This window comes from Cornus florida, unplaced genomic scaffold, assembly GCF_030987335.1.
Source record: "Cornus florida cultivar Cherokee Brave unplaced genomic scaffold, ASM3098733v1 CherokeeBrave_3.0.0_Hap2_Chr05, whole genome shotgun sequence".
In the NCBI taxonomy this organism is placed as follows: domain Eukaryota; kingdom Viridiplantae; phylum Streptophyta; class Magnoliopsida; order Cornales; family Cornaceae; genus Cornus; species Cornus florida.
In genome coordinates, this window is record NW_026775575.1 from 55359370 (window position 1) to 55503548 (window position 144179).

At 36.6% G+C, this 144179-nt stretch overlaps 4 protein-coding genes and 1 non-coding gene across 6 annotated transcripts; 1 reads left to right on the forward strand and 4 right to left on the reverse strand.

Annotated features, from left to right (window-relative positions):
* Positions 1-25708: 25708 nt before the first annotated feature.
* On the reverse strand, positions 25709-26976 carry LOC132309300 (uncharacterized). Its single transcript, XM_059807618.1, has 4 exons — positions 26893-26976; positions 26660-26833; positions 26219-26530; positions 25709-26134 (listed from the first exon to the last, which is right to left on the reverse strand). Exons 1-4 carry the CDS (start codon positions 26974-26976, stop codon positions 25709-25711), a joined length of 996 nt encoding a protein of 331 aa, XP_059663601.1.
* A 20095-nt stretch (positions 26977-47071) lies between these two features.
* On the reverse strand, positions 47072-96869 carry LOC132306521 (ABC transporter B family member 25, mitochondrial). The gene is made up of 20 exons (XM_059803931.1): positions 96155-96869; positions 95768-95995; positions 95428-95614; positions 95290-95351; positions 92434-92477; positions 78000-78102; positions 77659-77766; positions 75851-75934; positions 75654-75714; positions 74893-75038; positions 74683-74799; positions 72877-72962; positions 68931-69019; positions 67530-67585; positions 64175-64255; positions 63994-64059; positions 63810-63902; positions 60235-60299; positions 48564-48699; positions 47072-47981 (listed from the first exon to the last, which is right to left on the reverse strand). The coding sequence occupies exons 1-20, from the start codon at positions 96473-96475 to the stop codon at positions 47799-47801; spliced, it is 2316 nt and encodes a 771-aa protein (XP_059659914.1). The 5' UTR covers positions 96476-96869; the 3' UTR covers positions 47072-47798.
* On the reverse strand, positions 52682-52792 carry LOC132310704 (small nucleolar RNA R71). Its single transcript, XR_009482685.1, has one exon. It is a non-coding gene; the product is annotated as a small nucleolar RNA R71 (small nucleolar RNA).
* Positions 96870-97131: 262 nt separating the features above from the next.
* Positions 97132-98712, forward strand: LOC132306523 (NAD(P)H-quinone oxidoreductase subunit N, chloroplastic). 2 transcript variants are annotated; one of them, XM_059803933.1, is made up of 4 exons: positions 97132-97658; positions 97747-97863; positions 97994-98079; positions 98217-98353. In XM_059803933.1, the coding sequence occupies exons 1-4, from the start codon at positions 97275-97277 to the stop codon at positions 98281-98283; spliced, it is 654 nt and encodes a 217-aa protein (XP_059659916.1). In that variant the 5' UTR covers positions 97132-97274; the 3' UTR covers positions 98284-98353. The 2 variants fall into 2 exon arrangements, with proteins under 2 accessions (XP_059659916.1, XP_059659917.1); XM_059803934.1 differs by lacking the exon at positions 98217-98353 and adding an exon at positions 98395-98712 and having other exon boundaries at positions 97134-97658.
* A 123-nt stretch (positions 98713-98835) lies between these two features.
* On the reverse strand, positions 98836-121148 carry LOC132306522 (sister chromatid cohesion protein SCC4). Its single transcript, XM_059803932.1, has 13 exons — positions 120480-121148; positions 119101-119261; positions 116414-116555; positions 115993-116109; positions 112663-113161; positions 111481-111519; positions 111126-111247; positions 108879-109025; positions 106000-106089; positions 105783-105907; positions 100384-100589; positions 99404-99528; positions 98836-99267 (listed from the first exon to the last, which is right to left on the reverse strand). The coding sequence occupies exons 1-13, from the start codon at positions 120690-120692 to the stop codon at positions 99082-99084; spliced, it is 2172 nt and encodes a 723-aa protein (XP_059659915.1). The 5' UTR covers positions 120693-121148; the 3' UTR covers positions 98836-99081.
* Between the last annotated feature and the right edge of the window lie 23031 nt (positions 121149-144179).

Consider the following 144179-nt stretch of genomic DNA (forward strand, 5'->3'; position numbering starts at 1 on the left):
TTATTGAGGGGTCCACTAGATAGATTCCCGAGTTGTACACTTCGAGATTTTGGACAATTGGATTGTTATTATTCATTATCATTTTGAGGATTTTATATTTAATAATTCTTTTCAGTGTATTTATTTAATTTTTAAATCTTAAATCTTTTATATTCTGTGTTCGTTTATATATTAATTCTTTGATATTCCCTCGGGTTTGGGCTTAGGCTTGATCAACCTATGTCTCGAATTCGAAGGGTATCACAGTTGGTATCAGAGCACTCCAGGTTCAAGTGTCTCTAGGGTATTTCGTATTAAGACTTCCGCATAGCGTTTTCTCTTGATTAGAGCTTAAGTTTAGGATTCATTGTATTCCTTTATGGTTCATTTAAACTCGTATTGATATCTGTCTTTCTGTGTTAACCGCGTGGTTAACGCTAGAAAAGGACAGAACATGCATATAAACAGTCAATAGAGGAGAGCGGCATGTAGGTAGCAGGAACGCCTGCAGCGTCGGCAAATGGAGGAAGAGTAGCAAATGCCTGGGTTTTAGGAGGATGATGGTCAGTTTTAGGAAGAGCAGGAGGAGGTTCAGTAGGTTCAGGGTCGAGGAGATCTAAAATATCCTCCTCATCTCAATGATCTCATTGCTTGGGCTATAGAAGTAGGGGTAACAGCTGCACTTCGGAATCAACCACGGGTTCAACAGGCACCGATACCAGCACCAGTTGTATCGACTGATACTTGGGAGAAGGCTAGGAGTTGTTTCGCAAAAGAAAGCCCACTTGAGTTCTCAGGCTCCCCTTATGCGAAAATAACTCACCAGTGAAAACAGGACATCGAGCGACATCTTTATCTGGTTCAGTGCATGGAGGTTCAGAAACAGATACTTGCTACCTTCAAGCCTGTTAGAGATGCACTACAGTGGTGGGAGTCAGTTACCACCGCAGAGAAGAGGATGTCATTGACTTATGATCAGTTCAGTGCATGTTTTGATGAGAAGTACTTTCCTTATACAGTCAAGGCAGCTATAAAGACAGAGTTCCTTAATCTGCAATAGGGAACATGACGGTGGCAGAGTATGAGCATTAGTTCACACGCTTATCTCTTTTTGCTCCAGAGGAGGTAGATACAGAGGAAAAAAAGTGCAATAGTTTCGTTAAGGGATTGATGTGGTTTATTAAGTGAGCTATTACAGGTAGTCCAGCCTACACTACTTATGCTAAGGTGGTGGATGCCGCTTTACAGCAATATCTGTTGACCGTGGACTTCAGACAGGCTAAGGGTGAGAAGCGGGGTGATAGAGACTTTGTTAATCAGTCAGTTAAGAAAGGGAATGGCAATGGACACCGATAAAATGATAAGGGTAAATTCCAGGGACAGCAGCCGTGGAAGATGCACAAGGGTGGTTCAGATGCTCACAAGAATGGGGCACTTTTTCAAAGGCAGCAGAATGGGGGACCAAAAGCAAGACAGGGTCAGCCACTGACCAACCGACAGAAGAGGCCATTTGGTACTTTCTAGGGTAGTTACTACACTTATGGAGAGTAAGGTTATACTTCCCGGCAGTGTCTTAAAGCAAGACAGGGACAGGGACAACATGTACAGTAGGGGCATAGGGCGCGAGTACCTTTACCCGCTTCACAGGTTCTACGGATTCAGGGACAGACATATCCGGCATTACCGGCACCGCCGCAGCCTTAGGGACAGGCACCACAGTAGTTGCACTATGGCAGGGTGTACAACCCCATACCACAGGATATTCAGGCACCTTAGGCTGTTAAGGGTATGTTTTTTATTCATGGTTCAAAAGGTCGTGTTTTATTTTATACAGGTGCTACACATTCATTTGAAGCTAGATCTTTTGTTGCTTTATCTGGGATGACGACGCGGGTATATAGTAGACTTTAGTGTATTTCTATGCCTTTGTGCAATACAGCCATTTTACATGAGAGTGATGGGCCTGTGACACTAGATATTGGTAGACTCAGATTTCTGGCCAATCTATTGGTCCTGGACATGCACACTTATGATGTGATATTTGGGATGGATTGGTTATCGCACTACCATGCCCAAGTTAATTGTTATGATAGGTCTATTGTCTTTACCACACATGGTCAGGTTTTGTACGTTGTCGCTATGCCACGTTCTAACGGGGACACTAACACTTATTTGTTGCACATGGAGTAGGAAACGGAGGAAGGGATTACTGTATCTTTGGATAGCATACCAATTGTATAGGATTTTTCGGATGTATTTCAGGAGATTCCAGGGTTGCCGCCTAGTCCCGAGATCAACTTTATGATTGAATTTGCTCCAGGCACTACGCCTATTGCTAGGGCACCGTATAGGATGGCACCAGTGGAGATGCGAGAGCTGAGGGATCAGATTCAGCAATTACTCAGCCAGGGTTTTATTCGTAGGAGTACTTCACCCTGGGGAGCACCGGTTTGGTTTGTGAAGAAGAATGATGGTTCACTTCGCCTGTGTATAGATTACAGGGAGTTGAAAAAGGTTATTATTCATAACAAGTACCCTTTGCCTATGATTGATGATCTTTTTGATCAGTTGAAGGGAGCTACATATTTCTCTAAGATTGATCTGCGTTCGGGATATCATCAACTTCGGGTTAGGTAGCAAGACATTCCGAGGACAGCGTTTCTCACTAGATATGGGTCTTATGAGTTTCGTGTCATGCCTTTCAGACTGACTAATGCACCAGCAGTTTTCATGGATTTAATGAATAGAGTCTTCTGCGCTTATTTGGATCAGTTTGTTATTGTCTTCATTGATGATATCTTGATCTATTCTAACTTAGAGGACGATCATGCTAGACATCTTCACATAGTCTTGCAGATGCTGTGTGAGCACCAGTTATATGCCAAGTTCGAGAAATGTGAATTTTGGCAACGGGAAGTGAAGTTTCTGGGTCACATGGTGTCAGAAAAGGGAATAACAGTAGATCCAACCAAGGTTTCAGTAGTGGTTGATTGAGGATAACCTACTTCACCTACTGAGATTCGGAGTTTCCTCAGATTGGCAGGATATTATTGTAGGTTCATCCAGGGGCTCTCAAAGATAGCGGGACCGCTCACTTATCTGACTAAAAGGGTGTACGGTTCGTGTGGGATAAGCACTGTCAGAAAGCTTTTGATAAGCTAAAGACTAAGTTAACTTCTGCACTGATTTTGTCTACTCCACACAACGGGGTAGAGTATCTTATCTACAGAGATGCTTCTTTACATGGTCTTGGATGTGTTTTGATGTAGGAAGAACGACTGGTTTCGTATGGATCTCGTAAGCTTAAGCCTCACGAGCTTAATTATCTAACACATGATTTGGAATTGGCGGCTGTGGTCTTTGCCTTACGCATTTGGATGCATTATCTATTGGGAGAGTCCTTCATATTATTTAGTGATCACAAGAGTCTGCAGTATTTGTTCACTCAGCGAGAGCTAAATATGACACAGCGCCAATGGTTAGAGTTTATAAAAGACTATTAGTTCTCTATATATTACCATCCAGGGAAAGCGAATGTGGCAGCCGATGCACTCAGTCGCCGACCTATTGCTAGTCTTTCTGCTCTATTCACTATTGAGTGGAATGCTTTGAAGATGGTGGATGAGTTGTCGGATGTTTTCATGGCTTACATAGTAGTTACACCTGCTATTATTCAAAAAGTTTGGAAGGAGCAACTCACGGATCAGCAGTGCATTGACAAAATTATAGAGATAACTTCTGGGGAGGTCCCATTTTACTATGTTGGGGCTGATGGAGGTTTGAGGTACAAGGGACCATTAGTGGTACCTTCTACTAATGATTTGAGGAAGGATGTGATGACTGAGACTCATCATTCTGAGTTTTCTATTCATCCAGGAGGAGACAAGATGTATCAGGATATGAAGCGGCAGTTTTGGTGGGCAGGTATGAAAAAGGACATTGCTATCTTTGTCTCTTGATGTAGTACTTGTCAGATGGTTAAGATTGATCATCAGAGGCCGCCAGGAGCTCTATAGCCACTACCGATACTGGAGTGGAAATGGGAGAGCATTTCTATGGATTTTGTAGAGGGATTGCCAAATTCCTTCAAGGATCATAATTTCATTTGGGTTATTGTTGATAGATTGACTAAGTTAGCTTATTTCTTGCCTATTCGTACTGACTTCACTTCAGAGCAGTTGGCAAGACTTTACATTTCAGAGATTGTGAAGCTGCATGGCATTCCGTTATCTATTATATCGGACAGGGATTCGAACTTTGTGTCCGGATTTTGGAAGAGTTTTCAGTAGGCTTTGGGTACAGAGTTGCATCTTAGCACTGCTTATCATCCTTAGACTGATGGACAAACTGAGATGGTTAATCAAATCATGGAGGATATGCTCCGTTCGTGTGTTTTTGACTTCAAAGGCCACTGGGAGTATTATTTGCCACTCCTAGAGTTTGCATATAACAATAGTTTCCAGAAGACTATTGGTATGCCACCTTTTAAGGCATTATATGGCCGACCATGTCGATCTCCTATTTATTGGATGAAGGTTGGAGAGAGCAGATTCTTAGGTCCAGAGTTCATTAAGGATACTTCTGAGAAGATTGCTCTAATTAGGGATCGCATGCACACTGCTCAGAGTCGGCAGAAAAGTTATGCCGATCGTCGCACTCGTGCTTTGGAGTTTCAGGTTGGGGATCAGGTTTTGCTCAAAGTATCTCCTATAAAAGGAGTAATGCGCTTTGGGAAGAAAAGGAAGTTGTCACCGCAGTTTGTTGGTCCATTTATGATTACGGATCGAGTTAGAGCTGTCACTTATTGGTTGGCACTTCCGGATAATTTGGATCTCGTACACAATGTGTTCCATGTTTCCATGTTGTGGAAATTTCTACGAGATGAGGATCGGTATCAGCATACTGATGTTTGGGAGATTGAGTTGCAGCCAGATGCAACATATTTTTGGAGCCACCATATCGTATTGTCGACCATAGGGATCAAATTATTCATAATAAAGCTATTCCTTTGGTGCGTGTTCAGTGGAGTCATCACCATGAGGCTGAGTTTACTTGGGAACGGGAGTATGTTATTCGCTCGCAGAAGAATATAATACCCCAAATTTTAAAAGGATAGACTCGGTCTTTAATTAATTGTTTTAATGAATATTTCTTTGCTTAATTGCTTATTTAATTGAATTCGTTGTTTAATTGGTTAGTTTGTTAAATTTTTTATTTAATTGTTATTATTTAATTGAGTGTTGGTTTAATTATTTTCTTTCATTAATGTACGCTTATGTGGTAAATGAATAAATTGTCTTGTTTATTTTATTTGAAATTAATTGGTTTGTTTAATTACATTAGTTTTAATTGTTTAGGAGGGTTTTGTTTTAATTGTTTTAATTGTTTACTAGGGTTTTGTTCTCTTTAGGGTATCACATTTTTATAAAGCCGCCGTAGATATATAATAACTGTTTGTTTTTCGCCTCTAAAAATTAAATTAGAATTAGGGTTGATTTTTGTTTAAGCCTATAAATATAACAGTAGAGGTCTGCCCCTATTTCACGTACTGGAGGCAGAGAGAAACAAAGAGAGGCTTGAGAGGAAAACAGAGAGGACTAAGGAGGTTGATTGTGGAGTAGAGTTGGAGTAGTAGGAGGCTTGACGGTATTCAGTAATTGCCGAAAACTTAGAGACGACGCCGAGATTTCATAATTGAAATCACAGGCAAGTTATTTTATTTCTCTCTCCCATTGGACTGTGTTCTGTGCATACCTAGATAGTCTCTAGGGTTTTAATGGATCATTAACTGAATCTTGCACGCTTATTATATGTTAAATTGATCATCTATATACGTTGAATTAACTCTGTTACAGTCTTGCAAGTTTGGGTTTCAGTGTTTGTTTTCTTAAGCATGTTTAATCGGTAAGTGTTCTAAGGTTCTTAATAATGCAAACTGATTTAAGTAATGGTCTAGGATAATACTAGGCTCACTTAGGACTCTTAGGAATAGTTTTAAAAACAAACAGAATTGTTGGAAGTGGTTGAAGTCAAAGTAAATGGTCAGAAACGGAGCTGGAATGGGCCAGAGGCTCTTAGAGAGGGAGAGAGTCGGCTCTATGGAAGTGGGAGCCGGATCCCACCCCTTTAAAGCCGGCTCCAAGAGGCATGGAGCCGGCTCCATGCTTTAGGGAGCCTGATCCCAAGTCCAGAGAGCAGGCTCTCTCCTGTTGCGAGTTCTGGAATTATTTGTCGGTACTGTTTGAGCGAATTGGATTTTTTCTATTGGTTTTGGGACTTCATAGAGGGTTTAAATATTTAACTTTGGATGTTATTAAGACCTCTAGTTGCATAAGTTATTTGTTAAATTAATTGAATGAACAGTATGAGTAACGGTTGGAGGGAAATTTATCGCTTAGTTTAATACGGCGATTTAACGGATTATACCATGAGTTTAAATCTTGTTTTAAATGCACAGTAGGGTCATTTATTTATCAGATTTAACCTATGCATGCTCTGGATTTTAAATTGCTGAAATATTAGTTTTTTTTTTCTGCAATTACATGAGTTAAGAATTGGAATTAATTGTTGGTATATTATATACTATTCTGCAATTAACTGGATTATGGTTTTGAACTGGATTATGGTTTTGGATTTTAATTGTTGAAATATTATACACTATTTTGCGATTATCTGGATTATAGTTTCGAATTTTAATTGCTGAAATACTATACACTATTCTGCAAATACCTGTATTATGGTTTTGAACTGGATTATGGGTTTGGACTTTAATTGCTGAACTGTTATTTAGGTTCTGTAATTTACATGGATGTGGTAGATCGTATGCACCGGTATGGGACACTGGCATACTAGGGAGGGTTTAGCTCAGGACGCTAAGACCTACCCTATGGGAATTAGGGAATGGATTATAAATATTGAATCCTACTTATATTTAGGTTAGATCGACTGAATAAGTTGAGTGATTACATGGATTAACTGTTGTTTGTAGTTAAGTCATATTAACTGAATAAGTTGAGTGACTAACTGGATTATAAATCGTATGTCAGATCAATGTATAATTGAATGACATACTCTGGTTGTGGATGGACTTTAGATATATGGTTATGGTACCACGAGATGAGCTTGAGTCTCAGGCTCGTTAGGTACCTATATGCAGTGGATGTGTAGCTAGCTATGATAGGTTGAGGTGTACCCTGTTAGGTCTAGGTATTCATGCCCACCTTTGGGTGCGATTTTGTATGTTGTTTTCTATTCAGGTTGAAACCCCCTTTGTAGTCCAGTGAACGTCCCTTAGTATGGATATATATATATATATTTATGGACTAGATAGATATTATGAAATATCTAGGATGTATCTGCGTATCGGGTCACTGTATGGATTGCAGTTAGATTTAAACTTATTCATGGGCCTGACCCACTCTTATATTTTTCAGATATCAAACGGTTCTAGTTTTAAGGCTTGTTTGGGCTAAGCAGAGACGGTCATTCACTCTACCGACGACGTAGGATTTCATTCCATGTTTTAGATTTGGTTTTATTTCCAGTTGTTTTATGTTCAGTTGGGATTTCATTGAGGGGTCCACTAGATGGATTCCAGAGTTATACACTTGGAAGTTTTGGAGAATTGGATTGTTATTATTTATTATCATTTTGAGGATTTTATATTTAATAATTCTTTTCAGCGTATTTATTTAATTTTTAAATCTTAAATCTTTTATATTCTGTGTTCGTTAATATATTAATTGCTTGTTATTCCCTCAGGTTTGGGCTTGGGCCTGATCAACCCATGTCTCGGATTCGAGGGGTGTCACACAATCCAACTGATAAGTACTGAAAAGTGCGCATTTAAACCCCTTAAGCTTGAACATTCTGGGACCTTATTCTATCTTATTTTTCCGTTTTAGTCTAATTTCATGTTATTTCCCTTTCAGGCACTTAACCCCAAAATAAGTCAACTCAGCTGAATCAGAGCTTAAAAGATGTAATCTCAAGTTTAGTGGAAGAAAGGAGCAAAGTGGAGGCAAAATGGTGGAAAACATCATTCTTCGATTGATCGAACCAAGCTCCGATTGATCATATAGTGATCGTTCTAACCATGCCATAATGGATTGAACCTTTTGTACTTATCCTTAGCAAAATATCTTTTTCGATCGATCCAACATTTCCTTCGATTGATCGAACCCTTTGATCTTATCCCCACCTACCACTTTTGTCCTTTCCCCAAAATATCCCAAAAATATCTCAGCCTTGTCTTTATTCCCAAAAGGCGCTACCTTAGTTCAATTGATTGAAGCAACCTCGTGATCGATCGAACTACCTCAAGTTGTGTGAAAAGTTGATTTCAAGCCAAATAAAATGTGTGCTCGTGGTGCAATCATTTGGAGGTCTTAGTGCACGAGGGCTGACCTTGGGTGTGACTTTGGAGCTATCTATATAAGGATTTTTGCTCTTTTGAGTAAGGGAAGTTGGTTAGAGAGGGAGATTTGGCTAGAGATTAGAGTGAGAAATATACAAATTGGGAAAGTTCTTCCTCTTATCTAGGGTTTTTACCAAGGAGAAAGATGAGCTCTACCATGGAGATAGCCTTTGAGGGTTGGATGACAACATCAATGAGTGGCTAAACTACCTCTTAGGGCTAGAGATAGCCCTAAGCATGCCTCCTAGACTTTGATGTTTTGTAATTAATGGGGATTAGTGTTGTAATGTTTGTTTTGACCTTTGATATTTATATAAATCTTGTTTTTACAATGATTTATGTAGTTTAATACTTCCAATTGATTATTTAATTCTATTCATATGTCTATGTATGCTAGAATGGATGTTCATGTTTATCTTTAGATTTTGTGACTTTGATGCATGTTTATGTGTGTTGATATTATGAATCTAGTAATGGTCAAGGCATGGTACTTAAATGAATACTCTTGTAGTTAATTTGATGGTTCATACTTATTTCTTAATGTATTGTGCCACAATCTTAGCTTAATTAGTTTAATTTTCATGTCACTAGCTTAGCTGTAGTGTAGTTGCCTTACTTTCTTAGATATGTGGACAATCCATTCTTGTTATTTGATGTTCCATACTTATGAATGCAAGTAGTATATTTCTCTAATTTGTTGAGTGTGCATTGATTGTGGACTTATGGAAGGATTAATGGCTTAATTTGATATGTTGTGCTATTCACTTGATTGGCTAGACAATGTATGCTTACTTGGCCATCCATGCTAATGTTTCAATCAATGGCACACACTTTCATTTACAACACATAATTCCCCTAATCCATAAAATACTAAATGTCTAGGAAGGTAATGCTTAGTGGTGAACTCTATGACCCTAGACTACTCTTTCTCATTCTCTACACCTTATTTACTTTAGTTGTATTCCATTGCCTCGATTTAGTTTAAATTGTAGTTTAATCCGACCAACAAACCATCTTTGATCAATCGACCTACTAATTCGACATTGATTTCCAAGCACAAATACACTCCATATACCTTGGGACAATTCCTACTTACTCAAGCTACATTTATAGTTAGTAGTGATAGTGGCATTCTATAAATTCAAACTTGGCCACATTATACCTCAAATGCAACTTTGGTGCATACAGCGACAGTGCACACCAAGTTTTGGCGCCGTTGCTGGGGATTTTGGCAACGTCGTATTTTTTAAATCAATTAGAAATTAGTACTCTTTTGATCCTATTTTTATTTTTATTTTACTTTGGTTATTTATTGTGTTTGTTCTTGATTGGCTAGGTGCATTGAGCCAAGGAAGTGAATCAAAGGGAAATTCAAAAGCGAAGAAGCCAAGCTAAGCTAAGCATAAAAAGGTAAAAAGAAAAAAAATTACAAAGCAAAGCAATGCAAAGCAAAAATTTAAAAATCATTTGAAGTTGCTTAAGGACCCTTTGTAAGCTTTTCTAACTTTATCTGTAGTTAAATCATCGGCCCACGTGGAGGCAAGTTTTTAAATTCCTAAATAGATCGCGAGCCCGCATGGAGGCAATTTACTTTTCTTGCATATTGTCCAAAGCATGGGAATATGGGAACTTTGTATGTATTGGGTTGTTGATTGATTTGTTGCGGAGGAAAAGTGTTTGTTTTTATGCTTGTTGCTAGTTGTTGTTTTGTTTGAGCATGCATGGTCATAGGTCATTGAATCCTACTCTTGTCCCACTTAATTTTCATCTTGAATCTATTGTTCGTAATCCAAGGGGAAGGGGTAACTCTCATCACTCCATTTCATCAATGGAAGACATTAATAAGGACTACGTGGCGAACCTTGGTCACATTGACTAACAGGGTATCCTCCACCCTAATATGCATCATGAAAACATTCAAGTACCATTAGGTATGCCAAGACCCTTCCTTCCACAACAACAAGGCCATGTTCCATTGGGAATACCTCGGCCAATTTTTGTTCCACTTCCACCTACCATTGTTCAAGTAAATCGTGGGGCTTATGTCGAGCCACCAATTGTGAATCCTCTTCTTGCTTTAAGAGATCATTATGTGCCCAATGAGTATAATGCACCAACATGCATTCAACTACCCCCTTTTAGAGCACATCTTATGAGATTAAACCGCAAACAATCCAAATGTTTCCTAATTATCATGAACTTCCAAGTGAAGAACTTTACAAGCATTTGGATGAGTTTTTTAAAGTATGTTTTACCATGAAATACACGGACATACCGGAAGAGGTTTCGCAACTAAAACTCTTCTCTTTCACCCTTAAAGATAAGGCAAAATATTGGCTCAATAATCTTAGACCTTTTTCGATAACTTCTTGGGCAGAAATGCAACAAGATTTCTTGAAAAAGTATTATCCAGTTTCAAAAACCAATGCTATGAGAACCTCAATTCGAAAATTTTCTCAAGGGGATAGGGAGATGTTTTATAAGGTATGGGAAAGATTTAATGACTTGCTTAGGAAGCGTCCACACCATGACATTCCTAAATGGCAATTAGTTAAATACTTCTTTGAAAGTTTGCCGGATAATCACAAGGGTTTGGTTGATACATCCATGGGTGGTTCTTATCTTGATAAGTATGAGAATGATGTTTGGCATCTATATGAGAGCATGAGTGAAAATTCAATGCATCGATCTTTGTTATCTAAAAATGGTAAGTTGATATTCCTTGAAGATTTAAACTTGTCGTGTATGTGAAATGCACCAATCTTGTCTCATTGCATAGATTTTATGCTTCATTCGTGATTTAACTCCTTAAATTTTAAGTGTTGTATTCCTTAAAGATTTAAGACTCTATTCATGTTATGTGGTAGAATCTACCCATGTTTAAATGCATAGATATTATGCCTTACTCCTGACTCCATGTATATTCCTTTTCGTGTTTTATGGAATATCACATCTTTGTTTAATTGTGTGGATATTATGCATTATCCTTGATGTCATGTGTAACTCTTTTCGTGTTATTGGAATGGTTCCAACTTTGTCTAATAGCATAGATATTTTGCCCTCTTCTTGATTTCGTGTATTAACCCTTTTGTGTTAATTGGAATGCTCCAATCATGTTAATTGTATTAATAATGCAATTTATGTTAATCTATGTTCAAGTATCCTTCTTATCGCGTTCTTGGATTATTCCAACCTTGATTTGTTTCATATATGTATATATATCATGATTCTTGTTGCTTATACTCCATGATAGCTTAGGATGATCCCTGAGTCTAATCTTTGACATAGACGTTAGGTAGTATGATCCCTTTTGAAATATATCATGTTAGTCCTAAAAATCTCTTAAGAAATCGAGTTGATGCATGCTCATCCCCTGCGAATAAACTTGTTAGTCTTGTTTATTCACCCCGAAGTTACTGGGTATTTTGTAGGTAAAGAAGCTTTGTTATGGGATACACAACACTTTTAGACATGCTAGAAGTCTTGAAGTATTTTTTATGACATTGAATATGCACATGTTAGCATATCGTGTTTGTTTTTGTTTATTTTGACAAAGCTTGTATCTTTCGATTCCATGTATGTAATGTGTACCTAAGTATACTCTTTACAATGTATTTGATATGTATGAGATGAGGCCGGAGGCCATTGATATGTATATTGAATTCTATGTATGTTTTAACTTCATGAAATATTATGAAAACATTGAAAAATGCCAAGCCATTGTCTCACCTTGGTTGCATCGAGTGTGGGAATTCCATTTTTATTCTTTCATAGGGTCTTATAAATCATGTTTGAAGTGTGGCCAAGGGCCAAACGCTAATTTGAAATCATTTGTTAATTTTGGTTTTCAAATTTCCCTTTTCTTGTTCATTTTTGCCTTTTTGCCCGTTGGGGGGTCGGATTTTGCATCAGTGGTATTTTTAAGCTATGGATCATTGTAGCACGTTCTAATAGGTATGTTACATTTGCGTGCATGGTTGTTTCCGGGCAAACCTTCTTCTTTGGTGAAATGAGCCTCCTATGGACTCATTTTGAAACTTTGTTGCATAATCTAATCTAGGGGGTTTCTAGACTTTTCACATCAGTTTTATTTTCTTTTTTCGAAATGGTCACTTAGAAAATGTGATTTTAGGGAGGGTTTCTTCTTTGTGTTTTTCCAGAAAATGTCGTCTTGATACCGGAAATCCATTGCAAAGTTTAGCTTCCAGTTTTACATTTAGCAGCTTTATGACCCTCATGACCAGATTTCATGGAGGGGCATTTTGGGCATTCTACATTGAGTTTTTTTTTATTTCTTACATGAGTCATATAGAAAACTCGATTTTGGGAGGGGTTTCTTTTTCGTGTTTTTCCAGAAAAATTCATTTGATTACCCGTTTTTGCTCTCAGTTGTGGACTGATCTTGAAGAAATTTCATGTAGCAGCTTTTTGGGTCCCTCTTGACCTAGGCTGATCTAGGGGCATTTTAGGGATCTTACAGTGTGTTTTTCCCTGTTCCTTCCACACTGCCGGGTAGAAAACGTGATTTTAAAGGGTATTTCTTTTTCGTATTTTTCTAGAAAAACTTGTTTAAGGGTCCGTTTTTGGCCTCAGTTCCTAGAAAAAAATCAAATGTTGCTTGCTGTAAAAACACTATTCCTGTCCAGATTTCTTACCTGGAAAATAAGTTGATTTTTTTTTCTTACTTTGAGGCTTCATATCTTCATCATCCGGACTCCAAATTAAGTGATTTTTGAGTCTAAGTTTATTAACTTTTGCTTGTCTATCCAACAGTACATGTGGTTGCATTCAATTCTCTCTGAAAGGACTATTTTACCCCTCGCCAAGTACCCTTGCCGCATTGATTTCAAACCCAAAAGTCTAATTTTTTGTAACTTTGACGTTTCATGTCTTCTTCATTCGGATTCCGAATCAACAGATTCTTGAGTCTAGATTTATTTATTTTTCCTTGTCTATCTAATGGTATTCTCAGTTACATCTGGTTTTGTCTAAAAATACCAGTTTACCCCTTGTAAAGTACCATTGCCGCACTTATTTTAAAAACCCAAAAGTTTGATTTTATGAAACTTTGGAGTTTCATATCTTCTTCAACCGGACCCCGAATCATGTGAATCTTGAGTCCATTTTGGTTAGTTTTTTGTTGTCTTTCCAGTGGTGTGCTCGGTGGCACCGGAATCCATACTTTTAAAAATGACTATTTTGCCCCTGGGGGCTTATTTGTCATATTTTTGATCTTTTGCTTCTGCATCAGTTCTCATTGAGTTCCACAACCTCATGGAAGGTCACTTTGACTTCTTAGAGTCTTGTTTTCTATTTTCACTTCTGTATATCGGATCCGTTATCGGGTCAATCTTCGGTTCATCACAAGACACGCTGGCCTAAAAACCAGGGTTGTCACACGGGCTCTTCTTGATTTTGGAGCAAGTGTGAACCTTCTTCCATATTCGGTTTATGTTAAATTTGTCTTAGGAGACTTAAAATTGACGTCGGTAGTTTTGCAACTAGCCGACTGATCCATCAAAAAGCCCCGGGGTATAATTAAGGATGTATTGATCAAAATTGATAAGTTCTTCTTCCCGGTCAATTTTGTTGTCATTGACATAAAATTGACTTATAATCCTAAGAGCCAAATTCTTGTTATCCTTTGTCGTCCTTTCTTGGTAACCGCTAATGCCAACATTAACTATAGGACGGGGATAATGAAAATTTTATTTTGCCACATGAAAGTGAAGGTGAACATTTTTAATCCAACCCCGAGTTCAATTGACAAGCCTGAAGAGGTGTTTATTGTTAAGAAATGCCTTGAAAATGAATTTGCTAAAAATGAGTCTTTGTGTGATATCGAAACTTTCGTTGGTTTGCTTTCCAAAAAGACTCCAAGGAAAATGTTTTCAAATTGAGTGTTGCAAAAGCGTGGAAGCCCAAGAATTGCTTTGATCAAGGATTGTCAATTCCTTTTGAATCAAATCCAATATGTTCTCTAGGGAATGGTTTGTTAGGTGGGGTTCAAGGATCAATTCACCCCATCAAGGAGGGGATGCACAAAAAGATTTTAGACCTGGGCTAAAAGAGCCCAATATCTTGCTTGAGACGTTAAACACTTGTGCGATCAGTAAGGTTTACAACCCTACTCCTCCCTCATTTCTATTTTACTTTCATTTCTTGCGTCGTCTAGATATATTTTTGGATCATGCACATGATCCATGAGACTGTAATAGTTAATGTATGTGCTTTCATCTTCAAATTAGGCATCTAGTACCTGTTCGATCGATCACAAAAGAATTTCGATCGATCGAACACCATCTTTGCATACAATCACCTTTCAGTTCCATCGTGCGAAAAATCTCTGCATATTTCACTTCTCTGTGTATCGTTCGAACTTTTCATCAGATCGATCCAATTCTCCTTTTGATCGACCAGTGTTCTATACTTAGGAAAATTTTAAACCTCTGAAAATCACCTCTTTGTGTATCGTTCGAAGATTTCTGCAGATTTTTACCTGTTGGATCGATCAAAGTTCGATCGATCAATACTCGATCGATCTGTGTGCTTCCTTTTGACTTTAACTTTTTGAATTTCAAATTTTAATTCAAAAATATTTTTCAGTTTCTAATATATTTCAAAAATTCTAAAATATTTTTCAAAAAAAAAAAAATTCAAAAATATATTTTCCAAAAATCCAAAAATATTTTAAATTTCCAAAAAAAAAAAAAAAAAATCAAAAATTTCAAAAATACTTTGTCGTTTTTTGGGTTCAATCGATCTAAGTACCTTCATGATCGATCTGATCACCCATGTGATTGATCTGACATGTCAAGAACCATTTTTTTTAAATATGACCCAAGGGTCATTTGGATCGATTTCCACATCGATCCAAACCCCTTTCCTCTCTCCCGGTGTCTTCTTCATCTTCCCCATCTCCGGTGAACCTCCGGCGACATCTCAGAAGCTCCAAAGCTTCCATCTCTGATCTCCTCTCATCTTCTCTTTCTTGGTCCACTTCTCTCATCAATTTTGGTAAGTTTTTGGTCTTCTCTTTCCATTTTCGAAGTTGATTTACATGTTTTCGATGTTGCCATGCTTCGACTTTAAGCTTTCATGTTTGATTTGTTGCTATTTTTGAAGTTCCAAGCATATGTATATATGTATATACTTGTATATATATTTTGTTTCTGAATTTAGATCCGAGGGTTACGTGCCAATTTAAGTTACCATTCTTGCTTTGTTGAGGTGTGTACGGGGTCACGAGCATATTCGGATACCCCCGTGTTGTCCACGTCACAGATTCATGACTGTTCAAATTTTTCCACGGGTTCGATCGATCACACCAGTACCATGATCGATCATGGTACGATCAATCCAACTCATATTATGATTGATCCAACTTGGATCGATCCCATCTTTTCATGATCGATCGAACTTCACCACTTTTGCATATAGAGCCCCGCACCCTCATTTGTGTTCATGCTATCATGTTCATGCTATCATATTATTGCCCAATGCCTGTGTTTTCCACATTGGATGCATTCCATACTTATTATGTCTAGCATGTTTCACATATTTGACCATTCACTATCTATACTTGGCTGCATTATCACTTGTATAGATTAATGTATTTCATTCTAAGTTGTCTATCTTCATCTGACAAACATGTTTCTATCTGTGTGCTTTCAATTCTGTTTCCTGTTACTGACTATATTTGCAAAAGTTTCTTGCTTTTTGCAGGCCATGACTCGGTACAACACCACAACCCACCAGACATATGACTGTAGAGTCCGGCAGCGAGTAGAGGAGCCTCCAAAGCCAGCTCCAACTCAGTCCGAGCACTCCTCCTCTTCTGCATCTACTTCTTCATCTTCATCAGCTCAGGAGGCCGAGCATGCGCTACTTCCTTCACCTATTCCACCACCGGCACAGCCCGGCATGGTCCGCGACAGGGTTGAGCCCAGATATTCGCGTCTTTTTGTGGCACATGAGTCAGTTTTTTATGACACCTTCTTTCCCAGTCGATTACGACCAAGTGGGCTTATGATGAGATCTACCGGCGTAACATATCTCCTATTCTGGCCCCGGTGGCCAATCCGGTTTACCCAAGGCTCATCCGGTTGTTCTACTAGAACCTCCGGTCGGCCTTGAGTAACCTGGCTGAGTTGCGGACCACCATTGACTGCCATCTTATCCATATTATAGTTGAGACACTGGCCACAACCTCCCATTGCCCACATGTCTACCCTCTTGGCATTGATTATCCTATTCTTCAAAGGCCATCTAATGCAGACATGGCCACAGCTTTGAATGGCCCTACTAGTGCCAGCGACACATTTGCCACCAGGACTCACATGCTTGACTGCTTATGGTTCTTTGATTTCGTTTTATTCCGAAATGTATTTATGGTGAGGCACAAGATTCAGAGGCGATTAAATTTTCTCGCAGCACTTTATGCTTTCTACATAAGGCATTGGTTTTCAGTTCCTGCCCTTTGTTAGAATGTTATTATATATCTGTGTTATTTGACTGCTATTTTGATATTGTTAGTCTATTTTTGTAGCCAGTCTGTTGGCCTTGATACTATGATGTACACTATACTGTTCTACTTCTATTTCTAGGCATGGTATTTTTGGATGTCAGATTATTATATTGATACATCTATTATTCATTGACTCCATTATTAGGTACATCCCAGTGACTTTAGTGAGAGAGCGCTGCCCAAAATTTTCAGGACCACCCTTATTACTCTCTCTTTATTTCATTTCCCACCCCAGTTACACTTGCATGCCCACTGTGCACCATTATTATCCCAATTGTTATCTGATGCGGTTTTATCCCAGTGCCATCTTTTCAGTCCCACAGTTAATCCCAAGTTTTGGGGGGTTATACCACTCACTTCGGATACTTGTGTCCCGACCATTCTTCACTATAGTTACACTGGTATACTCTTTCTTCTTTCTTTTATTCTCTTTGCACATTGAGGACACTGTGCCATTTAAGTTTTAGGGTAATGTGTGTTCTTTGCAGTGTTTGTTTTCAATTCAATATTTTGAGCATGACTTGTGTATTTGAGGAATTTTCTACGATTAGTCCATGACTAGCTATGATTTTGATCTTTTGAGGACTATATTGCTTAAAATTTAAAAATTACTTGACTAGAGACCAATACTCCTTGTATGCCTTCTGGATATCATTTAGGAGTAAATTTTTCGAAAGATTAATATCATGCTTGCACTTGTAGTCCAAATCATCTTAATTTTGTGATTGTTTTGAGATTCACTCTAGGATTCCACACTAGCACAGACGCACACTAGCATTCATTTATGGGGTACATGCTTTGTTGATTATTGAATTGGTTATATCCTAATTGAGCTAGTAGTGCATTGAAAGCTTTCATTCTTGATAAAGGTGGATAACAAACCCTTTTCACTAAGTAGCTGGGATTTTAGCCTCATTAAGCACTGAATTTCTCGCGCCGAAAGGTGGAGGGCCCAAACTCTAAGTTTAAAAAAAAAAAAAAAAAAAAAAAAAAAAAAAAAAAAAAGTTGCAAAAAGAAAAGAAAAAGTAAGGACTTCTCCTAGAAGGTGAGAAGTGGAAAATGATTAGATGGAAGTAGTTTTGATTTGTAACCTAGTCGATTTGAGCTTGTAAGTCCTTAGGGGTGTTTAAACACCTAATTCCCTAAAGTCGTCCGGTTTGGGAGTTGACCTAACGCTCGACCTCATGGATCGCTAGAAAGCTTAATAGATCAATACATTGCACTATGCTTCCATCTTTGATCCTTAGGGATAAAAACTAAATAAATAAATAAATTCGACTGAAAAGAATAAGTGCACCTAGAACAATAAAGTTTTAAGAAAAAGTTCACTCTTTGTCTTGATGATCAGTACTAGATTTGTGTGCTAGTTTGAGGGTAAGGATGTGATCATTTCTTTAGTTGGCTTAGATAGCAACATATTTAATGCCGGTCCATTTAAAAAGGATTTTAGATTAGTTTTGATTTGCATGATCAATATCTTAATGTGTGGAGGACCATACTTGTTTGCTTGATGTTGAGATTTTGGGAAATTGCTTGGAAATGATTGAAAATTTGCATACTTGAGGTAGTTTTCTCCTAATGCTTGTTTGAAATATTGGTTCCTTTTTAGAGAGAATGAGCTTAATGTTGATGGGTATCATATCTGGAAACCCTCACGAGACTTCACTCATCCACAAGGGGTAACCTAGGGGTTTAAAGGGCTTGTTGCATACGCTAAATGCAATCGTGTTCCCTACGAAAGTGGCGTTATTCATTTATTGTTTTCTAGTTCATAGTTGTTTAGTTGTTCATTTCTTTATTTTCTTTGTAGTTTATTGCTAAGGACTAGCAATATTTAAGTTTAGGGGTGTGATAAGTGCTGAAAAATGCGCATTTAAACCCCTTAAACTTGAATATTCTAGGACCTTATTCTATCTTATTTTTCCATTTTAGTCTAATTTCATGTTATTTTCCTTTTCAGGCACTTATCCCCAAAATAAATCAATTCAGCTGAATTAGACCATAGAAGATGCAATCTCAAGCTTAGTGAAAGAAAAGAGCAAAGTGGTGGAAAACAACATTCTTTAATCGATCGAACCAAGCTCCGATCAATCATACAGTGATCGTTCCAACCATGCCATGATGGATCAAGCCTTTTGTCCTTATCCTTAGCAAAATATCTTCTTCGATCGATCCAACATTTCCTTCGATTGATCCAACCCCTTTGATCTTATCCCCACCTACCACTTTTGTCCTTTTCCCAAAATATCCCAAAAATATGTCAGCCTTGTCTTTATTCTAAAAAGGCGCCGCCTTAGTTCGATCGATCGAAGCAACCTCGTGATCGATCGAAGTGTCTCAAGTTACGTGAAAAGTTAATTTCAAGCCAAATAAAATGTGTACTCGTGATGTAATCATTTGGAGGTCCTAGTGCACGAGGGCTGACCTTGGATGTCACCTTAGAGCTATCTATATAAGGATTTTGGCTATTTTGAGTAAAAGATATTGGTAAGAGAGAGAGATTTGGCTAGAGATTAGAGTGAGAAATATACAAATTGGAAAAGTTCTTCCTCTCATCTAGGGTTTACCAAGGAGGAAGATGAGCTCTATCATAAAGATAGCCCTTAAGGGTTGGATGACAACATCAATGAGTGACTGAACTACCTCTTGGGGCTAGAGATATCCCTAAGCATGCCTCCTAGACTTTGATGTTTTGTAATTAATGGGGATTAGTGTTGTAATGTTTGTCTTGACCTTTGATATTTATATAAATCTTGTTTCTTCAATTATTTATGTAGTTTAATACTTTCAATTGATTATTTAATTCTATTCATATGTCTATGTATGCTAGGATGTTCATGTGTTTATCTCTAGATTTTGTGACTTTGATGCATGTCTATGTGTGCTGATATTATGAATCTAGTGATGGTTAAGGCATGGTGCTTAAATGAAATACTCTTGTAGCTAATTTGATGGTTCATACTTATTTCTTAATGGAAATTGCCACAATCTTGTTTAATTAGTTTAATTTTCTTGTCACTAGATTAGTTGTAGTGTAGTTGTTTTACTTTCTTAGATAGGTGGACAATCCATTCTTATTGTTTGATGTTCCATACTTATGAATGCAAGCAGTACATTTCTCTAATTTGTTGAGTGTGCATTGATTGTGGGCTTATGGAAAGATTAATGGCTTAATTTGATATGTTGTGCTACTTACTAGATTGGCTAGACAATGTATGCTTACTTGGCCATCTATGCTAATGTTTCAATCAATGGCACACACTTTCATTTACAACACATAATCCCCCTAATCCATCAAATATTGAATGTCTAGGAAGGTAATGCTTAGTGGTGAACTCTATGACCCAAGACTTCTCTCTCACATTCTCTACACCTTATTTACTTTAGTTGTATTCCATTGCCTCTATTTAGCTTCAATTGTAGTTTAATCTAACCAACAAACCATCGTTGATCACTCGACCTACTAATCCGACATTGATTTCCAAGCATAAATACACTCCATATCCCTTGGGACGATCCCTACATACTCTAGTTATATTTATAGTTAGGAATGGTAGTGGCATTCTATAAATTCAAACTTGGCCACACTACACCTTAATTGTAACTTTGGTGCATACTGCAACAGCGCACACCAAGTTTTGGTGCCATTGCCGTGGATTTTGGCAACGTCGTATTTTGGAAATTAATTAAGAATTAGTACTCTTTTGATTCTGTTTTTATTTTTATTTTACTTTGGTTATTTATTGTGTTTGTTCTTAATTGGCTTGGTGCATTGTGCCAAGGAAGTGAAGCAAAGGGAAATTCAAAAGCGAAAAGCCAAGCTAAGCTAAGCATAAAAAGACAAAAAAAAAAAAAAAAATTGCAAAGCAAAGCAAGGCAAAACAAAAATCAAAAAATCGTTCGAAGTTGCTTAAGGAATCTTTGTAAGCTTTTCTAACTCTATCTTTGCTTAAGGAATCTTTGTAAGCTTTTCGAAGTTGCCTCTATTTAGCTTCAAGTTTTTAAATTCCTAGATAGATCGTGATTCCGCGTGGAGGCAATTTACTTTTCTTGCATATTGTCCAAAGCATGGGAATATGGGAACATTGTATGTGGAGGGTTGTTGATTGATTTGGTGTGGAGGAGAAGTGTTTGTTTTTATGTTTGTTACTAGTTGTTGTTTTGTTTGTGCATGCATGGTCATAGGTCCTTGAATCCTACTCTTGTCCCACTTAATTTTCATCTTGAATCCATTGTTCGTAATCCAAGGGGAATGAGTAACTCTTATTACTCTATTTCATCAATGGAGGACATTAATGAGGACCATGTGGAGGTCCTTGGTCACATTGACCAACAAGGTATCCTCCACCTTAATGTGCATTACGACAACATTCAAGTACCATTAGGCATGCCAAGACCCTTCCTTCCACAACAACAGGGCCATGTTCCATTGGGAATGCCTCGGCCAATTTTTGTTCCACCTCCACCTCCCGTTGTTTAAGTAAATCGTGGGGCTTATGTCGAACCACCAATTGTGAATCATATTCTTGCTTTAAGATATTATTATGTGCCCAATGAGTATAATGCATTAACATGCATTCAACTATCCCCTTTTAAAGCACATCATTATAAGATTAAACCGCAAACAATCCAAATGCTTCCTAATTATCATGGACTTCCAAGTGAAGAACCTTACAAGCATTTGGATGAGTTTCTTAAAGTATGTTCTACCATGAAATACACGGACATGCCGGAAGAGGTTTCGTAACTAAAAATCTTCCCTTTCACCCTTAAAGATAAGGCAAAATATTGGTTTAATAATCTTAGACCTTTACTTCTTGGGCAGAAATGCAACAAGAGTTTTTGAAAAAGTATTATCTAATTTCAACGACCAATGCTTTGAGAACCTCAATTCAAGAATTTTCTCAAGGGGATGGGGAGATGTTTCATGAGGCATGGGAAAGATTTAATGACTTACTTAGGTAGTGTCCACACCATGACATTCCTAAATGGCAATTAGTTCAATATTTCTTTGAAAGCGTGCCGGATAATCACAAGGGTATGGTTGATACATCCGTGAGTGGTTCTTATCTTGATAAGCATGAGAATGATGTTTGGCAACTATATGAGAGCATGAGTGAAAATTCAATACATCGATCTTTGTCATCTGAAAATGGTAGAAATCTAGGTGGAAGGAAGAATGTTGGCTTGTATCAAGTTGATAATTCCAATGACATAGCCGCCGAAGTCAAGTCTTTATCTCAAAGGTTTGATCAATTTTAGATCAACTAAAATTCGGTGAATCAAGTGTCTTCCTCCTCTAACCATGTTCATCATCCATCAAATGAATCATGCATAACTTGTTCTACTGTTTTACATTCTACTTCCAATTGTCCTCATGGACATGTGTAAAGTAAGCACTATGAACAAGTGAATGCCACTTTTGTTAATCAAGGGAATAATCCCTATAACACTCGTTACAATGCCGGGTGGAAGAACCATCCGACCTTCTCTTGGAAAAGCCAAAGGGAAGGCTCAAACCCTCCCCAAAGTGGTTTTCAAGGAAAGTATATTCCGCCCCCAATGCAAGGCCAAGGTTCCTAAGGTTACCGTTCATTATACCAATCATCACATGGAAACCAATTTTCTAACTCTCATTTTCCAAACCAATCTTCATATTCTCAAGGGAGTTCAAGGAGTCTCGCATTTGAGGAAAAAGTTTTGACCACTTTGGGTACTTTAGAGACAAACACCCAATTACTTCATTCTCATTCCCAATCCATTGCGAAGCTAGAAACCCAAGTTGGGCAAATAGCTAGTACCTTAAATGCTAGGGAAAAGGGGAAGATGCTTTGAATTTACCACCTAAATAACAATTTGTTGTGGAGACCAAGAGAGTGAACCGGTGCAACCAAAAGTTGACACCCATCCCGTCTTACATCTTATTCCTCATTCATTGCATGTGAGTAAATCCATTGTTGAAAATACTTCCAAAAAGGATTTTGAAAAAGTTTTTGAGCCAAAGGCTCTATTTCCAGATGCCTTAAAAGGATCCAACTCTCTTGAAAAGTAACAAGGCAAAGTTAATGAAATTATTGAAATGTTTAGGTAAGTGAAAATCAATCTTCCTCTCTTGGATGCAATTAGACAAATTCTGGCTTATGCCAAGTTTTTAAAAGATCTTTGCATTTTAAAGAGGAAGAACAAGAGCCAAGCACCAAAAAGAGTTCTTTTGACTGAGCAAGTAAGCTCTATCTTGCAACACAACACTCTCCCAAAATTCAAAGACCCCGGCCCACCCACTACTTCTTGCATCATTGGTGATCATGTTATTAACCGGGCTCTTCTTGATTTAGGAGCAAGTGTGAACCTTCTTCTATATTCGGTTTATGTTAAATTGGGCTTAGGAGACTTAAAACCGACATCGGTAGTTTTGCAACTAGCCGACCGATCCATCAAAAAGCCCCAGGGTATAATTAAGGATGTATTGATCAAAATTGATAAGTTCTTCTTTCCAGTTGATTTTGTTGTCATTGACACAGAACCGTTCCCAATCCCAAGAGCCAAATTCCCGTTATCCTTGGCCATCCTTTCTTGGTAATCGCTAATGCCAACATCAATTGTAGGACAGAGATAATGAAATTTTTATTTCCCCACATGAAAGTGAAGTTGAACATTTTTAATCCAACCCCGAGTTCAATTGGTAAGCATGAAGAAGTGTGTGTTGTTGAGAAATGCCTTGAAATGAATTTGCCAAAAATGAGTTTTTATGTAATATCGAAACTTCCAATGGTTTGCTTTCCAAAAAGACTTCAAGGAAAAATGTTTTCAAATTGAGTGTTGCAATGGCATGGAAGCCTAAGAATTGCTTTGACCAAGGATTGTTAATTCCTTTTGAATCGAATCCAATAAGTTCTCTAGGGAATGGTTTGTTGGGTGGGGTTTAAGGATTAATTCACCCCGTCAAGGAGGGGATGCACAACAATATTTTTGACCCGGGCTAAAAGAGCCCAACGTCTTGCTAGAAATGTTGAACACTAGTGCGATCAGTAGGGTTTACAACCCTACTCCTCCCTCATTTCTATTTTACTTTCATTTCTTGCGTCGTCTAGATATATTTTTGGATCATGTACATATTGTTTGAGACTTTGATTAGGAATGCATGTGCTTTCATCTTCAAATTAGGCATCTAGTACTTGTTTGATTGATCACAAAAGAATTTCGATCGATCGAACACCATCTCTGCATACAATCACCTCTCAGTTCCATCGTGCGAAAAATCTCTGCATATTTCACTTCTCTGAGTATCGTTTGAACTTTTCATTAGATCAATCCAAGTTTTTCTTGATCGATCCAGTTCTCCTTTCGATCGATCTAGGTTCTATACTTAGAAAAATTTTGAACCTCTGAAAAATCACCTCTCTGTGTATCGTTTGAAGATTTCTGCAGGTTTTTACCTGTTGGATCGATCGAAGTTCGATCGATCAATACTCGATCGATCTGTGTGCTTCCTTTTGATTTTGACTTTTTGAATTTCAAATTTTAATTCAAAAATATTTTTCAGTTTCTAAAATATTTCAAAAATTCAAAAATATATTTTCCAAAAATCCAAAAATATTTTAAATTTCCAAATAAAAATAAAAATAAAAATAAAAATAAAAAATAAAAAAAATTCAAAAATTTCAAAAATACTTTGTCGTTTTGTGGGTTCAATCGATCTGTGTACCTTCATGATCGATCTGATCACCCATGTGATCGATCTGACAATTCGAGAACCATTTTTTTAAAATATGACCCAAGGGTCATTTGGATCAGTTTCCACATCGATCCAAACCCCTTTCCTCTCTCCTGGCGTCTTCTTCGTCTTCCCCACCTCTGGCAAACCTCCGGTGACATCTTAAAAGCTCCAAAGCTTCCATCTTTAATCTCCTTTGATCTTCTTTTTCTTGGTCCACTTCTCTTATCAACTTTGGTAAGTTTTTTGTCTTCTTTTTCCATTTTCGAAGTTGATTTACATGTTTTGGATGTTGCCATGCTTCGATTTTAAGCTTCCATGTTTCATTTGTTGTTATTTTTGAAGTTCCAAGCATATGTATATAAATGTATATACTTGTATATATATTTTATTTCTGAATTTAGATTTGGGGGTCACATGCCGATTTAAGTGACCATTTTTGCTTTGTTAAGGTGTGTACGGGGTTACGAGCTTATTCGGATGCCCCCGTGTTGTCCACGTCACAGATTCGTGACTTTTCAAATTTTTCCACAGGTTCGATCGATCACACCAGTACCATGTGATGATTGATCCAACTTGGATCGATCCCATCTTTTCATGATCGATCGAACTTCACCACTTTTGCATATAAAACCCCGCACCATCATTTGTGTTCATGCTATCATATTATTGCCCAATGCCTATGTTTTCCACATTGGATGCATTCCATACTTATTATGTCTAGCATGTTTCACATATTTTACCATTATTTTTTTTTTTTCCTAAATGGAGAAAATTTTATAAATAAAATAATAAAGTACAGAATAAAAGCGAAGGCATCCCCTCACTCAAAACACAAAAGAATTTCTAAGGAAGTGTAGACAATCCTACAACAACCCCAAAATCCTAAAAACATAAAAAGTCTTGTAAACAAATACCAGTAATATCAAAAACATCCCAAATAATGTATTTCAATAGGATAGAAGGAGACCTAGATATATCGTTATGAAGTCTACCATTACTTTCATTCCATACGTAATACAAAGTAGCTGAAAATAGCATCCTGTGAACCTTATTTATGCTAGATTTACTTCAAAATTGTTGCTCCAAATTTGCAGCAAAGGAACTAAGCTCACTTTTCCGAACCCTCCAATGAAACATACCAGCCAAACCACACCAAACCTCCCAAGAATAAACAAAATTCACAAACATGTGATCAACATGTTCGTCATAATTGCAACACAGACAGCATCTAGAAGCTAAAGAGATACCTCGTCGCTGCAAATTTGCACCAGTCATAATGGCATTCTGAATAATCAGAGCACTAAAGATAGACCATCGTGGTCTACCACCATTCCACACCAAACCAAACCACGAAACCTCATAATTAGATTCCCTACAGGCATCCCAAGCATCTTTAAAAGTAAAAGGTTTATGATTCCATAAAATCTGATCAGCACCACCATAGATCCTGAATTGCTGCATGAATTGTTGAACTTGAAGTGGAATACCAACAACCTGCCACTAAGCTTGAACAATAAACTTGCTCAATTCAATTTGTTTGTTATGAGAAACCTGTCGCAAGGTTCTAAAACTAAAAACCTCTGATAAAAATTGACCTCCACACCACGGATCCAAAAACTTTTGAATCAAAGCACCGTTACCAATATGATAAGAGCAATTCTCCCTCAGAATTTCCCTGACGGCTACAATACTCGTCCAAATGGTAGAGTGAGTTAATTTAGGAATGACAGACCAGTAGGAAGCATCCCTTAAATTACAGTGCTTAAACCATGCTACCCACAACCTATCTTTAGAAAGAAGGAAATCCCAGGCCAAATAACATATAGCAGCTTTGTCAATGTCAAGAATCCGCCTTAAGCCAAAACCACCTTCAGTTTTTGGAGATGTTACCTTTTTCCAACACAAACCATGCAGCTTCAAAGTGTTATCATCATGTCCCTAAGCAAAATTCCTCATCCTTCTTTCAATTAAATTAACAACTACAGCCGGGATACAATACATAGAGGACTAGTAAAGAACCATAGGAGTAATCACAGCCCTTAATAACTCAATTCGACCTGCCATAGATGTATTCATACCAGCCCATCTTGTAGTTGCAGACATGACCTTATCCATCAAAGGTATACAATCCAATTGCTTTAGCCCCTTATCAGAGATAGAAGTCCTAAATAAGTAAAAGGAAGATAACCTTGCCTGCAGCCCAAAATTCTCAGCACATTAGACTTCCTCTTCACAGACCTGGTAAAAAATACCTCAGACTTATCCTTATTCACTGCTAAACCAGACACTTCTTCAAAGTGCTTCATCATCCTTCTCAAAGTAAACACTGAGGCCATATTTGCTCTTATTACCACCAGCAAATCATCAGCAAAAAATTGATGGGTCACTAAATAGTTAGCCTTTCTAGCCACAGGAGCAATTACCAAGTTACCTTCTCTGCACTAGCTTCAAACATGGAGGACAAGTATTCAGTAATCAAGGTAAATAACAGAGGTGAAAGGGGACAACCTTGTCGAATCCCTCTAGATGGTTGAAAGAAGCCATGGGGGCTCCCATTCACCATAAGAGAGAACCAAGCAGTTGAAATTGCAGCTTTAACCCAACTGATCCATTTGCTTCCAAAACCATACAGCTGCAACAAACTGAAAAGAAAATCCCATTGTATGGAATCATAAGCCTTCCTGAGATCCACTTTCCAAGCTAAAGTGGGTTGAGTCTTTTTAGCTCCAAAGCCTCTCAATAATTCAGAAGCAATAATCAAATTATCCTAAATTTTCCTAACATTGATAAATGCATTTTGCTCCTTACCCACATATTTTACCATTCACTGTCTATACTTGGCTGCATTATCACTTGTATAGATTTATGTATTTCATTCTGAGTTGTCTATCTTCATCTTACAAACATGTTTCTATCTATGTGCTTTCAATTCTATTTCCTGTTACTGGCTATATTTACAAGTATTTCATTCTTTCTGTAGGCCATGACTCAGTACAAGACCACAGCCCACCAGACATATGATCGCAGAGTCCGGCAACGAGTAAAGGAGCCTCCAGAGCCAGCTTTAGCTCAGTCCGAGCGCTCCTCCTCTTCTGCATCTACTTCTTCATCTTCATCGGCTCAGGAGGCTGAGTATATGCTACTGCCTTCACCTATTCCACCACCGACACAGCCCGGCATGGTCCGTGACAGGATTGAGCCCAAATATTCGTACCTTTCTGTGGCGCATGAGTCAGTTTTTGATGACACCTTCTTTTCCCGGTCGATTACGACCAAGTAGGCTTATAATGAGATCTACTGGCACAACATCTCTCATATTCTAGCCCCGATGGCCAATCCTGTTTACCTAAGGCTCGTCCGGTTGTTCGACCAAAACCTCTGGCTGGCCCCGAGTAACCTGGCTGAGTTGCGGACCACCATTGATTGCCAGAAGATGAGAAGTGGGAAATGAATAGATGGAGGTAGTTTTGATTTGTAACTTAGTCGATTTAAGCTTGTAAGTCCTTAGGGGTGTTTAAACACCTAATACCCTAATGCCGTCCGGTTTGGGAGTCATTGACCTAACGCTCGACCTCATGGATCACTAGAAAGCTTAATAGATCAACTCATTGCACTATGTTTCCATCTTTGATCCTTAGGGACAAAAAAAAAAAAAAAAAAAAAAAAAAAAAAAAAAAAAAAAACGCACCTAGAACAATAAAGCTTTAATAAAAGGTCCACTCTTTGTCTTGATGATCGGTACTAGATTTGTGTGATAGTTTGAGGGTAAGGATGTGATCAATTTTTTAGTTGACTTAGATAGCAACATATTTGATGGCGGTCTACTTCAAAAGGATTCTAGAGTTATTTTAATTTGCATAATCTTTGTCTTGATATGTGGAGGACCATACTTACTTACTTGATGTTAAGATTTTGGGAGATTGCTTGGAAATGATTGAAAAATTGTATACTTGAGATAGTTTTCTCCCAATGCTTGTTTAGAATATTGGTGCCTCTTTAGAAAGAATGAACTGAATGTTTGTGGGTATTATTTCTGGAAACCCTCACGAGACTTCACTCGTCCACTAGGGGTAACCTAGGGGTTTAAAAGGCTTGTTGTATACGCTAAATGCAATCGTGTTCCCTACGAAAGTGGCGTTATCCATTTATTGCTTTCTAGTTCATAGTTGTTTAGTTGTTCATTTCTTTATTTTCTCCATAGTTCATTGCTAGGGACTAGCAATATTTAAGTTTGGAGGTATGATAAGCGCTGAAAAATGCGCATTTAAACCCCTTAAGCTTGAACATTCTAGGGCCTTATTCTATCTTATTTTCTCGTTTTAGTCTAATTAGAGCATAAAAGATGCAATCTCAAGCTTAGTGGAAGAAAGAAGCAAAGTGGCGGAAAACAGCATTCTTCGATCGGTCGAACCAAGCTCTGATCGATCATACAGTGATCGTTCCAACCATGCCATGACAGATAGAGCCTTTTGTCCTTATCCTCAGCAAAATATCTTCTTCAATCGATCCAACATTTCCTTCGATCGATCGAACTCTTTTGATCTTATCCCCACCTACCACTTTTGTCCTTTTCCCAAAATATCCCAAAAATATCTCAGCCTTGTCTTTATTCCAAAAAGGCGCCGCCTTAGTTCGATCGATCGAAGCAACCTCGTGATCGATCGAATTGCCTCAAGTTGTGTGAAAAGTTGATTTCAAGCCAAATAAAATGTGTGCTCGTGGTACAATCATTTGGAGGTCCTAGTGTACGAAGGCTGACCTTGGGTGTGACTTTGGAGCTATCTATATAAGGATTTTGGCTATTTTAAGTAAGGGAGGTTGGTTAGAGAGAGAGATTTGGCTAGAGATTAGAGTGAGAAATACACAAATTAGAAAAGTTCTTCCTCTCATCTAGGGTTTTTACCAATGAGGAAGATGAGCCCTACCATAGAGATAGCCCTTGAGGGTTGGATGACAACATCAATGAGTGGCTAAACTACCTCTTGGGGCTAGAGATAGTCCTAAGCATGCCTCCTAGACTTTGATGTTTTGTAATTAAAGGGGATTAGTGCTGTAATGTTTGTCTTGACCTTTGATATTTATATAAATCTTGTTTCTACAATGATTTGTGTAGTTTAATACTTCTAATTGATCATTTAATTATATTAATATGTCTATGTATGTTAGAATGGATGTTCATGTGTTTATCTCTTGATTTTGTGAATTTCATGCATGTCTATGTGTGTTGATAATATGAATCTAGTGATGGTCAAGATATGGTGCTTAAATGGAATACTCTTGTAGTTAATTTGATGGTTCATACTTATTTCTTGATGAATTGTGCCACAGTCTTAGTTTAAGTAGTTTAATTTTCATGTCACTAGCTTAGTTGTAGTGTAGTTGTTTTACTTTCTTAGATAGGTGGACAATCCATTCTTATTATTTTATGTTCCATACTTATGAATGCAAATAGTATATTTTTCTAATTTGTTGAGTGTGTATTAATTGTGGGCTTATGGAAGGATTAATGGCTTAATTTGATATGTTGTGCTATTTACTAGATTGGCTAGACAATGTATGCTTACTTGGCCATCCATGCTAATGTTTCAATCAATGGCACACACATCCATTTACAACCCATAATCCCTTAATCCATCAAATATTGAATGTCTAGGAAGGTAATGTTTAGTGGTGAACTCTATGACCCAAGACTCATCTCTCTCATTCTCTACACCTTATTTACTTTAGTTGTATTCCATTGCCTCTATTTAGTTTAAATTGTAGTTTAATCTGACCAACAAACCATCTTTGATCACTCGACCTTTTAATCCGACATTGATTTCCAAGAACAAATACACTACACAAATATTGCGACAGTACACACCACTAAGAATAATTACATAGTCCGTATATATATAAATACCAACAATAAAGGAACCTCACTAGACTATAGGGTTGTCTCAACCTGAATAGTAGGCAATATGTAAAATGCACATATTGTGGATATGAGTACCTAGACCTACCAGAGTACACAACTACACTATATCTAACTACACATCCTTGGCAGTATACGCATCCTAACCATGATCCTGAGACACAAGCTCATATCATGACATATAACTATATATATATATATATATATATATATATATATATATATTATCCATCCTATCTAAATATAAAATAAATATCTGGTATGTCATCCAACTGATTCAGTTGGCCTGACATGAAAATATGTAGGATTTAACATTTTAGTTAATCCATTCTGTTATACATGAATAGGTAGGACTTAACGTTTTTAGTTAATCCGTCCCTAATATGCCACCATCCCATACTGGTGCATATAATGCATACAATCCATAAATAATGCTACAGTTATGATATTACATCAAATAAATCCATAGTAGTATGATATAAATCATACAGATATTCCTTTGCATTTAATTGAGCAAAAAACAATAATTTTAAATAGCATGCATTTAGTTTACATCATAAGAAATTTACATGCATCTCAATTAAAATTGTACAACTCTATAATCTGATTAAGTACATTTAAATCCAAATAATTGATTAAAATAATTTAATCCAACCGTTTTTAATTAATTTAACCTTTTAAATTAATTAAATTTCATATTTAGTATATAAATTTAAATCATACTTTTAAAATCCTCCACAAGTCTATCTTAATAATTTTAAACAAATAAAAACAAATCCTCCTACGAACCTCCATTGTTGGAGATTCAAAAATTCGATTCTCCTTCCCAGAGCGTCCCAACAACAACAATACAGTTCATAAAAATAATTTTAATACAGTAGAACTCAATTCATGCATTAATTTATCAAACATGAAACATAAACACAAACCCATTACATAAACTATATACTGTAATTTCAGATTCTATCATGCAAATAGGTTCAATTAATTTAGGTTTGTACAGATTATGAATCAAAGGGGAAAAGAAGAAAAGAACTTGCCTTTAAAGATTTGATATAAACCATATCCTCTTTCTTTTCCTTCTTTCTCTTTCTAAACTCTCTGCCTTCTCCTCCAAAATATAATACGTGATTTATTTCTAACCCCCTTTTACAAACCTATAGTTATATATTTGTAGGCTAAATAATAACTCTAATCCTTTTTCCCAAACTAAGTCAACTTAAAATAGAAAATAATAAATATTAAAATATTAAAAAAGGTAACTAAAAATATGTTATATATATAATCTCCTAATCCTTTTCCCAAACTAAGTCAACTTAAAACAAAAAATAATAAATATTAAAAGGGTAACTTAAAATATGTTAAGTATATAATCTATGTATATCCTTATTATATAAATATATAAAATATATACATCAGATTATTTATTAATACTAATGTTACCATTATATTAATTAATACTACTTTCCTTTTAAAAATGTAACTCAAAATATGTTACATATATAATCTATGTACATCCTTATTATATAAATTTATAAAATATATACATCAGATTGTTTATTAATACTAATGTTACCATAATATTAATTAATAAACTACTTTCCTTTTATATATATAAATATATATATATATAAATATACAACTATCCATGGGTAATTACCCATACCCATTAAACCTCCTATCCAAGTAGTCCATGGGACCTAATTGGTTAGCCCCGTACTACTAACCATAACCATAAAATAAAATAAAACATTTAATCATTTAATCTATAATTAATTACAATTAATCAAATGCATCATTTAAGTACACAATCTAATTAAACAAATAATACAAATAACGTATAGACAACTAACTAATTAATCAAGTAACACTTAATTTAATTAAACACATAAGCAATTAGCAAAATTATCAATTAAACAATTAAAAATGCAATTAAAACAAATAAATAAATACTGAGACTATCCTTTTAAAATTTAGGGGTATTACATTCTTCCTCCTTAATAAAAGGAATTCCGTCCTCAGAATTCGCCCTTACTTTCTTCCATTATTTTTGGAAACAGTGAGCGAAATACATCCTCTTATTTCTAAGTAGATGCAGACTCACCATGATGGCTCCACCTAACTCTAATGTATCAAGTAGTATACATGGCTCCCATATTTAAGAAACACAATAATCATACGACTCATAGGTTGTATTTAACAACAACGCAATCCACCTTATATGATAAGGGTAATGATACGTATTCCTTCAAGTTCTATAGAATATACGCACAAAACCCCTATGCAGCTAATGATTTGGTAACGCTAATCCATATGCTATTGCCTCAATTTATAAACCCAATCCGCGAAAAAGTCAATTTAATAAGTAAAACTGACATTCCTCCAAAAATTGTCTTGCTTCCTATATGGAAGACATGATAAGTAAACTACTTCCTGATAGAAAACTCTAGTATACGAATTCGACTATTTACAACATCCTACTGCCGCCTGCAAACCGCACGCAGTCCATTACAAAGGAGAGTATTTCTCTCCGACGTATCTTTAAATGAAGTTAAGGTTTAATTGTACAACCCTTGCTTCCATTTCAAACCAACAAATGAGAGGTCTGCACTATGTAATATACAAAATCTCAAACGTTGTCACTCCAACCTCCTTGTGCCAACATTACCACAGATACAAACTGAAAAGCGAAGTAAATGCTTCCAATTATCCGTGAAGGATATAGCCTCAAACATATCCTTTATGGTCTAATTTAAATCTCTCGATCAATTCCTCTATCTATAGATATGAAGCAAAGCTGTTACTCCAAAATCTTTATAAAGCTCCTTCGAAATAGCATTTTGCATCCACTATAATGGACATCCACATGCTATAACACCACTATCACTGTACTATAGAACTACTATGAAGCTCTAAAATGAACATTACTCTAATTAATGTCCTCAAATGAACTTTCTCAATCCACCACTCTTAATCCATATGGAAAATAAACTTCCAATTCAATGTTTATAATTCTTATTGACCGTCCACTCCTGTTTAGTCCTACTTCCATATTCGTTAAAGTGGCTAAAGATTCCTGTGATATCTGATGAGCAACTTTGCCACCTTTCTAGTAAGTGTTACACTTAGAGGAATTGCATACATGTCCCTATCCGTACTTATTCACCAAAACTGACATTTGATGTCGTGATGTACCTTCTAACCATCTGAGTGCACCGAGAAAAATTATAAGTTTTCCATCTCAGTCGCCCAATCGTCATATCACTATTTACATAAAGTACTAAATCCTCCTCCAGTGCCTTAAACTCCATCTGAGTAAGGTAACACCTTATCTAAGATCAGCTCTGATATTTAAAGTTAACCTCCTTAATTACCTTGGTAACAGTAAGTGTTATTATTACACATGCTATAAATTCAACTAATAACTCATTAACTAACCGAAAGATTTAAATATCTTATCGATTGTTGAGAGCATCCACTTCCATAATTGCTTTCACTAGACAGAACTTAATATAAAATGTGAATCACCACTTCTATCCATCTAAACCATCTCGTGATCTATTCTATTCGTATGAACTGAAATCCTACCAGTTCAAAACAGACAAGAATTAAACTGACCTAATTTATCAGTCAACCAATATCCCATCCAGGATCCTGATCCTTGTGTAAAATCAGTAACCCCTCAACTAAATCCGTAAAATGCTCTCTCATTTCCACTTCAGTATAGGAAATGGCTGCAAGGATCTGGTGATCTCTGATGGTCTATCTCATCTATCTAATAGATATTAGATTTGGAGGAAAAAAAATCACTATGTCCCTCCTCCTGCCTGTCCTTCAAACATTTGCTTCATATCGTGATGCATCGTATTTCCACCTGGATGAATAAAGAATGAAGAGTTATGAATCTCAGTCCTTACATCCATCCTCCAATTTATCTGTAAATAGTACCATTAGTCTGGTACCAATAGCCTTCGTATGCACCCATTGCCTAAAATGGAGCCTCTTTAAAAGATAACTCTGCAACTGAATCCATGCACCACTGATCTGTGATAAACTTACCGATATTGGAAGTCAACTGGTAATTCTATTGATCAAAAGTTAACTAGATACAACCTTTCCACACACACCATGAACCTCTTCTTGTTATATAGATGATCGGTCTTACCATTTTGTCTTTAACACACCCTGTTTTTTTAACAAAAGTAGGTATCAATCCTATTTCTCATCTAACTGCCAAAAGAATATGGAACTTTTCCATCTATCCAACAAGTTGTTAATTTCCTAGCAACAACTAATAGTTGCGAATTATGACCTTTTAGAAAAATTTCATATTATTTATGTAAGTGAAGAAACTTGGTTTTCTCCTCCACGTGCAACACCGACAACTCTTCTTAATGGCACACCCTCGTGAATAAATTCTTGATTAAAAATTAACTGATGAAGATTTATTCAGTCTACTATCCTCACTTGGCGTCATTCTACTAGGTACTTAAACCAGCAAGAAATCCTCCTTCCGACTTGGTAACAACTTCTAGAATTTCTAAGAAGATGTTCAGCAAAATCGGCACCTCGGATAAATCATCATAGCGTTACAGTGATCTTTATTTACCACAACCTCACGACTACAGAAGCATTATCAACCCTCTTATCATGGCGTTATAATATGATATGAATCCATACATAGCGTAAAATATATCAAACGAATCATACTAGATTATTTGACTCATAGTGATGGTTTTACTATCCCATTCCAAACAACATACCCTAATGACGCATGTCCAGGTCTAATAAATTGGCTAGAATTATTTATATCTACCAAATCCTATAACCACATGCTCACATCCTAGCATAAAAATAGTGCTATTACCCTAAGGTGTAAAAATAGTAGTTGGCTTATCACATACTTGTGTCCCCAACTAAACCACATACCAAAATCCCAAACAGTTAATGAAAATAAAACACGTATGACAAACACAATAGCACAAAAATATGCTTCTACTAAGACATCGTTCTTTCTAGAAAAATTCTCCTCTGAAGTCAACTTGCAAAATTGTTTCACACAATTTCCTTTTATAGTTTCGTAGGTAATCATCCAACCTTGAAACATAACATTTAAACCTAGCTTAAAAGTAACATATATTTATTTAAGCAAATACCAAGGGCTTACCTCTCATCCTCCTTATACGCGAAATCTAGACTGTTTAACGTGGCGTTATAAAGCAAATTAGAACGTCACAACGTAATACCAATGTTCTCCTGAATGTGCTTTTGTTCTAATAAGAACTCTATCAGATCCCCAAACTCCTAAAGAATACTTCTTATATATCTCTTTTAGGGATAATAAGAAAGTTTAACTATATGTAGATTGATCAACACCAATTCTACTAATATATTCATTATACTACTAGCAAATAAGATCACCCTTGCGAGATCATTCATCTTTAAGATTTAGTACCCTCTTTCTTAGATACTCTGAAATCTTCTCCATTAGGATTCTCTTCGGGCTCCTCCTTCTCGCTTTTCTCCTTTTTGAAGTCATATAGGCCCCAAGATGCAGTGACCTATCACACACACTTAAATCCTTCCTTGGCTTATACTATAAAGTAGCGCCAACCGAAACTAAACATTCGATTCCTAATTCTGCCATCTAGTTAAAGAAATCGATAACGTACTCCTTTACTTCTTTGGGTCTTTATCGCTTTGGCCTTGGAGCCAATCCGCCATCTAGTGCCAACCATTTTGTGACTATAGAATATAATTAAGCTCAACTCCTCCTAATGAACCGTAAATAGAGTACAACGAATCCTAATATGGGCTCTAAGTTTTAAGAGACGTAATGCGGAAGTCACATAACGAAAGACACTCCTAAGGACACTTGAACCTGGAGTACTCTAATACCAACTGTGATATCCCTCGACTCCGAGACATGGGTTGATTAGTCCCAAACCCAAACCCGATGGAATATCAAACAATTAAAGTATTTAAATGAACACAAAATACAAAATGAAATAAGAATAAAGAATAAAGCTGAAAAAATACTATATAATAAATCCTCATTAATTATTCCAATAATAAACCTCTAATAACAAAATCTTTTGATACCAATAATTAATTAAAATTACTACTTAGAAATCCATCATATAGACCTCTAATCCAAAATTCAACTGAAATAAAATAATATCTGACTAAAACAATAATAAGGAAATCCTAGGTTAAGACAGAGGAGTGAATAGATCGTCTCTGCTCAGCACCAACAATCCCTAAGCCTGGAACTGACGAACACCTGAAAAATAATGGTGGGTCAGGCCTACAAACAAGTTCTAATCTATTACATCCCAAACAGAGACTCAGAACTCATATACATCCTAGTTAATCCAATAATAACTACAAAGTCTGTATATATATAGATACACAATAAAGGAACCTCACTAGACTATAGGGTTGTCTCAACCTGAATAGTAGGCAACATGCAAAACGCACATATTGTGGGCATGAGTACCTAAACCTACCAGAGTACACAACTACACTATATCTAGCTACACATCTCTCACAGTATATGTACCCTAACCATGATCCTGAGACTCAAACTCATATCATGACATATAACTATATAGATATATATAATCCGTCCGATTTAAACATAAAATAAATATCCAGTATGTCATCCAACTGATTCAGTTGACCTAACATGAAAATATGTAGGATTTAACATTTTAGTTAATCCATTCCGTTATACATGAATAGGTAGGACTTTACGTTTTTAGTTAATCTGCCCTTAATATGCCACCATCCCATACTGGTGCATATAATGCATACAATCCATAAATGATGCTACAGTTATGATATTACATCAAATAAATCCATACTAGCATGATATAAATCATACAGATATTCCTTTGCATTTAATTGAGCAAAATACAACAATTTTAAATAGCATGCATTTAGTTTACATCATAAGAAATTAACATGCATCTCAATTAAAATTGTACAACTCTATAATCTGATTAAATACATTTAAATCCAACTAATTGATTAAAATAATTTAATTCAACCGTATTTAATTAATTTAACCTTTTAAATTAATTAAATTCCATATTTAGTATATAAATTTAAATCATGCTTTTAAAGTCCTCCATAAGTCTATCTTAATAATTTTAAACAAATAAAAACAAATCCTCCTACGAACCTCCATTGTTGGAGATTCAAAGTTTCGATTCTCTTTCCCAAAACGTCCCAACAACAACAATACAGTTCATAAAAATAATTTTAATACAGTAGAACTCAATTCATGCATTAATTTATCAAACATGAAACATAAACACAAACCCATTACATAAACTATATACTGTAATTTCAGATTTTATCATGCAAATAGGTTCAATTAATTTAATTACATATCCTGGAATTAATTTAGGTTTGTACAGATTATGAATCAAAGGGGAAGAGAAGAAAAGAGCTTGCCTTTAAAGATTTGATATAAACCCTAACCTCCTTCTTCCTCTTTCTTTTCCTTCTTTTTCTTTCTAAACTCTCTACCTTTTCCTCCAAAATATAATACGTGATTTATTTTTAGCCCCTTTTTACAAACCTATAGTTATATATTTATAGGTTAAATAATAATTCTAATCTTTTTTCCCAAACTAAGTCAACTTAAAACAGAAAATAATAAATATTAAAATATTAAAAAGGTAACTAACAATATGTTATGTATATAATCTCCTAATCCTTTTCCCAAACTAAGTCAACTTAAAACAAAAAATAATAAATATTAAAAAGGTAACTTAAAATATGTTAAGTATATAATCTGTGTATATCCTTATTGTATAAATATATAAAATATATACATTAGATTATTTATTAATACTAATGTTACCATAATATTAATTAATACTACTTTCCTTTTAAAAAGGTAACTGAAAATATGTTACGTATATAATCTATGTATATCCTTATTATATAGATATATAAAATACATACATCAGATTATTTATTAATACTAATGTTACTATAATATTAATTAATAAACTACTTTCCTTATATATATATATATATATATATATATATATATATATATATATATACACAACACACACACACACACACACACACATTTACAACTATTCATTAGTAATTACTCATACCTATTAAACCTCCTATCCAAGTAGTCCATGTGACCTAATTGGTTGGCTCAGTACTACTAACCATAACCATAAAATAAAATAAAACATTTAATCATTTAATTTACAATTAATTACAATTAATCAAACGCATCATTTAAGCACACAAACTAATTAAACAAATAATACAAATAACACATAGACAAATAACCAATTAATCAAGTAACACTTCATTCAATTAAACACATAAGCAATTAGCAAAATAATCAATTAAACAATTAAAAATGCAATTAAATAAATAAATAAATACCGAGATTATCCTTTTAAAATTTAGGGGTATTACACTATGCCTTGCTATGGTTACTGAGATAGACATGTGGGCAGGTGTATCTTATTATTATAAAGCTGCAAGAGCCAATTGTAGGTCAGTTCTAAAGCTATTTTGTGAAATGACCATATTGCACTTAGTTTTGGGGTTTAAGCCTATTGTGTACTAACACTGTGCTACCTTGCTTATCTAATTGTGTACTCCTTTCAAGCAAGAGTATTTGGTTAAGACAAGGCTATGGAAACCTAGTTTGAACCATCATTGAAGATGCCTTCATTCTTTTGTTGAGAGAGCTGTGAGAGCTCATTGAGTCCAAACAGGGGTGCTTAGGACAGGGGGACTGTAATGTGCTGTGTTGAGCTAGTGTGTGTGTTGAGCTAGAGGTTGTGAAAACTAGCATCTTAACTTGTACAAAGATATGTGTAGAGTGTGAGACAGTTTAATGTGTAACTACTTGTATACAGCTAGTGGAGCTTATTATTGGCTGAGGCCAAGAATCAAGGTTTTTCCCCATTGAGATGAGTTCTTTGTATACCTTGTGTTCCTCTGGTTTGATTGGATTCTTTGTTGATATCTACTTTGTTCAATATGTTTGTTGGATTCTTTGTTGATATGTTTGTTCACCTCCCTCTTGGTTTAACAATTGTAAACTTAAAACCCACACATAAGCTTTCTCCCCACTCTTAATTGATGATTAATAATGAGAATTTTAACTTCTTATATAGACCATTTTATTCGTGATGAACAGATAAGATTATTATTATTGATGGATAAAATTTAGTTTTTAGAATTCCCTACTTTAATCTTTACTTTTTTACCAACATTACAAAACTCTAGATTTTTTCAGAATTCTCTCACACTTTATTATTTTCTTCTTTACCAACCTTACAAAACTCTCTACTTTTTTCAAGAATGGTATCAGATGTATTCAGCCTTTACTTTTTCTCACTATAACACAAATACGTCTTGTAAATTTATTTTGGGTAAATTACACTTACCTCTCTTGAGGTTTGGCAAATCTCACATGGGTGAAGTGTTTGAGGTTTATTACTCTAACCTCCCTTAAGACTATAAAAAGTCAATTATACCATTATATGTAATATATTTTTGTAATACAAAATATATTATACAATCAAAAAAATTAATTATTCTATCTCATATCTCTTACTACTTTCTCTCTCCTCTCCACCACCGTTACCCTCTCCTAAAAAAATTGAGTTGTAATAACAACTTGGTCATTTTATGAATTTTTTTATAAGATTTGATTTTTTTTGGGGGGGGAGGGGGGGGGGGGGGAATGCTCCACACAAGGAAGGTCAATGAAGGTCAATGTAACCATTTACCCATTTATTTTGTCCTAAGTAAGTCCCACTTTTGAAATTTTAGATTCAAGCATTAAATTTTTTTTTGAATTCCACACAATTTTTTTTTAATTGAATTAACCAAATGAGAAAATTTAAAACTATGTTGGGTGGCATGATATTGGTGTCTAGAATATTACTTTCTAAGTTCTAACTTATGAATATTGAATAGAATAATGAAACCGAATGCTTTGATATTTAATTCAAAACAGAGTATTTGAAATGAAAAAAAGTCAGGACGGGCTATTAATATGCTTGTTGGGCGAATCTGGAAGACCAACCTTACCAATAATAACGGGAGGGGTTGAGACTTAGGGGCAATTCCATAATCGCATTCAATACTTGTAGCTTTTGACTTGGAATTATAGTGGTTTTTTTTTTTTTTTTTTTTAATGTTTTTTTTAACCGAAAAAAAAAACAATGCATAAAATAACTTAAAAGTATGTGTATAAACTATGGTGAAAATAAATAGTTAAATCAAAGGCAATAAAAAGCAACTTACATTTACTTTCCTCAAACAAGTGATAATTTTTATTTTTATTTTTATTTATTTATTTTTTTTTTGGGGGGGGGGGGGGGGGGGGGGGGTGGGGTTGGCACAAAGATACCCATTGACTCAAACTTTAGAATTTTTAATTGGAAAGAGGAGATACCACTTAAATTAAGTCCTTAATATTGAGGAAAATAAACTTGCAATTGATAGTTTCATAACTTCTTCATTTTTAAGAAATCTATGAGACAGGCATGGAAGATCAAAAGGCTCTTGAATTCATTCATTTATGAGTGGTGTAATTCACTCTAAATATTTGTCCAATTTTTAACTCTTTACATCAAATTAATTCATAGAATAACAATTGATGTTAGCTAGAATAAAAAATAAAAAAAAGCGCAAATTACAAATAGCACCCACGAGGTTTTCATCTCGTGCATTTATATAGAAGTAGGCGTGATATAACTGATGTGTGTCAATAATAAAAGACCACTCGCAATAGAACGAATCTTTATATGATAGAGTTATGTTGAGGGTGTCAAATCTCAAGGAATGTGATGGATTGTTAAGTATAAAATTATTCAAGAAGAAAGATGATTTTGTGTTTAAGTATGTCTAAAGTGCGGTAAAATTGAAAATAAACTAAATTAACAAGTATTGAGATCAAAGGAAGAAGAATTTAGGGATTGAATTTACCACTAGCCTCGTAACATGGTCAATTGCTTCAACTATGGGGAATTCACTTTTATGTATACTCAAGAATTGAATGACTATAAGTATATTATAATTCAATTTAAGAAGATAATTGATGAATCAACATTAAGCAATAATCTATCTTCGGTTGGCATGAATTATCTACCTAACTACTCTAATTTAGGGTGTAGTATAACTCGTCTTCCCTAAGTATAAATTATCAAAACATTCATTCACAATTCAACTAAGCACCATTGCATGATCACTTCTTAAATCGCTAAGGGAAGCCCTTAGCCACCAAGCTCTCATAATAAAAATAGTTTGAGTTTGATTAAAGCAAAATTAATTCTAAAGACAAGAGATCAATTTCATCAAAAACTAATTATATTCATTAAAAACCCAATTGCTTAAGAATACTAAGTCAATTGTCACAATCATGCAATTAATATGCATAAACTATAAAAAATCCCTAAAGTTAATAACAATCAAAACATGATACTCGGACTAGGGTTACATCAATGCCCTAAGATGGAATTTAGCTACTCATGGAGAGGAAAGATGTCTTCATTGTTGTTGGAGAAACCATCTCCATATACCACCAAAAACTCTTTATGATCTTCTTCTTCAATCTTCAAAACCTTAAAAGTCGCCAAGCAATGCAAAAAGTGCTAAGCTCTATTCCTTGTGTTTTTTCATCTTATTTTATAATGGAGAACAATTCTTAATCCCCCTTGGATAGGCTTTACAGTTTTTAGGAACAATTAGGCCCATAAGGAAACTAAGAAGAGTGATTTTGCATCATTCCTGGCCCGCGTGTTTTATAACTTCTAGGATGTTAGTGCTCGAGCACTGTCTCAACATTTAGTTTTTTTTTCTTTAGCAAATTTTTCCGAAGTGTCTTTTCTTCCATACTTAGTTTATAATGCTATTTGACATATTTAGAGTACGAATCTAGAAATTTCTATTAGACACAAAAATGACGGAACTCGAGTCATATTTCCAAAGACGTTAAGTTTGCCCATTTTAGAGTATCGAGTACAAAGTTATGCCCAAAATACTAAAGTGGGTCCAGAATTTTTCATCAGTGCTAAAGCCCTATAGAGTTGTGCTCGAGCCCTAAAGCCTGAAACTTCACCAAATCTTTCCGCTTGAGTCCCGAATTGACCTGGAAGGCCCCAAACATCTCCTTAAGCACTGAGAACATTGCAATAAGGTCTAAATACATGGAATTGACCGTTTCTTTGGGTAAAAACCTACAAAAAGCAAATAAATATAAGAACTGGATAAAAGTATCTCTAAGGCCTTACCATACACACATTTAAGGGCTCGAATATGCAATACTCTTTGTTTATCATACCTTCAAACTTACATATTGCTAGTCCCTTAGTAATACAAAACTAAACTATAATCAAAATAAAAACAAAAACATAAAGTCCGTTTTCATAAGAATCACGATTGCATTTAGCATATGTAACAAGCCTTTAAACCCCAAGGTTACCCTTAGTGAACGAGTTGTAGTCTCGTGAGAGTTTCCAGAGATGGTACCCACAAATATCCAAAATTTAGCTCAATTATCACATGTTTAGCAAGCAAAGGTATCCTAACAATCAATAAACAAGAAATTACATCAATTATGTAGATTATACACAGTCAGAAACAATTTCGAACCTTCAACATCATGCACAACAATTATGGTCCCCACATAAAATTCAAATCCATGTATCAAACAATTTCGAACTCTAGTGTCCTTTTAAAAGTAAACTTGCATCCTTCTATATTTCTTACCATCCATACTCATATATATTTCATAATATTCCTTAATTTGCTAGAAAAAATTTCAAATTATGATTCTGAAGGCATAAATAACAATTCTAATACAAGTATGCATTTTTTTTCTTCAAATTTTTTTTTTTCCCTTTTTTCTTTTTTCTTCTTCTTCTTCCTTTTCATCAATAAGAGTTTTGTGCAATATTCGGATCCCTTAAGCTCTATAGAAAATCTATGTAGCAAGATTTCTGTCAATGACTCCCAAACTGGCCGATTTTAGGGCATTAGGTGTCAAGACACCCCAAATGACTTAATCACTCAAGTTAACTAGGATACGAATCCAAACTAACTTTTCAAGCCCCCTTCATTTTGTCTTTTCATCTTCTTTTATAGTGGAGAACAAGTCATAATTTTCTTTAGATGAGTTTTACAGCTTTTGGGGAGAATTAAGCCCGTAAGGAAATAAAGAAGAGTGATTTTGCATCATTCCTGCTTGTTTTTATACCTTCTAGGATGTTAGTGCTCGAGCACAGTCTTAACACTTAGTTTTAATTTCAACAAATTTTTTCAAAGCATCTTTTCTTCTTTACCTAGTTTGTAATGCTATTTTTACTTATTTGGAGTATGAATCTTGAAATTGCTATTAGACACTAAAACCATGGAATTCGAGTCTTCTTTCCATAAAAGGAGAGTTTTCCTAATTTCGAGTTTCGAGTAAAAGTTATGCTAAAGCCTGAAACTTCACTAAATCTTTCTGGTTGAGTCCCGAATTGACCCGGAAGTCCCCAAACATCTCCTTAAGCACCGAGAACACCGCAATAAGCTCTAAGTACATGAAATTGACCATCTTTTTGGGTAAAAACCTATGAAAAGTAAATAAACAAAAATAAATATAAGAACCAGATAAAAATATCACTAAAGCCTTATCATACACACATTTAAGGGTTCGAATATGCAATACTCTTCGCTTATCAATAACAGGAAGCCCTAAGTTGACTAGCTAGTTGACCATAGGAGATGAAGCTTAATTTACTTATATAACCTTAATGCACAAAATTATTGTTTAAAGGAAGAATCTAGAAAAGAGTTGGTGAGTGTAAGTTACTTGTTTACCCCTCCTCGTATGTAATGCTATTTGGTGATAAAGAACATCTCATTTTAGTTATATGGGTAGTAGTTGTTAACTTAAACATGTTCTTTTTTGGCCTCACTAATTTATGTGTGTGGACAATAAACATGTGTATAAGTTATGTGGGCACTTTGTTTTGTATATAAGTATGTATGGAAAATTAATATACTTGTTGGCATTAGTACTTAAGAACTTATATGACGCAATATTTATGACTTGTTGGTTTGTATATGTAGGTGAATCAGAAAAGTAATATGTTACATTGATTAAGAGGTATAACACTTAAAAAAAATACCACACTACATAGGATAAGGATCCTCTCCAAGAAAATAGAGGTCCTACACATCCACCAACCATTGATATGGCAGAATCCAATCCAATGATTGGTGGGTGTGCAGGACCTCTCCTTTCCTGGAGAAGATTATTGTTCCATTACATAACCAATGACTCTTTCATTTGTATACACAAACATTTAGCATGATCATAGCTACTCAAAAAAGTATATCTACTTGACCAATGTTGTTTGCACCTCACCTATAAATAGTAAAAAATATTAAAAATAACAATTTAACTAAAGAAAATACAAACAACATGCCAAAATTAAATATTGTTATGATCCTTTTACAAAAAATAAAATAAAATAAAATAAAAAATAATTATATTATTAATTAGATAGAATAATGGGATAGAAAGAAAAGATAGTATTATTTTTGGATCAGATAGAAGAGAGAGAAAAGTAAAGAAAAATGGACAATCAAATTACTATCATACCTTTTTAATTAGATGGAACATGAGTAGAATAACTTTTTTTCACCTTCTAATTACTAAGGGTAGTTTTGGAAGCGGATTACATAATGGTATTACACGATTTTTAAATAAAATTAAAAAGATTACATAATGGTATTCCATGATTTTTAAATAAAATTAAAAAGTTCCAGAAACAAGTTAAAGATTGAAAACTAACAAAATATTAAAATTGAGTATATAAAATTTATTACACGGTCATGTACAAATCATTAATTTGGATTCTTAAAAACCTAAAATTAAGTTCCGAAACCATTTTTTGATTTGGTTAACATAAGCAAGTCACTTACTCTTAGTTGATGATTAATAACAATAATTTTAACTTCTTATATAGGGCATTTTTTCGCCAAACGTTGCTCTAGAATAGAATTTCTTCAAATGATTAATTCTAAACTTAAGTTACACCAACTCTACAAGTATCCAAGTGTTTTAAGAATTGTCTCTACTTGAATATCTACTTCTTTACCTTACAAAACTCTCTACTTGTTTTTAGAATTGTCTCAAATGTATTCATCCTTACAATTAAACATGTTATGGCCGGATGAATATGGAAGACCAAACTTAGGAGCAATAACTGAGAGACCGGGCTTGAGCCTGAGGCTAAGAAGTTTAGTGGGCCTAAACTCATTAGAGTAAGTACTAATCCATTAACCTCGGCATTTTTGAAGACCTACATTTACTTTCCCCATCAACCAAGTGATATGTATATATTTTTCGGCACAAAGACAACTTTCGAATTTTTAATTGGAAAGAGGAGATATAAGCCGTTAATATTGATGAAAATTATCTTCCAACTGTTAGTTTCATAACTTAATTAGGCCCTGTTTAGGGAGATTTCTGAAACCTCAAAATGTCCTTTCAAGTTTGAAAACTCCATTTCATAAAAAAAAAAAAAATTGTGACATTTGATTATATGATTATAGATATGTAAAGGACTTTCTTAAAAAGTCAATGACATTGAAGTAAGGAAATAGAAGTAAGAAAATATTACTTTTAAAACCTCTTTTTTAAAACACCAAAAAAGGCCAATTTTTTTTTAGGATAAATTTATTATTTTACTAATTTGCCCATGTAGATAATATTGTTCTAAATTCTTTCTTGGTCATTCGTTCCACCACCACCACCACCATCATCACTACCATCACCCTCCACCACCACCGCCACCGCCACCGCCACCTTTCACTACCACCTTCTGCCACTGCCACCGTGACCTTCCACCAGCACCATCACCACCGTGACCTTCCACCACAACCACCACCACCATTGCCACCGCCACCTTCCATCTTTGCCATAGCCACCGCCACCACCACCACCGCCACCGCCACCGCCACCGTGACCTTCCACCACCATTTCTAGCATCACCCTCCACTACTACCACCACCAACCACCACCACCACCTTGCACTACAACCGCCACCAACCACACCACTGCCATGCACCTTCTAACACTGCCACCTTCCACTATCACCGCCACTATGACCTCTACCACCACTATCGCTACCCTCAACCGCGACCTTCCACCATTACCACCATCACCCTCAACCGCCACCTTCTACCATCACCAATACCACCATCGCAATTGTCTTCTGCCACCACCACCAACATTGCCATCGCCTTCCACCACTACCTCCTTCAGTTTTTATTGGTGGCTTGCAATAATTGTTAAAGATAAATGATATTACTGTCAAGAAAAAAATTATCTAAAAGTTAAAAGTATACTTAAGAAATATGCTCGACAAACATCTTTTTCTTATTAATTCTTTTCAACAAAATTCCTTTTACCAAGAAGCACTCCCAAATGGGACCTTATTTTTAAGAGATCCAAGGAATAAAACAAGCTCTTGAATTCATTCATTTTGAGTGGTGCAATTCATTCCAAATCTTTGTACTTTTAACTCTTTATATCAAATTGATTCATCAAATAGAATAACAATGGCTGTCAACTAAAATTAAAAACAAGAAAACCTTCGAACTCAGAGAAGTGTTACGGACAGTAGTGGTGACTGTCCATAGTCAGCCATTGGATGACACGGGTTTTGTGTGAACCACATCTTCAAAGACAAATGTCCACAGCTTAAACTTAAGCCCGCAATCATCCTCCTCCTCCTCCTGGCCTCAAAATCGGGTATAAATGGAAAAGGCTCAAAATTTGCCGTCTCTTTGCAGATCCATTTTAAATTTGCAGTCTCTTTGACATGGAATTAACGAGCTTATCAAAGAGAACTCTGGAACACAATTTATCATTCCAGAGGCTGAATGAACGAACATTGTCACTTCTATAGCCTTTCTCTAACATAATTTAACTGAATATCAAGACACTCAAGCGGTGTAGTTGAGTTAACATCACACAATGACCGATTTAACATTCGCATGCTGACAAAACCAAACTTTGGGCCTCTAAGTCCAGGTGGTATGAGGTAGATGTTTCTTAAATCTTGGTACACATGGTGATTGGATTCCCAGCTATCAACATTAGCCGAACAAAAGCTATAAATGTTACCAATAGTACAAGATAAATACAAGTGCCAATATGAAAATTAAGGTGGAAATTTATATTCACGCCACCAGTTTGACAGAGGCATCAACTCCCTCAACAGTGTTATTTAGTTTGACAGAGGCATCAACTCCCTCAATAGTGTTATTTTGCCGATTCCATAGCTGTGCGTACCTTGCTGCATTCAACAAGAGAACTTCATGCGGCCCCTGTTCTACCACCTTCCCATTCTCAAGAACTATTATCTGAAAACAATAATTAGAAATTTCAAATCATGAGTAACACAATAATGGAATTACAAAAGCAAAGACAATAGAGTCAAACAACCTTAGCATGGAGAAGCATATTAGTAGCACAGAGAAATGGTTGCTTAACAGTACAACAGAATGTCCCAAAGAGAATGTCGGCAGTAAACAGATTTAAAACTTGAGCTAAATGGAAAATGGCAAACATATCTTCATGTATGGGTGACTCAAAATTGTTAGAAAGGAAAAGAAATGGAAAATAGCAAAATATATTCTTGTGTTCTTGCTTAATTTCTCTCTCCGCTTTTATTTTATTTGTGGCATGGAGCTTAAAGTGGAGGTGGAATGCTAAGGTGGTGTTCGCAGAAGAGAGAGGGGAGATGCAGCAACGGTGGCCGAGAGGTAGCTGGTAATGGTGGGCATGGTTGCTTTCTTGTAATCTTTCTAACGAAGACTGTATGGTTCTATACACCATTCTCAGTCAAAGCATACCATCTATTACTGTTCCGTGGCAATGAAAACAACAAAGAACAAGAAGTTCCAAAAGAAACCTCGAAAAATGCAGCAGAGTAATTTGCTTACCTCATCACACTGCATTGCAGTCGTAAGCCTATGAGCGACAAAGATTGAAGTTCGATTGTTTGAAAGAGACATCAAAGCACTTAAAATCTCTGCTTCCGTTGTGCTATCAAGTGCGCTTGTAGCTTCATCACAAAGCCTGAGGAAGTCAGGGAACACAATAAAATCAAAATCCTACATTAACTCTCATAGATGGGATAAATTCAAGCATTTTACCTCCCCAAACGAAGGATTGAGGAAGGTTTTACTTTGCCTATCAAACTTTTTCCATGGTAAATCAAGTCTACTAAAAGAAAACGACATAACAAAAGTTGGGAGGGCAAATCCTCCAGCAATACAAAACACAAGTCCAAAGGCAACAAAACCCGTAACAAAGAGTAAAGAAGACAATGCAAAGTCCAATACTTATTATCTATGATGCATGTTATCTCTCCTTTTTCAAAGTTTGGGAATGACTATAAGAGACTAAACAAAGGGTTAAGACAAGCAGATTTTGCAATTCAATGGACTTAGATAAAATATTTAAAAATAAAATGTAACCTCCATAAATCAAGGATTAAATCTAGTCATATACTTACTATAAGACAGACTAAACATAAGAGAGTTAAGCAGATTTTGTGATTCGATGGACTAGGATTAAAACTAGTCATATTATAAGTAAGACTAAACATAAGAGTTAAGCGTATTTTGTGATGCGATGGACTAAGATAAAACATATAAAAAAATGTAACCTCCATTAAACTAGGATTATGGCCCGAGTTACCTATATTACCTTGACTATGGTATGTCTCCGAGCGTTGGATGTATCAAATTCCAAATAGAAGGATAAAAGGACACTGCTAAATATTCATATTATTTAATTTCTAAAGTAAAAAATAACATTTTCATTTAATATGGTGTTCAAAATAAGCATATAACTCATGTTGAAGCAATATATAATAAAAATGAAATATTGGATATGTTTTTTTAGGTACATATCCAACCACTTGTATCAGACACATAAACAATACCCTTGTCTGAGTCTGATGTGCCCAACAAGGGCACTCCATGTACTATTGAACAGTCCATCTAACAGAGATAGTTACACAATCATTCATTTTTCTCATTTTGAATTAACTTTTACGGGTAGGTTTGTACATGCATGCTTGAAGGCCAAGACATGTCATGAATCAATGATCCACATGGATAGGCTATCTGTAGGAGAAGCATCTTGCGGCAATATCCCTAGCTAGCACTTCTCTCTTTACACCAAAACACAACCTTTTTAAAGCCCCCCAGTGTGTGAAGTCACGACATGATGTGGCACATATCCACCTTGCGCTCTTGTGACATGGCTTCAATTTCCACCGCCAACAGGATGTTTCCCGCAAAATTAACATCACAAGGACAAAGTAGGGATAGCGTATTGTGTAATGAACAAGAAATTTTACAAGACAGTGATAAGGCCAGTCACACTCCATAATATGATAAACAAGGGTGCTCAAGAATGTTTATGAAGGGTAAAGTACAGTCACACCCCTTGAGGTATGGCAAAAAGACACTCAGAAGAAACTTACCTGTTTTTTGGATAAAGACATCCCCTGAAGGTTCAAAAATGGACAAAGACACCCCTTTACATGAGAAATTGACCAAATTACCCTTTGACCGTTTAGGAGACTTTTTAAGCTTTACAATTTAATAAATTGGACCAATCTACCCTCACGAACAATTTATGTATAAAAAAATAAAAATAAAAAAATTTATATTGTTCACGTTTTTTTCTTTTTTCTTTTTTTTTGTTATTTACTTTATAAATGTCTCAACTTCTTAAAAATGCAGACGTCTAAAATGATTTTTTGATCCAATACATATATTTCAAATATATTAGATTTTGTTATTACTTCTTTTCTTTTTCTTTTTTATTTTTAAATTAAGATGTTTAATTCTTTCATCTAAAAAGATTAAACCAATCTCTTTTCCTTAAAAATAAAAAATAAGGTACTAGTATAACTTTATGCATCTTAAATTATATATCAAATATTATGCATTTTCCAACAAAAAAGAAAATAGGTACTAGTATAACTTTATGCATCTTAACTTTATGCATGCTTTTTTTTTTTTTTTCCCTTTGTTTTATTATTATTTTTTCCCCCTTTTATGTTGGGAAATGCACGCATAATATTTCATATATAATTTAAGATGCATAAAGTTATACTGGTACCATATTTTTTATTTTTAAGAAAAAGAGATTGGTTTAATTTTTTTAGATGAAAGAATTAAGCATCTTAATTTAAAAATAAAAAAGAAAAAGAAAATAAGTAATAACAAAATATAATTTATTTGAAATATATGTATTGTATCAAAAAATCATTTTAGATGTCTACATTTTTAAGAAGTTGGGACATTAATAAAATAAAAAAATAAAAAAAATAAAAAAAAAGTGAACATTATAAAGTTTTTATTTTTTATTTTTTTTTTATGCATAAATTGTTAATGAGGGTAGATTGGTCCAATTTATTAAAGTGTTAAGTTAAAAAAGTCTTCTAAAGGGTCAAAGGGTAATTTGGTCAATTTCTCGTGTAAAGGGGTGTCTTTGTCCATTTTTAAACTTTCAGGGGGTGTCTTTGTCCAAAAAATAGGTAAGTTTCCTCTAAGTGTCCTTTTGCCAAACCTCAGGAGGTGTGGCTGTACTTTACCCTAAAATGAAATGATGAAAAAAGATGAGCCGCATGGTACAAAAGATAGAACTAAGTCAGTTGTTTGAAGACTTGAAAATCAACATGCACACTAAGTGGATGAAAAAAAATATATAAAAAAAACATAAGATGTTAGGATTGTAAAGTGCTGGCATATTTTGTGAGCAAAATCCATTTTTGACCATTTAGAGTTGTGCCACTTGATTGACTAGTTCAGCATTGCTGCATGTTAATGAAGACGAAGCTACATCTAGAATTATGAATGTTGACGCCAAGGTTTCAACCCAAGGGTAAAAGGGTAATTTTGATGATAAAAAACCATTGGAGTATTGTACTAATATATACTTGAGTGCATGCTATACAGGTCATGATCGGTGAGATTATAAAAGAATGGCAAAGCAAAGAAGGAATGAAATCTACAATCTCAAAAGACATTGAAATCAAAGATGAAGACATTGGGTAGATAGTCTATGGTGAGAGCTAGAACTTAATGTAAAGTTATCTTTGAATAACTAAATTAAAAGCTCAATATCTAGGACTTAGTCTCTAGGACCATTGGCATATCATTTAGGGTAAATTACAGTGACCTCCCTTGAGGTTTGGGCAAATCTCACACGGATGGAGCGTTTATTACTTTCATCTCCCCTAAAGGTTTGGTACTAGTGCTCAATCACCCCCTTGCCATTTTCTATCTGTCAAAACCGTAAACCAAATTTTATAAAATGGCCATATTACCTGTAGGTTTTATTACCCCCAATTTCTTCTCTCCTTCCCACGCACGCTTGTTCTGCAATTTCGCTCTCCCCTACCCACCGTCAACAAAATCTCCCAACAGCATACTCACACCCACGAAACCCAAAACCCCAACACTCGGATGAATGTGCCTCTCTCCCTCTCAAAAAACACTCACTTTGTATCTCTCTCTCTCTCTCTCCATGGCCATCCTTGTGTTCTCAAACTTTAGATACTCCGACAACCTCATCGTTATTGGAATATCTCTGTTAGCACCGCCGCGGTTTGCAAAGCCATCTTGTGCTTCTCATCTACCGAACCTCCTCTTACAAATCCTTTAAGTTCTCCATTGGCAAAAACTCCAAAAAGCTCAAGACCTTGAAGATTGACTCAAACCAAAGAAAACTCACCAGCAAAAAAATCCCAAAACAAAAATCGATTGTGTCGAGACCAGTCTCAGGAATCCAGTCACAATCTCCGTCTTCAAGTTCAATTCAAGAGTTTACCGAAAAAAAAAAATTGAAAGTTTGTTGTGGTTGCCTTGGTTCTCTTCCTTGTGCCTGGATTGCTTAAAGTTTTGAAATTGAAACTCTTTCCCTTCACTCTTAAAGACAAAGCTAAGTATTGGTTCAACAATTTGGGGATAAATACAATAACATCATGGGTTCAAATGCAAAGTGAATTTTTGAAAAAATACTATCCCGTGAGCCGAACCAACTCAATGAGAATTGCTATTAGGGAATTTACTCATTGGGATGGGGAGCTTCCACGTGAAGCGTGGGAGAGATTGAATGAATTGCTAAGGAAGTGCCCACATCATGGCATTCCAAAATGGCAATTGGTTCAATACTTCTATGAGAGCTTATCCGATACCCACAAGGGTATAGTGGATGCTTCGTGTGGAGGTTCATACTTTGGAAAACATCAAGATGAAATTTGGCACCTCTTTGAAAATATTAGCGAAAATTCAATGAATAAATCTCAATCATCTCGGGTAAGTGGCAATTCTAATGTAGGAGGGAAAAAGAACTCGAATGTGTATCAAGTAGAGAGTCCAATGGAGATTGTTGCCGAGGTTAAAACTCTTACACAAAGGCATGACCAATTCTTGTTAAGCCAAAAACCGGCAATTCAATCATTCTACTCTTCACCTCCTCAAAATGAATAGGGCATGACTTGTTCTAGTTACATACAATACTTCCAATTGCCCTCAAAGACAATCTTTCTCAAGTGAGCAACTAGAACAAGTTAATGCTACATTTGCTCATCCTTATTCCAATGCTTATATTCCGGGATGGAGAGAGACTTCAAACTTTTCTTGGAAAAAACAAGGAGATGGTGCAAACCCTCCTCACAATTTGAATTTCCAAGGAAGGTATGTGCCTCCTCATTTTCAAAATTCTCAAGGGTACCACTCTCATTTCTATTCCAATCAAAATTTGAATCACTATTCTCATCCTCACTCTTCCAACTCTCAAGTTCACTCTCATCAATCTCAAGCTCATCCTAGGGATTCCACTTTTGAAGATAAAGTCTTGGCGGCTTTGGGTGGCTTAGAAGCTAACAATAAATTGTTACACTCTCATTCTCAATCAATCTCAAATCTTGAATCCCAAATCGGGAAGATAGCTAATTCCATAAATGCAAGAGAGAAGGGTAAGCTACCAAGTCAACCCAAGAGGAATCCGAAGGCACATTATATGGTGGAAACAAGTCCTACATCGGGATTTCCTCCCCATGAGCAAGTGCAAGCTATAAACACATTGAGAAGTGGGAGGCGAGTGGACAATAAGGCAGAGAGACCAAGTGAAGTTAGTGAATTGGTTCAACCAAGTGGTTGTCCTCGTCTCGTGTTGTTTGAGGGTGAAGCGTTGTGAAATTGACTTTCGTGTTGGCCCTATTAATGCAAAAGATGAGCCACATAAGGTTGCAAGGGCCTTAGGTTCAAATTTTCCTTTGTTCTAGTTCTAATCCCATCGGTTTCAGTTACCAGAATTTGCAGTGATTTTTTTTGGATATCTATTCACTTATACTTTTGTTTCTATATATCTATATTAGGGTTAAAGTTTCTGATTTGTTATATTGATTTTTTTTTTTTTCCTATTTGAAAATGCAGTGGAAATCATGTAATCAAGGTAAACTATGGTTAGGGTTAGGGTTTTGAATTGTTTGATTTTCTTTGCTTGTGTTTATGGTTTTGTGGTGATGGAGATAGAGAGTTTATGTAACAGGGAAGAGAGAGAAATCAAGTTTATATAAATATATATATATATATATATATATATATATATATATATATATATATATATATGTTGGGATAAGTATATAAAGGGTACACTTGACTTTTCATCTTTAAATTTGATGTTTGTCAACACACTAACGGCATAAGGGGTGGTGAAAGTAATAAGACTCAAATGCCCCATCTCCGTGATATTTGCTCAAACCTCAGGGGAGGTCAATGTAATTTACCCTATCATTTATATTATTTGCTTGGTTCCTAGACTTTAAGAATTAGGACTTGAACTTAATTGCGTCAATCTCCAAAGTCCTCGGTTGATAAGGAATGGAATTGAGCCTTAGTTAAACTTCAAAATATTATAGTCGACTCATTTGCCCCAGAGACTTCACAACTTGAAGCTTCTATGAATCATTTGACTCACAAAGAAAAACCAATCGATTCATTCTAGACAGAGAGTGACCATTATTGACTTCAAAGAAGTGGCATTTAAAAGCCAGTCGACTATTCTTGTCCAGAGAGTAAAGGCTCTTTTGGACATAAAAAATCAGTCGACTCATACCTTCACATCAGTTGACTCATCTAGCCTAAGTAGTTGACTGCTATATGCATCGACTATTTTCAGCGAATTTCAAAATCTAACAGCTTGTTCAGCTGCCCCTTCACTCATTTAATGCTCCCAACAGCTATATTTTTGAATGGGACTGTAAAATAAGGAATTGTATTAGCATTTATGAGTATTAGACACCATTGAAACATTCATTGATACTCATACATATTTGACCTAGAATTGAGCTTTCAACTTGATTATTCAATCTTAAATCTAGGATTGTGATCTTACACTTGTACACATCAATCTTTCAAAAGAGTCATTGTTATATACACACACATTGAATCTCATTTATTGTGAGTGATTAAGGGTTGGAGAACCCTTGTAAAGACCAAGTAAAGGGAATTGCACCCAGCAAGAAGCTTGGGATAACTTTTAAAGGTTGGCTCTCCACTTGGAAGGAGAGGGTGTAAAGGTTTTGCTCTCACCCTGCAAGAAGAGTTCAACTAGTAAATTTAGGGAATCCTCAAGAGGGCTTCTTGAGGCGAGAGACGGACATAAAAAATCAGTCGACTCATACCTTCACATTAGTCAACTCATCTAGCCTAAGTAGTTGACTGCTATATGCGTTAGTCAACTATTTTTGATGAATTTCAAAATCTAACTGCTTGTTCAGCTGCCCCTTCAATCATTTAATGCCCCCAATAGCTATATTTTTTAATGGGACTATAAAATAAGGAATTGTATTAGCATTTATGAGTATTAGACACCATTGAAACATTCATTGATACTCATACATATTTGACCTACAATTGAGCTTTCAACTTGATTATTCAATCTTAAATCTAGGATTGTGATTTTACACTTGTACACATCAATCTTTCAAAAGAGTCATTGTTATACACACACACACATTGAATCTCATTTATTGTGAGTGATTAAGGGTTGAAGAACCCTTGTAAAGACCAAGTAAAGGGAATTGCACTCAGCAGGAAGCTTGGGATAACTTTTAAAGGTTGGCTCTCCACCTGGAAGGAGAGTGTGTAAAGGTTGTGCTCTCACCCTACAAGAAGAGTCCAAATAGTAAATTTGGGGAATTCTCAAGAGGGCTTCTTAAGGCGAGGACGTTGGCGGGAATGCTAAACCTCGTTATATCGTGGAGTTTGCTTTTTCTCTATCGGTCTATCCCTTAAACTCCTATTTATTGTTGTTTGTACTTTGCGCATATTTGCTCTCAAATTTTTATTCACTTGATTTAGCACCGGTCAAAGAGTGCTCCAGTTAATAGTCCCTATCTGCAGATTTTGATCCCCGTCAGGGGGTGTGGGGGTTCACACCGGTCAAAGAGTGCTCCAGTCAATCAGTCCCTATCTACAAATTTTGATTCCCGATAAAATTCTGGCCCTGATAGCGAACTGAATCACTGATCGAAGAGAAAAAGATCGGCCCGAACCTTTGGCCACACCTTTATTGGTTTAACGATTCAAAGAGTACTCCCAGGCGGCTTGGCTCTGCCAAAATGGAATTCTCAAAAGCATGACCTCTATTTTGGGTGAAAATAATTGAGACCCCGCACTCAGAGGAACTGGCATAGAAGTGAACCCGCCTCTATTACTTCTTTTTTTAATAAGTAAAAATGTATTAACAAACGTACTCAAAGGGGAGCGAACCCTTAACAAAGCAAACAAGAAACACAAGAAGCACCATTACAACGATAAGTTGTCAACAAAATCCAACAAACTATCTACAGATTGGCAATTCTTCCCATTAACCCAAGAATAAAAAGAATGTAAAATATTCGCCTTGATAACCCACACTAGCGACTCCAGCCCTTCGAAGGATCTCCTATTCCGCTCGTGCCACAACCCCCACCAAATACAAAGAGGGGCAACCCTCCACGCCTTCCTAGCCCGACTCTCCACTCGTCTTCCTCTCCAAGCTTCTAACATATCCATCGTATTCCTTGACACTAGCCATTCCACCCCAAAGACATTCAGGACCAGACTCCAAACATCCGCTGCCCAAGAGATGATTAACCAACTCTCCCGCCTTCTTACACATGTAACACCAATTGACTGTAATTTGTCGTCTTTTCCTTAGATTATCCAGAGTAAGAATGCTACCAAGCATCGTTGTCCACGTGAAAAAAGCCACCTTAAGCGGAGCTGAAGTCCTCCATACAACCTTCTAAGGAAGCCCGTTGCTTAGCGAATTCGTAAGACTTTTATAAAACAGCCTCACTCTAAACTCCCCTCTCGAATCCCCCACCCACACCATCTCATCCCTTCCTTCCCTCTCCACCACTTGACTATAAATTAATCCCATTAATTCAGTAAACTCCAACAACTCCCAATCATTAAAATTTCTGCGAAATCTCACATCCCAACTAGCTCTCCCATTCTCTAAACTAAAACAATCTGCCACCACCACATGCTTCTCCTGAACCATCCTATAAAGTCTAGGAAACCTACAAGCCAACACCACATCCCCACACTAAACATCCGTCTAAAACCTCACCCGACGACCATCCCTTAACCCAAAACCGTATCCGCTTAGAGAATTCGTCCCACCCCCTCCTGATACCTTTCCATGCACCCATGCCTGCTGATGCACTCACACCTCTAGACACCCAACCTCCCTCCTCTTCACCAAACCGACAAGCAATAACACGCCTCCAAAGCACTGACCTTTCGCATCCAAACCTCTATAACCATGGGTAAACTTACATTGCTGAAGAGTACTTGAACCCGCCTCTATTACAAGCACTGGGAGCCATTTGTACCGTAAAAGTACAGGCAACGGAGGAAACTACCTCTACTCCCGGCCTCAAAGAAGATTTAGTCGGGCAGGCCGGCCATAGGTTCGAATCCTGCCACCTTTCTTATGGGATGGGAATTCCAACAGTGAAAGTCCAGATTGATATAAGAATGACGCTGACATTAGAATATACAACATAAGAAGTCCAGTCCTACAATACCATCAACATTTAGGAAACAATGAAGAATGTTCAGACTACTTTGATCACACACATTAGGTAAGACAAGTGACCTAGAGGCTACAGGATTTAGGTTAATAATTTCTAGTTTGGTTGGATCATAGTTGGTCTAGAGGACCTTAACTAGTTGAGATCATTCCAGTGAGTTCTCAATTATCAACTTTTCGTCCGCCCCCCACCCCTCTTCTCTTGGGTCAATATTTAGGAAATAATGAAGATTGTCTAGGCTACTTTGATTACACACATTATGTAAGATAAGTGAGGCTACAAGATTTAGGTTAATAATTTCTAGTTTAGTTGGATCATAGCTGGTCTAGAGGACCTTAAATAATTGAGATCATTCCAGTGAGTTTGCAATTATCAACTGTTTGTTCGACTGATCAAGATAACTTCAATATTTTCCTAGTGGAGAACAGAACATATCTATTCGATAACTTTTTCTATTCTTAATTGGCTTTTAAATCTTCAAACTTTCCGAAAATACACATATGTTGTGTTTGGGACTATGTTACCCGGACTCGGGTACGGGTGTCGGACACGGGTGCGTGTCTAGGGGTCGGATTCGTCAATCTATCAATTTACAGGATACGTGGACACGGCTCAAAAGTGTCCAAATATTGGACACGAGTACTTGGACACTTTGGAAAGTTAAAAAAAAAAAATTGGAATATTTTTTTATGTTTGAGACATCAATCATAAAACTAAAAAAATAAATATATCAATTGTAATTTTTTATAAACATTTTATAATTATTACTACCATTTGTTTGCCTCATTTGATTGGTGGCATGGCCATAGTCATGGATATGCATTCCCGTGTTACTATTTGATGGGAACCTGTAATCAGAAATTTTAAGGGCTCCTTTTGGGCAAGTTTGGGCTTGGGCTAAGATGCCTTTTAATTGTCATCTTAGTCTTGACCTTTGGGCCTGTACAAGTCAAAGCACAATTAACAAGGAAGCCCAACTCAACAATATAAACAATATGTATATCAGTCATAACTCGTAATAAAGGTAAGTAACGGCTGTATACCACACACAGCTGTAGGTATTGCTTTCCAGCTGTAAGGCATTGAATTTTTTACTTTTATTAAAAAGCCCATTATTGTCTCTATCTTTTCAGATCCAAATAAATAAGTATTTTTTTACTTTTATTAACAATTGCGTGAAACCACGCTCAGGTAGGTACTTGCAAAGTCAGCACATGCAATTTCACAAACAAGAAGTCGTCTTCAACCTTTAGACCACCGATTCGAATCAGAGCGCCATTGTTGAACCAGGAAGCTTCGTATAGCTGCAGATCTATTAAATAAAACACGAAAAAAATCCCTAATCCTTCACAAGCATCGAGTTACACATCCTTTTGTTTATTTTCGTCATCAGCCGTGTCCGGTTGAAGAACAGAGGGTCGGACACATATCCCATGTCGGTGTCCGTGTCGTGTCGTGTCGACACGGACACTCTGGCCGTCGCCAGCGAGTCCAGCTAACACAGGTTTGGGAGCACTGAATCAGTGCTTTGAATTTGGGATTGGAAAAAATTTAGTACAAAATTTGAACTAAATTTTCTTTAATCCCAAATCCAAACTGCTAATTTGGTGCTCCCAAACATAGCAATAAGATAATTGATAGGTACACAAGAGAGGGACTTTAGAGAACCTAGTTGACAACATAAAACATGTGAGTTAGCAATTAATCATTCCTTCCATGTTTTGTGAATTGAAACTTGGGTTCAATTTGAAAGTTTGAACTAAGAACCTATAACATGATCCAAAATTTTTTTTTTCAGTGTTTTGTTTGCTTGGGTTTGAGTCTATGTAACAATTGAGAATGTTTTTTTGGGTAATGTAACCAGTAATAATGTTGTAACTTCTCATAGTGGATTTGTAAGCATTGGATAAGGTCTCATTTTCCAATGCCCCGTTTTTCCCCGTTGGTGGTTTTCCATTAAAAGAATACGAAAGAACACCTTATTTATATGTGATTGCTTAATTGTAAGAATATGTAATGATTTAGTTGACTGATTAAATTTATGCAATTAATTTTGAATTGGGCATTATCTATGAATTGTACACGTTCACGCCCTCTATGACCGACAGAAATAGGGCATGACTACCTTGGCGCAAGAATCAGTTCAGTTACATGAAGGTTTCAAAATGGGCAAACTACCTTTGTAAAAAAAATGTGATGCTACAATGACAATACAAACTCATCAAAAAGGCTGTGTAGAAAACCACTGGACAGATCTAAAAGTTCAGCCTTGCCCCTCTATCCGAGCTTCAGATAGCAAATTTTCTGGATTCATGCACATGGAACACTACAAGAACATTACATTGGTCATCTACCAACTGCAACCACTTTCCCCAGACTAACAACTCAAATTGTAAAAGTAAAACAGAAAGCATTACACAGGCACATATAGAAGAGGCATTCAATTACAGAAATGGTGGGTCCAGCCAAAAGGCAAAATTTTGAAAGGATACACTTACAGAATGGGAGGTGCCTTAAGGAAAGCGCGAGCTAGCGCCACACGTTGCTTCTCCCCACCACTCAACTGCAGGAGAAAAAATGAACACCGAATTAGTGAAAGTTCATACATCTACTGAAAACCAGCTCAGAATAATAGTGTTTTTTTTTTTTTTTTTTTTTTTTTTTTTTTTTTTTTTTTTTTTTTTTTAAATTAGAATAGTCTGGTTATTAATAGATGGCAACTTTATAAAATCATATTAGGTTGTTTTCTCAAAATTTCTCAATAGATGTCCAATATAATTTTCAAAAACCATGTAAGAAGTTATGTTTCTAATAATTTCCCTCCAAACCCTAACCATGAATGTGTTTAAATTATGTCACTTTGTTAGATTAGAGATAAATAACACAAGTCTATAAATAGACAAGCCTTGGTGGTCGATTGCAATCACCTCGATAGTGGGAGTAAGGTCTGGGATGTGCACTTTTCTAAACACTTTCAGGATTGGGAGATTGAGAATGTCATTGGCTTTTTGGAGTTCCTGTATGGTTAGGAGATAGTGGGAGACGTTTCTGACTCTTTTGAGTGTGGGTTCCCTCTCCCCAAGGTTGCTTTGATGTCAGATCTTTTAATAGGTGTCTTTCGAATGCACCAGAGCAACCTTCCCATAGAGGGCTATTTGGCGCTCAAAGGGCCCCTCTCAAAGTGTTAGAGAGGGTGTAACTTAAATATTTAAATCCCTCAACACGCCTCCTCAAGTGTGGCCTTCTTTTGGTCCAACACATGTTTCAATTTTTAAATCAGGGTGACAGTGAGGTTTGAACACAAGACCTACCTGCTTTGATACCAACTTAGAGCTTGTGAGGGGAATTTGTGTCTAGGGTTAGCAAGGAGGAGTGGAAAAAGGAGGAGGAGAAATAAGAGAACGTAATTTGATGGTTGTGGGGTTTCTACACCACCTTTCTTATATATATATATATATATATATATATATATATATATATATCTGTTGAGATAAGAAAATTACAATAATGCCCCAAAGTAAACAAGTAAAACACTAAACACCCTCTATCTTCTCCTTTTAAGTTGAGGAGAATTGGTGTTGCATGTGTAAGAATGATTAGGAAACACAGTTGATTATCTCCTTTTGCATTGTTCAATGGCTCAGGATTGCTGGATTTTGTTGTTGGGATTGTTCGGGGTTCAATGGGTTATGCCCAGGTCTTCCAGTGACTTGGTTGAGGCTTGGAAAGGTTGTATAGTGGGGCTCAAGCTTGTGACTTCTAGAGTGTTACGCCTTTGTGAGTTTGGTGTTGTCTTCAGCTTGAAAGAAATAAGAGATCCTTCAAAGGAAAGGAGAATCCTATTGGGTGGTTGAAGTTCTCCATTTTAAGTACCCTTTTCTATTGAGTTCTAGGGAGAAATTGTATATCCTTGGAAGAACTTGTAGATTTTTTGGACTCATTGAGAGTCTAACGGCCCTATTTGGCCTTGTGTAGCTTTTGAGGGATGCGTACCCCTTTGGAACACCTTTTTTTTTTTTTTTTTTTTTTTTTACAATATTTACTTATAAATTAAATAAATAAATGACACAAGTGCTCAAGTAGGAACCACCAAAGTAGTCCAGGACCCCACATTTCCCCTTTTTGCCGTTGAACAATGGTTACCAACATCTAACGGATCATCACTATGCATCATCAACTAATGCACATTTGCTTGTCCAAGAGCAAGAGCAATGAGAAGAACAACCTCATAACAACTAATTGGCATTTCATAAAGAAACAAACTCAAAATTGTCATTACTTAGTCTGGCGCCTGTTAATCGAGGATGCTGGGAGGGATAGACTAGATACAGATCTTACTTTTGGCATTATTTGCGCGAATTAACATAGCGCAAGCAAAAAGATAATCTATAAACTTATGAATCAGCTCCGAGTGAAGATCAGGTCATTCAGAAACCTTGATGGTTCTGTAAAAGAAAACACAGGTGCTTCCACCAACCATTACAAAAAACATATTATAGAAATGAGACATTTATAATACCAAGCCTTTTTTTTTCAAAATAATAAAAATATTTGGTCACAAAGCGTTCTTTCTAGAAAGGAAAAAAAAAAACCTCTACTGAGTGCCAAAATACCCCCAAGAGAAAATGGATATACAATTACATGGCTCCAATGGAAAAACCTAAAATTTACCAGACATGCTAAGATCCTGTTTGTTGCCTAAATTTGCTTAAGAATGTCATCAAAACGTGCTCCTAATGAGTGGTAAATATTGTGCAACAATGTGACCACAATGCTAAACAACAATATTGTCAACTCCAATTTTGGCAACACTTTAAAAGGGCAATAAAAATGGTGTTCCAGAATAAAAATGAAATTTAGAAGTTCTGGAAAAGTGAAAAATGATGTGATTTTGAAAATAATGTTTTGGGGGACAAAAAGGGGCCCTTTCGGAATTTCTGCAACATTTCGACTTAGCATAGGGATGCGAACATGATGACAATATCTTTTTGTGCTTTTTCAGAATGTAAATGAACGCAAAATTGGGACCTTTGAGGTCCAGCAGTTACAGCAAAGTAAAACAATCTAGCCAAAACAACAGGCCAAAAGGGAAAGAAACTGAATTCACAATAACAATAGTAGGATCAGATGAACCAGAATTTGGAATGGCACCGGGGCGAGTTTGGGACAGGATACCCTAAACCCTACCCCGTGGTTTTTGATGCCACATCCCAACTCCGTCCTGAACCCAGAGTGGGTTTAAATCCCGTCCCATCCCCGATTTGAAGGAAAGTTCAGAAACCCATGCCTGCCCCCTATAATTATCATAGACCACTCTCATAGCACTTTCTGGTTATTAATTCCAGGGGGGCGGGGGTGGTTCTAGCTTGCCCTAAACCCTAGTGGCAAACACGCAGGAGATGAAGACGGTGAGAGAGAACATAAGAGATGCACCGCACCAAAGACATAGATGAGAGACTACTGAATAACTGATAGTAATCCTAAGGAATAAAAAGTAAATATGCATGGGCATTTGATGGAAATCAGAAGAAAATAATGGTATTATAGTTACTTTACTATATAAAATGGGGCAGGGCAGATCACTGACGGACCTGCCCTGAAAGGCTGAACCAGGTCAGGTTCAATCTTATTTTCTCAAACCCGCCTCTATCTCATTTAACTGTTGTATCACTTCCGTCCCACTAGGGGCGGTACCTGACAGGTCCTATGAAATTGCCATTCCTATTTAGGACCATCTGATTTTAGCCATAGACTTGGGACACATAACAGGCAAAGAATGTCCCTCACCTGCATGGATGATGTTTTACGTTTTCTCCTGAGTGAATATGGATAGGCCATGTATTACTCAGTCTATTAACTTGTTTAAATTACTAATAACTTGCATAAAAAAGCTATAAAAATACGCTTATTAAAGGGGCGGTCTGTGCCATCCAAACCAGAACATTTCTCGATCCCTAAGAGGTTGTGAGAGAGGGAGGTGCAAGGTGAGGGGGTATTAGCATCTCTAAGACTCTTACTCAATAATTATGATGGAAAAAAGACGTATTACTTAATTAAAAGCATTAAGCCTCACCTTGAGCCCACGTTCCCCTACCACAGTAGAATATTTCTCAGGGAAATTCATGATAGTGTCATGAATTGCTGCCTGTCGAGCGGCATCATACACCTAACAAAATAAGTCAATTGAAAATAACCAAGTTAACATTGCATGATCAAGCATAGAAGATATAATATTAGCAGTAAATTTGATCACCAACCTCTTTTTCTGTTGCCGAAAGACGACCATAATGAATGTTATGATATATTGTATCATTGAAAAGTACCTGCCATGCATCATTGGTTATGAGTATATTATAGTTAAAACTTAGATCACATGGGAAACTTCCAATTATGAAGAGAACGCATGAAAAATATATTTCATTGCTTCGATTAACTCACAGTATCTTGCGGAACGACACCAATGGACTTCCGTAGACTCTCCAATGTTACCTTCCGTATGTCTTGCCCATCTATACTTATCTGTCAAATAGCAATTTGTCAATGACCTGTACAAGAATAAGGTCAAAGCAAACCAAAGGAAAGTAAGACCTAGAAAATCAGTAAATGATTAAATGTATGAATTCAAACTTAGTACTGCTAGGAGTAAAAGCTGTTGATGCAGAAGCAACGAGAAGGGAAAAGCATTTGCTAGGTCCCCAGAACATGCATCATTAACTTCTTAATATTTTAGTACTTCCATTTATTGGGGCTGTTTTGCAAATGTTGAGGTGGATGTGCGGTAAGACTAGAAAGGATGATAGAATTAGAAATTGTCATACTCAGGAGATGGTTGGAGTAGCACCAATTGCAGATAAAATGAGAGAAAATTGGTCAAGATGGCTTGGACATGTGCAAAGAATACCTTTAAGTGCGTCAGTTAGGAAAAGTGACATAATCCACATTGAGGGTAATACTAGGGGAAGAGGAAGACCAAAGTTAACGAGGGTAGAATTAGCAAAGAAATATATGATAGCATGTGGATTGACTAACGCAGTGAGGCTATTACCTTAAATAGAGCGGAAAGGAAACATAGGATTCATGTAGCTGACCCCAAGTAATAGGGAAAAGGCTTGGTTGTTGTATTTTATTGGGGCTGTTTCATTTGGTTAAGGGTACTGTTGCTTCTTATTTATCTGAACTTTATGAAGGTAGTAACCATACAATAATTGAATAATATTGCCCCTCATTAATTGAATGTTATATTTCCTACTGAACCAATAGCAGATCTAGAAAGTGATGGGTGGGACCACGGCACCAAAAGCTTTTTGAAATGAAGTTATGACTCACTAATTTCTTGCAGACTGTGAATTGCCACACCAAAATAGATTCTATAATCAACTGGCTACCCTTAGCCCAAAAGAGTGCTCCTAATTAATGGTCTCCTAACAAGTACTTTTACTTGTGTCCTAGCCTACTTGACAATTTTCAACTAATTCTCTATCCATTGTGCTCCTTTTTGTAAGAGGCTCGGAAAACTGGACAGAAGGGAGAGGAGAAATGGATGAAGCATACCTAGGGAAAAGAGTGTGTCCATCCCTCCTTTTGTTTGCTTGGATGGAAGGGAAGAAGGAAATGTATGATATAATCATTTTACCAATAGACCCTAACATATAAAAATTAGTACATTTTAATGATGTCTTTTCAATTTTATTAAACAAATATTATTCTCTCTCCTCTCTTACCACCCACTTTTGAACGGAAGAAAAATGGAGGGCCTGGAGGGGTGCCTTATCCCTCCTCCCATCCTTTGCCTAGTCCTCTCCTTTCTACCAAATGATGGAAGCATGTTTCATCCCTCCTCTCTTCCCTCCTTCATTCTCTTCTACTGCGCGCATTTAACAACACTGTGTAAAAGGGAAGGAAGGAGGAAGGAAACATGCTTCCATCATTTGGCAAAAAGGAGAGGACCCCTAGGCTCGAGGCGCAGGTCTAGCACTTGTTGTCATCCCAGGCGCACTGATGTTTACTAGGCACGTGCCTCGGTAGCGCCTTGTCCTATTGTCAAGCGCGCTTAGGCGCGCCTCACAGTTTTTTTTTTTTTTTAATGATTATTCTATTTCTTAAGCCAAAAAGGGTGCATTTGGCAACTTAATAAACAAATAAGAAAGCCTAAGCATATGAAGAAGGAATTTTTGTTCAAAAGAATAAACAAATAAGAATGCCCAAGAGTCTAATTGTCAACCGAACACAGAAAGAGTGAGACTGTGAGACCAACGACGAAACCCTAGTGGCAAAGATGAACGACAAAGCCATGTCAGTTCTTTCTTCTTCTTCTCTCTCCTCTTCTCCCCTCCTCTACCCCTCTCTTCTCATATTTGTTTACTTCTCCCTCTTCGTCTAGTTCTGCTCTCTGCGTCTTTTTTTTTTTTTTTTTTGGGCTCTATATTTTCTCTTTTTTCTTCTTTAACACTCTCTCTCTTCTCATCTACTTCTTTTGTCTCTGCGTCTTTTTTTTTTTCTTTTCTTGTTAACAGGGTTTTTTTTTTTTTTTTTTTTTTGTTAATAGATTTATCTCTTTTTGTGCTCTATTTTGCCTTCCAAAAAAAATTATGTTTTGCTTTGCAAGAAAACAAATTTGTGCTGTGTTTTATGGTTCTTGAAAGCTTATATAGTTAATGGATTTGCTTTTTTATATTTGATATTAAATAAGAATATTGATATGACTTATGACTTATGAGATATGAATGCTTTTATGGTAGTTTAAATTTCAATTGCGCGCCTCGCTTCACTCATGCGCGTGCCTCACCGTGCTCCACGCGCCTAGGCTCCAAAGGACCTCTAGCACCTTGGTTCGCCTTTAATAACACTGCTTCTACCAAGCTTAGAGCCATCCTGTCAATAATGCGATTCATTTCTTTAAATATCCATCCTAATTATTTAAATTTTCACCTAATTTCAAATGAAAATGACTTTCCAACACTTGCAGAATTTAAACTTCCAGGGAGAGAAAAAAAAAAACAATTATAGAATTTACAACTTCATTGTCTTAACACAATAACTAAATAAAACTAACACTAAAAGTTGAAACTAATATACAATTTCACTAATTCGGTTAGCACTGATGAAATTTTTTTAGTGGGCATCCATGGCCTTCAAAGTTTAAGAGATAGGAGGCTGAAGAAGTCTGTTAAAATATGGAATAGAATAAAAGGGTATATGAAATGGTCTCACTAGAGTACAAAGCTCTAGCAACAAGGTTGCCCCCTGGACCACATTATACACTCTCCTCCTTTACTTATTGAAAACCTTAAATTTATTAAACAATGGAGTCCATCATACAAAAAAAATTATACAAATGGTCTTCTAGAAATTTGTATATATAACATGATTTTGTTTTTTTTTTATAATTTATGTCTAAATCTATAAAAACAGTAGAGGTAGATTTCCTGGATCCCACAATGTACCAAACTAAACATTTCGTTTCAAGATTATTGAAGAACAATATGCATTTCATTCTTGAAAACGTCCATTCTTTTGTTTTCAAAATTTTATCACCTATGCAATGTGCAAAGAGAGCAACAGTAAATAGAGCTTCATCTTTTTACTCCTGATAAAAAAAAATTACAGCAGTTGCAAGATCCTGCCACAGATATATACAATCATTCAGAACCCAAATAGCAGAATATGACTCAAAAATTTACCATCGATCTTGGCTGCTTAGCACATTATCAGATGATAAGTATATTGGTGTTCAGAAAATATTACTAATACATAGACTAAGAACATTCAGTAGCAGAGAAATTTCATTTCTTACATTTCCCGAATGGGCGTCAAAAAACCTGAAGAGCAATCGAAGAATGGTTGACTTACCTGCAATATAAACAATTTAATATCAGCGAAGCTGTAAACAAATTAACTTATAAAGAAGCATTCTGAGGAGCAAGGATGACTTCTTAGTTGAAAACTATAGATAATTGAGATTGCATGGGCATCATTTTGTTGGTTACTACAAGAACAATAGCCAGACATAACATAGATTAGCATGCCAAAAACTAACTATTTATATATTCTCACATTGGGGAAGGTGAAATTTGGAGAACATTCGACAAACCCCACCTCAAACCTACATGGAGTTTTTGTCTGTATCCCAAACTGTGCCCCTACTTCAATTAGGATCTTCCTAACGCATCCCAATAGGAGCAATGCAAGGACAATGCCCATTTAATTTGTTAAGAATGATTATAATCAGTGGACCCCACAAGTAGGGGGTCTGTTAAAAAATGTGTACCCCAAATATTTTAAAGTAATACTTTTGTGCATTGCTAATTCACATCTCTCACAGTTTAGTGAAAATGACAGAAAGGGAAGAGAGAGAGCCCTTGGCTTATATTCTTCCTCTACTTGTCTTCTCCACAATTAATATGCAAACAATATGATACAAAAGCAATTCTATGCTCGAAACAAATTTCTTGAATGACAATTTCTTTGGGTTGGTTGGGCAGGGTATTTTTACATAGTAGTAACCTTGCATATATTTTAAAGATGATAATATCACTTGGATCAAACAACCTTGCAGAATGGGGTCACTTAAAGCAATAATGGCCATCTTGAAATGGTGCACCAAAATAGGACAATAACTTTGCGTTAAACCACTCTCACCCTCCTAATGTGCTTTCACATCCTCTGCCTTTCTCAAGATTGGAAGGATGCACTTTCAAGACTTAGATTGGAAGGAGGCCATGGTTGATAAGATGAGAGCTCCCAAGATATAATACGAGAGAACTTGAAATTCTATCGAAAAAATAAGTGCAATATGGAATACAAGGCAGATGGAACTACACCACTGAAGAGAGATATACAAGGTAAGACAGAAAAGATTTCAATAATTTTTGAGGGATGGACCGCCCATAAACTCGTTTCTCCATGAAGACAATTTTTATTTGGCCTTTGCTCTCTCATGCAACACAACCAATGGATTCGCGAGTCGAAAAGTGTTTGTCTACATGGAGACTTCCAACAAAAATTCTATATGGGCATTCCAAGCATGGAAACCACTACCAGTGCAACAAGAATTTGAAGATGAGGAAAGATCGCATAAAATCATATAAGAAACAAAGATGAAAAGTTTAATTTTGTAGCAGAAACCAGTGACCATTACAAATTAAAAGCAGAGAGCCTGTGAGATTTAAGAATTATGATACATCTGTAGTCTTACCACTGCCACTGGTTCCAACTATAGCCACACTTTTTCCAGGTGGCACCGCAAAAGATATCCCATCAAGGATCTTTCTTTCTGGCAGGTAACTACATTAAATGAAACAAAGATTTTGCATCAGTAAGCAATAATCCATAAACCATTACAGTATTTAACCGCGCGCTTGAGAGTACTGCACAATGGCGATGTTCAGCACAATTTGAATGCATTCGTGGGACACACTGGTGGGCCATTAAAACCTTAGGTATTTACTAATAGCACTTAAACCATGTTTGGGTCCTCAGGATTCAACATATTCAAATAAACAGAACAAACTGTATACTGTATAGATGCACAATCAGAGGGGATAAAAGAAGATCCAACATGTTAAAACTAAGCAGCTGATTCTTGATTCCTCTCTCATTGCAAGCAAATGTGTGGACTCCAGATTGAGTGGTGGTGTTCCTAGAGTGTTGTGTTAGCTTGACATTGAGAAAGCTCATGATCATGTTAGTTGGAGCTTCTTGTTGTATCTGCTGGGGAGGCTGGGATTTGGCGAAAGATGAAGGAGATGGATAGAGGCCTGAATTTCCTGTGTTAGATTTTCTGTTCTGGTGAATGGCTCTCCTACCGGTTTTTTTGGCAGTTCTCAGGGTCTGCAGCAGGGGGATCCTCTTTCTCCATTTTTGTTCATCATTGTTATGGAGGCTCTTAGTAGCTTGTTGAGGAGGGCAATGGATTTAGACCTCATTAGGGGCTTCAGGGCGGGTTCTGATCCAGGTCGTCAGATGGAGATCTCCCATTTACAGTTTTCATATGACACCCTAGTTTTTTGTGATGCGGATGTCTCTCAGTTGAGATACTTGAGGTGTATGTTGGTGTGTTTTCAGGCAGTTTCTGGGTTGGAAGGTAACGTGGGTAAGAGTGTGCTTGGACCTGTGTTCAGGATGTTGCTTCTCTTGCTGAGGTTCTCAGGTGTGGGGTGAGCTCCTTCCCTATTTCTTATCTGGGTTTGCCTCTAGGTGCTTCGTCAAGAAGGGTGGGAGGATGAGATCCTATGATTCAGCAGGTTGAAAGAAGATTGGTTGGGTGGCAGTAGCAGATTTTTCGAAGGGCGGAAAGGTTATTCTTTTAAAGAGTGTGGTGACTTATGTGGACGGGTGCGAGGCACGGGCAGGCTACCATATTGGGGCGGGCTACAGGTGCATAATCCCATAGGTGTGGAAAGGTAAGTGCTATATGTAGATTCAACACCCTTCTATAAAACAACGCATTTTAAAGTCGTAATGGCCTTGAACCCGTCAGAACTCCAAAGTTAAGCGTGCTTACTCTGGAGTAGTACCAGGATAGGTAACCCCTGGGAAGTGTCTGGTTCGTGGGAGCCAAAAGCGGCCAATATTATGTTTGGGCAGGGTGAGGATTGTTACAAATGGTATCAGAGCCTGACCCAGCCGGAAATGTGGCCAACGGGGACGTTGGCCCCAAAGGGGGAGGTGATTGTGGCGACCTATGTTCGCAGGTGTGCGTGGGCGGGTGCGAGACACTGGCAAGCTACCATACTAGGTGAGCTACAGGTGCATAATTCCACATCGCCTAGTTGTAGAAAAGGCAATTGTTATATATAGATTCAACACCCTTCTATAACACAACGTGTTTAAAAGCCATGATGGCCTTAAACCCATTAGAACTCCAAAGTTAAGCGTGCTTACTCTGGAGTAGTACCAGGATGGGTGACCCTCTGGAAAGTCTCTGGTCCAGGGGAGCCAAAAGTGGGCAATATTGTGTTTGGATAGGGTAAGGGTTGTTACAAAGAGTACGTTGTCAAGCCTTCCAACATGCTTTCTGTCTCTTTTCCATATTCGTTCCTGTTACTGATAGGATTAAGAGACTCCAACGGATCTGTGGGGTGGTCGGGGGGAGGATGTTTGCAGGCCCCTTCAGTTGGGAGGTCTTGGCATTAGGAGATTGGCCCCCTTTAATAGGGCCCTCCTTGGTAAATGATTATGGAGATTCGGTAGTGAGCAGCATTATCTCTGGAGGAAGGTTATTTTGTGTCGTTTTGGGGAGGAGAGAGGCAGGTGGTCATCTGGGCAGTTAGAGTTGCTAGCAGTGTGGGAGTGTGGAAGTTTATTAGGAAGGGCTAGGATGAGTTTTCTAAACAAATCAAATTTAGAGCTCGGAATGGAAGGAATGTTCGGCTCTGGGAGGATTTATGGTGTGGTGATCGCCAGTTGTCTTGTTCTTTCCCTAGACTTTACAGGATTGTTGTTGATAGGCATGCCCTGGTGGCCGACTATTATCAACTTGATAGCGGTAGCTTTACGTGAGATGTGACTTGTGAGATTTCGGCATTCCTTTCAGGATTGGGAGTTGGACAATTTTTTTGGCCTCCTAAATCTTTTATATAGCTTGGGTGGGAGAGAATCTGATTCTTTACTGTGGGTTCCTTCTCCTCAAGGGAGGCTTGAGTTTCGTTCTTTGTTCCATTGCCTCTCCAACTTTCATGGCCCTATCTTTCCTTGGAAGACAGTTTGGTGATGCTTGCTTTCTTTGTTTGGACTGTAGTTTGGGGTAAGATTTTGACCATGGATAATTTGAGGAAGAGAAGACAGATTACAGTTAATTGGTGCAGCTTGTGCAAAAGGGATGGGGACCTTCTTTTGCATTGCCTCGTGGTTCACGATTGTTGGAGCCTTATTTTTGGGCTGTTTGGAGTCCAATGGGTTATGCCTTAGTCTTCGAGAGATTTAATTGACGCTTGGAGAGGTTACAGCATGGGGGGCCACGCCCGGGTTTTTTGGAGGGCAATTCCCCTTTGCGTTTGGTGGTGCCTTTGGAGGGAGCATAATAGAAGAACTTTTGATGGGGAGGAATCCTCAATTGGGGCCTTGAAATTTCATATTATTAGCTCTCTTTTTAGTTGGGTGATGGGGATATATCGTAAATCTGTGGAGGAAATCATTGATTTTTTGTGTTCCTTGGGTTCCTCTCTGTGGCCTTTGCCGTTGTATAGTTTATGGGATGCGTTCCCCTTTTGAATGCTTTCTAATATATTCTTACTTAACAAAAAAAAGACAAAGCAGCCATTTTAATATAAAGTACAACAGCAGATCATCTGTATGTCTGGTAGAGAGAAGCAGCAAACCCTCTCTCTATGTCAAGAAACTTATCAAGGAATTGGGACCAAGTTGAAATTTTCTCGGAATGAAGATTAAAACCAATACTTCCAAAGAAACCAAAAATATTTTTTGAAAAAAAAAAGAGCCAATGTGATTTTAACTCTTGTACAGAATCAGTGCATCATGAGAGACTAACAAATCACCAAAGGTCTACTAAGAAAAAGAGGCAGCAAATATATCTGTCTTATTTTTGAAGTCAAATAAAAACACCTAGGCACAAAAAGATGATACTTATTTGATAAAATATCCAGCATAAGCAAGTAGAAAACCTAATCAAAAGAACCCAGTTCAGGTACAAAGCCAAAATAAGAACAGGTAAAGATAAAACTTGAAGCAGCATCAGAAAGTTCAGAACTCAAAGAAGAGAAGTTACTAAATGGTGGAAAATGCACAAGAGAAAGGGAAATCTTGATAATTAATGCAAATTTATACATGTGCTTACAAGAAGAAGTTGGAGAAAACTTGTGGGTTCCATCAAGGGTATTTCAAGAATGATCAGATGCCTTCACACCATCTCATCATACTGTCTTGAAAGAAAATTTTATTTAAAAAATAAAGAAAAAAACTGTTAAACAAGATAGTGTATATTATTTGACAATCATTACATGGAGTAAATCTACCCCTAATTGGTGACGACTCACTGATGCCTCTAGACCATATATATACATGTTCAACTTCTGTGATTATGATGTTTGTAGACCATGTAATGAAGTGAATGACAAAAATAAAAATAAAAACAGCTGTTTTCCTTCCGTTGTAGGAAGGCCAATAGAGGTACAAATAACAACCTGAAGTGAACATTGTCAAATTGAATGCTACCCCCGGTTAATTGCAGAGGCTTTGCATCTGCATCATCTCTGATTTCAGGCCTCTCCTGTGGTAAGAATTAGAAGAAAATTATTTCAAGGCACTATAAACTATAACAGAACAATTACCAGAAGAGAAGTTGGAACAGAAAATGCTACTATCAACATAACAAATGAAGACTTGAATAAACAAACAAAAGCTCAGCTTTAAAAAAATTGAAAAATAATTGCCAAGAAATAGTTTATGCCTCCCTAAGCAACTTATGTCAAGGTGGAATCCCTAATAAGAACAGATTATTGGATTAAAAAAACCGAGTATAAAGAATGATCTGCCAAATGCCACAGGTAACTCAACAAGCAACACGCATAAGCAACATATGGTCATTTGCATAATGAAAGCTACAATGCTATTTGTGAGGATAAGAATTTACCGCAGATTTTCTCATGGCCAGGATGTTGGTTCTAGATCATAGTTCCTTAGTTCCAATGAAACCAAAATAACTAGCAGAGAGTGATTGTGATTAAATTTGAATTGCTTGGTGATTGCAGGACTAGAAGGGTTAATTCTCTGTCAAGTTGTTTTTACAAATCATCAATCCTACCTTTGATAGTTCCTTCCCAAATAAGAGTGATTGGTCCTCCAAATGTTCCTTAAAACTACTTTAGTCATTGGTTGGATCTCTCACCATTGGCTAGTGCTGCAAGTCAGTGGAACCAGCATATAGTCTATTTGTTCACTATATCCTGCATTGTTAATCTGGTCTCATGTATGTTCATAGTCTGGAGTTTCCTTGGACTAACCAGCTTTCTTGGGATCGCTATTACTTACTAGCATATTGAAACTTATGGTGCTAAAGGAAAATCCCTGAAATTTTGGCATCAAGAGCGACTATTGAGGATTTGAAGAAATGAAAAGAAGAATATGTCCAGGGAAAAAGGAAGAATAATATTTCATAAGCAAGCTCATACGTTTCAAAAATAAAGAACAAATCAATTACCCATTATTTAATATTTCCTCTTGAGTTCTTGATGATCTTGAGATGGGGGTTCAAGGGATTCGCTAACACAACCGATCAATGTTAATTCTGCCATTGCCCACTCATCCACTCTCTTCTAGGGTCTTGGGGACTCCTCACCCTACCTCAGGTTACTTTTTATAAAAACATAAATCATTCAAGAGAAATTTTATCATGTAAGAAAACATGGAAGAGGGGAATAAATCACAACAAAAATAATAAATACAAAGCTTCATAAAAGAAGATGGTTCTTTCTTTCCATTTAATTTCAGAAAAAAAGACAAACAAACAGCATGAAGCAAAAATACAATAGCACAATTACACACTTCCATTGTAATGAGATAGATGTTTCATTATCCTTTATTCTTTTATACTTTGTTTGGTACTGTTTGGCCACAATATTTTGGTGTGCGCGCGGGCATGCCAGGACTTTGCCGAATCCCAATTTAGGCCAAGCAATAGTACAGGTATTGATTCGGTTGAGAGAAATTATCAAGTGATTGCGTAAAGGGTCTGGAATGACCACCCATTTTGGACTGCCTTTTTGCCTTTAACAAGGACTTCGGAATTGTGGAAATGGTGGAAGATTGAATAGTACCTAAAGGACTTAATTTCATTAAAGAAAGAGAACTACAGAGTTAAAGTACTACTATACTATGAATTGAAAGGATAATTAACTAAGTTAACTACTGGAATTGAAAGAACTAGTAACTAAGAGTTACACTAGGAATGAAATTTGTAGGAATGATAAACATAGGAACTCCAGAAATACCTCGAGTAACTGAAACATGGCCTTCATGTCAACAAGACTCTGTACAGTCTCACGATATACACTGCCAAGAAAGTTGAGTGGAAGAGATAGCTGGAACAGGAGCCCATTTACCATAACCTATGCATTCCAAAGATAATAAATTATGTGTCTGACAACTATAATCAGTTTAAGGATATAGAAGTTGAAAGACTAGTTAAGTTGCAATTTTACCAAATCACCAACTGTCATCTCGCCATTCATAATTCCGTGTGAACACAAAACCATAGCAGCTGAAAGAGCTGTGCTAAATATCACATTTTGGCCAAAGTTTAAAAAGGCCAGGCTACGTTGCGTTTTTAAAGCAGCATCTTCATACCCTGAGGAAAAAAACATCATCATCATCATCATGTACAGCTTATCATACATAATATATTTGTCAGTGTAAAAAATTACAGAATATTACCTTGAATTATGCATTATATAAAGTGAAGAATAAAAAATAAAAAAAAAAAAGGTCTAAAGTCTTAACCCATGATGGAGAACCAAAACAATGACACTTTCCATCCAAATTATCATTCCAATAATCCTATCTGGTTGGTTAGGTGGCACAACCCTTTCAATTTGATTATGCAAGCATTTATCCGCACATGGAGAAAACAACAGATTCAGCAAGTTCAGTAGCAACCTTATCTAAACCACTTAATCTTGACTACATAATTCCTGTTTTGCAATTCAGCTTATGTTAAGCATGCAATTCCTATTTCACCATTCAGCTATAGTTAAATCATAGTGAGCAACTCCTATAAACAATAAACAACTTACTCTAAAAGAACTCATCATATTTCTCAGCTTCAACCTTATCTAAACCACTTAACCTTGACTACATAATTCCTATTTTCGAATTCAGCTAATGTTAAGTATGCAATTCCTATTTCACCATTCAACTATATTAAATCATAGTGAGCAACTTCTATAAACACTAAACAACTTACTCTTTAAGAACTCATCGTATTTCTCAGCTTCGAAACGCTCATTGTTGAAATATTTGACAGTCTGAAAATGAAAGAACATAAATAAAATAAAATAAAAAAGGAAAGAACCAGAAAGAAAAGGAGAGGACAAGAAAAAATAGAGCAATCAATATCACAAGAAAACAAAGATATTCGTGGAAGTTAAATAAATATTTCACCTCATAATTGATGAGTGAATCAATCGCCCTTGTACTTGCATCATTATCAGCTTTGTTCATGGCCTTCCTGAACTTAGTCCTCCACTGGAGAAGGTATATGGAGGGAAAAGTTTTCATTGTAACGTATAATAGCACAATTTCCACCAACTTAAGAGGACAAAGTACTAAAAACTAAACAAATATATAATATAAAATTTTAAACCGTACAAATATTATCGTTGTTAAAATTCCACCCCAAAACCTACCATTTTACAATCTTACAGAACTAATTCGACGAACCAAGAATTCCACGAGGATAGAATCAGTGTGAAATACTGAAATCCACATAAGATCCTCAAAATCGTGGGCTCCATAGTTGACTTTCTATATACTAATCCTAATATTTAGACTAGTAATGTTATCTCGTGAGTTGTGGCCCTTTTTAAGTTAAAGCATGTGATCCAAATATCAATATCAAACAGAAACAGAAACCCATTTAAATTTCCTAAATGAACATTATATCAATTTTTTTTAATTAAAAAGGATTTGATGTTACTTCCTTTTTAATTGTTTCTTCTTCTTCTTCCTTCCTTTTTTTTTTTCATGCCTGTTTCTTTGCTATGACAGGTAGTCAGGTACCAAAAGGGGAGAAAAGTCTGCCTCAAACACACAACTTCATGGAAATTGGCACCTCTTTTCTCTCAAAATTTCCAAATTCAGTAAGTTTGTTTCAGACCAACTGATCTTTAACCACCTCCCCTCCAATATTAAAAAAAAAAAGGCTTTGTCATATAGTATTTGAAGGCTAAGTAATCAAAAAAATAAAAATAAATAAAAAATATTATGTAAGTTGAACAAAATTATGTTATGTAAAAAAAATGATGAATGTTGAGTGATAATTTAAACTATATCCATACTATCAGTTATGCTATGTTCAGTAGGAAAGAAAAAAAATTAGATGGAAGGGAGAGAAGGGATGGACGAAAAATCCCTAGGGAAGAGATTGTGTAGACCCCCCTTTTGTGTTTGGTGGAGTCTTTGGAAAGAGCAGAATAGAAGATCTTTTGATGGGGAGGAATTCTCCATTGGGGCGTTTAAGTTTTCTATTATTTGTTCTCTTTTTAGTTGGGTTATGGGGAGAAATTGTATATCTTTAGATGAAATCGTAGACTTTTTGGGTTCTTTGGGTCCATAGGACTCCCTTTTTTGGTTTCGTTATTTGTACAGCTCTTGGGACACGTTCCCCTTTAGAACGCTTTCTAATACAATTTTACTTATGAAAAAAAAAAAAAATTGTGCATTTCCTTCTTTTTGTTCGGTTGGATAGAAGAGAAAAGAATAAGCTTATAATTTCCTATGTTCCTTAAGAGAAAAGGAAAGAGAGAGTTTTAATTGTTTTTACCATTATATCCAATAATATTTATAATATTGTAATTTATAGAGGATGGTACTGTAATTTAAAACTTGTATAACTTAGGATAGTATTTAATTTAAAACTTCTATAACAGTCCACTTGTCTTCCCTCCTTCCTTCTGCCCATTTTTTGGGCAGATGAAAATTTGTAGAGAAAGAAGGATGAGTCATCCTTCCTATTCTCCTTTCTTTCTTTGCATCATCTCTACCGAACAAAGGAAGTTCGTTCCTTCCTTCCCTAATTTCTCTCCACACCTCTTCCTTCCTTCCTACCATACACAGCATTAAGACAAACGCGAATTGTAATGTGCTGTCAGTTTTTTCCGGAAATTGTGAAGTGTAACCCCTACCCATCCACCCCCCAGAGAGCAAAAAAGAAACAAAAGAAGGAAAATAATCTGCAGATGATGATGTACCTGGGTTATGCTCAATGTGAAAATAATATACGCAACAACTGAAAGAGAAGTGATCCATGCAAATGGTGCTCCAAATTTGTATGCCAGTATACTTGATACCATGGCTATCTGGAAGGATACAAGATAGGATAGAAATGTGATCATAACAAAAAAAAAAAATGAGCTAAAAACCTACAGCACAAGCAGGAAATTAAAAGCCAATATCACCAAGACTACAACTCTTTATCAAGGATGGCAAAATGTAGAAGTAATAGAATCCAGGACAGCTTTGCTGTTGTATACAAAAACACACACACTACACTTTATGCATATTAAAAACAATAAAAGCTAGAGAGTGGTACCTCTAAGAAGGTGGGTACAACATTGAATACCATGGATGAAAGAATAAAATTTATTGCACGGCTACCACGATCTATAATTCGATTTAAAGCACCTGTTTCTCGACTGCAAATATAATGACCGAGACAAAACAGAAAACCAGTTATGCAATTTAACTCTAAAGAACAAATATACTATATCAATAAAGTGACTGCTATCGTAATCATAACCATTGAAATCAGGATGTTCATTGTTTTAGTTCAAATAATATGAATATGTTAAGACACATTGGCCCAACACTGAGAAAGTCTGAATTCATGGTTTTACTGTATATGCAATAATGCATACCAACATGGCTTCTGAAGTTTGAAGTGAAAATCTGAGCCAGTAGAAATATATAAAAAGAAGAGAAAAGAGAGAATTGTGTAAAGGCTTGAATGAGATGAATTACTCATTCACAACTCTAGTATTTATAGATAAAATGAGCACATGCTCATATTACAAGAAAGGAAACTAAATCAAATCAAAATCAAATCACAACTTATTCTAAAGCATATTCTATGGCATATTCTATAGCATAGTCAAATCTCTGCTATTATGGTAAGTCATACCATAAATCGTGGTATCATATATATGATATTATATGCATAGTCAAATCTCTGCTATTGTGGTAAGTTATACCATAAATCGTGGTATCATAAATGCTAACACTCCCCCTCAAGTTGGTGCGTGGATATCTGAAACGCCAAACTTGGACAATGCATTCTCAAACACAATCTTGCTGACGCCTTTTGTAAGAATGTCTGCAAGCTGCTGAGAGCTTGTAACAAATGGAGTGCAAATTTGACCAGAGATGATCTTCTCTCGAATGAAGTGACGATCCACCTCTATATGCTTAGTCCTGTCATGCTGAACGGGATTTGCTGCTATGCTAATGGCAGACTTGTTGTCGCAGTAGAGTGAGAATGGAAGCGACACTGGAAGGCACAAGTCTGTCATCAAGGTTTTCAGCCAAAGCAACTCACCTACCCCAAGAGCCATAGCCCTATACTCTGCCTCTACACTAGATCGAGAGACAACATCCTGCTTCTTACTGCGCGAAGTAACCAAGTTACCACCAATAGTGGTAGAATAACCTGAAGTAGACCTCCTATCTGAAATTGATCCTGCATAATCAGCATCTGTCCAAGCCTCAACACATAAGTGACCATGATTAGCAAACAAAATACCACTGCCTGGACACCCTTTTTAAGTAGCGAAGAATCCAAATAGCTGCATCAAGGTGTGGGGCACGAGGAGAGTGCATGAATTGACTCACGACACTCACGGCATAAGCAATGTCAGGTCGAGTCATGGATAAATAGATGAGCTTCCCCACAAGTCGTTGATACTGACCAATATCTAACAACAACTCCCCCTCAGAATCAGCGAACCGATGATTCTGCTCAATCAGAGTATCAACAGAACGAGCGCTAAGCTGACTAGAAGCAGGAAGCAAGTCAAGAACGTACTTGCGTTGAGAGATGAAAATGCTAGTCTTGGAGTGAGCCACCTCAATGCCCAAGAAGTACCGTAGGGGACTCGGATCTTTAATCTCAAACTGATGACCAAGATAGCTCTTAACCTCATTAATTCCGGTAGTACCATCACCGGTAAGAATAATATCATCGACATACACAATAAGAGCAACTGTCTTACCGCCTGAATGACGTAAAAACAAGGTATGATCAGCTGTACTTTGATAGAAACCAAACTTGAGCATAACAATGCCAAAGCGATCAGACCAAGCTCGAGGAGACTGCTTGAGGCCATATAGAGAACGACGAAGACGACATACCATACCAGAATGAGCAGGAGAACGAAAGCCCGGCGGAGGAACCATGTACACCTCCTCCTGCAAATCACCATTAAGAAAGGCATTCTTGACATCTAACTGAAATAGAGGCCAAGATCGAATTGCAGCAACGAAAAATAATACACGGATGGTATTCATCTTGGCAAAAGGGGCAAAAGTCTCTTGATAATCTATGCCATAAGTCTGAGCATAACCCTTGGCAACCAATCGGGCCTTGTAACGAGCAACTGACCCATCTGGATTATGCTGAACTGTAAACACCCAACGACAACCCAGAGCCTTTCGTCCAATAGGAAGCGGAACCGTGTCCCAAGTTTGATTTTTCTCAAGTGCTTGTAGTTCTTCTGTCATAGCATCACGCCATTGAGGTTGTGCTAGTGCATCCGCAACACTGGAAGAAACAGGAACCGTGGCAACAGAAACAAGAAAACTCCGATAGGAGGGTGAGAGAGCATAATCAGAAACAAAATTAGAAATAGGGTAAGTACAAGAACGTTTATCCTTTCGAAGAGCAATGGGGTGATCATCAAGCGAAACAATAGCTTGAAAAGGCGAAGCTAGTGCCGAAGGAACAGGGCAGTCGATCGTGGGAGTAGAAGCTTGTACCTTTTATCTCCGACTATAAACCTATGAAAAAGGAATAATTCCCCCTGCTGGAGGGGTATCACAAGGAGGAATTATAGAAGAAGAAACAGGTAATGGTAGAGGAGTTGAAGACGGAAGAAGGTGATCATCCATTATATTCAATGGGAACCATTCACTCTGAGAACCAACTAAACCACTATAGTATGGTGTATGCTCAAAGAAAGAAACATCCATGGCTATAAACCGCCGACGACTGGGAGGATGGTAACACCTCTAACCTTTTTGAGAGTGAGAATAGCCCAAAAACACACACTTCAAAGCCTTGGGGTCAAGCTTTGTACGAGTTTGCCCTAACTGTTGAACAAAGCACACACACCCGAACACTCGCGAAGGAATCAAAAATAAAGATGAATTGGGATGTAAGATTGAGAATGGGGCTATAAAGTTAAGAATCCTAGAAAGAGTCCTATTAATGATGTAAACAGCGGTAAGAACTGCATCTCCCCAAAATGACTGGGGAACATTCATGCCAATGCAGATTGCTCTAGCTACGTCAAGGATGTGGCGATTCTTTCTCTCAGAACAACCATTCTGTTGAGGAGTTTTAACATTAGCCAGCTGATGCTCAATCCCAAATTCTGTACATAACTGTTGTACCTCCCCATAAGTGTACTCTGTACCCTGGTCAGATCGGAATTTTTTAATGGTACGACCATATTGAGTCTGAACCATTGTCATAAAATTTTTAAAAATGGTGTATACCTCATTTTTGGTTTTCATAAGATAAACCGAAGTAACACGACTATGATCATCAATGAACAACACGAAATATCGAAATCCAAGACTAGAAGTAACTGGGCAAGGACCCCACACATCTAAATGAACAAGATCAAAAGGTGTTAAAGCAGATTTATTACTACTAGCAGGATAATTGGAACGAACATGTTTAGCCATATGACATGTTTCACAGGATAAATCTGACACTGCCACGTTACAAAATAAGGAAGGAAATAAATGTTTCAAATAACCAAAAGAAATATGTCCTAAACACATGTGCCAACGCATAAGCTGGGCTTTATTAGATGAAACAATATTAAAAAATGAAGCTGAATGTGCTTGAGGTGACAAAGGAGCATCCAACAGGTATAAACCGTCCACTTCACGCCCACTGCCAATCGTCCATTTTGACACCAGATCTTGAAAAATACAATGAGAGGGAAAGAACGTTACACTACAATTTAATTATTTGGTAACGCTACTAACAGAAATAAGATTTGTAGTCAACTTTGGAACATAAAGTGTATTTGACAAAGTTAATGAAGGAGTAACTGATATGTGACCCTTCCCAGCAGTGGAAGATGGAGAGCCATCCGCAAGGCGGACCTTGCGTTGGCCAGAGAAGATACTATAAGATTGGAAGAGTGAGGACATACCAGTCATATTGTCTGAAGCACCAGAATCAATGATCCATGGTGTTTAAGATGTAGATACGCTATGTGCAGACGCAATAGTACCTGAGTGGGCATAAGTGGAGGTTGGCTGAGATGATGCCTCCATTTGGTTGAAGAATTGCTTAAACTTGTCCAAATTAGCTTAAGTCAAGGTAACTGTGACAGAAGATGTAGAGGCAAGGTTGTCAAGAGTTGACAACGAGACTGGTTGTGTAACAGAATGTGCAAAGGATCGAGGCTGTTGTTTCTGTTGCGGTGGACGTCCATGTAGAGCATAACAACGAGATTTGATGTGACCAATTTTTCCGTAATAGTCACACCGTCCACGTTGTCGTCCCAGAATGATCAACAGAAGCAACACCTAATGGATGAGTCCGGCAGCTCTCATCTGACAACACATAGGAATATGCATCCTCAAGAGTAGGGAATGAAGATAAGCCCAATAAATGAACACGAGCATACTCAAACTAGTCATTCAACCCGGCACAAAACTGAAACACTCAATTCTTCTCCACAATTCCTGCATATAAAACTGCATCATCTGGATCCTTCCAAGAGTGGAAGGAATCATAATATGACATGTCCTCTTAAATAGCACGAAGCTTGGCGATGTAACCTGAAACTGTCAAGTCACCCTGAAAAATCCTGGTGATATGTCGCCCCAGCTGGAAAATTCGTGCATTATTCTGCCTTTGAGAATAAGTGCGTTGAACTGAATCCCAAATCTGCTTAGCAGTCTTCATAAACATATAGCCAACAGCTATGTTTGGTTGCATCGAATTGACTAGCCAAGACATAACCATAGCGTTATCTGCAAACCACTGTGGATATGCCTTCTCTGACTCAGCTGGCTCTTTCTCAGAACCAGTAATATAGCCAATCTTGCCTTTACCACCAATGAACATCTTGGCAGACTGTGCCCAAATCAAATAGTTGGAACCATCCAACTCCACTGTGGTGATTTGAAGTCCTGGATTTTCTGATGAGTTGGTGGGAAAAATGGCACCACCACCCACAGAACGTGAGCCAAGAGAATTAACAGTCAAGGACCCTAAATCTTCTATAATCTATCACACGACAATAAAATAAATAAAAAAATAAAAAACTCCAAAAACACCACAAATTCTGTTAATAAATCAAAGGGTCTCCTCAGACCATAAACAATGTCTCCTCAGACCATTCCTGAAAAATCCAAATGCATACCTTTTTTTAAGGAGCGCTGCCCGCTTACATATAGCCAGACAGCCTCCTTCTTAATATTCGGAACCTCTTTGTAAACTATTTTTTTTTTTACCCAAGCCCTTCTAGGTATTGGAAACCAACTATCCCAATTTACCCAACCCTAAAAGAGTGAAAAAGAAATTGTAAAACTTAAAAATACCTATTTTCGATCACAAAACAGCAACACAGAAAAACATGTGTACGCAACGTCACACGATGTCACAAACAGCCTAAGGTAGCTGTTGCACAAGTAGCAAGGCTGCTGAAAGGTGTGGAAAGGTGTTGGCTCTGATACCAAGTACAAATATATAAAAAGAAGAGAAAATAGAGAATTGCGTAAAGGCTTAAATGAGATGAATTACTCATTCACAGCTCTAATATTTATAGATAAAATGAGCACATGCTAATATTACAAGAAAGGAAACTAAATCAAATCAAAATCAAATCACAACTTATTCTAAAGCATATTCTATGGCATATTCTATAGCATAGTCAAATCTCTGTTATTATGGTAAGTCATACCATAAATCGTGGTATCATATATATGCTATTATATGCATAGTCAAATCTCTGCTATTATGGTAAGTTATATCATAAATCGTGGTATCATAAATGCTAATAGAGTCTGCATTTTACACAGTTCCTTTAGGCTGTGCTATTTTCCTGAGAAAATCCAGGAGCCTTCAATCAAATGCCTAAAATAACTTTATCGCATGATTTGGGATTAAAGAATCTTCAACATGAGGTGCATGTGCATCTAATGAAGGGTCTAGCGGTAGCAGTACTGTTCATGAACTAATGTGGAGTTACCATGTTTAGTTTATAATGCTGGAAAAAATATATGTTAGTATGTAAGAGTTAACACTACAAACATCAATTTTGAACTTATCAAAAAAAAAAATAGTAAAGGAGTTAAATTACTAAAATAACTGACTATCATCGACTTGTCTTCCCCTTCTTTTTCTTTTTCTTTTCTTTCTTATTTTATTTATTTATTTATTTTTGTTTTTGGTTAGTTAAAGTACCCGCAAATGCCCACTATGGGGCTGGAACCTCTCGCCTCCCCTTTGTCTTCCCCTTCTTGAGGCTTCAAGGATCAATTTGTCTCCGCAATGCCCTCATTAGAAGATTAAACACACATGCTGATGGAGAACGAGTTATGACCTTCATGGATGAGCAGCATGTGTCCGCTTCTACTTTAGAAGAAAGGGCAAAGATGGATGGAAAGTAGGGATTGGATGTAATTAGGTTTTATTTTAATTGTTTCTGTTATTTTTGGCAAAGTTTTCTTTTTCTTTTTCTTTTTCTTTTCTTTCTTATTTTATTTATTTATTTATTTTTGTTTTTGGTTAGGTAAGTACCCGCAAATGCCCACTATGGGGCTGGAACCTCTTGCCTCCCCTTTGTCTTCCCCTTCTTGAGGCTTCAAGGATCAATTTGTCTCCTCAATGCCCTCATTAGCAGATTAAACACGCAAGCTGATGAAGAACGAGTTATGACCTTCATGGATGAACAGCATGTGTCCGCTTCTACTTTAGAAGAAAGGGCAAAGAGAGATGAAATTAGGGATTTTATGTAATTAGGTTTTATTTTAATTGTTTTTGTTATTTTTGGCAAAGTTTTATTTTTAGGAATATTTTCGTATTTTAAAAATTTTAGGGTTTGTTTATATTTTGCCTATATAAAGGCTCATGTGTAATCCGACAATGAGCTTTGGAAATATTGAATTGTTATTGTGAGTTTGCGAACTCTCCCCATATCTTTTATCCCTCCTTGTTCTTGATTTTTCTCTATCCCTCGGTCTCTCTAACCTACCTCATTCAATCTATTTCTCATCCCCTTCGTTTGTCTTCTCACCTCCTTCATCCACCCTCATCTCAACTTCCCATTCTCATCTCCACTTCTTTATTTCTGGTTACTATTTTTTTTTTTTTTTTGATAAATCTTTATTTCTGGTTACTATTGAAGCACTACTTTTCCTACATCAATTGGTATCAGAGCCATTCTTGTTCATTTACATTTCAAATTCCTTTATTCAGCTTGTCCACAAGTTTCATGCCCAATATGCGACGACAAATTGTTTTAAGTAATAAAAATTATGAATTTATTACATATGCCCTTCTTTTTTTGATAAGTAAAATTGTATCAAAAGCGCTCAAAGGGGGAGCACATCCCAAGAGACCAGCACAAGGCCAAATAGGGCCTCTACACTCTCAAAAAGTCCATAAAATCAACAATCTCTTCTAAAGATCTATAATTTCTCCCTACAACCCAACAAAAAACAATGGTAATGTTGAGAATTCTTTCATTTTTCTCAATACGTAGTGGAGACATGGATTTATCCGTGTATGGCTAGCACCCTAATCTTAGGGTGTAAATGCTAGCTAATTGTTTTTCCTATTTAATGCTGATTTGATTCTTTCCGCGTGTTGACTTTCCTAGTTTAATTCCTATTTATTTGTTGCTTTTTTTATTCCATCAATTTAGGAAATTGAGTAGCTGGTCTGTAGCCTCCAAATTTTCCTATTTATGTATTGTTTCTGTACAATTTCTAAATATGCAATAAGAGAATTTCTTCTTCTCTTTCTCTCGGAGTATTCACCTATCATCATTATGGTATCAGAGCAGAAATAAAGCTCTTGCTTGGCATCATCTCTCCGACCCTTCCTAAGCTTCATTTTTTTTTTCCTTGTATCCTCGGCCAGTTTCACACCTGTCCCCTCTTGCTCTGTTCAAAACAGAGTACACTCAGCAGGAAAGATCAGCCCAGAAATCGCCCAGAAAAAAAAAAAAAAAAAAAAGGATGGTAAAACACGGCTTGGCAACCGATAGTCATAGTAATACCTCGGATATGACATCTACTCAAGAAAAAACCATCCTCAGCCATGTCGGAGGATCAGAAGGCTCAGTCTTACCAATTACCAGACACAAACTGAACGGAAACAATTTCCCTCAATGGTCTCAATCCATCATGATGTACGTTTGTGGCAAAGGAAAGGATGACCATCTCACCAGAGAGATTACTGCTCCAGCGAAAGAAGATCCAAAATTCAAAACTTGGAAAGCTGAGAACATGATGGTTATGTCATGGTTGGTTAATTCCATGACTACAGAAGTGGGAGAAAACTTCATGTTCTATGCAACAGCAAAGGAGATGTCGGATGCAGCAAGAGAGACTTATTCCGATAATGAAAATACATCAGAATTGATTGAAATTAAGGGTATCCTTCATGATCTACGACAAGGTGAGATGTTTGTTACCCAATATTTCAATATACTCACTCGTCATTGGCAACAACTAGATATGTTCGAGACCTCTGTATGAGATACTCCCGGAGATGCAGAAAAATATAGAAAGGTTGTCGAGAAAGAACGAATCTATAAGTTTATGTTGGGTCTTAATAAAGACCTTGATGAAGTAAGGGGAAGAGTCCTCAGTATTAAACCTCAACCAAGCATCCGTGAAGTATTCTCAGAAGTTCGACATGAGGAAGCAGAAAAAAGGTGATGATGGGTGGCCAAAATCAACCTGCTTCAACAGAAGGATCAGCCTTGGTTACCCAAAACACCAGTCCCTCAAACTATGACAACCGTCCTTGGAAAGGCAGACCATGGTGTGACCATTGCCGCAAATCAGGTCATACCCAAGAAACATGCTGGAAAATACAATGAAAACCACCAAACTGGAAGCCAAGATCAGAAAGAGAACTACGAGGATATCAAACTGCAGCTGACGGTCAGCCACTGGTCCCTGTTCCAGACAACCATAGTTCCGGTGCCTTATCTCTCAACAAGGACCAAATGGAGCAGCTGATCAAACTCCTTAACCAGTCTAGCACAAATTCCAGCAATCCTTCGTCTTTCTTAGCCCAAAAAGGAAGTTTTAAAATTGCTTTAAGTGTCAGCAAAAAGGAACCCTAGATCATTGATTCAGGAGCCACCGATCACATGACAGGTTGTGCAAATTTTTTCTCTTCATATAATCCATGTCCAAGAAATCTAAAAATAAAAATTGCAGATGGTTCATTATCTTCCGTTGCAGGAAAAGGCTTAATTCCAATTTCAAAGAGTCTAACCCTCAAATCTGTTCTTCATGTTCCTAATCTTTCATGTAATCTTTTGTCTATTAGCAAACTGACTAAGGATCTAGACTGTATTGCTAAATTCTCTCATACCTTGTGTGAATTTCAGGAACTGTCTTTGGGGAGGACGATTGGCAGTGCCAGGGAATGTGAAGGGCTCTATTACTTTGATGAGGACATAGTCGAGAGTGGATAAGCTCAAAAAGCAAGCTGTGAGAGTGAAGTTCTTTCTTTATCTGGAGAAAAATAAATAATGTTGTGGCATCGTAGACTTGGCCACCCTAGTTTTTCCTATTTAAAAAACCTATTTCCTTCATTATTCAAGAATAAAAATCCAGCCTTATTTCAATGTGAAATATGTCAACTTGCTAAACATCATCGTACTTTTTTTCCATCTCAACCGTACAAATCATCAAAACCTTTTTCCATCATTCATAGTGATATTTGGGGGCCTTATAAAGTAACAACTTTTACTGGTAAAAAATGGTTTGTAACCTTCATTGATGATCACACCAGAATTTGTTGGGTCTTTCTCTTAAAAGAAAAATCTGAAACTGCGCATATTTTCAAAGAATTTCACTCCGTGATCCAAAATCAATTTCAAACAAAAATTCAAATATTAAGAATTGACAATGGTTGTGAATATTTTAACTCTGTTCTCAGTGAGTTTCTTAACAAACATGACATTATTCATCAAAGCTCATGTGTGGATACCCCCAACAAAATGGCCTCTCTGAAAGAAAAAACCACCATCTCCTAGAAGTGGCTCGGTCTATCATGTTCACCTCAAATATGCAAAAAACTTTTTGGGGAGAAGCAATTCTCACTGCCTCTTATCTCATAAACCGTATGCCCACTAAAGTCCTAAATTACCAGACTCCCCTCAACTCCTTGATTGAAGCCTATCCTCATATACGTTTCATTAGCAACCTACCTCTCAAAGTGTTTGGTTGTACTACTTCGTCCATATACATAGCCATAACCGTGGCAAGCTTGATCCAAGAGCCATAAAATGTGTGTTTGTGGGATACTCTCCTCCTCAAAAGGGGTACCGATGTTATTCTCCAGAAAAAAGGAAATTTCTCACCTCCATGGATGTCACCTTTTTTTAGAACCAGTCATTTTTTTCAAAAACTGATCTTTAAGAGGAGCAACAAATTTCGGAAGATCAGTTTTGGGATATTTCTCTACCTAACTCAACCCTATCTCAACCAAATCAACCTCCACCATCTCCTCCTAATCCTACTATGCCATTAACATGTGAAAATTCTCAGACAGGGGGAGAACTTCAGCAGCCGAATGAACAAGAGCTACGGGTTTACACACGACGAAACAATCAACGAGTAATAAAGCAACCACCATCTCAGCATCGCCAAGAATCCGAACCTCAGACCGTGACTCGAAATTCTGATTCAGGTAATCTTCCCTTCGAGTCTACTCCTATGCTTAATAATGAATCTAATCTAGATTTGCCAATTGCCCTTAGAAAAGGAATTTAATCATGCACCCTTCATCCTATCTCTAAATTTGTTTCGTATAAAAAATTATCACCATCCTATAGAGCTTTTACCACTAATCTTTCCAGTGCGAAATTTCAAATTCTATACAGGAGGCTCTATCTATTCCAGAGTAGAGAGAAGCTGTTAAAGAAGAAATGAGGGCTCTTGAAAAAATGGCACATGGGAATTGGTAAACTTGCCTACCGGAAAGAAAACAATGGGATGTAAATGGGTCTTCACTGTGAAGTACAAATCTGATGGCTCTATTGAGAGATATAAAGCTAGACTTGTAGCGAAGGGATTTACTCAGACATATGGAGTGGACTACCAGGAGACTTTTGCACCGGTGGCAAAACTGAACACCATCCGAGTCCTTTTATCTTTCGCAGCAAATTTGGATTGGCCTCTACAACAACTAGATGTGAAGAATGCCTTTCTTAATGGAGATCTTGATGAGGAGGTATACATGGACTGACCACCAGGATTTGAAAACAGGAGCGAATCTGGGAAAGTATGCAGACTGAGGAAATCCCTTTATGGGTTGAAACAGTCACCACGTGCTTGGTTTGAAAAATTCACTAGAGCAATTCGTAGCCATGGATACAGTCAAACTCAAGCAGATCATACTTTATTCTATAAACAATCCCGTGAAGGGAAAGTCGCAATATTAGTTGTTTATGTTGATGATATAATCCTCACAGGTGATGATCTTAAAGAAATGGAACTATTGAAGAAGACTCTGGCTAGTGAATTCGAGATTAAAGATCTTGGTTTCTTAAAATATTTTTTGGGCATGGAAGTTGCAAGAACCAGCAAAGGAATCTCAGTCTCACAGCGAAAATACACTCTGGATTTACTAAAGGAGACAGGTATGCTTGGCTGTAAACCTGCTAACACTCCGATGGATCCTAATCAAAAGTTAGGACTGACAGAAGGTGGAACTCCTGTGGATAAAGGCATGTATTAAGAATTGGTTGGAAAGCTGATCTATTTGTCTCACACACGTCCAGACATAGCCGTCGCAGTTAGTGCAGTCAGTCAATTCATGCATTCTCCTGGAAAGGATCACTTAGAAGCCGTGTACAGAATCCTCAAGTACCTCAAAAGAAGTCCTGGTAAAGGCCTATTTTTTGGAAAATATAAAGAGAAGAAAATTGAGGCATACACAGATGCTGATTGGGCAGGTTCAATTACAGATAGAAGGTCCACTACTGGTTATTGTACGTTTGTTTGGGGAAACCTGGCGAAGTAAAAGGCAAGCAGTTGTTGCTAGAAGCAGTGCAGAGGCTGAATTTCGAGCTATGGCTCAGGGTATTTGTTAATTATTGTGGTTAAAGTTATTATTAAAAGAATTAAAAATTGAAGCAAATCTACCTATAAAACTGTACTGTGATAATAAGGCTGCGATCAGTATAGCTCATAACCCTGTTCATCATGATCGAACAAAGCATGCAGAAGTAGATCATCATTTTATGAAAGAGAAAATTGAAGAAGGAACAATCTGTATGACATTTGTTCCTACAAGTAGCCAAACTGCTGATATCTTGACAAAGGGCCTACGGAGATTGAATTTCGAAAAATTAGGAAACAAGCTGGGCATGATCGACATTTATGCTCCAGCTTGAGGGGAAGTGTTGAGAATTCTTTCTTTTTTCTCAATACGTAGTGGAGACATGGATTTATCCGTGAATAGCTGGCACCCTAATCCTAGGGTGTAAATACTAGCTGATTGTTTTTCCTATTTAATGTTGATTTGATTCTTTCCGTGTGTTGACTTTCCTAGTTTAATTCCTATTTATTTGTTGCTTGTTTTATTCCATCAATTTAGGAAATTGAGTAGCTGGTCTGTAGCCTCCAAATTTTCCTTTTTATGTATTGTTTCTTTACAATTTCTAAATATGCAATTAGAGAATTTCTTCTTCTCTTTCTCTCGGAGTATTCACCTATCATCATTAGGTAATAATGGAGAACTTAAGCAAAGAGATAAGAGTCTCCTTTCATCTAAAGGATCTCCTGTTTCTTTCGAGCCAAAGACATCACCAGACACACAAAGGCGTAACTCTCCAAAATTCACGGACTTGGGCCCCCACTATACTATACAACCTCTCCAAACCTTAACCAACCCTTTGGAAGACTTGGGCATAACCCACTGAACCCCAAACAAACCTAACATCAAATCCCAACAGTCCCTAGCCATAGGACAATGCAAAAGAAGGTGATCCACCGTCTCCTCATCACTAAGGCACATGCAACAACAATTGACCACAACCTGTTGTCTTTTCTTCAAATTATCCTGGGTCAAAATCTTTCCCAAAGCAAATGTCCATGCAAAGAAAGCCACCTTTAAGAGGGATTTGGACAGCCAAACAGCCTTCCACGGAAAAGAAACCCCTGGTCCCTTCACGAGTCATCTATAGAAGGAACAAACATCAAAGTGACCTTAAAGGAAAGGAGAAATTCATTAAAGGAGATTATGTTTTTATTCATGTAACACCACAACCTTATCCATGTGACTCCTTTGAGACTTCGCAAGCCCAAATCACTCGATATCTCCACATCACTCATAATTTCGGACCTTATGCATTTTTATTTGACTTGTCATCAAAAAATGGTAGTAGTCCAATTTTTCATGTGGATTATTTGTCACCTAACCAAGGCACCTTTGAGCCTCTTATATTATTAGCTTGTGTTCTTACAGGAGAGCTACATTTTCTTCAGCACCAACACTTCTTCCACTATGGTAGCATTATCCATCTTCTGCTATCACGTGGAATACAAATAAGCCTTGCCATGTTGATTCGAACTTTTTAGGGCAATACTATCCGCTTTACTCTCCGGAAGAGAGTTATTCTCAACGGAGGAGAATTGATGGAGAACGAGTTATGATCTTCATAGATGATCCGCATGCCGCCTCTACTTTAGAAAAAGGGGCAAAGATAGATGAAAATAGCGATTTGATGTAATTAGGTTTAATTTTAAATTGTATTTGTTATTTTTGGCAATGTTTATTTTTAGGAATATTTTAATATTTTAGGTTCTTTTAATGTTCTGCCTATATAAAGGCTTAAATGTAATTAGACAATGAGCTTTGGAAATATTGAATTGCTATTGTGAGTTTGCGACCCTTCCCCGTATCTTTTCTCCCTCCTTGTTCTTGCTTTTCTCTATCCCTTAGTCTCTCTAACCTACCTCATTCAGTCTTTTCTCATCCCCTTCGTCTATCTTCTCACCTCCTTCATCCAACCTCATCTCAACTTCTCATTCTCATACACTTCTTTCTTTCTGGTTACTATTTAAGCACTACTTGTCCAACGTCACAACCAATCTACATGTCTATGAGAATCATACAACAACAATCAAGCTTTTTTTCCCCAACTACTTGGGGACAGATATCTATGAGAATCATCAAATCCAAATATCTTTCTAAAGAGTTCAGACAGGATCTAAACTTTGCAGTTTCTACGTTTCTCATATCTAGATTTATTACATTAGAATAACCAAGAAACATTTTCCACAATGATAGCAAGGTCTTTTGGCAACTATAAGGACTGTTATTTGCTGTACAGAATGCATATATACAATCTTTTGTATTAATATCACTCTGTAAACTGAAATCCTGGCCAAAATGGAAAAGAAGAAAAAAAGAAGAAGAAAACAATATATGGCAGCCCAATATTGCAATCTATGTCTTGGTAGATTAAAATAACAACTATCATCAAAAGAATTTTTCTAGTGAGCTGAACAGAATGTTCTCCGGACAATACCTAAGATGATACTGAAGATCAAGCTCATGCAAATGTGAAAAGACCTGCAAAAGTTAAAAATGCTTTACATGTCACAACTGACAAGCAAGAAATTAGGATCAAATCAGAAAAATGACATATATCAACTGTAAATATAGAACCATAGAAGTATGAGCACTACAAAAATTTATGCAAATTTAATTGTGCTAAGTTATGGGTTGCACCATTGCATGTCATACACTGCATCATTTGTCAATTAGGGACCCAGCGAGTTGGCATTTTCCATGTAGTAAAACAATTAAAATTATCATCTTAAATTTTGTTGCAGGATTGTCTTCGTTATCAGCAAACTATTTTCTTTTCCATCCTCATTTCAACTTAGCATCTGAACATCTATAGCTCATGCATCTCCAGCAAAACAAGCCACATCTTGTTTCCTTTCTCTTCTATGATATGAAAATGCAAAAGAGGAGGACAAGATATCCTTTGAAAGTTTTAACAACAAAAACATGCCAAAAAATGACTAGCCACTACCAAAATGGAATACATTCAATCTTTCTCATGTAGTTCATGGATCTCTAAGGCCCTGAAATTATATATATATATGCCATTTGATGACCATTGCAGAGTCTCAAGCAAACACATTTATTGCATCACTCTTCTTGAATGATTAAGAACTTGATATTATTGCAAGTTATGTGATCCAGCCGATGCCATCCCAATCTAATTTACCAACTTTCTTAATAAGAAGCATCAAACCGATGGACATGTGTCCGACACTTAATGTATGTCCATAATTTTAAAATGAATTTCATTATTACATACAGATTCTGAACACTTGGCAAACACATTTGAGACACTCTCCAACAGGTTTTTTATTTTTTTTATTTTTTTTTTTATTTTTTTTATAAGTACTCTACAACATTTATTATACGATACACTCATACAAGCACATGTAAGAGTAGCCACTTCCAACGATCTTGCAAACAATATGAACACACCTCAAAGTGTTCACCTTTTTTTTTTTTTTTTTTTCTTTTAGAAAAATAGAAATTATACACATGGTCAACATAAGTCAAGCAGATGATGACATTTTTTCATATGGCGCAAAAATATAATTATAGTAAAAAAGTAGCAGAGTAGAAGCAAGCATATATCATATAATAATCTTTACAATATTCACATAACTTAATCTTCTAAATATATAACTCTTAACACACAAATTAAAAATTCTGTGATAGTCATACATAATAGATGTACATAAACAAAACTTCATATTATTTATAGTGGTATCCATGCCATTTCCATGTCTTACTTTTTTAGAATTTGACATGTCAGTGTATCCGTGTCATATCATGTCCGTGTTTGTGCTATATGCTACTTAGGTCCAATTGTCTGATAGTTGCACTTTAGAGAATCCTAAAGAGCAACACCTCCTTCCACTTCCTTAGAATTTGAAGAGTAAGAGTCTCAAAAACATTCAAATTTAAGGCTTGGCAAACCCAAAAGGAGGTCTCAGCTTTAATCTTCTCTATTGAGGCATCAACAATGCCATATTTGTCCTAAAAATTCTATCATTTCTTTTAAACCATAAGAATCAAAAGACCAATAGAATAGCGCACGAGTTAAAAGTGTAGACATGCATTCTAAAATCAACAATGACATACTGCTGAATTCTTGTACATAACGCACGAGTTAAGGGAGTGAGCTTTCCAAGTTGTCATTTTAAAAGCATCTTGTTAATGTTGGCCTCTATAGAAGACTAACCAAGTCAAATGTTTCACTTGATGAGGGACCCATATTTAAGGGGAATGAAAACTTGGGACAAGATCTTTTTATGAAAGAATGACGAAAAAGAAAAAAAAATAATGAAGAAGAAAATCTAGGACGCTATAGCTCCCAGAGCTTTGAAAAGCCAAAATAGATAAGTAAGCCTTTATGAGGTCTTCAAGAAAGGAGGAGAACTAAGCGACTTAAAGAATTATCCCATAACTATTTCCTAAGACATTTAACATGACGAATCTTATTAGAGGTAAGAACAAAGGTGAACCATGTGCAATGAATTATGTGGCCAACAATGACTTCTTCAGCCAGCTAGCCAATATTCCTACCCATGTTCTCTCAAGAAACTCCACAACCATTTCCCAATGAAAGCTCTAGCCCCCCATAAATGCATTTGTCTAAAATATGATCCAACTTTTATTAGGAAAGTGAAAAACTTGAGAACAAAAAAAGCAAGCAAACACAAAAATATTTGGGAAAAGGCTTTGTTGAGTTGAGTTATTTTGAATCCATCGAATCCTGAATGGCAAATAGAGTCATAACAATGATGGGTTTCTTTTTTTATTTTCCTGGTTGGTCCATCATTGTTTGGAATTAGTGCTAAGATCCAACTGAAGACAGGCCCTACATTGTCTCCACTGTCGTGGATGAAAGGAACAAAACCAAAATAATAATAACAATAATAATAATAAATAATTGGTATGAGAACTTATCCTGCATATTACAGTCCCTTTTATTTGGGTATGTTTTGGTTATACTGAACAGCTTCACAATGTTATAACTTTTGTATTCCAACATTTTACCCCTTTTTTCTTCTATTAAAATATATTTTATCCAACAAAAAAGAAGGCTGCTACAACAAATCAAATATATCATTATGGTACACTAAGGACATAGGGATGAGATAAGAACATTTTAGAGCTAATGATGATAATATGTTAATAATGTACATAAGTTTAATGGTCAATTACTTCCAAAGAAGATTGCTAACCGCCCAACACCCCCACCCCGGTGGAAGGGGGCTGTACCGGTCATTTTGCAATATCATGTCCTGAATCAGTACATATATAAAAAGAAAAACCACTAGTTTCTTACCTTTCTAGATACTGATCGGATTGTTCGCAATGCCACCTTAGAAAATACAGCAGTTCGCAACTCTGGAGCAATGGATGTGCATGGGAGTATAAGAATGGGAAAGGCAAGAAGAAACAACAATTTTCTCAAGTGAATTACCATTGAAAGCAGATGCCCCAGTTCGTGCTATTCCATATCCAATTAAAACGGCTGCTGGGCTCACAAAAAGGGCCAAAACAGTTGAATTAGCAGTGGTAAATGCAGCAAGAGCACTAGCATTCCCAGTTGCTGTTGTCAACCAGTCCACAGCAAGCTTGAATAGAAAAGGTACCTGAACATTGAGAACCTGAATAATAGAAGCACCACAACTTGTTCAGTAATTAATAGTTAATCACTAAATTTAGTTCCTAAGCAAAAAAATTAATTACAGAAAAGCAAAGTCTGGATAGAAGTGACCCAATAACAATTACAGAGATTGGAGGCACAAACTGCCACCCACCTTAGCTCCAATAAGAAAACCCAAGGCAATAACCACCCGCAACCGGAACTCGAGGTTATCTTTTGACCACAAGTATGTTGCAAGAGTACGGAGAATTTTTGTGTCTGCAACGCGATCTTCTGAATCTCTTCCTTTAGCAACCGTAGTCGTTTGTTCTGTCTTTCCAGGCTGCTTTACCTCATCCCTAGTAGATGCTGAGAACAATGCATACCCATTTGGTATCGAACCCTGTTCGCAACTTCGAATTAAACCCACAAAAGAATAGAAGATATAAGGAGTCCCAATTTATATATATATATGCATATGTATCAGAAAACACGCACAAGCACAAGTGAGTGTTTGTGTATATATATATATATATACATATATATGTATAATTTGACTTACAGGTTGTTGTGGAGGTCCACGGGTGGAATCTGAGAGAAAGCCGTTAAGGTGTTTGAAGAAATGCGGGGCGGTTCTGGAAACATCCCACGAATAGCGCCGACTAGAAAACTCTCTGGTAAAAATACGATTCGTATGAGTGTATCGGCCTGAGACATCAATACTGAGACATCGTCCGGTCGTGAACGATTTTGAATCAAAAGGGCGAAAAGGGACGAGAGTTTTGTGACAGGAAGTGCAATGAGAATTCATTATCGCCATCTCTCCCTTACGCAGGAAGAGCTCGCGAACTCTGAAGCACCTTGAAGCGATCGTCGCTTGCATTCTCTAGAAATTTACATGTACACGATGATCGAACTGGGACATGAAAGTTGCTGAAATGAGGATTTCAATCACGATTTGCCGCGCTCAGGAGGATCATGAATCAATACAGGGTAAACCTACTTCAGATACAGAGAGAGTTTAGTGTGTTTGAGTGAAGTCAATAGCGAGTTGGGGGGTTGCAGTGCCGACAGGTCTCGGCAGAATTGCGGAATGGTGAGTTTTTGAGTCCGAGTTGAGCTGAGAAATATATAGAAACCGGTTAGGGCTGGCTTTCTGCCCATAAAATTTTAAATTTTAATACCGTACTGGTATAACATGTCAATACCATGTTTTTTTTTTTTTTTTTCACCCACGCACATTCATTCAAGGAATTGAAATCTGGATTATTCAGAATATGTAGTAAGTTTCCAAGTAATATACGATTTTGGAAGCGAAAGGGTAGTTTTTATATCTCGATTTAAATGCGCTGACTGCATTACAAAACAAGGCACAACTGGGAGCTGGTCTAATATGGGCCCACAAGTACTCAACTAATTGTCTTTTAATGGACTTTTTGGCAGCTTGGTCACCACAACCGCAAGTGTGGTGGTGGGATGTTGCCTATGCTATGACATGGTGGGCTCATCATAAAAGACCAATTTTCATTTTAGAAGCAACACCTTCTTATCTTGTTTCTCCACCATAGAACTTACAACTCACACCAAGCCAAAGCCCATTCTAACAATACTATTCTCATCTCTTCCTACTATGGCCTTGTCTCCCTCCACCTTCTTCTAGCCACACAGCAACCTGAAGCACAATGGTAACCACTGCCTGCAGCTCGTATCGTGGCACACTGCTGCCTCCAGTCAATCTCCGGCAACAACCACCATGCCATGTTGCAACAATGACAATGAGAAAGAGCGGATTGATCATGACACGATGGTATAGAAAGGGCGTGGTGAGGTGTGGCAGAGGAATAGGGGACTTCATTGGAGGGGACCTTGTGAAGTTCGACTTGAGTCGTTGGTTGTCAGACGTGGAAGAGCACAAGGCCCTGGCAATATACAGCCCCCACGAGGGAGGGTACGAAGGGCGGTACCTGAACAGGCTGAGGTACCAGGGCTACTATTTCCTGGACCTCACTGCTCGGGGCCTCGGTGACCCTGAGACAACTCTCACCAAAGTCCATCCTGTCTGCCCAGTGAGTCTCACTACTCTCTCCACTTCTTAACATTTCTAAGTATGCATGGTGGAAGTCCCAATTAGTCTCGTGCCTACAAAACTTGCAGGCTCATGTAGGTAAGCAGCCCATAGCAAGATGGTATTTCCCGCCAGAGGTTGATTATAGGCTCTCATTATTGCCTCCCAATGCCAAAGGGTTAGTGGTTTGGATAATTGAAGCCAAGGTGAGTGTCATGACTGTGTGAATGACTTTACAGTATATGAATCTCATCCTATCACTGTCAGGGAAGATGGGTTTTATGTTGAAAAGTTTTCATTGAAATACTGTGTGACTCTGTGCATTCATTCACTCAGGTTTTGTCCAAGGCAGAACTGCAGTTTCTTGCTTTGCTCCCCTCTCTCAGGCCTAAAGTCAGGGTCATTGCAGAATGTGGAAACTGGTAAGCCTCTCTGTTTTCCTTCTGGTACTTCAAATTTCAAAGAACAGGCTCCCGTTCCCTCCAGGCTTTCAAAGAAATAGAATCCAGCAAAGTTTTCCATAAAATAAGAAAAATAAAATTTCTTTTTTCATCACCAGTACACAATTTAAGGGGAATGTAAGGCACAGAGACTCAAAACATAACAAATTTGGGTTCATAGATTAACCAGGTGACTCGTTGAACATGTCGATGCTTCACATTTCATGCCCTGTTTCCGGGTTCTGCTTTGCTTGGGTCAGAATCATATTCATGTTCTCCTCTGCTTGCTATGTCCAGGAGGAAGTTCATATGGACGCCACTCAAAGAAATTGCAGGATTACCGGCAAATCAGTGAGCATAAGCTCATTGCTCAACGACCATCACAGCAATGTTGTGGCGCCTTCAGCCGAAGGCTCTGCTTTGGCCATCCTCTCATGCAATGGCTTCTTTTATGCTGTTTCACGAGGAAGCTTTACTGATACACATTTCATTCTTACCGTCGGTTATTGGTTTAGGCAGTGCTGCTACCAGAAGTTTGCCTTGTATATTTCATTTGTGAGAACTTTCACTGCAAGCTTTACATGACACATAAATGAAGTAACAAAAATTGCCTCATTCACAATTAGGTTTTTTTTTTTTTTTTTTTTTAACCTTATTGTAGCTTATTTATTTCCAACAACAAGGTCAAGTGATCAAAGCACTGCAACAGGTAGCTTACGGTACAACAACTTGATCAACTAGCAGAACCAAGACATGATGATGGTAGCATAACATTAAGAAGGAGAAGATACAATGATGGTAGCATTCATTATATTACAGTTCTGGACAACATCTTCACAATGATGCCTATAGTTCAAAAGGAACCAGCATAACTTCTATGCTGACCTTTTTAAAAATAATAAAAATAAAAAACCGAAAAAAAAAAAAATGTAGATTACTTCCATTTTTTAATAAAGAAAATAAAAATATTAAGCAAGTTGGGAACTAAATTTTCCTCTTTCCACGTCTCCCAATGTCCAAGTCCATGAGCCTTGATGATGGAGCGGGTGACTGGTTTGAAAGACCAACAGATTCAGGAATGTCGAGATTGACTCTCATGGATGGACTTGCCATTGCACGCTTGCTCTCAAGCTCATGCTGTCGATGTACTTCTATTTTTACTTGGTCGATCTGCTCATGTGATAAATAAGTGAATCAGTGAATGAGCGCATGAGAATCTCAAAATATGTTATAACGGCTTGGTCAGATATTACTAGCTGATCTTCATGACAAGGTCAAGGTACAAGAATAGGATCGATGCCCTTACAAGTTCAATATGATGAATGGATGCATGTGCATCCGCAAGTTTCTTTTGCAGTTCATCAGCTTTCTTATTTTGATATTCAAGATTCTCCATTTCGTTCCCCTTCTCACCCACTTCATGATACAAAGCTGCATACAAGAAGAGTTGTATTACTAACCAGACGACAGGAATCAGATAAATGCATCAAGCTGAACTATCCTAATTACAACTCAATAGATTGGGTAACAAAGTAAAGAAAAATAGAGTCAGAAAACTGTTAGCCAGACCATGTGAAGTTGTCAAACATTACATTACATCTTATTCAAAATTTAGAGGAACAATTTACCAAGTCAAGGAAAATAGAGTCAGAAAACCGTTTGTCAGACAATGTAAAGTTGTCAACCATTACATTCCATTTTATTCAAAATTTACATAAATAATTTAACAAGAATCACCTTAACAAGTTATGAAATCTCCTTTAATCTGTACATGTCTTCCTAGTCTTTTTTCTTTTTCATTTTTTATTTTTCCCTTCCCTTTTCCTTCATAATGATATGTTCAAGCAGTGGAAGAACAATGTCAAAGAAATTAGATAGTTTTCATAATTCAAAAGCACCACCTAGGTCAGAGCATATAAAGATACTGCACATCATCCAACTCTCAAAAGATCCTTGACTGTTCTATTATGTGATTCATAGAAGAATTTTTTTCTGATGTAAGCAATGGGAGGAGATGAATGACAATTTAAGTGGATATTTTTCAGCAAGATTCACACAAAGGCTGTTCCCCACCTTAAATATACATCATGATAGACTATGTCATTTGCTCATTTATGGTGTACGCAAGGTCATTAGGTAACATTAAGAACACAGGGAACAAAGACGGAGATATTATATATTTGTCAGAGATCAAAGATGCTTATTCCAAACTGTGACAGAGTGGACAGACTAATTCATGCTATGCCATCAAAAGACCATTCTGTTGTATTAGGCAAATAGATATACCTGTCAAATTTGATAGTACCCAGATCTGAGTTGGGATATCATAGAGCTTCTTTGCAAGTGTAAGGGACGATCTTAAGATTTCTCTGGCTTGTCCAGTGTCATGAAGGGCAAGTGCTAAATTGCCAAGGATCGTCAAATACTGTGAAACAAGTTGAAGATTCCCCAAACGAGTATGTGTGGTCTGCAAGCCAGTGGCCAGCTGCATTCTGCATCAAAGTTGCTGCCTGGTGAGTAAAAGAGAGAAGGATGGGCCAGGGGCAGGAGGGTTCATGCATGACAAAGTGAGATTATAGATAAAAGCATACAACAACAACCACCAAACCTTTTCCCAATTACTTGGAGTCAGCTGCATGAATCCTATGTTTTCATTCTGCTCTATTTAAGGACATATCCACAGTCAATCCACATGCTATCATATCTTTCTTTACTAACTCTACCCACATTAACTTTGGTCTTCCTCTTCTCCTATGATTACCCTCAATGCATTGTGTCACTTTTCATAACCGGCGCACTTCAAGGTCTTCTTTGCACATGTCGAAATCAACTTAACCAATTTTCTCTCATTTTATCTCCAATTGGTGCTACTCCAACCACCTCCCGAATGTGTTCATTTCTAATTCTATTCTTTCTAGTCTTACTACTGCACATCCATTTCAACATTTGCATTTCTGCTACACACTTTACGCAAATGTTGTTTTCTAGCTGCCCAACATTCAGAACCATCAAGTATGGCTGGTCTAATAGTTGTTCTATAAAACTCCCCTTTCAATTGTAAGGGGATACGCCTATCACACAATATACTAGACGCATTCCTATGATTACCGTCATCTCCAAGTTCTCCCTCATTATGAAATTAAAAGCATATATAACCAAAAATGAGAGAGAGAGAGAGAGAGACGAAGTCGTCATCTGTTATCTTGTCTGTACTAACGATTGTGTATTAACTCCAACATGGCAATCTATTTGCCTTGTCGTTTAGAGAGCTTCTATAGGTCTCACTGGAAGACATACTGTTTTATTTGGTATTTTCATATAGAATTTTGAGGCATTTAAAGAATTAATCAATTGTTTATTTCGAAGTCATTAAACACACACACACGCGGAGATTATGGCAAAGTCAGCAAGTTTTTTCACAATGGATAACCAGTGGCATCCCAAATAATGACTAGGCTGTGGCCATCTCTGTCAAGTTTTCTTGCCATCCAAGCTGAAGTACAGAAGTCATGCTAAGCCAAACAACTTTTCCTATGCCATCTCACTTGTGTGGCTTATGACCCTTTCCGTCTTGCCCTAAAACACACACCAAACCAAATTGGACTTTTTTGTTTTTTTTCTTTTCTTATTATTATTATTTTTTTTGGTGCTGAAGCTTGCTTAGCTGAGTTCACCTAATGCCACAACAATCTCAACAGACCCAGAAGTCAACACCAAGAAGAGGGCAACATGCTTACCTCAAATAGCTGAGGCACTTAACTCAAGCCAAGCAGCAGGGCAGGGCAGTTGCGACTCATGGAAAGGCTTTGTAACAACAAAACAAATACAATATAGTCCATTCCCAGACATCAGATAATCTTGAAAGCCTCATGGAACTGATTAAACTCCAAGCTAGAACCCCCTCAAAGGCGCACAGGCTGCATTTTCCTATCTAGCCCGAGCTGCCCCAATCTCCAGGTCTATTTTGTGGTGCAGCGTCAATCAACATAAGAAACTCGAACATAAAAGTCATGCAAAACAACCTAATGTCACTGCCGCTGTCCATGTGGTTATTGTGGCTCCACCTTAGAATATCCCATTTGAAGTCCAGGGCCTACCCCTAGTTGGCCTGAGTTGGACTCATTTTGGTATGACACGTCACTTCGGGTGGCATGCCTCCCAATTACACCCAACCTAAAAGCATTGAAGGACATCTACACTAACATCAGATATGCTTTTGAGCAATCAAACATCTAGAAAAAATTAATCTACCTCCATATCACACACTACCAGTGTTTACTTCCTAACATATTTAAATATATAAAATTATATTTTTAAAGATAGATAAGTAGCACGAGAATTCAAGGACTGTGCGTCACAATAGAACTATAAATCCATATCAGATGCCCATTAAGGTATTATGATTTATAACAAGATATTTTTGCGTGCCACCCTTCAGGTATTAGGATTTATATCGGATGCCCACTAGCATTTAAAATCCATAGGCAATATTTCACGTAATTTTTATCAAACTTGGTGCCCAAGGCTCCAAGACACCAGCTGGACATCAATCTGATGTTCTCACTCCAAGTTCCTTGAAGGCAATTTCATGCCATGCTGCATGCCTACATGCACACTTTTGCCAACCACCAGGGATTGCTAAGCCCCTCCACACACCAACCACCAGGTATTATGAAGAGGAAGTCTTGGTTGCTTTGAAGTGTTGTAACAGGGACAAAGCCCCTGGTCCAAATGGTTTTTCCATGAGATTCCTTTTGGAGAGTTGGGAGGTGGTTAGAGGGGAGGTGATGGGTACCTTTCATGCTTTCCATGCTCAGGGTTGTTTTGAGAAGAGTCTGAATGCCACTTTTATTGCTCTCATTCCGAAGAAAGGGGGGGTGTTGGATGTTCGGGACTTTCGTCCTATCAGTTTGGTGGGGAGCGTCTACAAGTTAATAGCCAAGGTCCTTGCTTCTAGATTGAGGAGAGTTTTGGATGGAGTAATCTCCGACTCTCAGAATGCTTTTGTTGGAGGCCGTCAGATTTTAGATTCAGCCCATATTGCTAGTGAATGTGTAGACTCCAAATCGTGTAGTGGGGTTCCTGGTTTTCTTTGTAAATTGGACATTGAGAAGGCTTACGACCATGTGAATTGGAGCTTCCTTCTCTATATGCTGGGGAGGATGGGGTTTGGTGTGAGATGGAAGAGATGGATTCAATTTTGTATTTCCAGTGCTCGCTTCTCAGTGCTTGTGAATGGAGTTCCGACGGGTTTTTTCTCTAGTTCAAGGGGTTTAAGACAGGGGGATCCGCTTTAACCTTTTTTGTTCCTTATCGTGATGGAGGCCGTTAATAGATTATTGAGGAAGGCTGTTGACTTTGGTTTTATGAGAGGATTTAGGGTGGGCAGGGATGCTGCTAATCAGTTGGAGATTTCCCGTTTGATGTTTGCAAATAACACTTTAGTGTTTTGTGATGCGGATGTGTCCCAGATGATATATCTGATATGTGTTTTGATTTGGTTCCAAATTGTCTCCGGGCTCAAGCTGAATGTGGGGAAGAGCGTTTTGGTGCCGATTGGGGAGGTGCCTGAGATCGCGTCGTTAGCAAATATCCTTGGATGTTGTATTGGTTCCTTTCCCATCTCTTATTTGGATTTACCCCTTAGATCATCCTCGAGGTGTGCGGGGAGTTGGGATCCGGTTGTGGAAAGATTCAAGAGGAGACTGGCGGGATGGAAGAAGCAGTACCTCTCCAAGGGTGGAAGGGTCACTCTGACAAAGAGTACCCTTTCAAGCCTTCCCACTTATTTCCTCTCTTTGTTCTAGATTCCCTTTTCTGTAGCTGAGAGGATTGAGAGATTGCAACGGAATTTTCTGTGGGGGGAAATGGGGGAGGAGTTCAACTTTCATCTAGTACACTGGGAACAGACGTGCAAGCCGATCCAAGTCAGAGGCTTGAGCTTTAGAAGATTGGTGCCTTTTAATAAGGCTCTCCTTGGGAAGTGGTTCGAGAGGTTTGGAGTGGTGAGGCATAGGCTTTGGAGAAAGGTGGTAGCGAGTAGATTTGGGGAGAGGAGAGGAGGGTGGAGCTCTTTTGAGGTGCGTATTCCATAGGGTATGGGGGTTGAGAAATTCATCCGGAAGGGGTGGGATGGTTTTTCCAAACACATTAGATTTCGGCCCAAGGATGGTAGGAGGATCAGTTTTTGGAAGGACGTTTGGTGTGGGGATCGACCTCTTGCTCTCGCTTTCCCCCGACTCTTTAGGATTTCCACGAATAGGTAGGCCATGGTGGTCAACTGTTATCGGCTTGATAGCAATAGATCATCTTGGGATGTTCGTTTCAGGAGGTATTTTCAGGATTGGGAGATTAAGGACGCCATTGGTTTTTTGGAAATATTGTATCGCCAGGAGATCACGGGTGGAGATTCTGATGGTTGGGTGTGGGTGGGCCCCTGCTTCTCAAGGTTGTTTTGATGTTCAATCCTTCTATAGGTGTCTTACGGAGGTGTTAGGGGCTCATTTCCCGTGGAAGGTTGTTTGGCGCTCCAAGGCGGCAAAGCCACCCCTCAAGGTGGCCTTATTTGCTTGGACGTCTGTTTTAGGGAAGATTTTGACACAGGATAATTTGAGGAGAAGGAATCAAGTGGTGGTCAATTGTTGTTGCATGTGCCTTCGTGTGGAGGAAACGGTGGATCACCTCCTTTTACACTGCACCATGGCTAGGGACTGTTGGGATTTGATGCTTGGTTTGTTTGGGGTTCAGTGGGTCATACCCAGATCCTTCAGAGGGAGGCCTAGAGAGGTTGTAAAGTGGGGGTCCAAGTCCGGGATGCTTGGAGGGTTACGCCTTTGTGCATCTGGTGGGGTATTTAGCTCGAGAGGAACATGAGATCTTTCGAAGGAAAGGAGAATCCTATTTCTATGCTTAAGTTCTCTATTATCTCCACTCCTTTTTGTTGGGTTTTGGGGAGCAATTATACATCTTTAGAGGAGTTAGTTGATTTTTTGGACTCTTCGAAAGTTTAGAGGCCCTTTTTGACCTTGTGTAGTTCTTTTGGGCTTCGCTCCCCTTTTCAGCACTTCTATACAATGTCTTACTTATCAAAAAAATAAATAAATAAATAAATATGTGACCATGCCTTCTCATATGATGGTGGAACATTGGTATGCTAAAAAAAAAAAAAAGCCTTCAAATTAAAACCTCAAAAGGGTGGAATTGTTGGTTAAGAACCACGCCTTGCAAGGAGGAGGTTATGGGTTTGATTCTCCCCCGATGAGGCCAGCCTCACAAGGGTTCTACCTGAATTAAAACTGGCAAGTGAATTAAAGGGCCTCATGTCCAAACAGGCATGGTCCCAACCAAAGGGCGGGGACACCCCCTCTAGTCAATAGGGAAAAAAAGAACAAACAGAAAGTTCAGAATGTAAGAATTTATAAAATACCAAAAAAAAAAAAAAAAATAGATCTTATAAGAATGACAATTCTAGATATATCATAAACAATGCCATAGAACCACAAAAAATAAAAATAAAGGCTCATAAGAAATGCCCTAACAAACAAGAAGAATAAGATTCAAAAGCTGTAAAAAACACAATTGAACAAATCACATCAGGTGCAATAGAATGCACCAAATTCCTAATTAATACGACTACCAGTACCAGCCCATTCAGGGAAAAGATTATTGAAGAAGGGAACAGCTACCGTGCTTCTTGTAGATTCTGCTGCCTCATCAATAGAAAACCATAAGCAAAAAGGACACTGGTTTTCTCTCTGACTCCAACAAAAGAATCCAGCATTCTGAAAACTGGTCCAATCAAATCAAGAGCCTGCATACCGAAGAATACCACTGCTAAAAAAATAACTTAACAACAAAGATCAACAAATATAAAAATCTGATAACAACAGGAAATAATTCTACCCTTGAAGAAGATTCCGCATCACCAATGCAGATGTAAGATACAGCTGCATAAACTTGGCACATAGCTTGCATCGATTTGCTCTGAGTCAGCTAAATTAAAAATTCACAGGCTACAGTCAGTTCTAACTTTATAAAATATAGATTCGTAGAGCTCTATAGTATTTTCTAAACAAACTACATCTTCACTTTGAAGAGAAGAGCATACAGGCAATAATATATACATATGAATCCAAGAATAGTCAGACGTTGACAACTTCATTTCTCTCCCACTTTTCGGTCTCTAACTCCCATTTTAGTCATCAACAAGCGAGACACATTTTCTCAAATATCAAATTGAGGCACCTTCTATATCAACCATTATAGATCTACTTACATCACTTGCTAAGAATAAGGAGTATTTAGGTCAAAGAGCCTATCAAAAACACCTTTTGATTTATGTTTTTTACATGTCATGGGAAAGAACTCTTAAAAAACTGAAATAAATCTTCTTCAGTACAATCAGGAAACTTAAAAAAAAAAAAAAAAAAAAAAAAAAAAAGGCCTGCGATGCGTGTGACCATGTGTTTGGTAATTCAGATGCAACCATCGAAAAACTAAGAAAGATATCAGCCCAACTACAAATTTACTACAATGTGACTTCAGACTGCTGCTCATATTTGGCAATTCTTTTTCCCCACTTCACGGACACTAGAATTCAGACCATGGTAAATGAAAGGGAAAACAGCTATGAAAACAACTTGACACTGAAGCTAATAAAAAGCCCGTGCAAGAATGTCAGAGTCATTGCTAGAGTAAGGTGCGAGTATATAGTCAATGCAATTATATCTTTGATAATTTATAGTTTATTGAAGTTATTGTTGAACAAAATGATTAATATATATATATATATGAAGAAGAAGAAGAAGAGAGGATATAGCATACTCAAAATAGTATTTAAAATTTCACTTAATTTAATGCTCCGTTATTTTCAACCTAAAATATATAGAACATATTTTTCATGTAAAACCTTTAACATGGAAAAAAAAACATTGTCTTCTTATTTTCCAGTTTTACTGTGTCAATTGCAAGCCAGGTTGTTATACCATGTTAAGCATGGAAGAAACTGATGCTATATTATCAATCATATTTCAGTACAAGTTACAATAATACAAGGATATATATATTTATATATATATGCCCTAACAAAAGGGCTGACCAATGATAAAATACTAAACTACCCAATATAAAAGGTAAAAGACTAAAGCACCCTAAGAACTAAAAAGAAACAAAAATATTCTCTAACAATATGGACCCTGAGATTGAGTATATTTGGAATCAAATTTCTGCTATTCCTATCTCCTTAGAGAATGACCAGATTCTGTGGAATGAAGCAGATTTAATTTTAAATCTGTTTGGAAAAGCTATAGACAGACTAATGCTAATAAGGACTGGTTTAAATTGTGTTGGAAGAAGGGAAGGCCTGCTGCTTGCATTACATTTTGCCTCATTTTGTTGGATGAAATTCCTTCATTCACCAATCTACAGAAGGGGGCATAAGCTTGGGCCCCATATTTTCATAATTGTATGAAATATGGGATACAGTCAACCACCTGCCCTTTACTTGTAGTTACGCTCAGTTGGTTTGGAACTGGTTATGCGATGTATTCCACTGGGATTGGGGTCAAGTAAACTCATTTCAACAATTAATTTAATGGTTCATTTCCCAGTTTAATTCCTTTGGAACATTTGGAGAGCAAGGAGTCAAAAACTGCATTGTGGTTCAGCCCCTCAAGAAATTCAAACTGCTAGGATGGTGGTTTAGGAGGCTTTGGACTATGGGTTCAAAGATTAATGATTTACAAGTGGTTTCATCTGACTATTATGTCTGGCAGCTTCGTACACTAGCATACACAAAAGTAAGAGACCAATCGGCCACCAATCCGCCTCCCGAAACATTGCAAGTGATCTGAAATTCCGAAAGGGTTAGTTTACATCAGTTTTCTGGGTGGTTACCTTTTTGTTTGGTTCTATGTTACAAGCTGATTGCTCTGTTACGAGGAATGCTTCTGGTATCTGGGTTAGTAGCTGCATCCATCAGTGGACATATCTTATTCTACACTCTCAGCTTCTTTGGGTTGTAAAAGGAGATCTCCTTGGCATAATGCGTTTTTTAAGTATGAGTTGCAGCAGATGGTGGATCTTTTGCAGTGTTGCGGGTTACTGACACCCTTTCTTCCTTCCTTGGGGTTTTCTGTCTTTTAGGTGTGGAATTTTGCTGGTTTTATTCTTCCTCTTTACTGGTGTTTGGAAATGGGATTTCTCAATCTATTCTAATGAGAGAAGATGCCTCTCCTAGCCTTGTAATTATCTGTTTTTGGTTAATGAAAGTTACTTCACTAGGAGAGGGGGGTGGTTGTCATACTTCTGAGTGCAGGTCTTATTAGGTCACTTAAACCTCAAGGAAGCTTCAAAGTTGAACTTTCAAAAGCCTCCTAAAATAATGAAATGTGTGTAGGCATGTACACATCGGTCTCTGGGCAGTTACTAGATGTTCTATGCATTTAGACACCTTGAATGCAGGCCTTTCTATCCCACTCCCATTTCCGGATTTTAGAGTTTCTCTTCTATTTTGTTTTCTCAATGTTATTTTTCAGTCCGAGAATCTCTGAAGGTTCTTTTTTATGCTTTCCAGGCTTCAATCCAATAAAGCATCTTGCATATGCTGGACCCACATCCACTGTAGCACTTGGCAAATGTTGCAACATTTCATGACAAGTCATTGTAAATACCAAGATGTGCTGCAGATTGTTTTGTGAACCAGACAACTTAAATTCACGACAACTGCACAGTAATTGGTGATATAGTATTTCCAAAGCAAATTGTACTATTAAGCAACACACCTTTGCTGCTTCAATAAAATGAAAGGCGGCTTCGCTACAACAGCCAACAGAATGAGCATACTGCCCTCTAAGCATCTCAATAATGCTCTCACAAGCCTCTAAAATTGTTGGAAAACGAATGAACCAATTCCTCATCTGCACCAAAGCCTGCAAACGTAACAATCATGTTTACATTTTCAATTTTAAGAGCTATATATAGCTTTGATGGGTACAAAAATTGTGAAAAAGTCATCAAATCAATTGCCAAAAATAGAAAATAAAAAAGTGAAAATGCCATCATCTAATTGGGAAGCATCAATGTCTCACTGAAAAGAAACCATGACATGCTATAATTAGTGGATAGGGGGAGTATTACTTACATTCTGACTCAGATATGTGATGTTAAGAACAGAAGCGTATTAAACTTTAGATACAAGGACATTTTTATATGTGCATTTGCAAATTTATGGTGTCATTTATATGGAATTGATCAGTGTTTGAGATTGTGTGCATGAAACAACCAAAGAGAATAAATTGAAAAGGAATCTTAAAAGACAACAGAAGTCTCATAAAAGAGAAGGCGTAATACACCTGTTTTTAGGTAAAAAATTGAAGGGGAAAAAATGGATTGTTCAGGAAGTGTCCCAAAGAGTATAGGGCACATTTAGACATGAATGTAATAATGTGAAGAAGTGTTTGGCATGCCAATTATTGATAGGGAAAGTTCCCCGCATATCAAGGTGGCCCTTTTGCTTTTCACTGCATATGAAACGAGTTTTACAGGATTATATCAGGGTTTTTTCTCTTCTTTTTTTTTTCTTTTTTCTTTTTTTTTTTTTTTTTTTCATAAGCTGTATCAGGATTTTGATAAATGAATTAAGTTACATTATAGTTACCATTATCATATTCCATTTTTGACAATGGCTATTTTTTTTTTATTTCTAGAAATTACTCAGTTAAATAAGGTCGGGTGTACCTCCAAATTCTATAAAGAAACTAAGCATAACCAATTCTTCTTCTTCTTCATAGAATGTAGACTCGGGATGGGAACAAATTTAAAATGTGTAAGAAAAGAAAACAGCACCCTTGTGAACTCAAACCATACTATTATTGCTGAAAAAATTTCTGCAAAGGGAGGTTATGAAGCAAAGCAATATCAACACAGCACACGTCTGAGTTAATCAAGCTTTATTGTCTGACACATGCACACAGCATGTCTGCAAAACCAATATTGAACTAATTTGTACCATGTAGTAGTTGGTTGTAACCTTCGTCAACAATCTTAATTTTCAATAACTTTTCCAAATAATTCACTTTCATGATAACTATATTCATCATAAGTTTTGAGAATCCAAATACCTAGCTTGAAGTCCAGAACTCAGTAAATTTTGATGAGACAAAAGTCACGTTAATAATCTATTTTCCTTCTGTAGCTAGTTAAGGACTGACATGTCCCCTAATTCCAACCAATAAAATTCACTCTCAAATGAATTTCAAAACTAAAGCAACATGTTACATTACCACCTCATATGATTTGCACAAGAGGAACAAATATTTAAAAGAACAACACAATAATCAGTCTCTCAGAAAAATTCTCAAAGCAATATATGGTGAATGTATAAACTGCAAAAACAAGGCAAGTAAACTAGAAGAAACGAGGCTAAACAAAGATACAGCCAAGAACCAAAATACAACCACATGGACGATGGACCTGATGATGGAGAACAAGGCGCAACTCAAGAGCTAGAACCACATATAACCCACACTTATTATTGGAGAAGGGGAAAACAAAGATAGAATTAGGGATATTAGTAAATTAGGGGTTTTATTTATGCTTATGGTTATTTTTAATAATGTTTTAATTTTATGGGTATTTTAGTACTTTACTTTTTTTAGGGGTATTTGAGTTTGCGAACTCCCTTTGTGTCTCTTCTTCGTCTTGTTCTTGCTGTTCTTAATCCCTCCGTCTATCTATCCTACCTCCTTCAATCTGATTCTCATCCCTATTCTTCTGTCTACTCACCACCTTCGTCTAGCCTCATCTTATCTTCTCATTCTCATCTCCTTCTTTATTTCTAGTTACTATAAGTTACTACTTGTCCTGCGCCACCTGATGATTTGACTATTCTTTCCTAAGAAATATGTATAGAGAACCCCATAACAAGTGCAAGGAATTGAGCAAATTTTTGTACCAGAACCGATGGAAATACAAGTAGAGAGACATACAAACTATAGTTGAAAATTCAACACTAGAAGCATAATACCAACCTCTTGTGCTGCGACGAATTCAGACCGTGTGAGTTCCACAGCCACTTTGTTTTCAAGGAACTGCATTAGAAGCATCAAATACACACCAGCCATCCATATTGCAGAGTGTTGCAAATCCACTTCTGCTTGACATAATATTCAGAAAGCTCACTTCAGTAACCTCAGAAATACACTGATGCCATGATTTTGATAGACACACAATTCTAGATATTCTAAAGAACATCATCAAGTTGAGATTAAGCAGCACCTTTATTAGGGAGCTATAATTGGTGACTGAGCCTAAGCTCTTTGTATAGAAGTAATGAATGAAGAAGATTAGCTTTTGCAAATGATAAATAAGAAGATGGAAGTGCACCTCTCACACCATCAGTGATTCCAAGCTTCACCAGCTCCTCTGCATGTAAGAAAATTAATTCAAATTTCAAAATTGCGCATGTCAATGACACCTAAAGCTTAATATGTAAATCCAAAAGAGTGCAAAAATGACTTTCCATTAAAGTACGAAGATGCTGAGAAACCAGGATCTATGACAATCTGACAGCAATACCCTCATCGTTGTTGTGTGCATGAGCAAAAAAAAAAAAGAGGAAAGAAAGCAAAAATAACTTTGACCTTTATAATATCAGCTATGTCAAGTGGACTCAGGTATATTCGTCAGCTGTGGGTATGTGTCTAGGTCTAGGCTTTACTTAGTTCTCAAATCCCAGCACATGGGAACACATCTACATGGTCAAATTGTTTAATGATCTTGTGAAGGTAATATGGTGGGTCCTATGTAACAAAGAGTTTATGGCACAAGGACTTTTCCAATTTTGAAGAAACCAGGTAGTAAACGAACATAATAAGAGCTTTTTGTGTATATTCATGTAACATATAACATCAATTTCAATTCCCCCTCACCCCAACACCAAACAAACCCCCCCCCCCCCCCCCCCCCCCCCCCCCCAACACACACACAAAATCTACTCATTTTCCCTTACCAAATCATCTATGGTATTGTGAGAAAGAAAGGACAGTAGAGGCTAAGCCTTCCGAACTCAACCATCTACCCGCTCTGAATGGACAAAAGCATTACCCTAGACCGGCCAAATTTCCACAAAAAAATTAAGGACAAATCTTGATCAAATTGGTTAGCCATTCCAAGTGAGCATTGCAAATAGCAGAATGTCCTTGCCCAATTTGAATGGTTGCCATGCCTCATATCAAAAATTGTGTTGAACCAACATTACAAAGTCAAGATACTAGTCGCATTTTGAGACACAAAAGCTTACTAGGACAAAACCTAGGTGACTCACCAAGTAAATTGCATGGTTTACTTTTTCAGAAAGTATAAATAAACATAATCACGACATTTGGGAAAGGATATGATAGTGTTATATAAAGACATAAGGGAAAATAGGAAGAAAAATGGTTTCACGTCCACAAATTTGGGTGGCCAAGTGTGGTGAGAAATTAGACTTAACAAAAAGAATTGAAGCAATTAGTAATTAAAATAAAGTTCAGGAACTGTCCAAAAGGAAAAAGACTAGGAACCAACCTTGAATAGTTTGTAATCCAGATTGAATCCGTCTTCCACATTCCTTAAAAAGTCCTTTTGGACGCTGAAAAATGACAACCATAAGCTCAACCAGTGCATAAACAGCATTTTTCGGTAGCCACTCCCCATCCATAGGATGTGGAGCCAACCCAAGCTTATCTACCCAGTCTTGTCTGACATTTCCAGAATATGTTGGTTCTAAAGAATCTTTTCTTGCTGCACTCAATCGAGTATTACTGAGTTGTTCTTCAAGTTGAGCTTGTTTTTTAGAAAGCGCAGACCTATCTCTGTAGTGTAGGTCAGACTGAGAGAGACTTTGATTCAGTGCATTGAGCTCCTTGGTCAGCTCTTGGACATGCCGCATCTGCTGCAAGTCAGCCTTCATAGCACCATCCAATTTTTCAACACCCTCAGCAGCACTTTTGTAGTCACATATTCGTAGTGAATAGAATATGTGCAGCAGTTCATTGTAAAAGAGTAAACCAAGGCATTTTTGTCTCTTCGAGGACGCAAGGTGACCAGAAAATATTAATAAAAACATGAATCAGTAATGGCAGATAATTTTAAAAGCAATTATAAATACATACATACATATATATATATATATATATATATATATATATATATATATATTTGCATCAAGAAGCCATCCCAATAAGGGAAACTATTTGCATCAAGACAAACTAAAAGCCACAGGAAACAAGTTTCAAAGTTTGGATTGGAGGCCTTCTTTTATCAATAATCGCCCAAAACAATATTATGGAGCCTCAAAGGACAATACAAGAGGATGGAAGTTTCACTTGAAAGCTGGTGCCATGTACTAAAATCTGAATAGATACAATTTCCTCTTTTACCCACAAAAAATCAAGCAAGGCTTATCCAAAATACTTTTCTAGGTCAATAGGACTTAGGTTGGCAAATTTCGTAAAACAAAATTAGAGTCTGTAACTTAAGAAGCACGGACACTTCTATGAGGTGTCGTGTCCGTGTCCAACACTGACACTCCATGGACACTCCTAGACACGTGTCCGACACTTCATGGCTGCGTCCATTATTTAAAAATAAATGTTATTATTTCGGGCACCTGGCAGACACATCTCGGACACTCCACCAACACATCTTACACTCTTTATCTTATATAAAACAAACACACGACAGTCCTGGAAACAATTATCATCATACATCAAAGTGTTCAACATCTAAGGAACAAAAACATAACTGTAATGACAAGATAGAATAGTGATAATATGATATAATATAACATATTCTTTTTTATATTCAAATAGCGTCCTCTTCTTACTTATGTAACTTTAGCATAGAATTTATAAAGGAATTAAAGTTCTATGATTGTCTTCCTCAATAGAGATACAATTGAAAATTTATTTTTATGTTAGCCGTGCCCATGCCATGTCCGTGTCCCACTTTTTTAGAATTTGACGTGTCGTTGTATTCGTTTCATATTGTGTCCATGTCCCATGTCCGTGCTTCTAAGTCTGTAATTTTTGTTCTAATTTGTAATTTAGATTAGAAACTTCCAAAAATATGGTTTTTGTTAATTGATCACCTCCTACTCAAGGTTGAAGAAGGAATTTTGAGCTACATTTAAGGGTATATGGTAATATTTTTCTACAAGGATAAAAAGGTAATTTAACACATTGATGCACTCACCAAATTAGGGTTCATGCATTCATAATTAGGGTTTCTAAGTTTTACTTGATTTGATCTTTATTTGATTCTCTAAATTGTTTCAAAACATGCACTAAAAAGTTTTTGAAAACTAGTAGTCTTGAATCTTTCCAAGTGTTAAAATTACAATAGTATTTGATCACTTGAGGGTTCGATCGAGGCCCACTACAGTCTCGTAGATCAATCGACATGTTTTCCGATCGATCAACCATTGTGGAAAAGCAATTTCCAAATTGAATCTAAACTCTTCCAGCCCTATTCTTTCTCTACTTCTATTTTGCGCGTATATGTAGATATATATGTATATTTTTTTGATAAGTACGCGCATATATATATATATATATATATAGATATATATATCATGTTAGGGCAGAATACATAAACAAAGAGCATAATTGTTAGTTCTAGAGTACTTCAATATTTTTCTTTTAGCATTCATCATTCGTACAATCGGTTACTGTAGTCTGTATTCCATATGTTGACACCTACTGTTGCATACTACAATTGGAGAGCTCAGCACAACCTTCAATTCTTTGATCAGAAATTGAACGTGGACAACTAGTTGCTGAAACCAGTTCACTGTAGACTTTCATTAGAAAGTTTCGCATCGTCTATGTCAAGGAGGTAACTAGAGGTTTTTAGGTTTTTGGGAACTGTTAACCTAGGTTGTAAACTTCCTTTCTCATAGTAGATTTCGTTTTCCTGGACTAGGTCCTGTGGTTTTTCAACTTGGAGTTTCCATTTAAAACTCTGTGTCCATTGCTTTACTTATTTATTGCTGCTATGGATTGAAAATTTTTTACTTTTCTGCTATGAATTAAATTTAGGATTCTAATAATTTAGTGTTAATTCAAAAAGGTCTTGCGTGACTCTCTGTCAAAACCTCTGGTTCCGCTCCTTACTATCAAATTGTACAATATTTTCACCATGCATCTCTTCTAGGATTGCAGATGTTCAAGATTCAAGTTCATTAAGGTATGAATACAGGTTATCCTTTGGCTATTATCTAACACTACCTTACTCTAGGTAGGCTTGGACAAGCATTAGGGAAAAGGTAATATTTAAGACAGAAGTAAAATATCTTGGCCAAAATATATATTTTTTGCAAGGGTTAACCGGAAATACATAACCATCTAATCATCACAGAAAACCTGAAGATTTCTTTTAAAACTGGAGCCATTTTGTCAGAATGGATATATTGCTGATACAGATTGACATTGCTTTGTCATACAGCAGAACTGCAACAATACTGGAACAGTCAGCCATGAATTACATTGAAAAAACTATTATGCACAAAACACCATTGAAACACCATTGACACAAAGTTGATCATTTGAATCAAAGTCAAGGTACACTCATGTCCCCATTTACCTATCAGTACCCTACAGATCTTACTTCATATTAGGGGGAAGAAAAGAAAAGGAAAAAGTCCATAGAACACGATGTATTGCTTTTAAATTCTAATGTGTCCTTGTAAATTCTTACAATGGTTATAGCATATTGAAATTTACAACAAAAGCCTTTATCATATAACTTAAGATTTTGGCTCAAGGTACTTACCAAAAAAAAATTTGGCTCAAGTTGCAGTTGACATCAGGGGGGACTTCAAAAAACAAACTTACAATGACAAAGATCTTGACTTACTTTATCTGGCTCAATGGACTCCCAAACCTCATTGCATTTGTTGACAGCTCTTTCAACTAAATTTACATCATCCCACTGCATGAGGTGCACATGCAAGATAGAAGTTGCAAAAAACATCTGACCCACCAGCAGAAGACAAGCAATTAAAAGATGTTAGCATTTCTCACAGGAGTGACCATCAGGCCAACAAAAGTAACAAACGGACCAAGAAAAAGAGGGAATGATGGAGCAAGCACTACCACAACCCTGGTATATGCATGGATGATAGTAAGCAGGTATGAAGGGCAAATGTAGGATGCCCAACTAATGCACGGAAGGATAACTATATAATCTTTCCATCTTCATTATCTGAACTCACCATGCCAATAGACTGGAAATCATATTCGACTGCTAGAAATTATTCAAATTATTTCACACAAACCTGTAACTCTGGATAATGTATTTCGGTTGCACAAATATATCCACTTTCCAAAGCAGATATTGAACCTTGATAATCTCCTTCAATTATCAGAGCATTTGCAAGCTGCGAGTTGAAGTTGCACGACCATAACTTCCCAGCAAACCTAAAGGGAATAATCCCTAAACAATCAGTGTGTCTCCAAAATGGTGCAGTTGCATAGAGGTAGCATTTATTATACCTTACATTTAGATTCAAAAGAAAATAAGGAGTAACCTAATCCTATTCTGAACTACCCCAAACTAATAGTCTTAGACAATTACAACAAAATAATCAAATCAATACAAAAACAGAAGCTACAGAAAGTAATAGATTCCATTCCAATCTTAACTGAATATTACTCCTACGCATTCCCAAATAATGCAGAGAAGTCGTTTGTTACATCTGAAATGGCTCTTTTCCAACATATATCCATGGTTACTCACCACAATCCCCAGATTCGCATCAGACTCGGACAGAACCATGATTGAGTCAGCCCGAGATCATGATGATATTGATAATCACGACCGACTCGACCGCAACGGGCTGTGATGGTACTGTTTTGACCACCTCTAAAAGACTTCCAACCACATCAAATAACTTAATTCTACAATTTCAAAAGGAAAAAATAAAATAAAATAAAATACATAAGTTTTAACCATAAATCTTCAACAAAAGTATTCCGCTCTGGCAAATGATTGGAGAATTTAGTTTTTATTTAATTTTCCTGTCGCTCATCTAGATCTAACATGAAAATATCTATTAGATCAAACACACCTGTTCATTTTGTGGGTGTTGCTATGAATTTCCCGTATAGAACAAACTAGTTCTTTTTTTTGGTTAGTAAGAAAGAATGTGTAGGAACAAATTAAACCACAAGACAACCAACAACTACAATGGGCATAGCTCAGAGATAAACAAACAAAGAAGAGAGATATAACCAAACAGGGAGCATCAAAACCCAAGCAAAAACAAAATTGGTAGATATCATAACTAAATCAAGTTGCCCAATCCACCAGCAAGGAAAGGGAGAAAGCAACAAGAATACATCTGACCGAGGAGCAAACCACCATAGGACAAGCCAGAAACTCAAACAGAAGACAACCAGAGGCACTTTAACCATAGTTGTTAAAGGCTCAAGGCTGACTAAGGCGCCAAATGCCTTCTGGAGCCAAAGCGCAAGGCGCAGTATAAGGCGTGAGCCTGATCAAAGTAAGGCGCGTGTATATAATAATGCATATTTAACATATATTATTACATCTATTCATAATCAAGCAGTAATTGCAGTTGATGTAAGTAGTGAACCATAAATTTATGAACTTTGTCAAATATTTCAGAAGGTTAAACAATAAGATATCTGATATAGAACCGTTTAATTTACTAGTCATCGAGTAAAAAAGAAAATGATATGAATAAATGATTAAAAATAACAAGGCGCGCCCTTTTTGTAGCCTGAAGTCTACTAAAAAGTGTGAGAATAGGGGCTTTATGTGAGCCTTATTGAAGGGGCTTGGCCGTAGTCGGTTGAGGCGCTCTAGCTGAGCCTTGACGAGCCTAGGGCTTTTTTGGAGCCTAGGCGCGCCTTTAACAACTATGACTTTAACTGAGAACAGAGGCTGGAATATTCCATGACACAACCAATCGTAGGTTTTGCTGTGTTTGGCTAACCCCATGAAAGGAACTGATTCTGCTGCTAATAAAATCCACAATACCACTTTTGAATAAAGTGAACACAACATAAGTATTTGTGCAAAAAATTAAAAAAGCAAATAAGTAAATACTTGTCATTTACATTTTTTATCAACGTTAATATATATATATATTTTTAATAAAAATGTAGATAACAAAGTGAATTTAAATAATCAAATAATCCTAAGAAAAAAATAGAAAAATTTCGTTAAAAATCAGAAATAAGTGAATACTTAATAATACAAATATTGTAATCTACATTTTTTTTTAAACTAATAATAATTAAAAAGAGAATTAAAAATAAAAAAAATTGCACATATATTCAATAAAAATCAATTAAACAGTATTGACAATGATTTAAAATTTAATTTTTAGGTAATCACTCATATAGAAAGGAGTCATTACCCAGTGTAGTCCCCCTAATCGAGGTTGCTTGGAGGGGCAGACTAAATGTACACCAAATTTTTAGCATTTTTTGAACAAAGTGACTACTCCCAAGATTCGAAACCATGTTATTGTACTTGATGACTCGAGCATTATATCACTACACCACACAATGGCCCACTCTATTGCTCATATCGAAACACTTTTTTCAATAAAGTACATTAAAAATACGTTTTTATTGAATTCTATAATTAAAAATACATTTTATATTGAATTCTATAATTACAAGTTGTGTATCGGTTCATTTTGATTAAAAAAAAAAAATCCACAACTACGACAGTTGATACTGTTACACCCTGCAACCACGACACCATGACCGCCTCAGTGGCCACAATCGCAACTTGTAACATTGCACGTATCTCTAGGTTCAAAGGGCTGACTCTCAGCAATGAAATGGAAATTGTAATTGTGTGGACAAAAATATGAACGAAAAAGAATGGAGTAGAACTGTCAATGCCAATTACTCCACTTTGAAATAGTGTAAAAATATGAAATAATAATCCTCAATAAACAAGCTGATGTCAAAAAGATCTGCATACCCGTGTAACCCATCTGCAGACGATGTCGTAAGCTCCAAACCCTTGTTCAATATCTGTTTTTGTGAAGGAATAGATCCCACAAGATGATAACACTGGCTGAGTAAGCTATATGCTCTACACTTCAACTCAAAGCAAGAAGGAATGGACTTCAAAAGCAGTTGCTGTAGGAACAAAGTACAAGCAATTAAAAAATCTATGATTTATTCTACTTTTTCATTACGTAACAAAAAAGGAATATAAATTGAATATAGCAATATAGAATGCAATGTAGTGAATTCATCAAGGAAGAATGCCTAGATATTGCATTAACATTAATCTAATGGTACTTTTAAAACAAATATATATCTGATAATTGTGCGTATATTTACTTTAGAAAATAATGGTTCTTGTAAGGTCAATATATAACAGAAAGAAAAGGGGTTAATTGGTAGAAAAGAATTTATATCAAATACTATTATTCCTCCATGTGTGTTTTTATGTCATTTGAACTGTATACTTCATAAGTTTTTTCTTTCCCCTCTCCTTGATGCGTTGTCCTCTCGTGCATTGTGCAATTCAGATACAAGTTTGCTTTGAAAAGTAAATGCCATAATGCAACAATAGGGAACATTTCCTAGATGGTTTTTTTTTTTTTTTTTTTAAATACAATCAAAGGAAATAAAGTCAAAGATGGTGAAATATTAGTACAAACGAAAATTCTCCAAAAGCAACATTTTAGAAACATCACAAGAAAAACTGAGTGCAAAGTTGATTGTTTTCTTAATTTAAGAAAAAGAACAATATTCTTCAGATAAGTGTACAAAATCATGAACTCCGGCAATCTCAGTGATCAACAGGCGCAGGCGCAATGCATTCAAAAAGACTTCCAAATAAACCATCAACAAATTAGAAATGGAAGTTGAGTAACTCAATGGCCTTACACGTCTCATAAAAGTGTTATTCCGGTTTTTATTCAAAATGGTAACTTAGTTCATCTGTATAAGCAACACTGAGACATTTAAATTTTTCTAAATTAGTTTTAGGAAAAACTATTGATTGCAACTACTATCTATCAATAACCATTGTCCCATAGCCACCAGATTTTACAATCTAAAATAAAAAATAATAATAACTCAGTATTGGACACTCTTCACTGAAAGTTCCTTTACTCGGTTCCTTCAAATCTTAAACCCAGAAATCCAAGAACTGATGAAATTCCATGTATTATTAGTTATTAAACTGTATTGAACTATTTAACTTTCATAAAACATTAAAGCTAAGAAAAAATAGAAAATTATGAAAATGGAGAAACATAAAATTGACATGCTCGTGTGTGTACACATATACATATATGTGTGCGTGTTCGTGGAAGAAAGATATGAGAGGGAATGAAAACTGACGGAGCGTTCGAGGTGAGATTTGGCGTGATTGACGTTGTGGGAGTGCTTGAGGAGGAGAGTGGCGATGCGGAGGCGAGTCTTGATCTCGACGATGGGGAGGAAAGAGACTGTGCTCTGGCAGATAGCTTCCAGGCACTTGATTGCCTTCCCTATCTCCCCCATCTTCTCATGGTGGTCCGCTAGTCCCCACAGTCCCTCCGCCACCGATTCCATTTTTCTTTCCCTTCTCCCTTTTCTTTCCTTCGTTCAGCAATTCCAGTCACGACGACCTAGGGTTTTGACTTTTGATTTGATTCCTTTGCTCTTTCTTTCCTTTTCTTGTTCGCCAATTACAGTCACGACCACCTAGGGTTTTGCTTCACTGGTTTAACCGCCAAAACTGAGCTTGTTTTACCTCACATGGGAGAATAACTACGAGTACGAGAAGATGGGAGTTTGAAAATGGAGCTCCGTTTATCCAAATTGGCTGATTCTTTTCTTGGTTGAGTCAGGATGGAATTGTGCCCGGACCCGATTTAATACTAGTGGGTTTTATTTCCGGGTCATGCCACATTATCATCAAGTACAGTAACGGACTGACCTGGCAAACTATTACTAGTTGCAGAAGGAGAAATTATTTAGCACATCCATAGTCACCCCCTACCGCGTACCCTGTCCAATGATAACACACCTTGGGCTATTTTTCGCACTTTACACTACCTTCTTAGAGCATCGAGCGCATCTCTTGTTTGGATAATTTCTGAGTATGTGGCGAAGCAATGTCTTTGTTGTGCGCGTTCTGCACTCGTGGTTCCCACCCATTCATTTACACATGCTACATTATGTATATAAAATGAAAAAAAAGTGATTGTATATAATAAAGTATAGAATGCAAACAATTGTGAATAACAGTAGTTTAAAATGTTCAAAATAACTTTCCCAAAAAAAAAAAAAAAATTTCAAATAAGTGTAGAGCCACGTCAGCATAATTATTGATGTGGCACTACATTTTATGCAAAGTGTAGAATGAAGTATGAAGCTTGGGGATGCTCTTAGAGTTATTTTTTTTATCTCATTTCACTAAATGACTTATTTTTTTTTAAATAATGTGTAAATTATCAATATAAAGGTTATTTGGATACAATCTATCTTAAATATGTCATGTAAGACTTATTTGCACAAATTGATAATTTAATAGTGTTTTCCACATATAAGGGTTATGATGTGCGTGTTAAGTATATCATGAGATTGTTTTCTGCATTTTATCCTATACTTAATAAAAATCATACTTTTTATTATATATGGTAGTCATGATAAAGTTCAATTCTAATATACAATGTAATTAGTTTGTTGAGGTTGATTAGTTGACATGACATGTTTGTTAGGGTAGTGTGCAGTTTGTCTATATCAACTATTTTTATAAGTTTTATGTTTGTAATGGAAATGCATTCATTTTTTTACGTTGTCTTGAGACTTTGGAAAGGATTACAAACCTCGATCTGCCTTTCTGCCCGCTAGCACCATGTGATCAAGACCCCAAGACATGAAGAGTGTTGCCAATGCATCGGCAAAGTGCAACTAGCTAGGTGTAATTTGTGGGTGCTTTTATAATCTGACCTAAAAACTTAAGCTATTAGGTGGGACTAACACATAGCACCCCCTACTTCGCAACGCCCTCATTGCGACTCGGCCCACCCTACCTACCCAGGTGGAAGACCCGGACACTTCCGGGCTGGGCATTTGGCATGACACCGGAAGTCTGGCTCTGATACTAACTATAACAGGTGGGTGTTTCGCGATCTGATTCAAAAGCCTAAGCTATTACGTGGGGCTAACACCTAACCCATATACACTCAATCACTCTCCCATCTGAATCCGACATGGGACAAACCTCTAACACTGGGCCTTTAGGCTTATTTAAAGAAAAGTAGTATCACATGTAATATTCAAGTATTTTGGATGAGGTGGTTGTATCGCTTTTGGGACCACGTTCACAACTAGTGGCTCTTTTTCCAACAGGAGTTATTTTACTCATCTCATGCCTTTGGAATGACTGTGAGACGGGGAACAATATTTGCCAAACAACCTGCGAATACTATTATGCAAAGCAGTGTCCACGGAGAGTTCAAGAATTACCAACTACCATTCAACAGATGAGAAAAAAGGAATCTCTTTTAAGAAAATCCATTATTGCAACTATGATAACTACAATGCACACTTCCCGTCAACTTACTTGCTTGAAGACTTTTTTAAAGTAACTTGAAACGACTTTTGGGGGATTACGAAGTGTTTACTATTGCAACAACTCTTCCTTTCGAAGAGCGGGAGGAATAAAAAAAAAATTGTAGTAAATGAGGTTGCAAAAATATCCTTTTGCTCGTTCTTTCATTGATATTTTCTTAGTGATACATGTACGAGCAAAGCCTCGCAAATCCCTTACCCAAAGCCTGAAGTGAATTATGAAAATGGATGGAGAAACTGGAGCCCCAAACATGTTTTCTTGAAAATTCGAAGTTCGGAAAGTGGATTCGTGATCCATTTTGATGCAGAGCAAATGGTAGAAGACTATTTTCAAATAGTTGAACACTCTATGAAGTCGCGACCGAGTTTCCATAAATAGACTGAGTTTCCATAAATAGGCCAGCCGATAATGAGTCCGATTATATGATTGTTTTAGTCTTGAGTCATTTATAAATCTTTAATCAGTTTTATTTCATGCTTAGGATATTATTGTCCTTTGATTTTATTTTATAAATTATAAGCCTTTTAACTAAATCATGTGACTGTTTAAGGTCTGTTTTGTAATTTTTAGCTCTTTATTTTGCTAGAGAGAATATTAGCCTTTAGATTACATTTATTTGAAGGGTAGGACTATATCTTTGCCAGGGCATCCCTTGTGGCTTATAAAAAGGTTGTTCTGTGTTGTAATGAGCAGTTTTCTTTACGTATTATTAATACTATCATCTTACTACATCAACTTTTTATCTCTCCCTTTCTTTAGGATTGAGTTGTGGGTGTTTAAACTATTCGTTGGCTTACTCTTGCTCTCTGTTTTCCTTTCTTAGTGATTTAATTCTCTCTTTCATAAGATGATTGCATTAGTTAGTATCAAAGCAAGCTCTGGTCCATTAGTTTTATGTAGGGTTATCAGATTTCTTTCTTATGTTTTGCAATATACCACCAAAAAGAAGAAATCTGCCTCGCAGACCAGCCGTTCGGCCTGATCAGAATGCAGTAGTTGATCAACAACAAGTACTTGCTGTGATAGAAGATCTAAGAAGGCAGATTGAAGTTTTAGCCCTGCGCATTGCGCAAACCTCAACCTCTTCTCAAGATGGCGTCGAATCTAAGGAGGAGGACAATTTAGAAGAGGAATTTGTCAATCCTTTTCGCAAAAATGCAACACCAAGACCAGCACCTTTTTCCATATGAAGAAAGGCATTGGGATGGTGGTTTTAAGGTGGAAATTCCAGAATTTGCAGAAGATCTGAATGGAGAAGGTTTCATTGATTGGTTAACCACTATGGAAAGAATCTTTGACCTGAAGGATGTAACCGAGGATAAAAAGGTGAAATTGGTTGATGTGAAACTAAGAAAAAAATCATCAGCTTGGTGGGATCAGTTCATTATGGCACGACAAAGACAAGGAAAGTGTGATACCCCTCGGATCCGAGATACGGGTTGATCAGGCCCAGGCCCAAACCTGAGGGAATATCAAATAATTAAAGTATTTTAAAGTGAACACAGATGACAAAAGGAAATAATAAAGATAGAATAAAGCTAAAAGAAATACTAATTATAAAACCCTCCATGTATAAATGAATAATAAAACTCTAATCCTCTAAAACTTTAAGGTGACAACTTGGGAATCCACTGGTGGACCCCTACCCAAAAGTTCAACTAAAACTGAAAACTGAAAATAGATAATGCTAGAAACATCGAGAGAAGTCCTACGTAATCAGCTGAATGTGAGACTGGCCTCAACAAGCATGATCAAGCTCTAAGGCTGGAACCGTCCTGTACTTGAAAAGAATAATAAAGGAGTGGGTTAGACCCACGATCAAGTTCTAATCTAACTGCAATCCATACAGTGACTCGATACGCAGATACACCGTAGACACCTCACAATATCTATCTAGTCCATACATATAAATATATCCACACTAAGGGACATTCACTGGTCTATAATAGGGGTCTCAACCTGAATAGAAGGCAACATGAGAATACGCACCCAAAGGTGGGCATGAGTACCTAGACCTAACAGGGTACACCTCAACCTATTATAACCAGCTACGCATCCACCGCATACACGCACCCTAACCAACGAGTCTGAGACTCAAGCTCAACTCGTGGTAGCATAAACATATATATAAAGTTTGTCCAAATCCAGGGTATGTAGTTCAACTATCTATTAAACTGACATACAATAAACCAACTAGTTAGTCAGTCAATTTATTCAGTTGATATGACTTAACTACCATCCGTTAATCCAGGAAGTCATCTAACTTGGTTACAGCTGATCTGACTTAGTCACAATTAGGATTTAATATCTTTCAATCCATTCCATTAATCCATTAGGTTAGGTTTACGCGTTTTGAGCTAAACCATCCCTAATATGTCACTGTCCCATACCGGTACATACAATCCTCCATATCCATGCAAATTACAACATATATAACAATTCAATAATTTACAGACCAAAACCACCATCCAAATAATTGCAGAAAAATATTTAAAGTTTCAGCAATTTAAATCCAAGCATTTAACCATATAGTTGTAGGAAATGATTTAATAAATCAACAACTAACATCCAGAGCATGCATAGACCAAATTTAATATGTCAAGGACTCCATCATGCATGTGAATAGGTTAAATAATCCTAATATTATCCAATAAATTGCTAAAACAATTTTAGAAGATTGTTTAATGTTTCAGCAATTTAAATCCAAGCATTAACCATATAGTTGCAGGAAACGATTTAATAATTCAGCAACTAGCCTCCTGAGCATGCATAGATCAAAATTAATAATTAAATGACCTTATCATGCATTTGAATGCATTTTAAAACAAGTTTTATAAACACGTTACATTCTATTAAATTGCTGAAATTTAATTCAACAATTAATTTATCTTTCATTTGTTAACAACGTAGGAAGTGCCTTAATTTTTACACTGTTTGTCCCGACAATTTAGAATTAAATCTTAATCAATTTAAGGTCTTAATAACACCCAAATTCAGCCTTCTAATCTCTCTGTGGAACCCCAGAACCAACAGATTAAATCCCATGCTCCAATAGTAAAACACAGTACGTAGAAAACTAAAAAAAAAAGAAATTAAAACAAAATGTAAAATGAAAAGGGAGCCTGCTCCAAATTTTGGGAGCAGGCTCTTTCAGCCTAGAGCCGGCTATAGGAGTCCTTGGAGCCGGCTCTACTTGTTGTGGGAGCCGGCTCCTACTTCTATGGAGCCGGCTCTCACCCCTTTTGAGAGCCTTCAGTCCCCGGTGCTTCGTTTTAGCTTCTCTGCTCCTTCTCCGGCTTATTCCTATCCCTCTATTAGTTTTTAAAACTAATCTTAGGTGTCATATTAATACCCAGTAGCATCCCAATGGCTTGATAACACAATTAAAATCAATTACAGAGATTAAATTTGCTACCGAACTAACCCGCGTTAGGAACAAAACTGAAACTATAATTCTATTCCAATCTCTCTGTTCTTCCTCTAATTTAAATTTGAAGGTCTTAAATTACATCTAGTATCCATTCAGACCTTGGTTGATTTCAATAAGATTCAAAATAAAAATTAGAACAGTGGGACGTTATGCCAAAACAAAGACTAGAACACATACATGACAGAATGGTTTTATAGATAAACTTTCACAGTTAAAAGACCCTCAAGTAAACATATACAAATCATGCATGGTTCAATTAATGGCCAATTAATCCCCTAGAGGTTATCTAGATGCACAGAACACAAGCCAGAGAGAAGGAGGAAGATAAGAACTTGCCCGTACAGTTTTGTAAATAAAATCTTGTCGCCGTTGTTCTAAGCTTTTCCGGCAAACATTGACCACCTTTAAGCCTTCTATGGCTTTGGTTTAATCCACCACACTCCCTTGCTCTTCTCTGTTCTTCTCCTTGACAACCCTTACGGTGCCTCCGTTCTCAACCCTCTGTTCTTTTGCACTAACTCTCTGTCTATTCCAATGCCCTAAACCAACGTGATAAATATATTTATAGACTTAGCACTAACCCTAATCCTTGTTTAACTAAAGCCAGAGCCCTAATGTAAAACTCTAGTCAGTCATCCCATATAGCAATCTAGGTTATAAGATACTCGGCTACATATGCGTAACTTCTTAGGGAACCCTACTGTTTAAAATTAAACCAGTTATTAATTTATTTTAATACAGTAACTGTTACTAATTTAATCCACTTACATAATTTAATCTAATTAAAACATTTAAATAAACTAATTTACAGATTAGAATGGCCAAACTAATCCGATTAAAGAAAATACACATATAACTAAATACATAACCCAATTAAAGAAAAACAAGAAACAATTAACGAAATTAAAATTCATAATTAAACAATTAAAACACTTAAACAACTAATTCCAATTAAATAATAAAAGATAACACATGTCACATAGTTAAACAATTAAATCAAATAATAAATAAAAATAATTAAACCAAATAATCACCCAAAAATACAATAAAAATAATAAATAAAATGCCGAGACTATCCTTTTAAAATTAGGGGTATTACAGAAAGCCCAAGATTATTGATTGGGAAAAGATGCGAAAAAAGCTAAGGGAGACTTTTCTTCCTTACAACTATACCGTGTCAATGTTTTAAAGGCTGTATAATTGTCGTCAAAGAAGCAAGACTGTTGACGATTACACGGAGGAAATCTTTGGACTTGTTCTCAGGAATGAATTAAATGAAAGTGAGGAGCAAAAAGTTGCACAATATATAGGGGGCTTACAAGTTAATCTACAAGATATACTGAATTAACAAGATATTTGGAATGTTTCTCAAGCATTTCAACATGCCAAATCAACTGAAATTCAACAAGCAAGAGGGACACACAGAGCACCAAATAATTAAGTTAATTCTAATCAAGCTACAACTTTTAGGGTACAATCTTAAAAGTGGCAGCAATGCAGCCCCTCAATCACAGCCAGATTGCAAAGCAACTATTGCTAAATTGCAACCTAATGGAGCAGGAATTAAATGCTTTAAATGTGGAGCACTTGACACGAGTCGGTTGAATGTCGGAAAGCAAATATTCGTGAATGAAAACAGTTTCTTATGGAAGAATATGGAGAAGAAGAACTACAAGAAGTAGAAGAACCTATTTATGATGATGAAGAGGAGGATGCTATTGTGAAAGGAGATATGGGGCTTTCTCTTGTGATGTGAAAGGCCTTTATAGCACCACAACACAAAGATCCTAAGGAATGGTTGCGATATAATATTTTCCAAACTACTTGTACCATTAGGGGTCGTGTTTGTAAGCTGATTATAGATATCGGAAGCTGTAAAAACATTATCTCTCAAGAAGTGGTGACGAAGTTAAAACTATCAATGGAAGTGCATCCTCAACCTTACAAACTTTCCTGGTTCAAGGAACGCAATGAGGTGTCCGTCACTAAATGATGCTTAGTTAATTTATCTATTTGTAGTAGGTACTTTGATAAAGTATGGTGCGATGTTGTGGCAATAGATACATTCCATGTTTTGTTTGCCCGACCTTGGCAATTTGATAATAAAATGCAACATGATGGCTGCAAAAACACTTATACTTTTTATAAAGATGAGAAAAAAATAATATTGGTTCCATCTAAGGAAGAAGAAGTTACACCTAAATCTAAACTGAGGGAGGGTGTTAATTTACTCTCTATAGCCAATTTTAAGGAGGAAGTGGAGGAAAGTGGTTTGGTATATGTTTTAATTTGTAAAGAGAAGCTTGTAGGAATAAATTGTCCAGCCATTATTCATCCACTTTTAGAGGAGTTTGTTGATATTATGCCATAAAATTTACCCCATGGATTACCTCCCATGAGGGACATCCAACACCACATTAATCTAGTGCCTGGAGCTACTTTACCTAATAAGCCACATTACCGAATGAGTCCTAAAGAGCATGATAAGCTTAATAGGCAGGTTTCAGAGTTATTGGAGATGGGTTATGTACGTGAAAGTATGAGTCTATGTGTTGTACCAGCTTTATTGGTACCAAAGAAAGAGGGGAATTGGAGAATGTGTACTGATAGTAAATCCATCAACAAAATTACTGTGAAATACAGAATTTCTGTCGCTCGGCTAGAAGACATGCAAGATCATCTTTCAGGAGTCAAAGTGTACTCAAAGATTGATCTCAAAAGTGGATAACCCTAGATTAGAATTCGTTCTGGAGATGAATGAAAGATAGCTTTCAAAACTCGTGAGGGGCTGTATGAAGGATTGGTTATGCCATTTGGTTTGTCAAATGCACCAAGCACTTTTATGCGAGTGATGAACCATGTGTTGAAACCTTATATTTGGAAGTTTGTTGTGGTATATTTTGATGATATTCTTGTGTATAGCACTTTAGAAAAGAAACATCTTGAACATCTACAAGCTCCCTTGACTACTTTAAGGGAGGAAAAATTATTCATTAACTTAAAGAAGTGCAGCTTTATTATAGATCGAGTGTTGTTTTTAGGATATAAAGTCTCCTTAGAATGAATTCAAGTGGACCAGTCCAAAGTGCAAGCTATCATTGAGTGGCCAAGTCTAACAAATATTCACGAATTTCATAGTTTTCATGGGTTAGCCTCATTCTATCGTCGTTTTATCAGGCATTTCAGCTCAATTACAGAACCAATCACGAGTTGCATGAAAAAATGACCATTTAAGTGGATCGTTGAAGCGGAATAAAGTTTTCAATTACTTAAGAAAAAGCTTCCTGAAGCTCCTATTCTTATTCTGCCAGATTTTAACAAAGTCCCTACGGTCGGCAAATGAGCAGCGCTTAACCAAGAAGGAAGACATATGGCGTTATTTAGCGAGAAGTTAAGTGGTGCAAGGGTGAATTATTCTACTTTTGATGTGGAATTCTATGCTATTGCATAGGCACTACACCATTGGGAGCATTATTTAATTCAAAAGGAGTTTGTATTGTATTCTGACTATGAGGCCATGAAATACATAAATGGGCAGCATACGTTGAATCGTCGGCATACATGTAGCAATTTACTTTCACTTTGAAGCATAAGTCAGGTTTCTATAATAAGGTGGCTAATGCTTTAAGTAGAAGATCTCATTTACTATCCACTATGCAAGTTCAGGTTGTGGGTTTTGACACTTTGAAGGATTTGTATGTTGTTGATCCATTCTTTGGAAGGATTCACAAAGAGGTAGTGGAAGGCAAGAGGACTGACTACTACTTGCAAACTGGTTTTCTATTTAAAGGATCAAAATTGTGCATTCCTAATTATTCCTTAAGAAAGAAAATCCTTCTTCAGTTACATAATGAGGGACATTTTGGCAGAGATAAAACTTATGCTCTAGTTGATGGAAAATACTCTTGGCCAAAGTTACAAAGGGATGTCAATAGGCTTGTTGATCGCTGCCAAATTTGTCGAGTGTCAAAAGATGGAGCAACTAATGCTGGTTTATATATGCCTTTGCCTGTTCCTACTTCTCTATGGACAAATGTTAGTATGGATTTTGTGCTGGGACTTTCTCGAACACAAAGGGGTATGGAATCTGTTTTTGTTGTTATTGATAGATTTTCTAAAATGGCACATTTCATACTATGTAAGAAAACTATAGATGCTTCTTAAATTCCTAATTTATACTTTAAAGAAATTATTCGTTTACATGGTGTGCCAAAGTCCATCACTTCTGATCGAGATATGAAGTTTATCAGCCATTTTTGGAGGACTATTTGGAAGAAATTGGGATCTGATTTGAACTTTAGTTTAGCCTTGCATCCTCAAACCGATTGGCAAACCGAAGTTGTTAACAGAAGTTTGGGAAATCTGATTCGAAGTTATGTTGGGAATAATTTGAAACAGTGGGATCAAGTTCTTTCTTATGCAGAATTTGCTTTTAACAGGTCCAGAAACCGAACAACTAAGATAAGTCCTTTCAAGATTGTTTATAGGGAAAATTCGAACAGTGTTTTAGATCTAGTTCCACTTCCAATAATAGGTCGTGTTAGTTCAAAAGCTGAAGAATTGGTAGACCAAATTAAAGAAATTAATAACAAAGTACGGTAACAAATTGAGAAGAGCAATCACATGTATAAAGAACATGTCAACAAGGGTAGAAGAAGTGTGATCTTTGATATGAGAGATTATGTATGGGCTGTTTTGACCAAAGATCAATATCCGACTGGTGAGTACAACAATCTAAGTGCAAGGAAGATTGGACAGTGTGAAGTACTTGTAAGGACTAACGATAATGCATACAAGTTGAAGCTTCCCAGTCACATCAAGACATCCGATGTGTTCCATGTTCGTCATTTGATTCCTTATCATGGTGACTCTTCGAACGAGGATGATACTAACTCGAGGTCAAGTTTTCTCTCACTTGGAGGGACTAATGTAGAGCAAGTGGAAGAAGACTATTTTCAAGTAGTTGAACACTGTAAAAAGATGCGACCGAGTTTCCATAAATAGACTGAATTTCCATAAATAGGCCAGCTGATGATGAGTCTGATTATGTGAAATAAGGGTGATGATCTAGCCTTGTTGGATCTCTTAGTGCATTGAAGTAGGGGCGGAATCGAAGTGAAGAAATTATTAGTTCTAGCTCCTAAACCAACCCCACACGGGAAGTCCCGCAATGGTCTATAAGCCAAAAACGCGGGTTTTTAGAAGTGTTTTTAGTCTTGGATCATTTATAAGTCTTTAATCTATTTTATTTCATGCTTAGGATATTATTTTCATTTAATTTTATTTTATAAGTCATGTGCCTTTTAAGTGAGTCATGTGATTATTTACGGCCTGTTTTGTTGTGTTTAGCTCTTTATTCTACTGGAGAGAATATTAGCCTTTAGATTATATTTCTTTAAAGGACTAAGATTATATCTTTGTTAGGGCATCCCTTGTGGCTTATAAAAGGGTTGTTCTAAGTTGTAATGAGCATTTTTTTACGTATTATCAATAATATTAGCTTGCTACATCAACTTTTTATCTATCCCTTTCTTTGGGATTGAGTTGTGAGTGTTTAAGTTATTCGTTAGCTTAATATTGCTCTCTATTTTTCCTTCTTAGTGATTTAATTTTCTCTTTCATAAGCTGATTTCATTACATTTGAAGCAAAAGTGGTCGACGTCTTTTGAAAAACTTAACCTTATAATCAGTCTCATCCCCATGGGAAATCAAATTTAATCCTAGCTAAGAAGGAAGACTAACTATATGTTTAAAACATTCACAAGTGTGTTTTCATAACTATGTTATTAAATGGAATCTTTAGATCATTTGGAAAATGAAATAGGTGATTATATTGATAACCTTAAAATCATAATGAATGTATATAGCGAAGATGAAACATATAGGTTATATTGTAAGTAAGCTGGCCTTGCGGAAGGGTTTTGGTGTTCAAAAAGAAAATTCTCAGTATAATAGTGGTGGAGTTATTAAACAATAAGATCTCTTGTGTGAAAATGCAGAACAATACCGTGATCGTGATCTTTCTAATATAAAAATAAATAAAAAGACTGGTGGTCCAAAAATATTGTAAAACTTTAATTAAATTTAAAATTGCGGATGGAATTTGGCAAATAAGTTATAGCAATGATGAGCACAACCATGACTTTGTTGCTCAAAAACAAAGACAATTTCTAATAAATGAAACATAGATTCTGCTTGTGCAAGTATCCTAGATTCTACGTTTGATGCCGATATAAAAGTGACAAAAGCTAACTTGTATCTTTCAAAGGAAATTGGTGGATTTGAAAATTCCAGGTTCACTTTAAGATACTGTCATAATTTTGTTAGTAAGAAAAAAAAAAAAGTTTAATTGAAAGAGAGGATGCACAAAAGTGTAATGAAACTCTTTAAGCATTGTCGAGCTGAAGACCATATATTCTTTTATAGTGAGAAATTAGATGTGGAAGATTGTTTGGTAATTTTTTTTTTTTTTTTGACAGATGGAAGATCGAAACTAGACTATGATTATTTTGTGGTGGTTGTTGTTTTTTATACCACATATCGAACAAACAAACATGATATAATCTTTGCTCCATTCGTAGGAGTTATTCATCAAAGGAAAAATATTTTATTTGGTTGTGGATTTCTTATAGATGAGACTATTGATTTGATTGTTTGGTTGTTTAAGGAATTTTTAGAGGCAACGAATACTAAAACACTGAAGATGATATTTACAGATCAATATTAGGCAATATCAAATGCCATTAATAAAGTTTTTCCAAACACTTGTCATCATCTTTGTTCGTGATATATTTAAAAAAATGCTACTAAAAAACTTGGGATCATGTATGGCAATTACAAGTTCAAAGATTTGTTTTACAAGTGTCTAAATTGTGAAGTAAAGGATGATTTTGAATCAACATAGGTTCTGATAATAACAAATTTTAGAATCAGGGTCAACAAATGTCTTCAATCACTTTATGAAGTTATAGCAATGTGTTGTTGGGATTTTAGTCTTGACACTTTCACTCACTGTGCTAAATCAACTCGAGGGAGTGAGAATATGAACAATGTTTTGCATAAGATATCCTTTAAAGTCATGACTTTTATTGATTTTTTGCAATATTATGAAGAACAATATAAGAAGATGCGGTTGGTTAAAGTTAATAAAGATTATCATCGTAAATATGACACAATATGTCCCGACCCAAATTCGGGGGATCCGGATCGCTAACTAAGTCCTAACCAGACTCGAGAACACCAAGGGTAAAATGGTCATTATGGATTGTACAAAGCATTAGGGATCAAAATGATGTCGTAATGGTCATATCTAGTCATTTTGGTTCATTATCTAATGAAAAAATCAACTTAGTTTTCAAATCGATACCATTTCTGAACCTAAAATTTGGTTGTTTTGACCTTAATATCCTTATCCCAACTAACGGCATGCATAAACATAGAATCATCACAATGAATACATTGAATTACATCATTAGGTCGCATTTCATTTTAAATCTTTAAAGCGGAATATAATCATCACTTTTATCATTTACACGCCTTAAATGTTTCAAGGATAATCCAAAGAATATAGATATAATTTTGGACTCTTACAGTCGCAATTATAACACTTTACAAAAAGATTATAATCTATCAAGCATTAGTTACAAAAGATTACAAAAAGTTGCTTCCGTCAACTTTAACTACACTTATGAGGGTTCGTCATCAACCACGTCCATGCTGTGACCTGAAAAATGATAAAGGAAGGGGTGAGCACGGAGGCTCAGTAGAAAATGGCTAAGGCACTAACTTTAGGCTCCCTTGATGTAATGACCTACTCCATCGCATGGTATGATATTATTTGTTTTGGGCCCAAGCCCGCACGGTTTTGTTCTTATACTTTACCCCAAAAGGTCTCAAACCAATTGGAGTTAACACCACCACTTCTAAGCACTTCACCTTTCCTTACCCAAGCGATGTGGGATTATGCATTTGTAGCTTGCCCAGCGTGGAAGCTTGCCAGTACTTCGCACCTGCCCACAGCACACCTGCCCACAAGGTTACCACAATTACCCCCTTGGGGCCAATATCCCCATTAGCCACATTTTCGGCTAGGTCAGACTCTAATACCATTTGTAATAACCCTCACCCTAGCTACAGGTACACAATCCCACATCGTCTGGATAAGGGAAATGTGAAGTGCTTATATGTAGTGCTCTAATTGGTATGAGGTCTTTTTGGGCTTAAAGTCTAAGAACAAAATCGTGTAGGCTCGGGCCTAAAGTAGACAATATCATACCATGTGGTGGAGTGGGTCGTTACAAATGGTATCAGTGCCTGACCCAGCTGGAAGTATGGCCAACGAGGATATTGCGCCCCAAAGGGAGTGATTGTGGCGACCTTGCGGGTGGGTGTGTGTTAGCATGTGCAAGTGGCACCAGTAGGCTACAACACTGGGTGAGCTACAAGTGCATAATCCCACATCGCCTGGGTGTGGATGGGGCAAGTGTTATATGTAGATTCAACACCCTTCTATGACGCAACGCGTTTTAAAGACATGATGGTCATGAACCCACCAGAACTCCAAAGTTAAACGTGTTTAACTTGGAGTAGTACCAAGATGGGTGACCCCCTGGGAAGTCTCTGGTCCGGGAGAGCCAAAAGTAGACAATATTGTGTTTGACTATGGTGAGGGTTGTTACAAATGGTATTAGAGCCTGACCCAGCTGGAAGTGTGGCCAATGAGGACATTGGGCCCTAAAAGGGGGTGATTATGGCGATCTTGTGGATGAGTATGTGTGAGCATGTGCAGGTGGCACCAGTAGATTACCACATTGGGTGAGCTACAAGTGCACAATACCACATCACCTGGGTGTGGATGGGGCAAGGGTTATTTGTAGATTCAACACTCTTCTATAACATAATGTGTTTTACAACCGTGATAACCGTGAACCCACTAGAACTCTAGAGTTAAGCATACTCAACCTAAAATAGTACCAACTCCAGAGTTAAGCGTGCTTAACCTGAAGTAGTACCAGGATGGGTGACCCCTTGGGAAGTCTATCGCCCGGAGAAACCAAAAGTGAACAATATTATGTCTGGCAATGGTGAGGGTTATAACAAATGGTATCAAAGCCTGAGCCAGTCGGAAGTGTGGCCAACGAGCCCCAAAGGGGGGTGATTGTGGAAACCTTGTGGGCGGGTGTATGTAAACGTGTGCAGATGGTACCAGTAGGCTATCACACTGGGCGAGTTACAGGTGTACAATCCCACATTGCCTGGGTGTGGATGTGGCAAGTGTTATATGTAGATTCAATATCCTTCTACGACATAAAGTGTTTTAAAGCTGTAATGGACGTGAACCTACCAGAACTCTGGAGTTAAGTGTGCTTAACCTGGAGTATTATTGGATGGGTGACTCCCTGGGAAATCTCTGGTCTGAGTGAGCCAAAAGCAGACAATATTGTGTTTAGACAGGGCGAGTGTTGTTACATTTGAGCCACACAGCACACAATAGGGTTAAAGAAGAACTGGGATCATACTTTGGGGATTTTATCAAATTTAAATCACAATTCAATTCAATTAAAAATGTTTATACTATTTCACATACTTTGAATGAAATGCAATGCAATGCATAACCATTCCCAAACTTGGTCTCAACCTGACCTAATTCACACCTAACTCGCTAAACGAATTTACCGAGGTGAGATTGATTAACTATTTGCCTTAAATTTGACGATCATTTGGGGTCTAGTAATCAACGTTACACGTCTTATATCCGACACGCGCTCCCTCTAGGTCAAGTTAGTACTATATTCGCAAAATCTAGTTCATTTTTAAATTCCTTTTTCCCGCCCTTCCTAAAATAACTAAATTATCCTTCTCATTCAATTTACCCACCATGCCATGCATATAATTCATTTTCATATATTTGACCTCAATTTTCTCTTATATACAATAATGACACAAACATGGTATTTTCTAGAAATTAAGCACAAGCATGGCATTCTCTATAATTTGATCACAAGCATGCTCATCATAGAAACCATATTAACATAATTATGCTAGCGTCTTGGTATAACTAAGCAATGCTTCAATCAATCAATGGCAAATACTTTATTAGAATAGAAAGGAAACACTTTATACATCACATACTAGCATGCTTTCATCACATCTTCACACAAATATCATTTTACTCACAAATTCACATTCAGGAATGAAATTAAGAGAAATCAAAGCATGGATGCTCAATAAAAGACAAAGTTTGAGGCATTAGAAATCCCTACCTCAATGATGTAAGCCAAATAAGCTCTTAGCTAGCCCTAATTTTGAATTTCTTCCAAGCCCTAGTAGCAATGGTCTCAAATAAAATTAATTGCTAAGCTCTTCAACTTCTCCTTCTTGCTCTTCTCACAAAACCTATTTTAAACCTCTCAAAAAAAAGATTGAAGCATGGAAGTATATGCGTGTATAGTTAAATGTATAGAGAGAAGAAGAACAGTTAGAGAGAGAGAATATGGCCAAAAATAGTGGAAAGAGGAGGGCTTGATCAAGTTTTCCAAATGATTTTGTGGTCCTCCAAGTGCCAAGTGTCATTTCATTAATGATTCTAACTTTAGGCCAAGTTACTCTTTTGCCCTCACTCATCAAATGCAATGCCAAGTTAGTCCCAATATATCTTCTCAATGTATATGTGTGTGTGTGTGAAATGCCAACAATGCCCCTTGAATAGAAATGATAAAAAACTGGGATGAGTTCCCGAGCTTGAAAGTCGTCTCGACTTTGAAAATTTCTGAAAATGATCCCATTAATTCTTATTGATTCAATACAAATAAAAATGCATTTCTAAAACTCATAGCTCAAGAAAATGACCTAACAGCCCCCTGGGCCTACTTGGCACACAAAACGAGGAACGAAAAATAAATAACATAAAAAATCGAAAAAATTTGGGACATTACACAACACAAATCAAAAAGAAGGATTGCAAAATGTTGAAACAAACATCTAGTGTTTACACAATTAATATTTATTACCTATTTGAAGAAGAGTTTCTTTCTAGGTTAACAATGAATTTGAAGTAGTTACCCAATCTTTCTACACTCCACACTTATCGTGTGTTTGTGAAAGGTTAGGGTAAGCACTACATTACAAAGTTTGAATAATCTAATTTTAATGTATTAAGTTTTTGTAAGTTGTTTGGGTCTATTGGGTGGTTCTATCAGCATGCACTATGTCACACCCCAAAATTTTAACATAAGAACCCTTTATTCCGTATATAAAATTTAGAGTACAACTTACAAAAAATCTCAACAATCATCCACCATAAATAAAAAATCGAGATAAAACTCCATCTAACAGTTTACTACATAGATACTTCCGAGTTAAAAATAACATCATATAAATTAATCCAAGTTCTCTGGACCAACTAAATACGGTTCCACAAAAAATAACATAATCCTTATTACAATGATTATAATAGGGAAAAACTAAGATAAAACAAATCAATGCATAACAAGCTAATATCCATCGCTGTAATATGATCCCATCATATTCCTACTCAACGTGTGCCTGAAATGTTATAATGGGGTGAGCTCACAAGCTCAGTAAGAAATCTTAAACACAATCATTGTTCAGTAAGCTAATCTTACCTTGTATTCCCATATATATAAGCAATTCAAATAAGTGCATTAATCAAATATTCATAATCCAGTTAATTATAAACTCAATAAATAACCCTCATTTACTTTTAATAAATCCACATATCTCACATGAGCCCCGAGCTTTCATCCAATAAAATGGTGTGAATCGTATAGCCCAGGACTACCGAAAACACAAGTGTGGCTGGGTTGTACGTCTACTCCCCAGATGATACCGGATTACGTCCACACAATAAGGATACATTAAGCCTATGGCCATAATAAAAGGGTAGTGCACTCCCAAATAGGTAAATCCCTGACTATATCTAAAAGTCATTATAGGGTCAGTCCCTGACTACCCCTCTGACTAATCCAAACTCATCAATTAAGTATTAAATATGGTGAATTATGAAAGACATTATTAATTAATAATTAGAGCACCAAAATACACATTTAATTCAAAAATAGAACTCTAATGACCCAACCACTGAGAGTACAAAAATTCTAGACATAGACTAATATTAGATATGACTTCTTACAAAATTTCAGAATCTAACTCTTAATATCCTTTTCGTACTCTCCGTCTTAGTGCTGAAAATAATACTTTTTCGGGTTTAAATTTCATAAAACTAACAAACAGTCATTTAAAAATCTGAATTTTAGTACAAATAAGTTTATTATACCTAAAACTAATATTCTAGAATTTAACACATTTTTTTAAATATTTAAATTATTTTTCCTTAATTTTCTAATGTAAAACTAATAAAAAAATAATAGATATATTAATATTATTTCGGTTGAACCCGGTTGTGGGCCCAACAAACTAAGCTTGGCAAGTGGACTCCAGTGATAATTTTCGATTGTCGAACCGCTGTCCCACAACTACTCACCTTCCCCCACTCTCCTACACCAAAAGTGGCTTTGTACATAAGACCTAAAAATGGGTCTCTTTACACTCAAACAGTTCTCAGCAATTTGACCAGCAACCTATATTTACCCAAATTGGTACAGTCCTTGCATTATTAATTCCCACAACAATCAATCTCAACCATGTGTGTATATACATATATAAATAATATATATATACACACACATCAAAATAGATCGATAAAAGGAATCAATTAATACATGTTAATTACATATATATATATATATATATATATATATACTCACACATACAAACACATACATAACAGTAAGCTAATATTAATAATCATCCTAATACTTTAGATGGAACTAGTATATTGAAACGTATGACTTTAAAATCAATTTATATTAATACAATAACAACATAGCCAATCTTTACAACATTAACATGATTAATAATCAAAATTTATGTAACTAAAATTTATTGAATCTTTAATAATAAATAATTCTTTTAATCATGCCCAATTAAATTCATAACAACTTACACAACAGATAATATTTTAATCTTAACCATTGTTAAGAATAATATTTCTACAATTTATATAAAACACACCAATTAGATTTTTAAGATTCATCATAATCAAGTTCTATAATCAAGTTTCAAATATATATAAAAATACAATGTAAGATTAACTTGCCTGGGGTACGCAACTCCTTCCTTCCTACGCAAAGACTTGGTCATCGTCCCTTCTCTTGGCTACTGCAGAAGGTAGGAAGTATCAGTAACTTCTCTTTCTCTCTATCTTGTTTTGTTTCTTCTTCTTTTATTTATTTATTTTATTTTATGAAATAATATCCCCGTAGAACTGATACGACGTGAGCTATAAAGGATAATTATAACAGTAGTTGAGATAGTCTAGGATTCCTTTTTTAAATTTATCTTTTAAAAACTCTATTATCTCTAATATAACGTTCAAATACTAAATACTAAATAATAAGTAATATTATATAATATACAAAAGTTAAGGGTTTCACATCCGCCCCACTTAAAAAGAAATTTCGTCCTCGAAATTTGCATACCTTATTCGAAGAGATGTGGATACTTTTCCTTCATTTTTGACTCTAGCTCCCAAGTAGCCTCTCTCTCATCTTGATGATTCCACTGCACCTTCATTAGAGGTATCTCTGCCCGTCTCAATTGTTTCACCATACGATCAACAATGCGAACATGCGTCTCAACATTGGTTATATTAGAATGCAACTGAACCTCTGTACAGTCAATAGCCTGAGTTTCATCCCTTAAGCACCTCCTCAACACGGAGACATGGAAAACATCATGAACAACTGATAGTCTGGGTGGTAAAGCCAATCTATATGCCACTTTCCCAATCTTCTTTATGATTTCAAAAGGTCCAATGAATCAAGGAGCTAGCTTCCCTTTCTTCCTACCAAATCTCGTAGCCCCCTTCATTGGTGATACTTTTAAGAACACCAAGTCTCCCATACTAAACTCCAAAGCTCGACGACGTCGATCTGCATAACTCTTCTATCGACTCTGAGCAGTACGAAGTCGATCTCAAATGATGACAACTTTCTCTGTAGTCTCTTGCAGCAACTTTGGCCCCAAAAAACTACCATCACCAACCTTGGCCTAACATATAGGTGAACGACAAGGTCTACCATAAAGTGCCTTATACGGTGCCATGCCGATACTAGCCCGGTAGCTGTTATTATAAGCATACTCAATCAGTGGAATGTGATCCTCCTAACTGCCTCGAAAATCTAGCACACAAGCACAAAGCATATCCTCCAGCACCTGAATAACCCTCTTGGACTAGCCATCAGTCTGAGGATGAAAAGCAGTACTCAAACTCAAAGGAATACCAAAAGTTGCATGAAAACTACTCCAAAACCGAGATGAAAAACGAGAATCATGATCTGAAACAATAGACACTGGCACTCTATGGAGCTTAACTATGTCTCTAATGTAGATCTTCACAATTCCTTTATAGTATCAGTAGCTCAAATGGGTAGAAAATGTGCTGATTTAGTTAATCAGTCCACTATCACCCACACTGTATCATGGTTATGTATCGACCTCGGTAACCTCACAACAAAATCCATCGTCATATGCTCCCATTTCCACTCAGGCACGGGCAAAGACTGTAATAGTTTTGCTGGTCTTTGGTGCTCAACCTTCACTTGTTGACAAATGAGACATCTAGACACAAACTCTGCCACATTATGTTTCATGCCTTCCCACTAGAACTGCCTCTTAAGATCATGATACATCTTAGTGCCACTTGGATGCACTGTGAACCTAAATTGGTGTGCCTCCTCTAAAATCTATTTCTTAAGGTCTGCTAAATCTGGAACACATAGCCTACCTCAAAATCTCATACCACCATCAGCTCTATACATCCAACCGACATTACCCTCATCATTGGCAGCTTTAACTGCTTTGGTCTATAACCTGTCATCCTGAGTCTGAGCATGAATGATCTGGCTGATCAAAGTCGGTTGTACAGTCAAACTATGTGACGACCCTGGTTTTTAGGCCAGCGTGTCCTGTGATGAACCGAAAGGATGATCCAATAACAGATTCGAATGCGGAAGTGAAAACAGAAAACAAGACTCTAAGAAGTCAAAGTGACCTTCCATGAGGTCGTGGAACTCAACAAGAACTGATGCGGAAATAAAAGATCAAAAATATGACAAATAAGCCCCCAGGGGCAAAATAGTCATTTTTAAAAGTATGGATTCCGGTGCCACCGAGTACACCACTGGAAAGACAACGAAAAACTAACCAAGGTGGACTCAAGAGTCACATGATTCGGGGTCCAGTTGAAGAAGATATGAAACTCCAAAGTTTCATAAAATCAAACTTTTGGGTTTTTAAAACAAGTGCGGCAATGGTACTTTACAAGCGGTAAACTGGTCTTTTTAGACAAAACCAGATACAACTGAAAATACCATTAGATAGACAAGGAAAAACTAATAAATCTAGACTCAAGAATCTCTTGATTCGAAGTCCGGATGAAGAAGATATGAAACGTCAAAGTTACAAAAAACTAGACTTTTGGGTTTCATATCAATGCGGCAAGGGTACTTGGCAAGGGGTAAAATGGTCTTTTCAGAGAGAATTGAATGCAACCGTACATACTGTTGGATAGACAAGCAAAAGTTAATAAACTTAGACTCAAAAATCACTTGATTTGGAGTCCGGATAATAAAGATATGAAGCCTCAAAGTTTCAAAAAAAAAATCAACTTATTTTCCGGATAAGAAATCTGGGCAGGAATAATGTTTTTACAGCAAACAACATTTGATTTTTTTCCTAGAACTGAGGCTAAGAACGGACCTTTAAACGAGTTTTTCTAGAAAAACACGAAGAAGAAACCCCCCTTAAAATCACGTTTTCTACCCGATATCGCGGAAGAAACCAAAAAAAACACGATGTAAATCCCTAAACCAGATTATGCAACAAAATATCAAAGTGAATCCCTAGGAGGCTCAATTCACAAAGGAAAGGATTTTCTCGGAAACGATCTTACACGCAGACGTAACTTATCTAATTGGATGTGTTACAATGGTCCACGGCCTAAAAATACCACCGATGCAAAATTTGACCCCCCAACCGCCAAAAAGGCAAAAATGGACTTGAAATGGGAAAAATGAAAACCAAAATTAGGAAATGGTTTCAAATGACCGTTTGGCCCTTGGCCACACTTCAAACATGATTTATGAGACCCTATGAAAGAATGAAAATGGAATTCCCATACCCGATGCAACTATAGTTAGACAATGACTTGGCATTTTTCAATATTTTCATAATATTTCATGAAGTTAAAACATACATAGAATTCAATATATATGTCAATGGCCTCCGGCCTCATCTTATACATATTAAATACATTATAAAGAGTGTACTTAGGTACACATTACATACATGGAATCAAAAGATACAAGCTTTTTCAAAATAAGCAAAAGCAAACATGATATGCTAACATGTGCATATTCAATGTCATCAAAAATACTTCAAGACTTCTAACATGTCTAAAAGTGTTGTGTATCCCACAACAAAGCTTCTTTACCTATAAAACACCCAGTAACTTCGGGGTGAATAAATAAGACTAACAAATTTATTCGTAGGGGATGAGCATGCATCGACTCGAATTCTTTAGAGATTTTTAGGACTAACATGATATATTTCAAAAGGGATCATGCCACCTAACGTCTATGTCAAAGATTAGACTCAGGGATTATCTTAAGATACCATGGAGTATAAGAAACAAGAATCATGATATATATACATATATGAAACAAGTCAAAGTTGGGATAATCCAAGAACATGACAAGAAGGTTACTTGAACATAGATTAACATGAATTGCATTATCAATACAATTAAGATGATTGGAGCATTCCAATTAACACGAAAGGGTTAATACACGAAATCAAGAACATGGCATAATATCTATGCTATTAGACAAAGTTGGAACCATTCACATAACACGAAAAGAGTTACACATGACATCAAGGATAATGCATAATATTTACGCAATTAAACAAAGATGGGATATTCCATAAAACACAAAAAGGAAGATACATGGAGTCAGGAGCAAGGCATAATATCTATGCATTTAAACATGGGTAGAATCTACCACATAACACGAAAAGAGTCTTAAACCTTCAAGGAATGCAATACTTAGAATTTAAGGAGTTAAATCACGAATGAAGCATAAAATCTATGCAATGAGACAAGATTGGTGCATTTCACATACACGACAAGTTTAAATCTTCAAGAAATAGCAACTTGAAATTTAAAGAGTGAAATCAACCAATGTGAAAACTTGGATATCGCCTGGATTAAAACCGTACTCTTGAGATCACTTTAGGGCTACTAACCCATGGGTACCTTTCCCCTAATGCGCACTATAATGTAGAGGGACATTCCCCTGTACTAGAACCGAGTCCTAGCCATGTCAATTCTTGATTGATATCCCAAGTCCCAAAATCAATAAGTTGTGCAAGTCAAGATTGTATCAAAATACAAGAAATGCATTAACCACATGTCATGCACAACCAGGATTTTGGAACACACAAGTCATGCCCTAAGTTCTTAACTATGATGGCATGTGAAATGTCAAGAAATCAATGTGTGCATTTATATAGACCACAACCAAGATAAATAGCACATGGAATCCATCGAAGCAAATATACCATAAGTATAAGATACATGATTCAATTGTATACTAAACAACACATGTGTGAATAAACCATTCCGAAACAAATAAGCATGTTTATTAAGCACATTAATGAAACCAAGATACAAAAAGTCTAGATACGTGATATCAAGGCATGATTAACTCGAGGGAGACATAAAAGGAAATTTAATCTACTTAAGGGATTAAATTATCAAGGTTACATGGCAAGTCCAAATGTTCTACGAACAAGGCATGTCAAGGATCATGTCAAGGCCAAGTTCAATGTCAAGTTTCAAGTTCATTTCATACACGACATAACCATGTGAGTTAAGTTCCATACAAAGGAAATGAATAAATATAAGTTT

Coding starts and splice junctions, on each gene's coding strand:
- LOC132306523 (XM_059803933.1), top strand. CDS start 97,275: ATGGTAACCACTGCCTGCAGCTCGTATCGTGGCACACTGCTGCCTCCA. Junction 97,659..97,746: donor AAGTCCATCCTGTCTGCCCA/GTGAGTCTCACT, acceptor CAAAACTTGCAG/GCTCATGTAGGTAAGCAGCC. Junction 97,864..97,993: donor TTTGGATAATTGAAGCCAAG/GTGAGTGTCATG, acceptor TCATTCACTCAG/GTTTTGTCCAAGGCAGAACT.
- LOC132306521 (XM_059803931.1), bottom strand. CDS start 96,475: ATGCAAGCGACGATCGCTTCAAGGTGCTTCAGAGTTCGCGAGCTCTTC. Junction 69,020..72,876: donor TTTGACAATGTTCACTTCAG/GTTGTTATTTGT, acceptor CATTTAATGTAG/TTACCTGCCAGAAAGAAAGA. Junction 64,256..67,529: donor TTGACGCCCATTCGGGAAAT/GTAAGAAATGAA, acceptor GCTATTTGACAG/ATAAGTATAGATGGGCAAGA.
- LOC132306522 (XM_059803932.1), bottom strand. CDS start 120,692: ATGGAATCGGTGGCGGAGGGACTGTGGGGACTAGCGGACCACCATGAG. Junction 109,026..111,125: donor AATTCGTCGCAGCACAAGAG/GTTGGTATTATG, acceptor TTACGTTTGCAG/GCTTTGGTGCAGATGAGGAA. Junction 99,529..100,383: donor GGTACTATCAAATTTGACAG/GTATATCTATTT, acceptor TCTTGTATGCAG/CTTTGTATCATGAAGTGGGT.
- LOC132309300 (XM_059807618.1), bottom strand. CDS start 26,976: ATGGCCTCAGTGTTTACTTTGAGAAGGATGATGAAGCACTTTGAAGAA. Junction 26,531..26,659: donor GGGCTGTGATTACTCCTATG/GTTCTTTACTAG, acceptor TGTTGGAAAAAG/GTAACATCTCCAAAAACTGA. Junction 26,135..26,218: donor GAGGTCAATTTTTATCAGAG/GTTTTTAGTTTT, acceptor GCTTAGTGGCAG/GTTGTTGGTATTCCACTTCA.